This window comes from Ranitomeya imitator, chromosome 1 (genome assembly GCF_032444005.1).
Source record: "Ranitomeya imitator isolate aRanImi1 chromosome 1, aRanImi1.pri, whole genome shotgun sequence".
NCBI lineage: Eukaryota > Metazoa > Chordata > Amphibia > Anura > Dendrobatidae > Ranitomeya > Ranitomeya imitator.
In genome coordinates, this window is record NC_091282.1 from 1,165,596,303 (window position 1) to 1,165,740,481 (window position 144,179).

A 144,179-nucleotide genomic window follows, 5' to 3' on the forward strand; every position below is an offset into this window, starting at 1 on the left:
CCTCCCTCAGGTGTTTTGGTGAGCTCGTTGGCTGCCTTGCTATTTAGCTCCACCTGAGTCTGTCTTCCTTGCTCCTTGTCAATGTTCCAGTGTTGGATCTGAGCTACTGCATCTTTCCTTGGGCCTGCTGCTCTGCTAGATAAGTGCTTCTAGTTTGTTTTCTGTTTTTTCTGTCCAGCTTGCTATTAACTCTTGCTGGAAGCTCTGAGAAGCAAAGGGGTGCACCGCCGTGCTGTTAGTTCGGCACGGTGGGTCTTTTTGCCCCTTTGCGTGGTTTTCGTTTTAGGGTTTTTTGTAGACTGCATAGTTCTCTTTGCTATCCTCGCTCTGTCTAGAATATCGGGCCTCACTTTGCTGAATCTATTTCATTCCTACGTTTGTCTTTTCATCTTGCTAACAGTCATTATATGTGGGGGGCTGCCTATTCCTTTGGGGTATTTCTCTGAGGTAAGTCAGGCTTGTATTTCTATCTTCAGGCTAGTCAGCTCCTCAGGCAGTGCCGAGTTGCATAGGTAGTGATAGGCGCAATCCACTGCTGCTTATAGTTGTGTGAGGATAGATCAGGTACTGCAGTCTACAGAGATTCCACGTCTCAGAGCTCGTCCTATTGTTTTTGGTTATTGCCAGATCTCTGTATGTGCGCTGATTACTGCACGCTGTGTTGCCTGATTGCCGGCCATAACACCTAACATAATAAATTGGGCTGGCTGTAGGCAATTTAAAATTGGTTCCAGGGGAACCCGGGCAGCAGTAGACAGGTCAGTGGAGGCCTAGTGGAAGGAGGGACCGCAGACAGGCTTCGAAGCCCTAACATAATAAATTGGGCTGGCTGTAGGCAATTTAAAATTGGTTCCAGGGGAACCCGGGCAGCAGTAGACAGGTCAGTGGAGGCCTAGTGGAAGGAGGGACCGCAGACAGGCTTCGAAGCCCTAACATAATAAATTGAGCTGGCTGTAGGCAATTTAAAATTGGTTCCAGGGGAACCCGGGCAGCAGTAGACAGGTCAGTGGAGGCCTAGTGGAAGGAGGGACCGCAGACAGGCTTCGAAGCCCTAACATAATAAATTGGGCTGGCTGTAGGCAATTTAAAATTGGTTCCAGGGGAACCCGGGCAGCAGTAGACAGGTCAGTGGAGGCCTAGTGGAAGGAGTGACCGCAGACAGGCTTCGAAGGCCTAACATAAGAAAAATGTCAATACAATGGTATTGACAGTGCCAGGCATTGAAGGATGTCAGCGCATAGACTAAACATTGGTGGAGCTGTGAGAGAAAATTTTGCAAGTGGTAGAGCACTGTTTGAGCTGGGGGGGGGACTGTCTTGTGGCCGGCGGTACAGGCCCAGGGCCCCTCATATTACAACGGTGTGTCTGACGTTGGGTGCGCACCACCACCGCCAGACACTTTATTGTACTATGAGAGACCTAGTGGCAGTGCCGTCGACCAAAAGCGGGCACACCCACCTCTTCAGACAAACAGTACTCTCACGGGTGCTGGCGCCAAGTGGCGATACCACGGCCCCGTGTGGGGACTTTGGCCATTTAGGGAGGTGTTAACATGTCTAATGCTGGACAATCAGGTGCTGCAAATTACGAGATTGGAAAAGTCGTTCAGAATAGTCCACAGGCAAGACCTTTACATAGGAAAGCTAGGTGTCAGCCGGGCAAGGTGGGGCAAAAGATTTCGAAATCCAGTTGTGGTTCATTTTAATGAAGGTTAGATCATCTACATTTTGGGTAGCCAGACGAGTCCTTTTTTCTGTTAGTATTGAACCTGCAGCACTGAATACTCTTTCTGATAGGACACTAGCTGCCGGGTAAGCAAGCTCCTGCAATGCATATTCTGCCAATTCTGGCCAGGTGTCTAATTTGGATGCCCAGTAATCAAATGGGAATGACGGTTGAGAGAGAACGTCGATAAGGGATGAAAAATAGTTAGTAACCATACTGGACAAATGTTGTCTCCTGTCACTTTGAATTGATGCTGCAGTACCTGTCCTGTCTGCGGTCATAGCAAAATCACTCCACAACCTGGTCAGAAAACCCCTCTGGCCAACGACACTTCTGATTTCTGCCCCTCTAACACCTCTGGTCTGCTGGCCCTTCAGCTCGTGTTAGAACGATCACGGGCGCTGTGTGCAGGGAATGCCAGAAGCAAACGGTCAACAAGAGTTGATTGTTTGGTTGCTAATATTAGTTCCAAGTTCTCATGTGGCATTATATTTTGCAATTTGCCTTTATAGCGAGGATCAAGGAGGCAGGCCAACCAGTAATCGTCATCATTCATCATTTTTGTTATGCGTGTGTCCCTTTTGAGGATACGTAAGGCATAATCCGCCATGTGGGCCAAAGTTCCAGTTCTCAAATCTGTGGTTGTGCTTGGTTGAGGGGCAGTTTCAGGCAAATCCACGTCACTTGTGTCCCTCCAAAAACCAGAACCCGGCCTTGCCGCGCCAACAATTTCCACTGGCCCCGGAAAAGCTTCCTCATTAAAAATATAATCAACCCCATCATCCTCCTCGTCCTCCTCCTCCTCTTCGCCCGCTACCTCGTCCTGTACACTGCCCTGGCCAGACAATGGCTGACTGTCATCAAGGCTTTCCTCTTCCTCAGCTGCAGACGCCTGATCCTTTATGTGCATCAAACTTTGCATCAGCAGACGCATTAGGGGGATGCTCATGCTTATTATGGCGTTGTCTGCACTAACCAGCCGTGTGCATTCCTCAAAACACTGAAGGACTTGACACATGTCTTGAATCTTCGACCACTGCACACCTGACAACTCCATGTCTGCCATCCTACTGCCTGCCCGTGTATGTGTATCCTCCCACAAAAACATAACAGCCCGCCTCTGTTCACACAGTCTCTGAAGCATGTGCAGTGTTGAGTTCCACCTTGTTGCAACGTCTATGATTAGGCGATGCTGGGGAAGGTTCAAAGAACGCTGATAGGTCTGCATACGGCTGGAGTGTACGGGCGAACGGCGGATATGTGAGCAAAGTCCACGCACTTTGAGGAGCAGGTCGGATATCCCCGGATAACTTTTCAGGAAGCACTGCACCACCAGGTTTAAGGTGTGAGCCAGGCAAGGAATGTGTTTCAGTTGGGAAATGGAGATGGCAGCCATGAAATTCCTTCCGTTATCACTCACTACTTTGCCTGCCTCAAGATCTACAGTGCCCAGCCACGACTGCGTTTCTTTCTGCAAGAACTCGGACAGAACTTCAGCGGTGTGTCTGTTGTCGCCCAAACACTTCATAGCCAATACAGCCTGCTGACGTTTGCCAGTAGCTGCCCCATAATGGGAGACCTGGTGTGCAACAGTGGCAGCTGCGGATGGAGTGGTTGTGCGACTGCGGTCTGTGGACGAGGTCTCGCTTCTGCAGGAGGACGAGGAGGAGGAGGAGGGGGTGAGAATGGCTACAGCCAACTGTTTCCTAGACCGTGGGCTAGGCAGAACTGTCCCAAACTTGCTGTCCCCTGTGGACCCTGCATCCACCACATTTACCCAGTGTGCCGTGATGGACACGTAACGTCCCTGGCCATGCCTACTGGTCCATGCATCTGTTGTCAGGTGCATCTTTGTGCTCACAGATTGCCTGAGTGCATGGACGATGCGCTCTTTAACATGCTGGTGGAGGGCTGGGATGGCTTTTCTGGAAAAAAAGTGTCGACTGGGTAGCTCGTAGCTTGGTACAGCGTAGTCCATCAGGGCTTTGAAAGCTTCGCTTTCAACTAACCGGTAGGGCATCATCTCTAACGAGATTAGTCTAGCTATGTGGGCGTTCAAACCCTGTGTACGCGGATGCGAGGCTAAGAACTTCCTTTTTCTAACCATAGTCTCATGTAGGGTGAGCTGGACTGGAGAGCTGGAGATCGTGGAACTAGCGGGGGTGCCGGTGGACATGGCAGACTGAGAGACGGTGGGAGATGGTATTGTTGCCGCCGCTGCCCTAGATGCAGTGTTTCCTACTACGAAACTGGTGATTCCCTGACCCTGACTTCTTTGGCCTGGCAAAGAAACCTGCACAGATACTGCAGGTGGTGCAGAAAATGGTGGCCCTACACTGCCGGAAGGGATGTTGCGTTGATGACTAGCTTCATTGGCCGAGGGTGCTACAACCTTAAGGGACGTTTGGTAGTTAGTCCAAGCTTGCAAATGCATGGTGGTTAAATGTCTATGCATGCAACTTGTATTGAGACTTTTCAGATTCTGCCCTCTGCTTAAGGTAGTTGAACATTTTTGACAGATGACTTTGCGCTGATCAATTGGATGTTGTTTAAAAAAATGCCAGACTGTACTCTTTCTAGCATCGGATTTCAGGCATTGCAGACTGAGCTTTAACCGGATGGCCACGCTGTCCTCCAACAGGTTTTGGCTTTGCCACGCGTTTTGGGCAAGATACGGGCCCGGCAGATGGAACCTGTTGCGATGTTGATGCCTGCTGCGGCCCCTCCTCCTCCACTTCAGAACTGCTGCCGCCTGCACCCTGTTCCCCCAATGGCTGCCAATCAGGGCCAAGAACTGGGTCATCTATTACCTCTTCTTGTAGCTCGTGTGCAACTTCGTCTGTGTCACCTTGTCGGTCGGTGGTATAGCATTCGTGATGGGGCAACATAGTCTCATCAGGGTCTGATTCTTGATCAGCACCCTGCGAGGGCAATGTTGTGGTCTGAGTCAAAGGACCAGCATAGTAGTCTGGCTGTGGCTGTGCATCAGTGCACTCCATGTCAGATTCAACTTGTAATGGGCATGGACTGTTAACTGCTTCACTTTCTAAGCCAGGGACGGTATGTGTAAAGAGCTCCATGGAGTAACCCGTTGTGTCGCCTGTTGCATTCTTCTCTGTTGTTGTTTTTGCTGAAGAGGACAAGGAAGCGACTTGTCCCTGACCGTGAACATCCACTAACGACGCGCTGCTTTTACTTTCACCAGTTTCACGAGAGGAGGCAAAAGAGCTAGAGGCTGAGTCAGCAAGATAAGCCAAAACTTGCTCTTGCTGCTCCGGCTTTAAAAGCGGTTTTCCTACTCCCAGAAAAGGGAGCGTTCGAGGCCTTGTGTAGCCAGACGACGAACCTGGCTCCACAGCTCCAGACTTAGGTGCAATATTTTTTTTCCCACGACCACCTGATGCTCCACCACTACCACTACCCTCATTACCAGCTGACAATGAACGCCCCCGGCCACGACCTCTTCCACCAGACTTCCTCATTGTTTTAAAAACGTTACCAAACTAACGGTATTTGTTGCAGTCACACAACTTACACGGTGAGCTATAACTTCAGTATGATTTAACTACCCCTTTACAGGTGGGTGAGACCACAACGAAAATCAGGCACAATGTTACACACTCTGTTGTTGGTGGCAACAAATGAGAGAGATGCCACACACGCAGGACTGTCACTGAAGCGCAAATGTAAATATTAATCTCCCACTGATTTGTGTTGTTTTTTTTAAAAAGGAGAGTTTAGAAAAAAAAAAAAAAAATGATTTTTTAAGGAAGAATTTATAAACCAAATAAAATGAAATGATTTTTTCAGGGAGAATTTAGAAAACAAATAAAACAAAAAATAGGCTTTCTAGGGCCCACTGAGTGAGAGAGGACGCACACAGGAGTCAGGAGTGGCACACAAGCCCAGAGGCCAATATTTATCTCCCACTGATTGATTTAGTGATTTTTTCAGGTAGATTTTGGAACCCAAATCAAGCAAAAAAATTAATAGGCTTTCTATGGCCCACAATTGGAGAGAGAGAGATGGCACACCCAGGAGTCAAGACTGGCACACAAGCAGAAAGGGCAATATTAATCTCCCACTGATTTGATTTTTTTTTTTTTTTCAGGGAGACTTTAGAAAAAAAAAATACAAAAAAAATGATTTTTTTCAGGAATAATTTAGAAACCAAATAAAATAAAATGATTTTTTCAGGGAGAATTTAGAAAACAAATAAAACAAAAAATAGGCTTTCTAGGGCCCACTGAGTGAGAGAGGACGCACACAGGAGTCAGGAGTGGCACACAAGCCCAGAGGCCAATATTTATCTCCCACTGATTGATTTAGTGATTTTTTCAGGTAGATTTTGGAACCCAAATCAAGCAAAAAAATTAATAGGCTTTCTATGGCCCACAATTGGAGAGAGAGAGATGGCACACCCAGGAGTCAAGACTGGCACACAAGCAGAAAGGGCAATATTAATCTCCCACTGATTTGTTTTTTTTTTTTTTTTCAGGGAGACTTTAGAAAAAAAATACAAAAAAAATGATTTTTTTCAGGCATAATTTAGAAACCAAATAAAATAAAATGATTTTTTCAGGGAGAATTTAGAAAACAAATAAAACAAAAAATAGGCTTTCTAGGGCCCACTGAGTGAGAGAGGACGCACACAGGAGTCAGGAGTGGCACACAAGCCCAGAGGCCAATATTTATCTCCCACTGATTGATTTAGTGATTTTTTCAGGTAGATTTTGGAACCCAAATCAAGCAAAAAAATTAATAGGCTTTCTATGGCCCACAATTGGAGAGAGAGAGATGGCACACCCAGGAGTCAAGACTGGCACACAAGCAGAAAGGGCAATATTAATCTCCCACTGATTTGTTTTTTTTTTTTTTTTTTCAGGGAGACTTTAGAAAAAAAAAAAAATGATTTTTTTCAGGAATAATTTAGAAACCAAATAAAATAAAATGATTTTTTCAGGGAGAATTTAGAAAACAAATAAAACAAAAAATAGGCTTTCTAGGGCCCACTGAGTGAGAGAGGACGCACACAGGAGTCAGGAGTGGCACACAAGCCCAGAGGCCAATATTTATCTCCCACTGATTGATTTATTGATTTTTTCAGGTAGAATTTAGAACCCAAATCAACCAAAAAAATAAATAGGCTTTCTATGGCCCACTATTTGTGAGAGAGATGGCACGCTCAGGACTGGCACACAAGCCCAGAGGCCAATATTAATCTCCCACTTTTTTTTTTTTTTTTCCAGGGAAAATTTATAAACCCAATAAAAAAAATAATGAATAGGCTTTCTATGGCCCACTATCTGAGAGAGAGAGATGGCACGCTTAGGACTGGCACACAAGCCCAAAGGCCAATATTAATCTCCCACTGATTGATTTATTGATTTTTTCAGGTAGATTTTGGAACCCAAATCAAGCAAAATAATAAATAGGCTTTCTATGGCCCACTGAGAGATTGCACACACAGGAGTAAGGAGTGGCACACAAGCCCTGAGGCCAATATTTTTCTCCCACTGATTGATGTAGTGATTTTTTCAGGTAGATTTTAGAACCCAAATCAAGCAAAAAAATAAATAGGCTTTCTATGGCCCACTGAGTGAGAGATGACACAGACAGGGATGGCACTCTAGCAGAAATGCCAATCTTAATCTCCCACAAAAAAAAAATAAAAGGAACTGTCCTTCAATTACTATCTCCCTGCAGTAATCTCAGCCAGATATGGCAGGCAGCAATAAGGAGTGGACTGATGCACAAATTAAATAAAAAGTGTGGACAAACAAACAAGAAAGCTGTGCAGAAAGGAAGGAACAAGAGGATTTGTGCTTTGAAAAAAGCAGTTGGTTTGCACAGCGGCGTACACACAGCAATGCAGCTATCAGGGAGCCTTCTAGGGCAGCCCAATGAGCTACAGCGCTGAGGGGAAAAAAAAAAAAAATGTAGCTTCCACTGTCCCTGCACACCGAAGGTGGTGTTGGGCAGTGGAAATCGCTACAGCACAAGCGGTTTGGTGGTTAATGGACCCTGCCTAACGCTATCCCTGCTTCTGACGAAGCGGCAGCAACCTCTCCCTAGGCTCAGATCAGCAGCAGTAACATGGCGGTCAGCGGGAACGCCCCTTTATAGCCCCTGTGACGCCGCGGACAGCAAGCCAATCACTGCAATGCCCTTCTCTAAGATAGTGGGGACCAGGACCTATGTCATCACGCTGCCCACACTCTGCGTTTACCTTCACTGGCTGAGAAATGGCGCTTTTCGCATCATTGAAACGCGACTTTGGCGCGAAAGTTGCGTACCGCATGGCCGACCCCGCACAGGGGTCGGATCGGGTTTCATGAAACCCGACTTTGTCAAAAGTCGGCGACTTTTGAAAATGTTCGACCCGTTTCGCTCAACCCTAGTCATAAGTATTCAGACCCTTTGCTCAGTATTGAGTAGAAGCACCCTTTTCAGCTAGTACAGCCATGAGTCTTCTTGGGAATGATTAAACAAGTTTTTAACACCTGGATTTGGGGATCATCTGCCATTCTTAATTGCGGATCCTCTGCCATTCCTCCTTGCAGATCCACTCCAGTCCCATCAGGTTGGATGGTGAACATTGGTGGCAGCCATTTTCAGGTCTCTCCAGAGATGCTCAATTGGGTTTAGGTCAGGGCTCTGGCTGAGCCAGACAAGAATGGTCCCATAGTTGTTATGAAGCCCCTCCTTTATTATTTTAGCTGTGTGCTTAGGGTCATTGTCTTATTTGAAGGTGAACCTTCAGCAAAGTCTGAGGTCCAGAACACAATGGAAGAGGTTTTCATCCAGGATATCTCTGTACTTGGCCGAATTCATGTTTCCTTCAATGACAACCAGTCGTCCTGTTCCTGCAGCTGAAAATCACCCCCATAGCATGACGCTGCCACGACCATGTTTCACTGTTGGGATTGTATTGGGCAGGTGATGAGCAGTGCCTGGTTTTCTCCACACATAATGCTTAGAATTATCACCAAAAAGGTCCATCTTTGTCTCATCAGAACAGAGAATCTTCTTTCTCATAGTCTGGGAGTCCTTCATGTGTTTTTTAGCAAACTCTATGTGGGCTTTCATATGTCTTGCACTGAGGAGAGGCTTCTGTTGGGCCACTTTGCCAGAAAGTCCTGACTGGTGGGGGGATGCAGTGATAGATGACTTTGTGGAACTTTCTCCCATCTCCCTATTGCATCTCTGGAGCTCAGCCACAGTGATCTTGGGGTTCCTCTTTACCTCTCTCACAAAGTCTCTTTTCTCACGATTGCTCAGTTTGGCTGGACAGCCAGGTCTAGGAAGACTTCTGGTGGTCCCAAACATCTTTCATTTAAAGATTATGGAGGCCACAGTGCTCTTAGGAACCCTGAGTACTGCAGAAATTCTGTTGTAACCTTGGCCAGTTCCTTTAACCTCATGATTCTCATTTGGTCTGACATGCACTGTGAGCTGTGAGGTCTTATATAGATAGGTGAGTGCCTTTCCAAATCAAGTCCTATCAGTTTAACTAAACACAGCTGGCCTCCAATGAAGGAGTAGAACCATCTCAAGGAGGATCACAAGGAAATAGACAGCTTGTGACTTAAATATAAGTATAAGTGTCTGAGCAAAGGGTCTGAATCCTTATGACCATGTGATATTTTATAGTATAGATATATATATATATATATATATATATATATATATATATATACACACACACATACACATACATTCCTGCCCATTAGTACTAATATATGGCACTAATTACCACAAAGTTCGTTCTCTAAGGGGCCAAGGTTAAGGTTTGCCTTGGTCATAATCACTCTATAATTAGAGCTTTAATTACCTATACGTGATTAATGTATTTCGATTTACCACTCTCTTTGTCACTGCCGCGCTCATCACTCATGTTTACTAGTAAATCACAGGAATAAAAGGAATTTTAGATTCTGTACTGGGATTTCTCTGGACTTTTCAGAAGTACCTACTGTATATTGCCTGTCACCCCAGAATTGGATCTTTCTGTCATTGTTCACTTTCTGTCCCACGAGTCTTTTGATCTAGTGGCAGAGTGATTGAGTGCATTGTACTGAATACTGACAAATGGGCTTGTCTACAATAACCTTTAGATGTGCATTAAGACAAGCTGCTAAATATGAGGATTTGATTAATTTATATTTCCTTTGAGTACAAGTCTTCAAAATAAAACCATGCTTCATTTCAGAAGAATCTAAAGGTAATTGCTTAAAGATTGAAAATTTCAACCATATTATTGGGATAGATTTTTTTTATTGATGAAAGCTCCAAAACCAATAAAATAATAATAGTAAAATAAAGACATCAACCCAATGTCTACAGAATGGACATAATGGACTAATATAAGATTACCTTGTTTCAAAAATCTATTTTCATACACCCTTTTAAGGAATTCTAGGTTAATAGAGGATGATTCACTGTTTAGGATCATTATTTTAAACCAAATAAGGAGTATCTCTCCCTCTGGGAGACTAGATCCATCCTTCATGACACATATCATATTTAATTGAATAGACATTGCGTAATGAATAATTTTACCCTGTGGAGGTGCTGCAAAGAAATTGAACACTGGACATTAGGTTTCTCCAAAGTTTACAGCCGATTGCTTGATAGCTGGAGGTCCCAGCAAGGAAGACAATTACAAAAATTGTCATGCAAGTTTTCTAACATGGAGTTTGTGGAAGGCAATTGACCCCTTTAAGATCCTATTAGTAGGCAAACATTTTTTATATATACTTTGGTGACTTCTTATGGTCTGTATTACAATCACAACACCGTGACTCATGGAGATGTTCGGAGAGGCCAGGTTGGGAAGCTTGTCGTTACCTCCTCTCGGGGGATGCCAGCCAAAAGCCCCAAAGCAGGGTGCCACAGGTGGCCCTGGAAGCTGTGAAGTTGCAGCTGCTCCAATCCAGGCGAGTCAGGGGAAGGGTGAGACTCTGTAATTTGTACCATCTTGGGTATTTTGCAGAGACTGTTCTATGTTATTGTCTGTTGGTGGGTCAACAAAGTATTGCCATGCAGTTTTACCCTCATCCTCTGTTGCCTGAGTAGTGTTTTGCCCATGGGGAAAGAAATGCAGGCATTCAGTGGAATGAGCCCTGGTCCATGGAGACGTGACCACCCCTTGTTCCCCGTTTTTTCACACCTAGCTCTCAAGGGGTCCCAGTGGTTGGATTCCCAGTGATCAGGAAGTTATCCTCTATTCAATGAATGGGCATAACATTTAAAGTTGAAAATACTCTTTAGAGTATTCAGACAGGAAGTTAACTGTATCACCATTTTTATGATATTGCTGTGAAAACCCCATTGAGGTGTAATTTAAATGAGCAACATTAATAAATATAAGTAACAAATGTGTTCTAGAAGAATGTGTGAGGAGTTTCATCACTGATGTGCTAGCAATATCACAAATACTTGTTTGTACCTGTCTGTAATAATTACCAACATATGTGTTTTGCAAGTCTACAGTATATTGTTTCTCAGTATTTTTGAATATCGGCATTAGAAAGTGATATATTTTTCTAGATATTTTCCGCTGAGACTCATAAATAGGTTAATAAACTCAACTTGGACATAGACTTTAAATGAGTTCTGTAATAATAATAATATTATTTAGGTTTACACTTTGTTCAGACCTTGTAGCATCCCCCTCGAGCTAAGCAAAAGAATTAGATGCAGATATACTGTACGTTGAGTTAAGGAAATTGGTTTTTCCAATATGCTGATGTTATTAGATCGGTAATTTTAGAAAATAAAATCTTTTTAACTATAACATTACTTCAGGACAATGAAGCTCTTCATTTTAGTCCTTTGATGTTACATCATGGTTAATAAAGCACAACATGGGGAAGGTGTTTAAAGAGGTATTCTCAAGTTTAGAAGCTATCCCCTACCAATAACTTGCCAATTCCAGTGTAGTCTGATCACTGGAATTCTTATGAATCCCTAGAGGCTCTTGAGAGGTTGACCATGTGCACTACAGTTGCACATTTTGATTAGTGCTTCACATTAGTGGATAATATCACTTTTATGCCTATAGGACATGGAGTGTCTGAAGTGGTAGGTGGAGCGGTACTCATTCTGCCTAACATATTATGACTATAGTACCATGAAGCAAAGTTCCTCCAACATAATTCAAAAGTAGGAGACACTTAGCTACAGGGTAAGTGGAAAGAGCCGGGCGAAGCACCAGAATTGGTGCATCTAATAGATGTGCCTTTTCTGAGCGGCTGCAGGCTGCTATTTCTAGGCTGGGGGGCCAATATCCATGGCCCCTTACCAGCCTGAGAATACCAGCCTCCAGCTGTCTGCTTTAGCAAGGCTGGTTGTCAAAAATGGGTGGGGGGGGGGGACCCCACAAGTTTTCATTAATTATTTATTTAAATAATTGAAAAATATGGCTTGAGTACCCCTCTATTCTATTCTTGATAACCAGCCTTGTTGAAGCTGACAGCTGAGGGTTTCAGCCCCCAGCTGTGAGTTTTTCCTGGCTGGTTATCAAAAATACAGGGGACACCACGCAGTTTTTTTTTTTAAATCATTTATTTACAGCGCAGGAGCCAGCTAATGAATACACCCATAAGCCACTCCTGCTCTCGCTTATATTAGTGCCACAGCAGGTGTCGGATGATGGGAGCTGTAGTACCATCCGCTGACACCAGTGACCAGAGGTAAAGTTTGTACCTTTAATCACAGCTGAGCGCTCACACTGTCTTCTAACTGCCGGGGATAATTTCAAGTGAATGGGGTCCTGGTTCGGGTCCGAGTATTGTTCTGGTACCCAAACCCAAACTTTTTGTAACTGTTCAGCAGAACCCGCCGGACCCGAACATCCAGGTGTCCACCCATTTCTACTCAAGAGTGCTGAATAGAAATGCATGTCACAATTTCCAGATTTATATTTTTACACATTTTGAAAGAAATGTATAATTTGCTTTTGATTTCACAAATTCTTTCTACTTTGTGTTAGTATATAACATAAAATCCAAAGAAAAAAGACAGTTAAGTTTGTGATGTGGAAAACATCACAGATTATAAATACTTTTCAAGGCACTGGATATACACATACACACAGCTCTAGGATCAACAAGGAGCTAAGCATATAACAAAATATCATGGCAGACACAACCAATTGCTAATTATACCAACAAAAAGCAAGAAAAGAGTACCCAAAAGTCTTAGAAAACTGAATATGTTATTGAAGTAAATCTAGTAAAACAACAAACAGATAAAAGTAGAGTAACCCAATGGATGACCACATAAGCAATGCATAGTAAAACTTGTAAGTTATATAGTATGCTTCCCAAGTACCTATGGTGTATGTTGCTGTGAACAATACAAAATGAGACTTATAATTTTAACTTAAAAAACACATCCAGTGATGAGAAGAAAAGCTAGTTGGTGTGTGACCGTGGCTCCAGAATAGCTTCATCAAGGGACTTGTCATATCATTGAAACTTTTGAAACTCATCAAAGAGAATGAAGACTTTCTAGACAGAACAGAAGCATCTCTACTGGTCACAGAAGGTGCAAAAAGTGTCAGAGAACCTCCAAAAGCAGATGAGTGGAAGCATGTGACCAAAAGAAGCAAGAAGACCATGGAGAAATCACCAACCACACAACTGAAGAACCGATATCAAATCTTTGTAGAGGATGAAGATGGCACACCTAAGAATGAAGCAATACCAGCAAGCAAAAAAGAAAAGGGCACACAGCAACAAGTGACAGCAAAAAGTACAGCCAAGAAGCAACGAAGAGTGGTGGTGGTGGGAGACTCACTACTGAGAGGCACCGAAGCAGCCATCTGCAGACCGGACATAACTGCAAGAGAAGTATGCTGCCTTCCAGGTGCGATGATCAAAGATGTGACCGATAGGATACCAAAGCTCTTCAGCTCCAAGGACGTCCACCCATTTCTTCTGATACATGTTGGCACCAATGACACGGCAAGGAAGGACCTACCGACAATCTGCAAGGACTTTGAAGAGTTGGGGAAGAAAGTAAAGGAACTGGATGCACAGGTAGTTTTTTCTTCTATCCTTCCAGTAGACGGGCATGGCACCAGGAGATGGAACAGGATCCTTGATGCAAACAACTGGCTAAGACGATGGTGCAGACAACAAGGATTTGGATTCCTGGACCACGGTGTGAATTACTGGTATGATGGACTCCTCGCCAGAGACGGACTACACCTCAACAAACCTGGGAAACACACATTCGCCAGAAGACTCGCTACACTCATCAGGAGGGCGTTAAACTAGAAGAAGAGGGTACGGGAAGAAAAACATTAGACTCGAACAAAGACGACCCAGGAAAACATACTCAGAAGGGAGGTAAGAACATTTCTAAAACAATCCACAGTGAGGAGATTGGAACAAAACAAAATCCTCTAAACTGCATGCTCGCAAACGCCAGAAGCCTGACAAACAAGATGGAAGAACTAGAAGCAGAAATATCTACAGGTAACTTTGACATAGTGGGAATAACCGAGACATGGTTAGATGAAAGCTATGACTGGGCAGTTAACTTACAGGGTTACAGTCTGTTTAGAAAGGATCGTAAAAATCGGAGAGGAGGAGGGGTTTGTCTCTATGTAAAGTCTTGTCTAAAGTCCACTTTAAGGGAGGATATTAGCGAAGGGAATGAGGATGTCGAGTCCATATGGGTTGAAATTCATGGAGGGAAAAATGGTAACAAAATTCTCATTGGGGTCTGTTACAAACCCCCAAATATAACAGAAAGCATGGAAAGTCTACTTCTAAAGCAGATAGATGAAGCTGCAACCCATAATGAGGTCCTGGTTATGGGGGACTTTAACTACCCGGATATTAACTGGGAAACAGAAACCTGTGAAACCCATAAAGGCAACAGGTTTCTGCTAATAACCAAGAAAAATTATCTTTCACAATTGGTGCAGAATCCAACCAGAGGAGCAGCACTTTTAGACCTAATACTATCTAATAGACCTGACAGAATAACAAATCTGCAGGTGGTTGGGCATTTAGGAAATAGCGACCACAATATTGTGCAGTTTCACCTGTCTTTCACTAGGGGGACTTGTCAGGGAGTCACAAAAACATTGAACTTTAGGAAGGCAAAGTTTGAACAGCTTAGAGATGCCCTTAATCTGGTAGACTGGGACAATATCCTCAGAAATGAGAATACAGATAATAAATGGGAAATGTTTAAGAACATCCTAAATAGGCAGTGTAAGCGGTTTATACCTTGTGGGAATAAAAGGACTAGAAATAGGAAAAACCCAATGTGGCTAAACAAAGAAGTAAGACAGGCAATTAACAGTAAAAAGAAAGCATTTGCACTACTAAAGCAGGATGGCACCATTGAAGCTCTAAAAAACTATAGGGAGAAAAATACTTTATCTAAAAAACTAATTAAAGCTGCCAAAAAGGAAACAGAGAAGCACATTGCTAAGGAGAGTAAAACTAATCCCAAACTGTTCTTCAACTATATCAATAGTAAAAGAATAAAAACTGAAAATGTAGGCCCCTTAAAAAATAGTGAGGAAAGAATGGTTGTAGATGACGAGGAAAAAGCTAACATATTAAACATCTTCTTCTCCACGGTATTCACGGTGGAAAATGAAATGCTAGGTGAAATCCCAAGAAACAATGAAAACCCTATATTAAGGGTCACCAATCTAACCCAAGAAGAGGTGCAAAACCGGCTAAATAAGATTAAAATAGATAAATCTCCGGGTCCGGATGGCATACACCCACGAGTACTAAGAGAACTAAGTAATGTAATAGATAAACCATTATTTCTTATTTTTAGTGACTCTATAGCGACAGGGTCTGTTCCGCAGGACTGGCGCATAGCAAATGTGGTGCCAATATTCAAAAAGGGCTCTAAAAGTGAACCTGGAAATTATAGGCCAGTAAGTCTAACCTCTATTGTTGGTAAAATATTTGAAGGGTTTCTGAGGGATGTTATTCTGGATTATCTCAATGAGAATAACTGTTTAACTCCATATCAGCATGGGTTTATGAGAAATCGCTCCTGTCAAACCAATCTAATCAGTTTTTATGAAGAGGTAAGCTATAGACTGGACCACGGTGAGTCATTGGACGTGGTATATCTCGATTTTTCCAAAGCGTTTGATACCGTGCCGCACAAGAGGTTGGTACACAAAATGAGAATGCTTGGTCTGGGGGAAAATGTGTGTAAATGGGTTAGTAACTGGCTTAGTGATAGAAAGCAGAGGGTGGTTATAAATGGTATAGTCTCTAACTGGGTCGCTGTGACCAGTGGGGTACCGCAGGGGTCAGTATTGGGACCTGTTCTCTTCAACATATTCATTAATGATCTGGTAGAAGGTTTACACAGTAAAATATCGATATTTGGAGATGATACAAAACTATGTAAAGCAGTTAATACAAGAGAAGATAGTATTCTGCTACAGATGGATCTGGATAAGTTGGAAACTTGGGCTGAAAGGTGGCAGATGAGGTTTAACAATGATAAATGTAAGGTTATACACATGGGAAGAGGGAATCAATATCACCATTACACACTGAACGGGAAACCACTGGGTAAATCTGACAGGGAGAAGGACTTGGGGATCCTAGTTAATGATAAACTTACCTGGAGCAGCCAGTGCCAGGCAGCAGCTGCCAAGGCAAACAGGATCATGGGGTGCATTAAAAGAGGTCTGGATACACATGATGAGAGCATTATACTGCCTCTGTACAAATCCCTAGTTAGACCGCACATGGAGTACTGTGTCCAGTTTTGGGCACCGGTGCTCAGGAAGGATATAATGGAACTAGAGAGAGTACAAAGGAGGGCAACAAAATTAATAAAGGGGATGGGAGAACTACAATACCCAGATAGATTAGCGAAATTAGGATTATTTAGTCTAGAAAAAAGACGACTGAGGGGCGATCTAATAACCATGTATAAGTATATAAGGGGACAATACAAATATCTCGCTGAGGATCTGTTTATACCAAGGAAGGTGACGGGCACAAGGGGGCATTCTTTGCGTCTGGAGGAGAGAAGGTTTTTCCACCAACATAGAAGAGGATTCTTTACTGTTAGGGCAGTGAGAATCTGGAATTGCTTGCCTGAGGAGGTGGTGATGGCGAACTCAGTCGAGGGGTTCAAGAGAGGCCTGGATGTCTTCCTGGAGCAGAACAATATTGTATCATACAATTATTAGGTTCTGTAGAAGGACGTAGATCTGGATATTTATTATGATGGAATATAGGCTGAACTGGATGGACAAATGTCTTTTTTCGGCCTTACTAACTATGTTACTATGTTACTATATTGGGTTACTCTACATTTCATCTATTTTTTGTACTTGTTACCTAATTATTATATTTACTTCAGTGAATAAAGTATTCAGTTTTATGAGACTTAAGTGCACTATTTTCAGCACTGCACTATATAGACACACTCCTCAGTGTATAGTATATATATTTTGAGGCAGTAACAAGTACCGTATATACTCGAGTATAAGCCGAGATTTTCAGCCCAAAATTTTGGGCTGAAAGTGCCCCTCTCGGCTTACACTCGAGTCACGGTGGGTGGCAGGGTCGGCGGGTGAGGGGGAGAGGGCGCTGAGGCATACTCACCTAGTCCTGGCGGTCCTGACGCTCCCCCTGCCCGTCACACGGTCTTCGGTGCTGCAGCTCTTCCCCTGTTCAGCGGTCACATGGGACCGCTGATTAGAGAAATGAATATGCGGCTCCACCTCCCATAGGGGTGGAGCCGCATATTCATTTCTCTAATCAGCGGTGCCGGTGACCGCTGATAGAGGAAGAGGCTGCGGCACCGAAGACCATGGACAGGCAGAGGGAGCGGGACGCCGGGAGCAGGTAAGTATGTAATATTCACCTGTCCGCGTTCCACACGCCGGGTGCCGCTCTGTCTTCGCGTCCTCTTGCTCTGACTGTTCAGGTCAGAGGACGCGATGACGCATATAGTGTGCGCGGCGCCCTCTGCCTGATCAGTCAGTGCGGAGAGACGCCGGGATGAGACGCCGGGACCTGCAAGCAAGAGAGGTGAGTATAGCTTTTTTTTTTTATTGCAGCAGCAATGGCACAGCTTTATATGGCACAGCTATGGGGCAATAATGAACGGCGCAGAGCACTACATGGCAGCTATGGGGCAATAATGAACAGCGCAGAGCGCTATATGGCAGCTATGGGGCAATAATGAACGGTGCAGAGCAGTATATGGCAGCTATGGGGCAATAATGAACGGCGCAGAGCACTATATGGCACAGCTATGGGGCAATAATGAACGGAGCAGAGCACTATATGGCAGCTATGGGGCAATAATGAACGGCGCAGAGCACTATATGGCACAGCTATTGGGCAATAATGAACGGCGCAAGCACTATATGGCAGCTATGGGGCAATAATGAACGGCTCAGAGCGCTATATGGCACAGCTATGGGGCAATAATGAATGGTGCAGAGCACTATATGGCACAGTTATGGGGCAATAATGAACGGTGAATGGTGCAGAGCACTATATGGCACAGCTATAGGGCAATAATGAACGGTGCAGAGCACTATATGGCACAGCTATGGGGCCATAATGAACTGTGCAGAGCACTATATGGCACAGCTATGGGGCAAGAATGAACGGTGCAGAGCACTATATGGCACAGCTATGGGGCAATAATGAACGGTGCAGAGCACTATATGGCACAGCTATGGGGCCATAATGAACGGTGCAGAGCACTATATGGCACAGCTTTCTATGGTACATCTGTGGGGAAATAATGAACGGTGCAGAGCACTATATGGCACAGCTATGGGGCCATAATGAACAGTATGAAACATCGATTTTTATTTTTGAAATTCACCGGTAGCTGCTGCATTTTCCACCCGAGGCTTATACTCGTGTCAATAAGTTTTCTCAGTTTTTTGTGGCAAAATTAGGGGCGGTCGGCTTATACTCGGGTATATACGGGTATTAAATGCGAGGGTCGCTATGTATCTCACAACGTGTGCATAGAAGCTTATTAAGGCCGCTGGAGTGCATTGCAATCACAGATATAGCCGTGGTTGCAATGCAAAATAAAAGTAAGCGTGACCTGGTGGTGCAGTAGCCAATGGCAACTGGTCTCAGATACGGACTGTCTTGATTCCCGGCTGCGATCCTGAGGATACCATTTGTTTTCTGTTTATGAGTACTGTGATGCAGTGACCCCTGTGGCAGCTAGGGGGTGCTGTGTGTGCTCCTCGGGATATGCATGGAGGTGTATCTGTTTTTGTAATGGTGGTGAAACAGTGACTGGCAGAATTGTAAGTGGCCGATATGTGTCGCAGAGGGAGTCTGGGTGGTAAGTCTGATGTAATGTTGTTGTTGTTCTGGGACCTGTAGTCCCACAAGTGTTTGGTATAGTTGTGAAGGGAGACTTACTAGGCTGGTTATGAGAGATGGGTGTGTCAAACTAGCCACACACACACACTCCCACCTGTGGGAGTGGTTACAGCTTCATAATGTGACCAGGGTGTGGGTCACATGGTTGCTGAGAGTGGACCTGAATGGTCTATGCTTGAAGGTCCTGGAGAGCCTTTGTGTTGGGAGTGTCGTCTCCCTGAGGAGCACGTGGTGGGGTTTTGGACCTGGTGGCCTGGGGTGTTGGACAGATGTCCTGACTAGCACCCGGACAGGTCACATGCCTGTGTGTTGGACGTCCTGAGTAGCACACTGAGTAACCTGTGTTGGAATTCCTGGGAGTAGGCTTCCTGAAGAGCACAACCTGTGTTGGATCTCCTGGGAGTAGGAATCCTGAAGAGCACATGCCAGTGTGTTGGATGGTTCCATGTGGGATGGACGTCCTGAATAGCGCACAGTAAGACTATGGTCCTGGACAGTCTGTGTTGGAAACTTCTGTGAGTGGAGTCTTCCTGGAGCACCTGGGAGGCTGTTGACCTGGATGGTCTGTGATGTGGAAGCTACCGTCCTTCAGTGGCTCTGGACTGACTGATGTATGTCGGCCAGGCAAGTTAATGAACCCTGTAAGGCAGTTTCCCCAGGAGAGAGGACTGACGAGGAGTCAGCAGGTGGAGCAGGAGCACCCATAAGGTACCATTGACTGTTGGTACTTGTGATAGTCTATGAACTGTGTGGTCTCCCAAGGTAACTGAACGAAGTGAGGTTCAGCATCTTTAGGGACAGCGGCCCAATGTCATGTGTGCTATATGACTAGGGACATTGGTGAACTGTTCGGCATACGGATTGTCATGATGTGTACTTTTGCCCTGTCCTGTATTTGAATAATATGCCATTTGATGTATGTAACTGTTCTCTGGTTTCTATTAGCTGTAATTTATGTATTTTCTTGTGCTGGGAGTTCACCTGTAACAATATGTCTCTTTCCCCAACAATTGCATTCCTGGACTCTAATGTAATTATGTAAGTAACCTGTCTCCTTTCCACAAGAATTGTGTACCTGGACCTTAATTTAATTCTGGCTTGTGCCAACAGCTAGGGGAATTCCCCATTGTTTTCGTAAACAGAAGATAAAGGTACCGTCACACTTAAGGTACCGTCACACTTAGCGACGCTGCAGCGATACCGACAACGATCCGGATCGCTGCAGCGTCGCTGTTTGGTCGCTGGAGAGCTGTCACACAGACAGCTCTCCAGCGACCAACGATCCCGAGGTCCCCGGTAACCAGGGTAAACATCGGGTAACTAAGCGCAGGGCCGCGCTTAGTAACCCGATGTTTACCCTGGTTACCAGCGTAAAATAACAAACAGTACATACTTACATTCAGCTGTCTGTCCCTTGCCGTCTGGTTCCTGCACTGACTGCTGGCCATAAAGTGAAAGTGAAAGCACAGCACAGCGGTGAGTCACACAGCGGTGACTCACCGCTGTGGCTGTGCTCTGCTTTCACTTTACGGCCAGCAGTCAGTGCAGGAACCAGACGGCAAGGGACAGACAGCTGAATGTAAGTATGTACTGTTTGTTTTTTTACGCTGGTAACCAGGGTAAACAGCGGGTTACTAAGCGCGGCCCTGCGCTTAGTTACCCGATGTTTACCCTGGTTACCAGTGAAGACATCGCTGAATCGGTGTCACACACGCCGATTCAGCGATGTCTACGGGGAGTCCAGCGACGAAATAAAGTTCTGGACTTTCTTCCCCGACCAGCGATCTCCCAGCAGGGGCCTGATCGCTGCTGCCTGTCACACTGGACGATATCGCTAGCGAGGACGCTGCAACGTCACGGATCGCTAGCGATATCGTCTAGTGTGACAGTACCTTTAGTGACGATGCAGCGATACCGACAACGATCCGGATCGCTGCAGCGTCGCTGTTTGGTCGCTGGAGAGCTGTCACACAGACCGCTCTCCAGCGACCAACGATGCCGGTAACCAGAGTAAACATCGGGTAACTAAGCGCAGGGCCGCGCTTAGTAACCCAATGTTTACCCTGGTTACCATCCTAAAAGTAAAAAAAACAAACAGTACATACTTACCTACAGCCGTCTGTCCTCCAGCGCTGCGCTCTGCACTCCTCCTGTTCTGTCTGTGTGAGCACAGCGGCCGGAAAGCAGAGCGGTGACGTCACCGCTCTGCTTTCCGGCTGACCGACGCTCACAGTCAGTGCAGGAGGAGAGCAGAGCACAGCGCTGGAGGACAGACGGCTGTAGGTAAGTATGTAGTGTTTGTTTTTTTTACTTTTAGGATGGTAACCAGGGTAAACATCGGGTTACTAAGCGCGGCCCTGCGCTTAGTTACCCGATGTTTACCCTGCTTACCAGTGAAGACATCGCTGAATCGGTGTCACACACGCCGATTCAGCGATGTCTGCGGGAGATCCAGCGAAGAAATAAAGTTCTGGACTTTCTTCCCCGACCAGCGACAGCACAGCAGGGGCCTGATCGCTGCTGCCTGTCACACTGGACGATATCGCTAGCGAGGACGCTGCAACGTCACGGATCGCTAGCGATATCGTTTAGTGTGACGGTACCTTAACTCCAAATACACAAACTTCTAGACACACCAGAGCCTACCATTCTAGAAGCTTCAGATGAACCCTCCTCCCTTACACACACATGGGCTGACCCCAGGAGCACAGACAAGAGACCCATGTGTGATCTAGCCAGTTGTGTGTTGGATACTGGAAGAGAAGGAACCGAAGCTGTCTGAGGAAGCAATCGGTATCCGTGTGATTGTGGTGGATCTGTTGGACTTGTGGAAGGACTATTGTTTCGTTTATCGGGTGCGGGATTACTGGAAAGCACCCCCAGATCTGTTTCTTTACTTGGACTTATTGTAGACTTCTCGTGGACTTGAAGGACATTATGGATATTTGATGTTGTATGCTCCCTGCTTTAATAAATCTCGTTGGATCGTCCCTCGGCCTGTTGTCCCTTCTTGCTCTGCCGTACACCCCGTCACAACGGACACCCATGGTAACTGGACGGAGTGAGAGGTCCAGCATGTTTAGTGTCTGTGAGACAAAGATGAATATGAAGTGTCTAAGATAAAGCTGCAAGTTAATATCACCAGTTGGTGCGTATTGTGTTCTATGAAATGTAAATAATGACCTGTGAATGACCCGGTTTATGACGCCATAATAAACCACATAGACTGTGTTTAAACGAAAAAACCCTGCCCGTGTGCTTGAATCCCGTGCCAAGCGAGTGTCCCCCAACACATGCGTTAAGCACAATCTTATAGTACAGTACAGTACAGGACATTAAAGACACTTTGTCTGAAACTTTCCTGTGGTCACTGCCTGTCTGTCACACAACCCAAAGCCTGCAGGATGTCAGTAGTTAAGCCTGCAATGCTACAGCTCAAGCTTGCTGACAAGATGCAGGAAATACTCAAGTGGTTGGCCCTCACCCAGCAACCACAGCAGCAGCAACAGCAGCTGCAGTTCCAGTGGCAACAGCAAGAGCAGCAGCTGCAGTTTCATCGGGAGCAAGAGCAGCAGCAATGGCAGCAGGAGCAGCACCAATTGCAGCAGCACAATAATCATCAGCATCTGCTGTATCAGCACCAGAAACCTAATAAGCTGATTCTACAGCATATTGAGGCACTCAGAGAGGCGCCATCCCCAGTGACCCCTCGGAGGCCCAGTACACAGTCCGGTAAGCACTGAGGAAGATGAGTCCTGAGGACGATTTGGAGGCTTTCCTCATCGTGTTTGAGTACACAGCAACATAATACATATATAATGCATATGTGCGGGCTCAGCAGGTGTACCAGTGGTCCATTGTAAAGTCTTGTCCTGCCTGGTCTCAGGCATATGACATGCTGCAGCTGGTAAAAAATTGGCTTCAGCCTGAGACGTTAACCCCTTTCCAGATGGTAGAGAGGGTGGTGGTCGACCAACTGGTGAGGGCTCTGCCAACCACCATACAGCGTTGGGTGGGGCAAGGGGATCTGGGCACTCTGGACCAGGTGGTTGGACTGGTTGAGCGGTATACGGCTACTCAGGACTTTATATGGGACACTGCTCCACTTTGGCTGTCATGTCGGGCACCGCCAGCCTGGGAGCCTAGGAAAATTTCATGACCCTCCGTTGGGGTTAATCAGAACCGAGCCTGTACTGAGGGGGTACCCCAAAGTGAGGGTGACAAAAGTCCTGTTTCCCCTAAACTGATTCCAAGGGCCAGTTGTGCCACAGTAATTAGATGTTGACTGTACCAAGGGCCCGGACATGTGGCTGCCAATTTCCCGCACATGGCAGAACCTATCGACTGTGGGTTTATGCGCAGTCTCTATGTATGCCCAACCAGTCTGCACAGCAACTATAGACACTGTTGGCAGCGAGTATAGATACATATATATATGCACCAAACAGAGACTCTCTTGGACTCAGCGAGCTTAGTGACTCTGGTTCATGGGTCACTTGTTGCCGGGGACAATCCCAATGGACGGAAAGTGGTGGTGGTCTGTATACATGGGGACCTCCGAGAGTACCAGACCACAGAAGTTACTTTTTCCACATGAAGTGGAGAAATAAAACATGTGGTGGAAGTGTTGAAGACCCTTCCATATCGGACTGTTTTGGGAAAAGACAGGGATTCTGGTCCCTGTGGGAGACTAGGGTTAACCCTCCCATGGTAAATGTTATTCTGGGTGTGGAACCCGAAGATACCGATTCACAGACACCTGCCTAGGGGTCACCAACCTAGGGACAGAGTGTTTTCCCCCGCATGGCTATCCACCAGGATTTGTTATACAGTGTGGATAAAATCTGGGATGAAGTGGTGGAACAACTGGTAGTGCCCAAATCCTACCATTGTGCGGTGCTCGAAATGGCTCACATCCACATGCTGGGAGGGCACTTGGGGGCCAAAAAGATGCAGGAGTACATACTGAAGTGTATTGTTTGGCCTGTGATCTATGCTGAGGTCCAGAGGTAATGTGATATGTGTCCAGAGTGCCATCGAACCTCACCCACCTCAAACTACCAGAACCCATTGGTACCTCTGCCCATTATAGACCTCGTGGAGACCAAAACATCCAACACCGCGGAGACACCATCACGTGTTTCTCAACGCAGTGATCCAGAACACTGCCCCCAAATATGCAAATGCATGTAGAGGTGCTGTGGAGACACCATCACGTGTTTCTCAACGCAGGCAGTGAATAGCCAGGCCTTTCACCGGGAAGGAACAACCAAGGGAAGGGCAGCATCCAATAAAGGAAAACATCCAATAAAGGAAAACCACCTATGCCAAGCATGGTATCCATCCACAGACAGCTGTTTCGGGGGTTTTGCCCCTCATCAGTGTGGAGTAGGAAACTGGCTATCAGGAGCAGTGCCTAGTAGAAACCCCGAAACAGCTGTCTGTGGATGGATGCTGCCTCACCATTAAGTGGACCTTGGAGTACCTACACTATTATTTACTCGGTTGACCATTTTTTATTGGTGACTGATCATTCACCCTTGGCCTGGATGAGAAGTGCCAAGGAGAAGAATGCTCAGGTCACCAGATGGTTCCTGTCCTTGCAGAATTTCAATTTCACCATGGAACATTGCGCAGGGAAGGCGCAAGGGAATGCAGATGCCATGTTACGGGCACCTTTTTTAGTGACAAATGCTCAACCCCAAAAGTTTGAACAGAAGTAGGGTATGTGAGGCAGTGACAGGTATTATATGCGAGGGTTGCTATGTATCCTTTAGGATGCGCATAAATGTGTTTTAACACTATTGGAGTGCATTGCAATCACAGATATAGCTGTGGTTGCAATGCTAAATAAAAGTAAGTGTGGCCTTGGACAAGCTATTTTATCCAAGGCAGATTTAAGAAATACCCTGCAACAGAGGGTTGGGTGTGTCAGTTTTTGGTTTGCAAACTGCAGAGAAGGTAGCTCTGCAAGGCTGGGCCTGTGTGAAGTAGCATGGAGCCAACAAAGCCAAAAGACCTGGCAAACCTCAGTGTGAGACAGTGGTGAAGTCGCCCAAGGCATCCGATTTCTAATATGAACTGTCTTGATTCCCAACTGTGACCCGAAGAATGCCATTTGCTTTACACTTGTGAGTACGTTGGACATTAAAGACACTTTGGAACTTTTCTGTGGTCACTGCATGTCTGTCAAACTTAAATATTTCAGATCACCAAACAAATTTAAATATTAGCCAAAGAGAACTCATGTAAACACAAAATGCAGTTTTTAAATTAAGTTCTTTATTATTAAGGGAAAAAGAAATCCAAACCTACAGGGCCATGTGTGAAAAAGGGATTGACCCCTAAACCTAATAACTGGCAATGAGTCTTTTACAATGCTCTTGAGGAATTTTGCCCCTCTCATCTTTGGAGAATTGTTGTGATTCAGCCACTTTCGAGGGTTTCTGAGCATGTACAGCCTATTTAAGGTCATGATACTGCTTGTCAACCTGATTAACGTCAGGACTTTGACTAGGTCACTCCAAAGTCTTAATTTTGTTCTTCTTAAGCTCTTCAGAGGTGGACTTACTGGTGCATTTTGGATCATTGTCTTTCTGCATAACCAAAGTGCTCTTTAGTTTGAGGTCACGAACAGATGGCAAGACATTCTCCTTCAGGAATTCTTGGTAGACCGCATAATTCATGGTTCCATTTAACAAAGCAAGTCTTCCAGGTCCTGAAGCAGCAAAACAGTCCCAGACCATCACACTACCACTACCATATTTTTCTGTTGGTATAATGTGCCTTCTCTGAAATGCTGTGTTATTTCTGCAATAGGACATACACAACTTTTAAAAGTTCAACTTTTGTCTCGTCAGTAGTGTTGAGCATTCCGCTACTGCAAATATCGGCAACATACATACAACATACATACTACATACATACTACATGCAACATACATACTACATACATACTACCTACATACAACATACATACATACAACATACATACATGCTACATACATACAACATACATACAACATACATACAGCATACTACATACATACAACATAACATACATACTGCATACATACTGCATACATACTACATACATGCTACATACATACTACATTCATACTACATGCTGCTTACATACTACATACATACTACATGCAATTCATTCATACATTACATACAATACATACAGTACATATAGACATACAGTACATATAACATAGATTACATACTCACCATCACTTGTCACTTTGTTCCCCGAAGTTAGTGTCATCTGTAAAAAATATGAAAATAACAAACAAACAATATACTCTCTGATCCACAGATATCCACGAGTGTCCCACGACGATCTCCCATAGAGAACAACAGCATCAGCTGATGCGACCGCTCTCTAGGGGCTCCAGGAATACAATGACGGGAGGAAGGTATCTTTCTGCACTGTATTCCTCCGCTGCTGTAAAAAAAATAGTTCCTAGTCTCACTTTTGGCATTGCTGTGTGAGAAAGTTCCCACGCAGCTTTTGCCATAAAGTGAGACCAGTGAACTATAGTAACCTCTCAGTGATGCACTGCAGGAGCCATTGTCTCCTGTCAGTGTGTCACTGAAGGTCCTATAGAGCAGTGACATCACCCAATGTCACTGTTCTATAGAGGAGATCGTCGTGGGATACTCGTTATTAATTATATATATATATATATATATTTATATATACACATCACACATACATACACACATACCCACACTCGCCTCTGTTACATCAATACACAGTCAGCTCAGCTGTAAGCTATACTGTATATCCTCAGGACACAGATGCAAATCAAGTTTGAACATACACTTGTTCTCATTAAATAGCTCCCACAAATTTGGACAGGTTCAGTAGATCTTGAACGGTTGGGAGGTATGGGAATAGTTATCAGCCATATGAGCATTTGGCCATCATTGAAGGTCTACGGCCACATTTGGACTCTTGTCTAAACCTGACAGCTCACATGAGGCAAATTGAAGAAAACTGTTCATTGGCAGCACAATGAAAGCTATTTTTAGCAATTGAGCACTAATGCTCTTTGTCATCCTGTCTGATAGCCGAAAGATTAAAATAGTTACAATTTTCCATGCAATAACATTTAGATAGGGTCATCGATGGATTGCATAATTTACTTGTTTAAACAGCTCATTACAAAGGCCAACACTTAGGAGGCGAGTTGCAAATCACAATAAGGTCCCAGGCAGAAACGTTTCAAAGATGACACTAATTAAAATCAATTTAAATAAAAATTAAGATTAGTAATAGAAAGTACAAGCTGAAAAGGTTAGTGAACCCGACCTATCCTAATTTACACAGTTCCATTATGAAAGAAGGTGTAAAAATCAAGGATCTGAAATTGTCATTCCACATTTTTATGAGCTGTTAAGTATAAAAAATACTAAGAACGGCCATCATTCAGGTCAAGGTTTTACTGAAGACTACACTCTGAATTGTACCCACTCAGCAACTACATTTATAGGACAAGCTAAGACATAAAAACCACTACCTATGTGTAATAAAGACTTGCTTGACTAACGATACCTAATATATCAATGATTGTATTGGCATTTTGTGGAGGCCTTTCAACACTTGTAAAAGTTAATTATGACTACATTGTAAAGGTTAGCGTGTAGATACTTCTACCCTTTCTCCCGTGGGCTGAGAAAAATTTAAATATGTGATAGATCTGATTACTTGGTACAACAATTAGTAGATCCACTTCATAGTATATGAACTCAGGAGCCACAACGTTAATTAGTTCTACTCATGCAGAAACTGATATAACATTACCACAAGTACTGACTCTGGAAACTACCAGTAATTCTTACATATTTTATGGGTATAGCGAATTTATGTTATCTATAACACTTTTCGATTTTATCATCAGGTTAATATTTTTTTTATTCTTTCAATTTTTCAGATTAATTCAAAAAGATTACAAAAGATCCACATCCACAGAGCAAAATACTATATATAAACAAACACATGTTATCTGAACCAGACACTTAGACTTTAAAAAAAATCAACACCACCGCAGATAGTGGGAAAAGACCCTTATTTTTAAGAACAGCCCAAGAATTTCTAAGTAGTTTGTAACTCTGCTCTTTGTTTTTTTCTGCTGTATGTTTGGAGATTTTCCTGATGTATAGGTGCATATGGTGTGAACATAGCTTAAAGGGAATCTGTCAGTAGGATCATAAGCCATCTACATGTGCATGCAGGTCATGGAATGCTGACTAAAATGATACCTTGATAACTGCGATGCAATGTCTTATGACAGAGAAATATACATTTTTCTTAATATGTAAATAAGCTGTTAAGATCTATCGGTCGGACATAGATCTCCCAGGCAATCTGCCTCCAGAGATAATTTTAAATGAATGAGAGTGTTACCAGTGTGAGACATGTAAATAAAGAGAACAGCCTGTCAGTAATTACATGTCTCACACTGCTATTACCCCCTTTCATTTAAAATTTTTTATTATATTTTTCAGAAACTATGGGTATACATAAATTATTTCCTTATGAGGCAGGTAAAGGTATGCAAATTTTTTATCCAAAAGTTTTCTATTTGTTAATATTTATCTCACCATATGGTTTATGATTTTTAAGAGGGTTTTCTGATGTTGCGCACCTTTCTCAGTTATGGGCCTTGCTTCTATCGCCGCGGTCTGCTATAGACTCTGTTGTGCTCCATGTCGGGCTTTGCAGACAGCCCTCCATGATCCCATGAGACCATCCGGGCCTCTATAAGACTCACCAAGACACACACTTGTGTCTTGGTATTAAGACTCCAGTGTTAGACTCTGGCTTACTCCACACACATCAATCTGCTCAGCTGCTGTCTGCAGTCTCATGGATGTTTCCCGCCTGCCAGTGGTTTCCAGCATCCTGTTTGCTTGCTTTTTTCTCCTGGACGTCTTCCGCCTGCCTGCAGTTTGAAGCATTCCATCTGACGTAGTCTCGTCTCATAGATGTTTCCCACCTGCCAGCGGTTTCTAGCATCATGCTAGCTTTCCTATGGTCGTATCAACATCTCTTACCTGCCTACGATCTGCTGGACTTCTCCTGCCTGCCAGCAGTATCCAGCATCTTGCCTGCTTGTCTGTGGTCTCCTGGACACCTACCCCCTCCTGGATATCTCTCTCCTGTCTCTGGTCTCCTGGATATCTACTGCCTGCAATTTCCAGCATCAAGCCTGCCTGCAATTTCCTGGATGTCTACCGCCTGACAGTGGTTTCCAGCATCTCTCTATTTTTCACCACTCCACCTGTCTACCTGCAGTCTCCATCTCCTCAGCTGTCCCTGTTCCACGCGCCCCACCTAGCACTGCACCGACACCCAAGGCCTATGTGCCCACGCGGACCTTGGGCTTGGAGGATCCACCTCACCTGGTAAGTCTAACATTTGACATCTGAAAAATTGTTAAAAATCACTTATCTATAAACCTCTGAGACCTGTGATTGGCTGAAATGACATATCGGTAGTCTGGAAAGTCATAGTTGAGGGACAGATGGCCTGGAAGCTCTGCAGCGGTGGCACTGAAATATCAATGGATTTATTGGTTAGGTATTATGTCTGTTGTTATTTTAGACCTTAATTTCCATTTGGTATAATTTTTTAATACATTATCCATTTAATCCTTTCCCAATTTGTCACAAGCCTGGCGTATCAGGGTTCATCTAGAAATTTCATGACAGTCCATAAAAATAGGGCACTTTTTTGCCCTGTCCAGAACATTTTTTTATGGGGTCTGTAATTTTTTTTTTAAGCTGGCTAAGCTCATACAGAATATTATGAGCGCAATTACCATTATTTTACAGTGAATACAGCTGATGTCTTATAAGAATGTAGACATGGATCACTTATAATTATAATCATTTTTTATAGGTTCCATAATATGTCCAGGAAAAATATTGTTTCTGTGTTTTTTTTTTATAAGCTGTCCAAAAACAAAAGTAAAAAGTCAAGTTGACAACCCTGAGGTGTATGGAGCAAGCTCAGGTGCAAAAACTACACCAGACTACTCTGATGCCAGCTGTTTTACACAGCCTGCTGCCTGTGACAACAGCAATTAAAATTAAGGCTGGCCATACACATTAGATTGCCGTCTGCTGAACAATGTTTTGGACAATTGTTCGGCCAACAATCATCTCAGTTGACTCTCCCATACACAGTAGTGGTTGTCTGGGAAAGGGAAAATAATCTCTCTGAGAACAATGTGATCAGCAGTCCGAAATAGAACATGTGCCATGAACATCTCCCCCTGACCAACAGTCAGGCGTCACCCCCGAACACATCAGACCTTGAGCTGAACCAGTCAATATTGGCTCGCTCAGTCAACACTAGTCTAATGTGTATGGGGGTCTTAAATGGACTCTGTCAGCATTGAATGACTGTTCAAACTAAGTCTTGCCGCTCAGTGCTTTACGGCGCGGCAAATCATTTAAATACACGTTCCTACCAGCTTGTGTTCCCTTACTCTTCACCCTTTTCTTCTTCTTGGTTTGACAGCTCTGGCTTCAGAGAGCCAGAGCAGGATGGAGATAGATGGAGACCAAGCAGGTTGAAGGTGTATATAAATGATAGTCCTTGCCATGAAGCACAGAGCGCCTGTACTGGGTGTGAACAGTCATTCTGTGCTGACAGAGTCCCTTTAAGGCCGGGGTCACATTTGCGAGTATGATGTGAGCAACTTGTGCGAGTCTCTGGCATCAATACCCAACGCTGCCACCGCCACTCGGGACCGGAGTGTGCGGTTGCATGTAGTTCTATGCAGCCACACACTCCGGTCCCGAGTGCCGGCGGCAGTGCAGGGTATTGATGAGAGAGATTTACGCAAGTTTCTCGCTTCAAACTCGCAAGAGTGACCCCGGCCTAAGTCTGATTGCTGCTGTTGATTTCATATAACAAGCTGTGCAGTCCCAGGAGTGCACCATTCCAGGCACCCATAAGCCTCTTTGCGAAGCGAACCTTCTTAAACTGCCATGTTTAGGCTTTAGGAGGCAGTGCTTTAATTAAATAGTACAATATTCTGGTATTTGAGTATGTAGAAAAAGCAAAAAGAGAATTGCAAGTTTAAGTTCCACAAAAGAGCTAAAAAATTGTTTTTAAAAAATATAAAAAATACAAAATTCTAATCACCCTTTCTCTTCCCCCTATTAAAAATAAAGATAATAAAAAGTAAAACATATAGAGCATTGCCACATTTGAAAAAGGCCAATCAAAATATAACATTAGCATTAACATTAAGCATTAAGCATTAGCATTAAGCATTATAACATTATGCATTAGCATAAAGCAAAGCAAAAGAAGAAAAAAATGAAATGCCAAGATTTTCTTTTTTCGGTTGTCGATCGTCCCCTAAAACGTGCAAGGTAAAACAATCAAAACATTATACTACCATAAAAATGATTACAATAAACACATCAGCTTGCTACCTCAAAGTCTTTATCTATAGCTCCTTACACAAATACATAAGTAGGGGTCTCTGAAAATAGAGACACATATGTATTTATTTATTTTTTTAATTTTATTCACCATTAAAGAATCATGGAGAGTCATGTTGCCAGGTCACATTAAGCTGTAAAAACGAACTCCCCAAAAAATGGCAGCATTGCGTTTTTTTTAGCCATTTCAACACATTTGGATTATTTTCCTCATTTTCCTATACATTACATGGTAAATTGAGTGCAATATTCAAAATCACACCTCGTCCCTTTTAAAAGCAAGGTTTCATATGACGAAGTTGTCAGAAAAGATAAAAAAAGTTATAGCTTTTGGGAGAAGGAGAGGGGAAAAAAAACAAAACGCAAAAATAAAAATCGGCCAGGGCAGTAGGAAAGTAAAGAATTTCACAGTACAGAAGGGATTAGATCCAACAGGGCAGGTCGGCCTCTTTTTCTGGACTCCATAGGCCTCTTCCTTAGTATGTGCAGTCATGGTTATAATACGTTATTGTAGCAGAGTTATCCATCACCGGCGTCGCTTAGGTACAAATCTATATATAAATGTAAAATTGGAATAGCAAATATTTGTTAAAATTACATGAAAAATGTGTATTAAAGAGAATTTGTCAGCAGGATTTAACTCCCCTTCCCCAAACTATTTATTATGTGCACCTAGTTCTTTTACAGACAAATCCAGCAATACTTTTACATGGCCAATCCATTCTTCCATTACTGAGAAATCTACATTTGAATTGAAATGCAAATGAGACTGTAGATCTGAAGCCTCTGTCACTCCAGCTCTATTCCCTGCCCAGTGCCAGACTGACAGCTTCTATGTTGTATGATTCAATCAAAGGCATCAGATCTTCAATTAGTTCTTCAGCCTCATTTTCAATTTTCAGCCTCGATTTCTCAATAATGGTGGATTGGAAAGGCTGTATAAAGTTATTGCTGGACTTGTATGTAAAAGAGCTGTATGAACATATAAATAGTTTGAGGTTGACTAGTGTGAACTCCTGTTGACAGATTTCCTTAAACAGTTACTAGAGGGCAGATACAGGATAGTGTGCGCATGATGCTGCTTTAAATCTACTGCCGAGGAACAGTCATTCAGATTTTACAAGCTCATATTAGAAGTTACAATAATTCTGAGCTAATTACGTGTTATGTAAAAGCAGTGGAGCATGCTGAGAAATATTGTGGGATAAGCTCAGCTCCTCATTCTGCATTTGCAGTTTGATAGAACCGTAATTGTATACGTATTAAAGAGTCAGAGTCGTTAACAAAGAACGGCTGTGTAAGGTTCGGAAATACCTCACATCTCGCCTATTGATTTAGGCTAAAAAAAGTGTTGACTACATGGCTGACATGGTGTCTATTATTTGGTAGTAATGTGTTATAACAATGTGAACTGTAAGATAGACTTCTGGGAGAGCTCCATGTTCGGAGTTCAACACCAGACAGTGTCTGGTACGGACCCCAAATTTTACAGTTCGGGTTGCACTTCTCTTGTAGGGACATCATGACCTTTTCCACATTCACGCAGAACCCTCCTGGACCTCACCAGAGCTGGATGTCCCGGCTCAGCGGGAGATGCCCGGGGATGTCCGCATGATTGGCATGGATCAGAAGATGCAACAAGGGCCGGATGTGTGACAGTGAGGAGCGGAGGGGTGGAGAGGTGAGGGATAGGGTGAGTGTTAGGATTTTTCTTATTTTTTTACATATTATTTTGTTTTGGGGTCTGTAGAGACCGCAGAACATAAGGACATTAACCCCTTTACCCCCAAGGGTGGTTTGCACGTTATGGACCGGGCCAATTTTTACAATTCTGACCACTGTCACTTTATGAGGTTATAACTCTGGAACGCTTCAACGGATCCCGGTGATTCTGACAATGTTTTCTCATGACATATTGTACTTCATGATAGTGGTAAAATTTCTTTGATATTACCTGCGTTTATTTGTGAAAAAAACAGAAATTTGGCGAAAATTTTGAAAATTTCGCAATTTTCCAACTTTGAATTTTTATGTAATTAAATCACAGAGATATGTCACACAAAATACTTAATAAGTAACATTTCCCACATGTCTACTTTACATCAGCACAATTTTGGAACCAAAATTTTTTTCTGTTAGGGAGTTATAAGGGTTAAAAGTTGACCAGCAATTTCTCATTTTTACAACACCATTTTATTTTAGGGACCACATCTCATTTGAAGTCATTTTGAGGGGTCTATATGATAGAAAATACCCAAGTGTGACACCATTCTAAAAACTGCACCCCTCAAGGTTCTCAAAACCACATTCAAGAAGTTTATTAACCTTTCAGGTGCTTCACAGGAATTTTTGGAATGTTTAAATAAAAATTAACATTTAACTTTTTTTCACAAAAAATTTACTTCAGCTCCAATTTCTTTTATTTACCAAGGGTAACTGGAGAAAATGGACCCCAAAAGTTGTTGTACAATTTGTCCTGAGTACGCTGATACCCCATATGTGGGGGTTAACCACAGTTTGGGCGCATGGCAGAGCTCGGAAGGGAAGGAGCGCCATTTGACTTTTCAATGCAAAATTGACTGGAATTGAGATGGGACGCCATGTTGCGTTTGGAGAGCCACTGATGTGCCCAAACATTGAAACCCCCCACAAGTGACACCATTTTGGAAAGTAGACCCCCTAAGGAACTTATCTAGAGGTGTGGTGAGCAGTTTGACCCACCAAGTGCTTCACAGAAGTTTATAATGCAGAACCGTAAAAATAAAAAATCATTTTTTTTCACAAAAATTATTTTTCGCCCCTAATTTTTTATTTTCCCAATGGTAAGAGAAGAAATTGGACCACAAAAGTTGTGGCACAATTTGTCCTGAGTACTCTGATACCCCATATGTGGGGGTAAACCATTGTTTGGGCGCATGGGAGAGCTCGGAAGGGAAGGAGCGCCGTTTGACCTTTCAATGCAAAATTGACAGGAATTGAGATGGGACGCCATGTTGCGTTTGGAGAGCCACTGATGTGCCTAAACATTGAAACCCCCCACAAGTGACACCATTTTGAAAAGTAGACCCCCTAAGGAACTTATCTAGATGTGTGGTGAGCACTTTGATCCAATAAGAGCTTCACAGAAGTTTATAATGCAGAGCCGTAAAAATAGAACAAAAATTTTTTCCCACAAAAATAATTATTTAGCCCCCAGTTTTGTATTTTCCTGAGGGTAACAGGAGAAATTGGACCCCAAAGGTTGTTGTGTAATTTGTCCTGAGTGCGTTGATACCCTATATGTGGGGGAGAACCAGCGTTTGGGCGCATGGGAGGGCTCGGAAGGGAAGGAGCGCCATTTGGAATACAGACTTAGATGGAATGGTCTGCAGGCGTCACATTGTGTTTGCAGAGCCCCTATTGTACCTAAACAGTAGAAACCCCCCACGAGTGACCCCATATTGGAAACTAGACCCCCAAGGAACTTATCTAGATGTGTTTTGAGAACTTTGAGCCCCCAAGTGTTTCACTACAGTTTATAACGCAGAGCCGTGAAAATAAAAAATCTCTTTGTTTCCCACAAAAATTATTTTTTAGCCCCCAGTTTTGTATTTTCCCAAGGGTAACAGGAGAAATTGGACCCCAAAAGTTGTTGTCCAATTTGTCCTGAGTACGCTGATACCCCATATGTTGGGGTAAACTCCTGTTTGGGCACACGGGAGAGCTCGGAAGGAAATGAATTGAGATTGGTCGCCATGTCATGTTTGGAGAGCCCCTGATGTGCCTAAACAGTGGAAACCCCCCAATTATAACTGAAAACCTAATCCAAACACACCCCTAACCCTAATCCCAACGGTAACCCTAACCACACCTCTAACCCTGACACACCCCTAACCCTAATCCCAACCGCAAATGTAATCCAAACCCTAACCCTAACTTTAACCCCAACCCTAACTGTAGCCTTAACCCTAACCCTAGCCCCAACCCTAGCCCTAACCCTAGCCCTAACCCTAACCCTAGCCCTAACCCTAACCCTAGACCTAACCCTAGCCCTAACCCTAACCCTAGCCCTAACCCTAGCCCTAACCCTAGCCCTAGCCCTAACCCTAGCCATAACCCTAGCCCTAACCCTAGCCCTAACCCTAACCCTAGCCCTAACCCTAACCCTAGCCCTAACCCTAGCCCTAACCCTAGCCCTAACCCTAGCCCTAACCCTAACCCTAGCCCTAGCCCTAACCCTAGCCCTAACCCTAGCCCTAACCCTAGCCCTAGCCCTAACCCTAATGGCAAAATGGAAATAAATACATTTTTTTAATTTTTTTATTTTTCCCTAACTAAGGGGGTGATGAAGGGGGGTTTGATTTACTTTTATAGCGGGTTTTTTTTGCGGATTTTTATGATTGGCAGCCGTCACACACTGAAAGACGCTTTTTATTGCAAAAAATATTTTTTGCGTTACCACATTTTGAGAGCTATAATTTTTTTCATATTTTGGTCCACAGAGTCATGTGAGGTCTTGTTTTTTGCGGGACGAGTTGACGTTTTTATTGGTAACATATTCGGGCACGTGACATTTTTTGATCGCTTTTTATTCCGATTTTTGTGAGGCAGAATGACCAAAAACCAGCTATTCATGAATTTCTTTTGGGGGAGGCGTTTATACCGTTCCGCGTTTGGTAAAATTGATAAAGCAGTTTTATTCTTCGGGTCAGTACGAATACAGCGACACCCAATTTATATCATTTTTTTTATGTTTTGGCGCTTTTATATGATAAAAACTATTTTATAGAAAAAATAATTATTTTTGCATCGCTTTATTCTGAGGACTATAACTTTTTTATTTTTTTGCTGATGTTGCTGTATAGCAGCTCATTTTTTGCGGGACAAGATGACGCTTTCAGCGGTACCATGCTTATTTATATCCGTCTTTTTCATCGCGTGTTATTCCACTTTTTGTTTGGCGGTACGATAATAAAGCGTTGTTTTTTGCCTCGTTTTTTTTTTTTTCTTCTTACGGTGTTTACTGAAGGGGTTAACTAGTGGGACAGCTTTATAGGTCGGGTTGTTACGGACGCGACGATACTAAATATGTGTACTGTTATTGTTTTGTTTTTTTTATTTAGATAAAGAAATGTATTTATGGGAATAATATATATATTTTTTTCATTATTTAGGTTTTTTTTTTTTTTTTTACACACTTGGAAATGTTTTTTTTAAACGTTTTTACTTTGTCCCAAGGGGGGACAATACAGATTGGTGATCTGCCAGTTTGCACAGCACTCTGACAGATCACCGATCTGTCTGAGAGCAGTGCAGCGTTACCAAGTGCCTGCCCTGAGCAGGCACTTGGTAAGCCACCTCCTTCCCTGCAGGACCCGGATCCGCGGCCATTTTGGATCCGGGACTTGCTGTAGGAAGGAGGTGGGAGACCCCCGGAGCAACGCGATCACATCGCGTTGCTGCGGGGGTCTCAGGGAAGCCCGCTGGGAGCCCCCTCCCTGCGCGGTGCTTCCCTGCACCGCCGGCACATCGCGATCATCTTTGATCGCGGTGTGCCGGGGGTTAATGTGCCGGGGGCGGTCCGTGACCGCTCCTGGCACATAGTGCCGGATGTCAGCTGCGATAAGCAGCTGACACCCGGCCGCGATCGGCGGCGCTCCCCCCGTGAGCTCGGCCGATCGCGCTGGACGTAATATTCCGTCCTTGGGAATTAAGGCCCACCCCACATGGACGGAATATTACGTCCAATGGCAGAAAGGGGTTAAAGTCACCGAGAATTACTTCCCAACGGCTCAAATTTCCTGATAATTCAGCATGAAAAGGTGAATTCAAATTTTGCCTGTTCTGCTCCTCTCTACAACACACCATTATTTATTTGAAGGTCGCTGTGTATACCTCCCAATAAAACAGAAAAAGGGACAAAGAATGCAGTGCGCCTAGCGTGAAGCAGCAAATTTTGCCCGTGCCCCAAGCCTATGCCACACTCATTTACTATTTCTTTCTACTCAAATAGGAGGAGATGTCATAGGGAGGATAGTGGCAGTGAGGGACATTCAGTAGATGCCCGGGACTGCAGCTGGCTGTCAAAAATGGAGGGGACCCTAAGCTGTTTTACTTATTATTTATTTAAATAATTAAAAAAACACAGTGGGGACCCCTCTATTCTTGATACCCAACCTTGCAGAAGCTCACAGCTGAGTTTTGTCTGGTTGGTTAATAAAATAGGGTGGAACCCACATCGGGTTTTTCATTCACTTATTTCTGAATTATCTCAGCCTGCAGCTGTGGAATACCCCGATCATCCACACCTACTGTCACTGTTATTAGCAGCAGCAGGTGTCGTATGATGGGGGTAACAGGCCCAAAAGCCCCCACCTGCTGTAATTCGGACTTTAATATAAAGCTCATCATTCTCTGCTCACCGCAGAGCAGGGGAGTATGATGACAGCCGGCTTCAGCACCAGCCGCCGGGGAACAGCACTTACTGTAGCGCTTCTTCTCTGGTGCCGATGTGTGCCAATGTGGGTTCTCCATGTGCACGCGTGTGGGACGTTTTGCCGTCTATGCTGACGGCAAAAAACGGGCATGTCAGCATGTTTTTCTACTGACACATGGTCCGTGGAAACATGCTAACATGTGCATAGACCCATTTATTTGAATGGGTCTACGTGTGTACGTGTCTCCAGTACGTGTGAAAACTGTCACCACACGTACCAAAGACATGGACGTGTGAAAGGGGCCTGAAAGTTCAATAAAAGTGACCTTGATTTCAAATGCTTTTAAATTGTGCATTTTTAGTGCATTTTTCCTCTAATAACTCGTTCTATGTGGAGCCTGAAAAATATGAAAATCTTTTAAGTGCAGAATCAAAGCTTTTTTTTATTATAAAAAAAGATTAAAAACTTTGCTTCAAATCTGGACCACATATGCATCAAATAAGGGGAAAAAATGCAGCAAACACGCAATAATCAGAGAAGATTGTTATTGTGTCATATGGAGTGAGTGGATAACTTCAGAAAACACAGAGTTTAGAAAAAAACACAGCATTTACATTAAGTGTGAACACAGTCTCAGCGTTACATTTTTTTAATAGTTTTTATGGGTTTAATGGAGAAAAAAACAATCACACCATTTTTTAAGCCCTTTACCAATCATTACAAATAACCTGTTCATTGTGTCGTATGGATTGCACAATAAAAGGGACACCAAAAATGTCTGCTACGTGCTGATTTCCAGTGTTTATTTTTTTTTTTTAGTGTATTAAAAACAACACTTTTGCAATTATTTTTCATTATTCTTTAGTAATATTACAGGAAGAAAAAAAAATTGAGCGTGTGCAGTAATGATGGTTCTTTTAAAGTTGAATTTAAAACAATTTGATTATAATAAAAAATTATATATAATACATTTTTTTTTATATCAGTTGATACAATTTATACCACAATATATACAATTAATAGAGATGTAATTGCAGTGTGTCTTAGGGTGCCTGCAGAGGGGCATATCAATCGAACATGTGCCATCCGATTTTTAATTGGGTAATGCACGGAGAATCACACTGACCCCTGTTATTCAATAGGGCTGTTCAGAGAAGAAAAAATTCTCAGAGCATCCGTGAGAAAAAACAAAAAAAATGACAGCATGCACTACTTTTATCCAAGTCTTGAATAAGACTCACACATTCAAATCTGCTGGTGTGGGAATAAAAAAAAAAATCAGATCCCACCAATAAATTAAACGAACAAAAATGAATGAAAATATAAGAAAATCATATTAAATGCAGTAAAAAGTCATGACTAGAGTGAATGGGTAGGCTTGTGAGAAATGAAATCCCCAGGCTGACCATGGGAAGGGAAAGCTCCCCTTAATGGGCGTTTTTCTTTTGGTGTCATTTTCAAATATTTGGTCTATTTAAGCTTGTTTTTTGGCACTGTGTATGCTTTCTGTGGTTTCTACTGATGGAGAAGTTATCAACAGCTTTCTCTTAATGATCCAAGATTAACATCCTCCGTAATCCATATCTCCACACTTCTTTCTCAATGTTCACAGTTTTAAATGTGCTGGAATAACATATCGTTAAGCCAAGTCAAGTGTCAACAGGTGTACAGTATATATAGCTCTGAAAAAAATTAAAAGACCACTAGTGATGAGCGAATATACTCGTTGCTTGGGTTTTCCCAAGTACGCTCGGGTGATCTCCGAGTATTTATTAGTGTTCGGAGATTTAGTTTTCATCGCCTCAGCTGAATGATTTACAGCTACTAGCCAGGCTGAGTACATGTGGGGGTTGCCTGGTTGCTAGGGAATCCTCACATGTAATCAATCTAGTAGCTGTAAATCATTCAGCCGTGGCAATGAAAACCTAATCTTCAAACACTAATAAATACTCGGGGAAACCTGAGCAACGAGTATACTCGCTCATCACTAGAGACCACCACATCAAAACCCTGCCATGAGCAGTCCAATCTCCAGACCTGAACCCCATTGAAAACCTCTGTAATGTATTCAAGAGGAGGATGGATAGTCACAAGCCATCAAACAAAGAAGAACTGCTTACATTTTTGCGCCAGAAGCAGTGTGAAAGACTGGTGGAAAGCATGCCAAGACGCATGAAAGCTGTGATTAAATATCATGGTTATTCCACAAAATATTGATTTCTGAACTCTTTCTGAGATAAAACATTAATATTGTTGTTTCTAAATGATTATGAACTTGTTTTCTTTGCATTATTTGAGGTCTTTAAGCACTGTGTTTTGTTTTTTTTTAATTTGGACCATTTCTCTTTTTCAGAAAAAAAAAAAATTTAGTGCTTGGAACTTCAGAGACATGTTGTCAGAAGTTTATAGAATAAAAGAAAAATTTACATTACAGAGAAGAGCGACCAAGGTTATTAGAGGACTGGGGGGTCTGCAATACCAAGATAGGTTATTACACTTGGGGCTAGTTAGTTTGGAAAAACGAAGACTAAGGGGTGATGTTATTTTAATGTATAAATATATGAGGGGACAGTACAAAGACCTTTCTGATGATCTTTTTCATCATAGACCTGAGACAGGGACAAGGGGGCATCCTCTATGTCTGGAGGAAAGAAGGTTTAAGCATAATAACAGACGCGGGTTCTTTACTGTAAGAGCAGTGAGACTATGGAACTCTCTGCCGTATGATGATGTAATGAGAGATTCATTACTTAAATTTAAGAGGGGACTGGATACCTTTCTGGAAAAGTATAATGTTACAGGGTATATATACTAGATTCCTTGATCCAGGGAACTAGTCTGATTGCTGTATGTGGAGTCGGGAAGGAATTTTTTTCCCCAATGTGGAGCTTACTATTTGCCACATGGGTTTTTTTTGCCTTCCTCTGGATCAACATGTTAGGGCATGTTAGGTTAGGCTATGGGTTTAACTAGATGGGCTTAAAGTCTTCCTTCAACCTTAATAACTATGTTACTATTTTACTCAAAAACTATAATGAGAAGAATCAGACAAATTGAAAATTTTGCAGTGGTCTGTTAATTTTTGCCAGAGCTGTATGTATGTGCCTATGGCACAATATCAAAGTGTAAAAGTAAACAGTGGCACTACAGCAATTTATGGCACAATAAGAACACGGTAATATGGCTAAAGCAGGGTATTTGGATAATGATATTTACATGCTGTTGTCCTATAATCACTATTAAGCAACTACTGTTGTCAGTCTCTCGGTCTGACTCCTAATACCTTGACCTGAGGTAGGTTACTGTCACTAACAGGCCCATCACAGTTGTCACTCTCCAAGCAATGTGAAGCACCATACAGGCCCCAACAGGCGCTTGTTTCAACCCATAAGGTCGCAAGTCCCACATCGATGAGTCACTTGGCACAGCCCTCTGCACCATATGTGGGGTTGCAACTCACACGAATGTCCCTCTTCTGCATCCCAGTCGCCTTTCCTGGTTTTGGACTTTCTCACATGACTTTGATCTCCCCACCCTGCTCTGGCCTCTCAGGTCTGATCTCTCAGGTCTTCACTGGGGTCTCATCTTTCGTAATAGCAGCTATAAGCCAACTCCACTGCTAACACATCCGTCCTGCTACAAGTCCATGGGCCCAAATTCTACCCTTCTCTGCCTTCCTGGGCTTTTTAAGAATTATTAACTGTATCACAGCTGTCACTTGATCTGGTGTCTCCTCTAATCTTTTCCCTCAAGGGACATATACGTTGCTCTTCAGTTCCTACTAGTGTAATTCTCTCCGCTTTCTTATGACCTCCGGTCAGCAGATGGCGCTGTTCACTAACAGACACTGGATTTAGGCATTACTGTGTGTGTCTCATTACTCATTTATTCCCTTACAGAAGCACATTAATAAAATTCACCACTGCTCTTTAATACTATTACTCATCAGAAATCATGTTTTTCTGTATCAGTATCACTCACACTCTAATGCACTCATGCAGGTCACCAGGCAGATACTGTGTATCCACAAACCCTATTTAGTATAAAGCATGGGTAGATAAATGCAAGAAAGAAGCACATTGCTGTATGTGTATATAGCTATATGGTACATATACTGTACATATACATACACATACAGATACATACACATATACACACACAGAAAGAAAAAGAAAGGGACAGAGCAACAGAGGTAATATAGACATGACAATGAGGCCGGAGTCACACTCAGCGTAGGGAAATATGGTCCGTTTTTTACAGGCGTAATACGCAGAAATGATCCCAAAACAGTGATCCGTATGTCATCCGTTGGCAGGGTGTGGCTGCGTATTTTGCGCATGTTAACCTCCGTATGTAATCTGTATGACATCCGTAATGCGTTTTTTTCACGCAACCTTACAAAAAGGACATTTAACGGTTTTGAGGTCTGAAATTAATTTAAATCATCAGCATAAACCTATTTAAGGCCTCAACAACAGATAAACCCCTCCCATATGGCCATTTTGTTGCTGTGCATGTGTAGGTGTTTTGGTGGTACTTGTGCAACATGTGTGACCTCCTGCATTTCACACCAACTCTGCGGGTGTTATTTAATTGGGTCTTGGCCAGCCATACCCCATCATAGTTGATCTGCGAAGGAGGAGAAGAAGAATGTGGGTGCATCCACTTTTGCGGCAACGCCTCACTAAAGGGCATTTTCACAGGCTCTATTCAGCTCTGCGAACAAATCCAGACAAATTCTTCCAGTACTGTCGCATGACAATACTCACCTTTGATATCTTGTTGGAGACAGTACATCCAGGAATGATGTATCAGGACACCAGGATGCGGAAATGCATATCCGCAGAGGAGCGTCCTCTCCTTACCTTACGGTATGTATTCACCATTCTCACAAACTGTATGTTGATGATGTTTTTTGGCCTATTTTGATTTTCTAAGCATCAGATTTAAATGATATTATTCAATTTTAACAAAATCGGATACAAATATGTAGTTAATGTTAAATATTAGTAGCCAGTGTACCTTTTGTAAGGTACACTGATATCCCGCCTTTTTATATCCTCATATTACTCTGCTTTACTATGGTTTTTATCAAGCATTGTAACATTGCTAATATTTTATTTTTGTTGTGTTTTCAGATTCCTGTCAACTGGATTGTCTTATGCCGGAATACATCTGGAATTTCTGATAGGGAGGTCCACTATTTCCGGCATTGTGCGTGATACATGTGTTTAAATATGGGACAAACCACATGAACTTGTGATGCCGGAGCCCAAAAGGGAGGATTGGCTGAAAATAGCCCGTGGATTTACTGACTCTTGTGATTTTCCTCACTGTATTGGAGCACTGGATGGGAAACATATCAGGGTACGTAAGCCACCGAACTCGGGCTCCCAATTGTACAATTATAGGCAGTTTTTCTCTGTAGCTCTGTTAGTTGTAGTTGACAGTAACTACAGGTTTATAATTGTAGAAATTGGGGCCTATGGGCAAACTGGAGACTCTAGAGTCTTCAATTCGTCCATTATGGGTCAGCGGCTACGTGAAAACCTGTTGGACCTCCCACCACCACGACAACTCCCATTCTCCAATTCTGAAGCAGTCCCTTATGAACTTGAGGCCTTCCAATTAACCAGGCATGTCTTGAGGCTTTATCCCCGGCGCAACCTGGACCACCGGCGGTGGGTGTTTAATTTGAGACTTTCACAGGCGCCGACTGGTGTAGTGTGCGCCTTTGGCATTATGTGTGCAAAATGGCGTGTCCTCCAGTCTGCCATTCAGCTGACTGAGGCAAATGTTAATGAAGTCATAAAAGCTTGTGCTGTTTTACCCAACTTCACAAGAATTCATGAGTTTTCCTCAGCTGATAGTGGTGACGGCATGTTGGCCAATTTGGGTAGGCCCACACCACAAGTCCTTCCTCAGCGGCTTCCCCTTTCTGGCCTAAAATTTAGGGATATTTATACAAATTATTTTGTTTCTCCTCAGGGTGCTACTCCCTGGCAAGATAATGCTGTCTCTATGTTGTAATTTCTTTTTTTTTTTTAACCTATATATACATCCCTAAATATTATTTTTGTTTGTTTGTTTTGCTTTGTTTTTATTTAAATTTGATGTTTCAAAATGTTTGAATTGTGTATGGTGTAATAATAATTTGTCAAATACAAAGAAATTGGCTTGTTAATGTTTGTTTATAAATGATATCATAAGCCACATTTTATTTTGGGAACACCATATTTACATCATATGGCTTTTGTGGCCATTTAACCCCTTAGTGACAGAGCCAATTTGGTACTTAATGACCGAGCCAATTTTTGCAATTCTGACCACTGTCACTTTATGAGGTTATAACTCTGGAACTCTTCAACGGATCCCGCTGATTCTGAGATTGTTTTTTCGTGACATATTGTACTTCATGTTAGTGGTAACATTTCTTCGATATTACTTGCGATTATTTATGAAAAAAACGGAAATATGGCGAAAATTTTTAAAATTTTGCAATTTTCAAACTTTGTATTTTTATGCCCTTAAATCAGAGAGATATGTCACGAAAAATAGTTAATAAATAACATTTCCCACATGTCTACTTTACATCAGCACAATTTTGGAAACAAAATTTTTTTTTGTTAGGGAGTTATAAGGGTTAAAAGTTGACCAGCAATTTCTCATTTTTACAACACCATTTTTTTTTAGGGACCACATCACATTTGAAGTCATTTTGAGGGGTCTATATGATAGAAAATAATGAAGTGTGACACCATTCTAAAAACTACACCCCTCAAGGTTCTCAAAACCACATTCAAGAAGTTTATTAACCCTTTACGTGCTTCACAGGAACTGAAACAATGTGGAAGGAAAAAATGAACATTTAACTTTTTTTTGCAAACATCTTAATTCAGAACCATTTTTTTTATTTTCACAAGTGTAAAAACAGAAATGTAACCATAAATTTTGTTATGCAATTTCTCCTGAATACGCCAATACCCCATATGTGGGGGTAAACCACTGTTAGGGCGCACCGCAGAACTTAGAAGTGAAGGAGCGCCGTTTGACTTTTTCAATGCAGAATTGGCTGGAATTGAGATCGGACGCCATGTCACGTTTAGAGAGCCCCTGATGTGCCTAAACAGTGGAAACCCCCCACAAGTGACACCATTTTGGAAACTAGACCCCTTAAGGAACTTATCTAGATGTGTGGCGAGCACTTTGAACCCCCAAGTGCTTCACAGAAGTTTATAACGTAGAGCCGTGAAAATAAAAAAATCGCTTTTGTTTACACAAAAATGATCTTTTTGCCCACAAATTCTTATTTTCACAAGGGTAACAGGAGAAATTAGACCACAAAAGTTGTTGTGCGATTTCTCCTGAATACGTCGATACCCCATATGTGAGGGTAAACCACTGTTTGGGCGCACCGCAGAGCTTGGAAGTGAAGGAGCGCCGTTTTACTTTTTCAATGTAGAATTGGCTGGAATTGAGATTGGACGCCATGTCGCGTTTGGAGAGCCCCTGATGTGCCTAAACAGTGGAAACCCCCCACAAGTGACACCATTTTGGAAACTAGACCCCTTAAGGAACTTATCTAGATGTGTGGCGAGCACTTTGAACCCCCATGTGCTTCACAGAAGTTTATAACGTAGAGCCGTGAAAAAAAAAAAATCGCATTTTTTCTACAAAAATGATCTTTTTGCCCACAAATTTTTATTTTCACAAGGGTAACAGGAGAAATTAGACCACAAAAGTTGTTGTGCAATTTCTCCTGAGTACGCTGATACCCAATATGTGGGGGTAAACCACTGTTAGGGCGCACCGCAGAGCTTGGAAGAGAAGGAGTGCCGTTTTACTTTTTCAATGTAGAATTGGCTGGAATTGAGATCGGACGCCATGTCGCGTTTGGAGAGCCCCTGATGTGCCTAAACAGTAGAAATCCCCCACAAGTGACCCCATTTTGGAAACTAGACCCCCCATGGAACTTATCTAGATGTGTGGTGAGAACCTTGAATGCCCAAGTGCTTCACAGAAGTTTATAATGCAGAGCCGTGAAAATAAAAAATATTTTTTTTTTCCACAAAAAAGATATTGTAGCCCCCAAGTTTTTATTTTTACAAGGGTAACAAGAGAAATTGGACCCCAAAAGTTGTTGTCCAATTTGTCTTGAGTATGCTGGTACCGAATATGTGGGGGTAAACCACTGTTTGGGCGCACGGCAGAGCTCGGAAGGAAGGAGCGCCGTTTTGGAATGCAGACTTTGATAGAATGGTCTGCGGGTATTATGTTGCATTTGCAGAGCCCCTGATGTACCTAACCAGTAGAAACCCTCCACAAGTGACCCCATTTTGGAAACTAGACCCCCCAAGGAACTTATCTAGATGTGTGGTGAGAACTTTGAATGCCCAAGTGCTTCACAGAAGTTTAGAATGCAGAGTCGTGAAAATAAAAAATATTTTTTTTTTCACAAAAAAGATTTTGTAGCCCCCAAGTTTTTATTTTCACAAGGGTAACAGGAGAAATTGGACTGCAATAGTTGTTGTCCAATTTATCCCGAGTACGCTGATGTGCCATATGTGGGGGTAAACCACTGTTTGGGCGCACGGCAGAGCTCGGAAGGGAAGGAGCGCCTTTTTGGAATGCAGACTTTGATAGAATGGTCTGTGGGCATTATGTTGCGATTGCAGAGCCCCTGATATACCTAAACTGTAGTAACCCCCCACAAGTGACCCCATTTTGGAAACTAGACCCCCCAAGGAACTTATCTAGATGTGTGGTGAGAACTTTGAATGCCCAAGTGCTTCACAGAAGTTTAGAATGCAGAGTCGTGAAAATAAAAAATATTTTTTTTTTCACAAAAAAGATTTTGTAGCCCCCAAGTTTTTATTTTCACAAGGGTAACAAGAGAAATTGGACCCCAGAAGTTGTTGTCCAATTTATCCCGAGTACGCTGATGCCCCATATGTGGGGGTAACCCACTGTTTGGGCGCACGGCAGAGCTCAGAAGGGAGGGAGCACCATTTGACTTTTTGAGCGCAAAATTGGCTGTCGTGTTTGGAGACCCCCTGATGTACCTAAACAGTGGAAACCCCCCAATTCTAGCTCCAACCCCTAACCCTAATCCCAACCTGATCCATAATCCTAATCACTAACCCTAACCATAATCACAACCCTTACCCCAAAACAACCCTAATGTCAACCCTAACCATAACCCTAATCAAAACCCTAAATCCAACACACCCCTAATCCTAATCTCAACCCTAACCTCAAACCTAACCCTAATCCCAATACACCCCTAATCACAACCCTAACCTTAACCCTAATCCCAAACCTAACCCTAATCCCAAGCGTAACCCTAATGCCAACCCTAACCCTAATACCAACCCTAATCCAAACCCTAAACCTAATCCCAGCTCTAACCCTAACTTTAGCCCCAACCCTAGCCCTAACTTTAGCCCCAACCCTAACCCTAGCCCTAGGGCTACTTTCACACTTGCGTTGTTTGGCATTCCGTCGCAATCCGTCGTTTTGGACAAGAAACGGATCCTGCAAATGTGCCCGCAGGATGCGTTTTTTGCCCATAGTATTGCCGACGGATCGTGACGGATGGCCACACGTCGCGTCCGTCGTGCACTGGATCAGTTGTGTTTTGGCGGAGCGTCGGCACAAAAAACCGTTCAATGAAACGTTTTTTTGTACGTCGCATCCGCCATTTCTGACCGCGCATGCGTGGCCGTAACTCCGCCCCCTCCTCCCCAGGACATAGATTGGGCAGCGGATGCGTTGAAAAACTACAGCTGCTGCCCACGTTGTGCACAATTTTCACAACGTGCGTCGGTATGTCGGGCCGACGCATTGCGACGGCCCCGTACCGACGTAAGTGTGAAAGAAGCCTAACCCTAAATTTAGCCCCAACCCTACCCCTAACCTAACCCTACCCCTAACCCTAGCCGTAACCCTACCCCTAACCTAACCCTACCCCTAACCTAACCCTAGCCGTAACCCTACCCCTAACCTAACCCTAGCCGTAACCCTACCCCTAACCTAACCCTAGCCCTAACCCTACCCCTACCCTAACCCTACCCCTACCCCTAACCCTACCCCTAACCTAACCCTAACCCTAACCCTACCCTACCCCTACCCCTACCCCTAACCCTACCCCTAACCCTACCCCTAACCCTACCCCTAACCCTACCCTACCCCTACCCCTAACCCTAACCCTAATTTTAGCCCTAACCGCTGTTCTCCTGCCGGCCGGCAGATGGAGACAGATGGCGGGCGCACTGGGCATGCGTCCGCCATGTTCTTCTGCCGGCGGCCAGGAGGAGCAGCAAGAGGATCCAGGGACCTAGGTGAGTATGCTAGGGTCCCCGAATCCCCCTATTTCTCTGTCCTCTGATGTGCGATCACATCAGAGGACAGAGAATTACACTTTACTTTTTTTTTTTTTTTTGCGGTCGCCGGTAAACAGTTAATTACCGGCGATCGCAAAACAGGGGTCGCTAAAACCGACCCCCGATCATGCTCTTTGGGGTCTCGGCTACCCCAGGCAGCCGAGACCCCAAAGATTCTCCCGGTGCCGGCCGGCGGGCGCACTGCGCATGCGCCCGCCATTTTGAAGATGGCGGCGCCCACCGGGAGACACGAGGAGCATCGGGGGAGCTAGGTGAGTATTGGGGGGCCACCTGGGACCCCTTTTCTCTGTCCTCCGATGTGCGATCACATCGGAGGACAGAGAAATTAAAAAGAGATCGCTTTTTTTTTTTTTTTTTTTTTTTTTGCGATCGCCGGTAAACGGTTAATTACCGGCGATCGCAAATGCGGGGAGGGTTAAAAACCCCCCGAATCATGTTCTCTGGGGTCTCGGCTACCCTCGGCAGCCGAGACCACGGAGAAAATCGGCCTGTGGGGGGCGCTATACACTTTTTCCACAGCGCCGTTAATTAACGGCGCTGTGGTTTAAGTACCCTTAGGGGCCGCCGTTAAAAGGCGTATCGGCGGTCGCTAAGGGGTTAAACTTGGCCAAAGTGTAAAAAATTAAACAAATAACATTGCTATCACAGCAGATTAAATAATTTTTGAATATCACACAAAATTATCAGCGACAAATAATTTTTTAAAGATTCTGATTCGTTGGTGGAGGTGATGGAGGCAGTTCGGGTTGTTGCTCTTGTGGCCTTTGTTGGGCCAATTGTCCTTCATCCTGTTGGTTGCTTCTCTGTTGGGTCTTCTCCAAAATCTGCCCATGCTCATATTGCCCAGTTGACTACTGGCCATAAGGGTGGATACTATGGGCATAATGACGATAGTACACCTCACGTGAGTCATAACCCTTACCAATATGGCCATGTCGTCCAAACCCAAGTTGGGACCAGCCTCCAACACTGGGTCTAAACAAGAGGCCATATTGGTAAGGTTGCTGGAAGGGTGCCATTTGGTACGGTGTAGGCATTGGTGGGTTATGTTGGGGAAGGGGTTGAGGTGTAGGCATACGTGGAGGAGGTGCTTCAGATCCCTCTTGAGCATGCACTGGTTGATTTGTTTGCATACGCAGGACATTACATGTTGACAGCTGCCACCTCTCAATGTATTCAAACAAATCATAAGGGCTATTTGGGGGGGTGCATGCATCAAGAAGAATTTGAAAGCACCCTTTCACATGAAGTCTCACCTCATGGGGTATGGTACGGAGGTACCGGGCCAGGCTTCGCGAAAATGCCTCCTCACCATCATCCTGAGCAGCCCTAGCCAAATTAACACACCAGTGTCCACATTCCTTTGGGTTTCCATTAGCTCTCTCCTTCTGCGGCCATGGCGTGAGGTCACAGCAGGCTGTGGAGAGACATCCAGCGGAACAGTGGGGATGCTGCTGTGGCCAGGATCTTCAGGCATCCCTGAAGCTGGTGCATCTGTATGTGGGGCTGCATCATCTGGCCCAGGTGGATGTGGAACATGAGAAGCAGCTGAAGATTTATCTGGAGGGATAAACATGGTAGGAGACATAGATAGGCCAGCCACCTCTTCCCTTCCCCAACAGGATCGATCAATGGCTCCGATTCGGACCCTGTTGTCTCCCTCTCAGTGAGGTTGGATTGTGTTCTGTTAGGAAGATTGAAAAATTCAATTTTAGAAATCATCTATGAGCATTCCAAACATATGTATAATGTGGTGTGAGGTTTGTACTTGCGGTCTGAGATCCATACTGGGATCCAGAAAGGACAGTCGGTCAAAATAAATATGCTTCCTTTTTGCCGGAGCAGATGACCCACTTCTGGCCTGCTGCTGCCTTTCTCTCCGGTACTGGTCCCGAATGCTGCGCCAACGTCTCATAACATCTTCCACTGCAATGACAGAGAAGAAAATAATGTATAAGGCCATTGTGCACATTGGTAACAGAAGGTGTCAGTGAGTTCACAGATTTTAATATGCCCTCATAAGCTGCATTTCTTACTAAATATCTTCAATAATCAAATTTAACACACAAATAACACAATACCATAAAAGGGTAACACCATAGAATGTAAGTATACAAGGACACCTCCCCTCTATACCAAGGAGTCCTCTCCCCTCTATACCAATCTGTCATTGTAAATTTGCTGACTGTAAGCGACATCTATAAACGCTGTACATAACCCCTTTCTCATGTCCAGCACCATTAAATAAATGGTGCAATATACATACAAAATCAGAATAAGATAAATAATAATAGTGTAAAAATATTGTTCTTACTGCAGGTTACAGTATTAATTAATTGAGAAACATGAGTGTACTTACTCATTTGCCTCTGTCCCTCACGTGGCCGCTGCTCATAATCTGGGAAAATGATCCCACAGCAGCCTCTTTCCTTGCCCGGTTAGCATAGTTGGAATCACGTTGGTCCCAAATTTCGGGACTTTCTTGGACCAGGACCAGGAGCATATTAACATTGATTATGTTGGCCATGCTGCTTGCAACTCTGTGGAGGCGAGCGCCAGACTTCCGGGATGTCTGTCTGTCTTTTTCAGCTAATTAGCATGTCTAAGCTTCCTGATTGAGGGCTTGGCACATTTCCTGTCACCTGGAGATGTCTGGCGTATTTTTCGCAAGTTACACTGCTGGTCCATGTGTAATCCGTATTTTTCTCGCCCCCATAGACTTTCACTGGCAGATTTTTTTGCGCAATGCGCTGACAAACGCAGCATGCTGCGATTCTCTACGGCCATAAAATACGGCTGCGAAATATACGGCAGATAGAAGCTGCCCCATACAGAATCATTGGTCCGTGTGCAATGCGTAGTTTTTGCGCCACTCTTATGTCCGTAAAACTCTGTAGTGTGACGCCGGCCGGAGATGTGAGTGACAGGTAGATAGAGAGGCAGATAGATAGATAGTTTTCACTGTTCATTTCAATGTTTGTATTGTTTTAATTGGATGTTATGGATACAGTAATGATTTCTTATGTGCTTGTGCTCCGAGGTTGGACTCATTAGCACAATAATGAAATAATTAATCATGTTTCTATATCTGAACCAAAACCTCTTTTTCTAAATCACTCATGACCGTGTTGTAAATTGACGGAAAGTGCCTTAATACATTAGCGCCAACAGAGGCATTAGGAATCTACTTAATGAGAAGGCAGCTGTTTGTGATTCTAGATACGGGACATGGCCACTATTAATCAGAGGGAAGAAATCTTCGTTTAGCGCTTCTAGGAACGGACAAGCTTCTGAATGAGTTCCTCCGTAATTCCTTCTGCTGCCTATTTTGTGATTATAGTTTGTTTTCTGCTTTTATCTACAATTGGCTGAATTTTGAACAAAATATATATATTTTTTTAAATGAAAATTGACTTAAACAAAAGAAACAAATAAATAAACAACAAAAAATAAAACTGACAGGTAGACTAATCAAAAAAATAGGTCAGCTTTGGCTACAACAAATGAGGGACATTGGGACTCCGTTTTTAACCCCTTAATGGCTAAGCCAATTTTTACAATTCTGACCACTGTCAATTTATGTGGTTAAAACTCTGTACCGCTTTAATGGATCCCACCGATTCTGAGAATGTTTTTTCGTGACATATTGTATTCCATGTTAGTGGTAAAATTTATTTGATATAACTTTTGTTTATTTATGAAAAAAAACAGAATTATGGCGAAAATTTTTAAAATTTGGCAATTTTCAAACTTTGAATTTTATCCTCTTAAATCAGAGAGACGTGGCGCACAATATACTTAATAGATAACATTTCCCACATGTCTACTTTATATCAGCACAATTTTGGAAGCAAAACTTTTTTTAGGGACCCAATCACATTTGAAGTGAGTTTGGGGGGTCAATATAACAGAAAATACCCAAAAGAAACATAGTAACAGTTAGCAAAGCCGAAAAAGACATTTGTCCATCCAGTTCAGCCTATATTCCATCATAATAAATCCCCAGATCTACGTCCTTCTACAGAACCTAATAACTGTAAGATACAATATTGTTACACTCCAGGAAGACATCAGGTCTCTCTTGAACCCCTCGACTGAGTTCGCCATCACCACCTCCTCAGGCAAGGAATTCCAGATTCTCACCACCCTAACAGTAAAGAATCCTCTTCTATGTTGGTGGAAAAACCTTCTCTCCTCCAGACACAGAGAATGCCCCCTTGTGACCATCACCTACCTTGGTATAAACAGATCTTCAGATAGATATTTGTATTGTCCCCTTATATACTTATACATGGTTACTAGATCGCTCCTCAGTCATCGTTTTTCTAGACTAAATAATCCTAATTTTGCTAATCTCTCTGGGTATTGTAATTCCCCCATCCCCTTTATTAATTTTGTTGTACTCGCTCTAGTTCAATTATATCCTTCCTGTGCACCAGTGCACAAAACTGTACACAGTACGCCATGTGCGGTCTAACCGACATTTTGTACAGAGGCAGTATAATGCTCTCATCATGTGTATCCAGACCTCTTTTAATGCACCCCATGATCCTGTTTGCCTTTGCAGCAGCTGCCTGGCACTGGCTGCTCCAGGTAAGTTTATCATTAACTAGGATTCCCAAGTCCTTCTCCATGTCAGATTTACCCAGTGGGAGATGGCAGTTAGTGTTTTTAAGATTCTATAGAGGGATGAGCTGGAGGCCGACACAGATAATCTTATGGACATTCTCCTGAAAAGACAGTTACAGATTCATTAGAACTTTATGAAAACCAACTATCGCCACCTATCTCACTAATACAGAAAATCAGTAAAAAAGAAGCCCTCCTCATCCCATTAAAGTTTTTATCCTCTTAGTATATTGCAATCATCATACTATATAGCACCATGTACTTACAATTGCTCATTTTGCCTTTCTACCCAGCTAATTCTTTTCATTTCTCTGCTCTATGTACAAACAGGAAGTTTCTCTTCCCTGCAAGAGTTATCGCATTTTTCTACTTCTGACCCAGCTGCCCCCAGCTGATGTAGAATTGTAGTTCTAATGATGACTCATGCAGAGAAAATTGACTTCCTGTTTCTACTCGAGCTTAGCAGGAGTCAGATAGTCAGTTTTTACTTACGGATGTCACAGACCTAAAGGAAAAGAGAAGGATTAACTGGGTAGAAAGGTGAAATGAGCAATTGTAAGTACACAGTGCTATATAACATGATGACTACAATATATTAAGAGGATACAAATTTTGATTGGAGGAGTGGTGCTTTAACTGAAAACAGATTATACCCATGAGTTGAGAATCTTGAGAATGTATGATCAGTCCACTAGGAGAAAAAGCAGATTTCCTTGATAGAAAGTAGTTACATAGCTTACATAGCTATTAAGGTTGAAAGAAGACTATAAGTTCATCTAGTTCAACCCATAGCCTAACCTAACATGCCCTAACATGTTGATCCAGAGGAAGGCAAAAAAAAACATGTGGCAAAGAGTAAGCTCCACATTGGGGAAAAAAATTCCTTCCCCACTCCACAAGTATTGCAAAGTTTCTTATTTTTACATGTACTATTGAATTGTAAAAAAATTAAAACCCCAGTGGTTACTTGTAAGGTAAGCTGTCATACTGTACATGTCGTCCGATCTGTGGGCAGCATGGTGTAGAGCAGAATGATACAGTTGTGGCCAAAAGTATTGACACCCCTGCAATTCCGTCAGATAATACTCAGTTTCTTCCTGAAAATGATTGCAATCACAATTTCTTTGGTATTATTATCTTCATTTAATTTGTCTTAAATGAAAAAACACAAAAAGAATTGTCCTAAAGCCAAATTGGATATAATTCCACACCAAACATAAAGAGGGGGTGGACAAAAGTATTGGCACTGTTCGAAAAATCATGTGATGCTTCTCTAATTTGTGTAATTAACAGCACATGTAACTTACCTGTGGCACCTAATCCTATATAGGATTATTGGAAAAGATTCAGTGTAACTTATGTTTTATGCATTGAAATCTCTGGTGTCTGTATGTATAGGATTCCAGTAGGTGGTCTTAGTCAGTGATTGACAGGTCTGCATGCACAGTTATACAGTGAACTATGTTAATCACTAATGGGACCGCCCACTGGACTCCTATACATACAAACACCAGGGATTTCAGTGAATAAAATGCAAGTTTTGCTAAAACTTTTCCCATAAAATTGTCCATCAATCTGATTAGCTCCTCCTGCTTTATAACATCCCGCCTGCAGATCAGATACCATTCCCAACATGACAGGTTCACTTTAAGGAACCTCAGTTACAAAATGACACATTGACTTCTATAGGAGCATGTTCACATGCTGTTCACAAAGGCCGACGTGGTGCTGCGTTTTTTTTACCATACTTTTTTTTTTAAATAAAGATCACTACTTGGAAAGTAAAAATAAACACATAAAAAACACAAAAACATGTAATTTAAAAGGTTGAATGAAACAATCAATCATTTTCTGAAGACACAATACTATTCACTGTATGATTAATGTGCAAGACTTCTACCCGCAATGCCCCGTCCGTCCGGCTCACATTGGCCCTAGATGCCACAGCCTCTTACACAGAAAGCCCCTGTAATTATATTAGCCTACAGTCATTTATACAGTTATTACGTTTTGCCTCATTTGAGCTTTTGTTTTAGATTCTTCTTCGAGAATGTAAAGTAGATAGATTAGAATATCCACTTTATAAATCAAAGTGTCCTAGCTGCGAGCCACTATGCATTCATATCTGGGAAAAAATGGGAAGAGAAGGAGGCAGTTTTACATTTACATAATCATCCTATTTTATTTTCGCTTTGGGCAGCTACTGGTCCAATGTTATAAAGCTACGGACTTCGCGGCCATTTTGACGCTCTTACCAGTCACGGTGATTCAAGAGCGGATTGAATATTTTTAGCGTTATAAACATTCTTCTGAAAACTGAAATATGTCGTTGGTGAGTATATTATGGAGGCCGAATAAGGCTCTAAAGACTATCAGTTTATTATCAGCAGTTTTCTTTGAGAATTCATCTTCTTTCCTCCAATTACTTGCTGTCAACTTCATATATTCATAAGTTTAAGATTGGAAAGGCCTTTAGCAAAATCCTTGCCAGAACGATGGCTACAAGTGAACATGATAACCCTTTAGGCAAATAGGGTCAGAATAAGAATATTTTGCTTTAGATTAAATCTCCCTAGCCGATATTTCAGAAGTTTCCCTGAGCCTTTTAGAATACCACGCTCTTTCTTCTGCTCAGAGTTGACTGCAAGTAAATTACTAGAAGGCTGAGCCTTTCCGGGTCACTCTCTGTCATTCGCTTCTTGACGAGACTTTCTCTTTATTATTGTATCTGCACGATTTCAGCTTATAGAAGTATTTTTATGATTTTTACATGACTTTGTGCTGTATGATAAAAATAGAATATTGCTATTAACTCCTTCCCAACATGCACCCTTTATATACTGTTCTGCGGGAGCTGTGTTCCCGCAAAGAGAAGTATGAGAAGAATATATATGGTGCCGCAATTGCCCGGTCTCACACGGGTACTACATCGTATCTATGTGAGAATTGACACCTTGCAGCAATGGCCACGATCAGTGCTACCCGTCTTATGCTGCTGTCAGTAGTGACAGTGACATCGAGGAGCATCGCATAGGGAGTGAGCTTGCTGTCTGTTCTCATCAACACAACACGATGCAATCAGTAATCCCATGCCGCAAGATGGCCGTGGGGCCTTTCAGGAAAGGAGACTTATGAGCACGTGCTATGATCAGAAACTGACACACTTCAGATCAGCGATTTTGTGAGTGTAAGGATGATGTCCCATCCTGAGACAATGTAAAAAAGTTTAAAAAAAGTATTAAAAATTGTAAAACATATTTTAAAAAAATCCCCAAATAAAGAACAAAAAAAATGGAAAAATATTAATCCAATAAATACATTTTACATATTTTATATTGCAACGGACAACTGTTCAACTAGTTAACCCCGTAAAAAAATAAAAAATGAGGCAAAAAACTATGCTTTATCATCATACCGCTGAACAAAAAGTGCAATAAAATGTGATCAAAAGACAAATGTAAATAAAAATGGTACCAATGAAAATATCATCTTGTCCCGTAAAAAACAAGCCACCACACAGCTCCATCTGCAGAAAAATAAAAAAAAGTTATAACTCAGAATAAAATAATGCAAAATTAACTATTTTTCTATTAAATAGTTTTTATTGTATAAACGCGCCAAAACATAAAAACATAAATGTGGAATTTCTTTAAATGTACTGACCGAAAAACAAAGCTGCATTTTCAATTTTACAACATGCAGGGCATTCCTGAATTGGTGGTTTTTATTCATTCTGCCTCTCAAAATTCAGAATAGAAAGCGATCAAAAAAGATCATGTTCCAGAAAATGGTCCCAATAAAAATGTCAGCTCGTCAGCTGCCAATAATAAAAGCCCGAAATAATTCTGATTTTGCTGTAATTGCACTGACCTGAAGAATAAAGTCATCTAATCACTTATACCACGCGAGGAATGGCGTAAAAAATAAATAAAACAAATTCGTCACCTGCTGTTGATTTGTTGATTCGGCCTCCCAACGATCGCAGTATGGCTCAGCTCACATTTATCCTGCTCTCTGCACTGAGCGCTTTCATCGGCGTTTCCGTGTAATTCACTGAAATATGTGATTCAGATCGAACCCCTGGCCGTTGATTCCCTATAATGAGGCAGGTGGAAGCACTGTGGACGCCATAGGACCTGGATCCGGCAGTGTCCGTCTTTTTAGGCATGCATAAAAGCTTGCCATCCACTCAAGCACATGCTCTTTCTGGGCCTCATCAACAAGGCGTACCACTGTGCGTCTGCCAAAGAAAGGTAGTGGAGTAGCCAGTCCAGTAACAGAAGTTGTCAGACGTCTTTGCATAGGACGTGATGTTTTTGGTTCACTAGCTTTCACTAACCTTACTACCTACCCCTCGTTCACATTGAACACCAAGCCTAATTTCCGTTCCACCACGACCTCGATTTTTTCCAGGCATGTTGCTCAGATAGTGTGGTAGGAGCACTGTATTAGGGCTCATACTCACCTGCGAGAAATTCGGATGAGTCTCGCATTTTAATATCCAGCACTGCACCCGGCACTCAGGAGCGGAGCATGCGGCCGCACGCTCCAATCTGAGTGCTGAGTGCAGTGCCGGGTATTAACATCTGCTGGATGACTTTAGGAACACAGAATTTTTTTGTGGATCAGGCCTCTATAATACACGCAATGCTGTAAACTATTTTAAAATCATGACCCTTACTGTATGTTGTTTAACAACAAAAAAAATGTTTTGGTTATGTGCGTGAGATCTGTAGACAACTTAGTTTCAACCCAACAAAATAACAAAGTGTGATACGGCAGGCTGTCTAACTTTTTGCAACAGAAAAATTATAATTTTTTTTTAATGTGCGTTAGGTCTGAAGACAGTTTCATGTCACCACAGCACTAAATGACAAGGTGGGATGCAGCAGGCTGTTTCACATTTAGCTAGTGAAAAAATATTATTTAGAATGCTATACTCGTGCATGGAGCACAATAGAAGCAGTGCACAACACACTTGTAGGACATGTGCCCTGCTGGCTTTGTCTGTGGATCTCAGAAATAGCAAAAAAAAAAATGCTGGAAGATAAATTTAACAGCCACACTGGACACTAGCTAGCTACACTAACTGACTGATATACTACCGTCTGGCTAACGAGCTAAAATATTTCTGCTAACAGTGCCAGTGTCAGGAGCAGCCTCTCTGCGCTGTTACAGTGTCAAAATGGCGCTAAAACAAGATGTCTGCTCTTTATATGGAGAGGGACATGTGATTTCAGCAGCCAATGACACAAGCTGTGGTGTCAGGGCATTGTGGGTGTTTTCTGCGTCCTCATTAGTTAGCCGCAATGTGGACACATAAAGTCAGGGAAGAAAAAGTTTACAAGAACGCCGCTCCTCTGAGCTCTGCAAACCCCACCATCTCATCAAACACATGCAAACGCTCATGATACACCACCATCATCATTGCAAAAGTGCTGAAAATATTTTCCCGCACTTTTTTACCGAATGACAACGATTTTTACAGATTTTATAAAATTTTGCTCATGTTTCCGATCATGAACCCAAATGTGCCATATTTGTGCAGAATTTTTGTTTGGCGATCGATTTCTTAACAAATTCGCTCATCATCACTACTCACGACCGAAAGAAATTCAGTGAATTCTGCGCTACCAAATCCAAATGCCCTCCTCCCTTCTGAGCCCTAGTGGGCATAAACCACATTTAGCATCCAAATGTTTGGCATTTCTGTAGAGATGAGAGCAAACGTAATTTACAGATGCGCATCTCCAGAAGCACAAGCTGGGCATCACTACAATGTATGGGCATTACAATAGCAGATTATCAATTTTTGCTCAGCAACATCCACTGCTGCTTGTTTCAGGAACACGCTGGAGTCCAAATCATCAGTTCACATGTAGATAAATTCTCAAAGGGGTATAATTTCCAAAATTGAGTCACTTGAGGGGGATTTTGCTTTTCTAGCACTTAGGGGCTCTATATATGCAGTCAAGAAACTATTTTAGGAAAATCTGCGCTCCAGGTGGCAAATAGCGCTCTGTCCCTCCCGAGTCCCTCCGTATGGCGAAATAGTACTGTGGACAGCCATATGAAGGGTATTTCTACATTTAGCAGAAATTGTGGGACAAATTCTGGTGCCATTTTTACTCATTTCCCAGTATGAAAATGTAAAATCTGGGGCTAACACAGAATCTTGGTGGTAAAAATGCAATTATTTTTTTCTTCACTGCCCAATGGTATAAAATTCTGTAACACACCTGTGGTGTTAATATAATCACTGCACCTCTAGATGAATTCATTGAGAGGTGTAGTTTCTAAAATGGGGTCACTTATGGGACGTTCTGCTGGTCTGGCACCTCAGGGGCTCTGCCAATGTGACGTCACTGTCAAACCAGTCCAGCACAATCTGAACTCTAATATGACGCTTCTTCCTCTCTGAGCCTTGCACTGTTCCTCAAAAGTCGTTTTCGACCACATATTGGATATCGGCGTATTCTGGAAAAATTGCCCAACAACGTGTACGGTGCAATTTCTCCTGCTACCCTTATGAAAATGCAAAATTTAGGGCTAAACACATTTTTTGTGAGAAAAATGAGATTCTTCTATTTTTACGACTCAATGTTATAAACTTCCATGAAGCACCTGAAGTTTCAAAGTGCTCGCCACACATCTAGCTGAGTTTCCTAAGTGGTCTAATTTCCAAAATGGTGTCACTTGTGGGGGGGTTTCCACCATTTAGGCACATCAGGGGCTCTCCAAATGCGACATGGCCTCCGCTAATTATTCCAACAAATTTTACATTTAAAAAATCAAATGACGCTCCTTCCCTTCCAAGCCCTGCAGTGCTCCCAAACAAAGCTTTTTCCCCACATATGGTGTATCAGTGTTCTCAAGAGAAATTGCACAACAAATTTTATGGTCCATTTTCTCCAGTTTCCCTTGAGAAAGTAAAAAAATTTGGATATAAAGGAAAATTTTATTAAAAAAAGCGAAATGTTTAATTTTTCCTTCCACATTCCATTAATTGCCGTGAAGCACTTGAAGGGTTAATAAACTTTTTGATTGCGGCTTTGAGCACCTTACGAGGTGCAATATTTAGAATGGTGTCACTTTTAGTTTTTTTTCTGTCATATAGACGCCTCCGAGTCACTTTAAATGTGAGGTGGTCCTTAAAGGGACACTGTCACCTGAATTTGGAGGGAACAATCTTCAGCCATAGAGGCGGGGTTTTGGGGTTTTTAATTCACCCTTTCCTTACCCGCTGGCTGCAATATTGGATTGAAGTTCATTCTCTGTCCTCCGTAGTACACGCCTGCGCAAGGCAAGATTGCACAGCGCAGGCGTGTACTATGGAGGACAGAGAATGAACTTCAATCCAATATTGCAGCCAGCATGCAGCCAGCGGGTAAGGAAAGGGTGAATCAAAAACCCCAAAACCCCGCCTCTATGGCTGAAGATTGTTCCCTCCAAATTCAGGTGACAGTGTCCCTTTAAAAACAGGTTTTGCAAATTCTGTTGTATAAATGAGAAATTGATGATCAACTTTTAACATCCTATAAAAAAAAATAATGTCTCAAAAATTCCGTTGATGTAAAGTAGACATGTGGGAAATGTTACGATTTTGCATGACATATCTCTCAGATTTAAGGGCATAAAAATTAGAATTTTGAAAATGTTGGCCAAATTTCCGATTTTTTTTCGCAAATAATCCTAAATCTTGTCAAAGAAATGTTACCACAATCATGAAGTACAATATGCCGTGAAAAAATATTCTCAGAATCATTGGGATCCACTGAAGTGTTTCAGAGTTACCTCATAAACTGACAAATTGGCCTGGTCGGGAAGGTGAAAACAGGCTTTGGAGTGAAGGGGTTAGTATCTATTCATCTAGTCCCCTTAATTTCTGGGTACTATAGTAGCTGCTATTCTGGAAGTTGCACCTTTTACAATGAATTTTTTAATCATACATATAAAATATTTTTATTTATTGGACCCCACTACATTAGAACATGAAAATTATGTGTTGACTTTGGTCTCCACCATTACTCATACGTTATCTTATGTGCATGGCCATTTTTTCTCTTCAGTTTCCCAATTATTTCCATAATTCACAGTTATTCTTAAGTACAACTCATCTGAGAGGAGATGGTTCCCCCTATTGACAACCCCTTATTAAAGCGTCAAAAGAAGTGGAAAAAAAAACAAAACACAACATTGATTATTACTTTCTGAATGCAAATCTGAGCATGGAGGAGCAGAGTTGGTCCAAGAAGTGACTATCGATTTCTTTTTTTTTTTTTCTTCATTTCCTCAGTCCCAGATATCTTCAAGTACTCAACAATCCTTTCATTTGCGAGGCTCCATAGTAACTGCTATGACTGCAATCATGGCTGTTACACCAGTTGACAATAAAACTGATTTACTAAAAAGGAAAAAAAAGTGTAATTCCTTAAGATCAAACATTTTAGGGATATTAAACAAGTTCTAGCCCTTAAAATGGAATCTGCCAGCAAGTTTTTGTTATGTCATCTGAGAGTACCAAGACAGAGTATAGACCCTGATTCCAGCAATGTGTCACTTACTAGGCTGTGTTTTGCTTATTACAATACAATCTTTGCTTTATCAGCTGGAGATAATCACGGCAGGACAAGCTGCTTCGTGCCTCCTAGTCAACTCACCCACAGCACTGATTCGCAGCTCCGTCATACATTGTACACAGACAGCTGACAATCAGTGGTGTAGGTGGGGTTACACAGGGCTCAATGTTTCAAGCTGTGCAACAAAGAAAACTGTGATTCTCTGACAACTGCTACACCCAGTAAACTAAGTGATAAATCGCTGGAATTAGGGTGTCTGCCTCTACATCATGCTGCGGTCAGATTATTTATATATAAAAAAAACAGACAGATTCCCTCTAACAAGCTTTATGGTGTGACTAATAATATTACCATGAGATAGAGCCTTCCCAAAACCCTGTCTGATGACAAATGCACACTTAGCAGAATGCAGCAGGCCTCCACTGCTAAAGGCTAGGAGCGCACAGGTGCAAACTACTTGATAAAAACAGCCACCCCAACTGTTGTGAATTCTGTTGTCGGGCTCCCTCCTGTGGTCATGAATGGTACTTCGGCTGGTTCTGTCCACGGACTTCCTCTGGTGGGTGTTTCTGAGTTTCCTTCCACAGGTGACGAGGTTAATTCGTTAGCTGGCTGCTCTATTTAACTCCACTTAGATCTTTGCTCCATGCCACCTGTCAATGTTCCAGTATTGGTCTAGTTCACTCCTGGATCGTTCTTGTGACCTGTCTTCCCAGCAGAAGCTAAGTTCCTGCTTGTATTTTCTTTGGTTTGCTATTTTTCTGTCCAGCTTGCTATTTTTATTGTTGTCTTGCTTGCTGGAAGCTCTGGGACGCAGAGGGAGCGCCTCTGCACCGTGAGTCGGTGCGGAGGGTCTTTTTGCCCCCTCTGCGTGGTCTTTTTGTAGGTTTTTGTGCTGATCGCAAAGCTACCTTTCCTATCCTCAGTCTGTTCAGTAAGTCGGGCCTCACTTTGCTAAATCTATTTCATCTCTGTGTTTGTATTTTCATCTTTGCTCAAAGTCATTATATGTGGGGGGCTGCCTTTTCCTTTGGGGAATTTCTCTGAGGCAAGGTAGGCTTTATTTTTCTATCTTCAGGGCTAGCTAGTTTCTTAGGCTGTGCCGAGTTGCATAGGGAGCGTTAGGAGCAATACACGGCTATTTCTAGTGTGCGTGATAGGATTAGGGATTGCGGTCAGCAGAGTTCCCATGTCCCAGAGCTCGTCCTTTATTATCAGTAACTAACAGGTCATTCCGTGTGCTCTTAACCACCAGGTCCATTATTGTCCTGACCACCAGGTCATAACAGTACAGGTGGCCCAAAGTACTAATGCATCTAAATAGAGGGATAAGAGAAGTTTTGAGACCATTTTTTTTCTTTGCACTGTGTTTTGTCTCTATTTTCCCCTTTACCTCTGGGTGGTTCAGGACACAGGTGTAAACATGGACATTCAAGGTCTGTCCTCTTGGATGGATAATCTCACTACAAGGGTACAAAACATTCAGGATTTTGTGGTTTAGAATCCGATGTCAGAGCCTAGGATTCCTATTCCTGATTTGTTTTTTGGTGATAGATCTAAGTTCTTGAATTTCAAAAATAATTGTAAATTGTTTCTTGCCTTGAAACCTCGCTCCTCAGGTGACCCTGTTCAACAAGTAAAGATCATTATTTCTTTGTTACGTGGTGACCCTCAAGACTGGGCATTTTCCCTTGCACCAGGAGATCCGGCATTGCGTGATGTTGATGCGTTTTTCCTGGCGCTTGGATTGCTTTATGACAAACCTAATTCAGTGGATCAGGCAGAGAAAATCTTGCTGGCTCTGTGTCAGGGTCAGGATGAAGCGGAGATATATTGTCAGAAGTTTAGAAAGTGGTCTGTGCTCACTCAGTGGAATGAATGTGCCCTGGCAGCAATCTTCAGAAAGGGTCTCTCTGAAGCCCTTAAGGATGTCATGGTGGGATTTCCCATGCCTGCTGGTCTGAATGAGTCTATGTCTTTGGCCATTCAGATCGATCGATGCTTGCATGAGCGTAAAGCTGTGCACCATTTGGCGGTACTATCTGAGCATGGGCCTGAGCCTATGCAATGTAATAGGACTTTGACCAGAGCTGAACGGCAAGAACACAGACGTCGGAATGGGCTATGTTTTTACTGTGGTGATTCCACTCATGCTATCTCCGATTGTCCTAAGCGCACTAAGCGGTTCACTAGGTCTGCCACCATTGGTACGGTACAGTCTAAATTTCTATTGTCCGTTACTCTGATTTGCTCTTTGTCATCCTATTCTGTTATGGCATTTGTGGATTCAGGCGCTGCCTTGAATTTGATGGACTTGGAGTATGCTAGGCGCTGTGGTTTTTTCTTGGAGCCCTTGCAGTATCCTATTCCATTGAGAGGAATTGATGCTACGCCTTTGGCCAAGAATAAGCCTCAGTACTGGACCCAATTGACCATGTGCATGGCTCCTGCACATCAGGAGGATATTCGCTTTCTGGTGTTGCATAATCTGCATGATGTGGTCGTTTTGGGGTTGCCATGGCTACAGGTTCATAATCCAGTATTGGACTGGAAATCTATGCCTGTGTCCAGCTGGGGTTGCCAGGGGGTACATGGTGATGTTCCATTTTTGTCTATTTAGTCTTCCACTCCTTCTGTAGTTCCAGAGTTTTTGTCGGATTATCGGGATGTATTTGATGAGCCCAAAGCCAGTGCCCTACCTCCTCATAGGGATTGCGATTGTGCAATTAATTTGATTCCTGGTAGTAAGTTTCCTAAGGGAAAGGCCATATTCGCCCGTCGTCATCACTAGGGTTGAGCGAAACGGGTCGAACATTTTCAAAAGTCGCCGACTTTTGGCTAAGTCGGGGTTTCATGAAACCCGATCCGACCCCTGTGCGGGGTCGGCCATGCGGTACGCGACTTTCGCGCCAAAGTCGCGTTTCAATGACCATTTCTCAGCCAATGAAGGTAAACGCAGAGTGTGGGCAGCGTGATGACATAGGTCCTGGTCCCCACCATCTTAGAGAAGGGCATTGCAGTGATTGGCTTGCTGTCTGCGACGTCACAGGGGCTATAAAGAGGCGTTCCCGCCGACCGCCATCTTACTGCTGCTGATCTGAGCTTAGGGAGAGGTTGCTGCCGCTTTGTCAGAAGCAGGGATAGCGTTAGGCAGGGTCCATTAACCACAAAACCGCTTGTGCTGCAGCGATTTGCACTGTCCAACACCACCCTCGGTGTGCAGGGACAGTGGAAGTTTTTTTTTTTTTTTTTCCCCTCAGCGCTGTAGCTCATTGGGCTGCCCTAGAAGGCTCCCTGATAGCTGCATTGCTGTGTGTACGCCGCTGTGCAAACCAACTGCTTTTTTCAAAGCACAAATCCTCTTGTTCCTTCCTTTCTGCACAGCTATCTTTTTTGTTTGTCCACACTTTTTATTTCATTTGTGCATCAGTCCACTCCTTATTGCTGCCTGCCATACCTGGCTGAGATTACTGCAGGCAGGGAGATAGTAGCTGCCTGCCATACCTGGCTGAGATTACTGCAGGCAGGGAGATAGTAATTGTAGGACATTCCCTGTTTTTTTTTTTTTTTGGTGGGAGATTAAGATTGGCAATTTGGCATTTCTGCTAGAGTGCCATCCCTGTGTGTGCCATCTCTCTCACATAGTGGGCCATAGAAAGCCTTTTCATTTTTCTGTATTTTTTTTTGTGGGGTGTATAAATTCTCCCTGATAAAAATACAGTGGGAGATTAATATTGGCCTTTGGGCTTGTGTGCCAGTCCTGAGTGTGCCATCTCTCTCACAAATAGTGGGCCATAGAAAGCCTATTTTTTTTTTTTTTTTGGGTTTTATAAATTCTCCCTGAAAAAAAGGGAGATTAATATTGGCCTCTGGGCTTGTGTGCCAGTCCTGAGCGTGCCATCTGTGCCAGCCCTGAGCGTGCCATCTCTCTCACAAATAGTGGGCCATAGAAAGCCTATTTAATTTTTTTTTTGGTTTTATAAATTCTCCCTGAAAAAAAGGGAGATTAATATTGGCCTCTGGGCTTGTGTGCCAGTTGTGAGCGTGCCATCTGTGCCAGTCCTGAGTGTGCCATCTCTCTCACAAATAGTGGGCCATAGAAAGCCTATTTAATTTTTTTTTTTGTTTTATAAATTTTCCCTGAAAAAAGGGAGATTAATATTGGCCTCTGGGCTTGTGTGCCAGTTGTGAGCGTGCCATCTGTGCCAGCCCTGAGCGTGCCATCTCTCTCACAAATAGTGGGCCATAGAAAGCCTATTTAATTTTTTTTTTTGGTTTTATAAATTCTCCCTGAAAAAAAGGGAGATTAATATTGGCCTCTGGGGTTGTGTGCCAGTTGTGAGCGTGCCATCTGTGCCAGTCCTGAGCGTGCCATCTCTCTCACAAATAGTGGGCCATAGAAAGCCTATTTAATTTTTTTTTTGGTTTTATAAATTTTCCCTGAAAAAAGGGAGATTAATATTGGCCTCTGGGCTTGTGTGCCAGTTGTGAGCGTGCCATCTGTGCCAGTCCTGAGCGTGCCATCTCTCTCACAAATAGTGGGCCATAGAAAGCCTATTTAATTTTTTTTTTGGTTTTATAAATTTTCCCTGAAAAAAGGGAGATTAATATTGGCCTCTGGGCTTGTGTGCCAGTTGTGAGCGTGCCATCTGTGCCAGTCCTGAGCGTGCCATCTCTCTCACAAATAGTGGGCCATAGAAAGCCTATTTAAATATTTTTTTGGTTTTATAAATTCTCCCAGAAAAAAAGGGAGATTAATATTGGCCTCTGGGCTTCTGTGCCAGTCCTGAGCGTGCCATCTGTGCCAGTCCTGAGCGTCCCATCTCTCTCACAAATAGTGGGCCATAGAAAGCCTATTTTTTTTTTTTTTTGGGTTTTAGAAATTCTCCCTGAAAAAAAAAGGGAGATTAATATTGCCCTTTGGGCTTGTGTGCCAGTACTAAGCGTGCCATCTCTCTCTCTCTCTCAGTCAGTGGGCCATAGAACGCCTATTTTTGGTTTTATTTGTTTTCTAAATTCTCCCTGAAAAAATCATTTTATTTTATTTGGTTTCTAAATTCTTCCTGATAAAATCATATTTTTTTTATTATTTTTTTTTCTAAAGTCTCCCTGAAAAAAAAAAAAAAAAAAAAAAAACAGTGGGAGATTAATATTGGCCTTTCTGCTTGTGTGCCAGTCTTGACTCCTGGGTGCGTCATCTCTCAGTCAGTGGGCCATAGAACGCCTATTTTTGGTTTTATTTGTTTTATAAATTCTCCCTGAAAAAATCATTTTATTTTATTTGGTTTCTAAATTCTTCCTGATAAAATCATATTTTTTTTATTATTTTTTCTTCTAAAGTCTCCCTGAAAAAAAAAAAAAAAAAACAACCAAAAAAAACAGTGGGAGATTAATATTGGCCTTTCTGCTTGTGTGCCAGTCTTGACTCCTGGGTGTGCCATCTCTCTCTCTCTCTCTCTCTCTCTCCAATTGTGGTCCATAGAAAGCCTATATTTTTTTTCCTTGATTTGGGTTCCAAAATCTACCAGAGAAAATAACTACATCAATCATTGGTAGAAAAATATTGGCCTCTGGGCTTGTGTGCCACTCCTGACTCCTGTGTGCGTCATCTCTCAGTCAGTGGGCCATAGAACGCCTATTTTTGTTTTTATTTGTTTTATAAATTCTCCCTGAAAAAATCATTTTATTTTATTTGGTTTCTAAATTCTTCCTGATAAAATCATATTTTTTTTATTATTTTTTTTTCTAAAGTCTCCCTGAAAAAAAAACAAAAAAAACAACCAAAAAAAACAGTGGGAGATTAATATTGGCCTTTCTGCTTGTGTGCCAGTCTTGACTCCTGGGTGTGCCATCTCTCTCTCTCTCTCTCTCTCTCCAATTGTGGTCCATAGAAAGCCTATATTTTTTTTCCTTGATTTGGGTTCCAAAATCTACCAGAGAAAATAACTCCATCAATCATTGGTAGAAAAATATTGGCCTCTGGGCTTGTGTGCCACTCCTGACTCCTGTGTGCGTCATCTCTCAGTCAGTGGGCCATAGAACGCCTATTTTTGTTTTTATTTGTTTTATAAATTCTCCCTGAAAAAATCATTTTATTTTATTTGGTTTCTAAATTCTTCATGATAAAATCATATTTTTTTATTATTTTTTTTTCTAAAGTCTCCCTGAAAAAAAAAAAAAACAAACAAACAAAAAAAACAGTGGGAGATTAATATTGGCCTTTCTGCTTGTGTGCCAGTCTTGACTCCTGGGTGTGCCATCTCTCTCTCTCTCTCTCTCTCTCTCTCTCCAATTGTGGTCCATAGAAAGCCTATATTTTTTTTCCTTGATTTGGGTTCCAAAATCTACCAGAGAAAATAACTACATCAATCATTGGTAGAAAAATATTGGCCTCTGGGCTTGTGTGCCACTCCTGACTCCTGTGTGCGTCATCTCTCAGTCAGTGGGCCATAGAACGCCTATTTTTGTTTTTATTTGTTTTATAAATTCTCCCTGAAAAAATCATTTTATTTTATTTGGTTTCTAAATTCTTCCTGATAAAATCATATTTTTTTTATTATTTTTTTTTCTAAAGTCTCCCTGAAAAAAAAACAAAAAAAACAACCAAAAAAAACAGTGGGAGATTAATATTGGCCTTTCTGCTTGTGTGCCAGTCTTGACTCCTGGGTGTGCCATCTCTCTCTCTCTCTCTCTCTCTCCAATTGTGGTCCATAGAAAGCCTATATTTTTTTTCCTTGATTTGGGTTCCAAAATCTACCAGAGAAAATAACTCCATCAATCATTGGTAGAAAAATATTGGCCTCTGGGCTTGTGTGCCACTCCTGACTCCTGTGTGCGTCATCTCTCAGTCAGTGGGCCATAGAACGCCTATTTTTGTTTTTATTTGTTTTATAAATTCTCCCTGAAAAAATCATTTTATTTTATTTGGTTTCTAAATTCTTCATGATAAAATCATATTTTTTTATTATTTTTTTTTCTAAAGTCTCCCTGAAAAAAAAAAAAAACAAACAAACAAAAAAAACAGTGGGAGATTAATATTGGCCTTTCTGCTTGTGTGCCAGTCTTGACTCCTGGGTGTGCCATCTCTCTCTCTCTCTCTCTCTCTCTCTCTCCAATTGTGGTCCATAGAAAGCCTATATTTTTTTTCCTTGATTTGGGTTCCAAAATCTACCAGAGAAAATAACTACATCAATCATTGGTAGAAAAATATTGGCCTCTGGGCTTGTGTGCCACTCCTGACTCCTGTGTGCGTCATCTCTCAGTCAGTGGGCCATAGAACGCCTATTTTTGTTTTTATTTGTTTTATAAATTCTCCCTGAAAAAATCATTTTATTTTATTTGGTTTCTAAATTCTTCCTGATAAAATCATATTTTTTTTATTATTTTTTTTTCTAAAGTCTCCCTGAAAAAAAAAAAAAAAAAACAAACAAAAAAAACAGTGGGAGATTAATATTGGCCTTTCTGCTTGTGTGCCAGTCTTGACTCCTGGGTGTGCCATCTCTCTCTCTCTCTCTCTCTCTCCAATTGTGGTCCATAGAAAGCCTATATTTTTTTTCCTTGATTTGGGTTCCAAAATCTACCAGAGAAAATAACTACATCAATCATTGGTAGAAAAATATTGGCCTCTGGGCTTGTGTGCCACTCCTGACTCCTGTGTGCGTCATCTCTCAGTCAGTGGGCCATAGAACGCCTATTTTTGTTTTTATTTGTTTTATAAATTCTCCCTGAAAAAATAATTTTATTTTATTTTATTTGGTTTCTAAATTCTTCCTGATAAAATCATATTTTTTTTATTATTTTTTTTTCTAAAGTCTCCCTGAAAAAAAAAAAAAAAAAAAAAAAAAAAACAAACCCCCCAAAAAAATGGGAGATTAATATTGGCCTTTCTGCTTGTGTGCCAGTCTTGACTCCTGGGTGTGCCATCTCTCTCTCTCTCTCTCTCTCTCTCTCTCTCTCCAATTGTGGTCCATAGAAAGCCTATATTTTTTTTCCTTGATTTGGGTTCCAAAATCTACCAGAGAAAATAACTCCATCAATCATTGGTAGAAAAATATTGGCCTCTGGGCTTGTGTGCCACTCCTGATTCCTGTGTGCGTCATCTCTCACTCAGTGGCCCATAGAAAGCATATAGTTTGTTACATTTGTTTTCTAAATTCTCCCTGCAAAAATCTATTTTTTTTTTTTTGGGGGGTTTCTAAAGTGTTCCTGAAAAAAAAAAAAATAAAAAAAAAATAATAGTGTGACATTAATATTAACATTTGTGCTTCAGTGACAGTCCTGCGTGTGGGGCATCTCTCTAATTTGCAGCCACCAAAAAAAGAGTGTGTAACATTGGGCCTGATTTTCGCTGTGGTCTCACCAACCTGTAAAGGGGTAGCTAAATCATACTGAAGTTATAGCTCACCGTGTAAGTTGTGTGACTGCAACAAATAACGTTAGTTTGGTTACGTTTTTAAAACAATGAGGAAGTCTAGTGGAAGAGGTCGTGGCCGGGGGCGTTCATTGTCAGCTGGTAATGAGGGTAGTGGTAGTGGTGGAGCATCAGGTGGTCGTGGGGAAAAAAATATTGCACCTAAGTCTGGAGCTGTGGAGCCAGGTTCGTCGTCCGGCTACACAAGGCCTCGAACGCTCCCTTTTCTGGGATTAGGAAAACCGCTTTTAAAGCCGGAGCAGCAAGAGCAAGTTTTGGCTTATCTTGCTGACTCAGCCTCTAGCTCTTTTGCCTCCTCTCGTGAAACTGGTAAAAGTAAAAGCAGCGCGTCGTTAGTGGATGTTCACGGTCAGGGACAAGTCACTTCCTTGTCCTCTTCAGCAAAAACAACAACAGAGAAGAATGCAGCAGGCGACACAACGGGTTACTCCATGGAGCTCTTTACACATACCGTCCCTGGCTTAGAAAGTGAAGCAGTTAACAGTCCATGCCCATTACAAGTTGAATCTGACATGGAGTGCACTGACGCACAGCCACAGCCAGACTACTATGCTGGTCCTTTGACTCAGACCACAACATTGCCCTCGCAGGGTGCTGATCAAGAATCAGACCCTGATGAGACTATGTTGCCCCATCACGAACGCTATACCACCGAACGACACGGTGACACAGACGAAGTTGCGCAGGAGGTACAAGAAGAGTTATTAGATGACCCAGTTCTTGACCCCGATTGGCAGCCATTGGGGGAACAGGGTGCAGGCGGCAGCAGTTCTGAAGCAGAGGAGGAGGAGGGGCCGCAGCAGGCATCAACATCGCCACAGGTTCCATCTGCCGGGCCCGTATCTTGCCCAAAACGCGTGGCAAAGCCAAAACCTGGTGGAGGACAGCGTGGCCATCCGGTTAAAGCTCAGTCTGCAATGCCTGAAAAGGTATCCGATGCTAGAAAGAGTGCAGTCTGGCATTTTTTTAAACAACATCCAATTGATCAGCGCAAAGTCATCTGTCAAAAATGTTCTACTTCCTTAAGCAGAGGTCAGAATCTGAAAAGTCTCAATACTAGTTGCATGCATAGACATTTAACCACCATGCATTTGAAAGCTTGGACTAACTACCAAACGTCCCTTAAGGTTGTTGCACCCTCGGCCAATGAAGCTAGTCATCAACGCAACATCCCTTCCGGTAGTGTAGGACCACCATTTAGCGCACCACCTGCTGTATCTGTGCAGGTATCTTTGCCAGGCCAAAGCAGTCAGGGTCAGGGAATCACCAGTTTCGTAGTAGGAAACACTGCATCTAGGGCACCGGCGGCAACAATACCATCTCCCACCGTCTCTCAGTCTGCCATGTCCACCGGCACCCCCGCTAGTTCCACGATCTCCAGCTCTCCAGTCCAGCTCACCCTACATGAGACTATGGTTAGAAAAAGGAAATATTTAGCCTCGCATCCGCGTACACAGGGTTTGAACGCCCACATAGCTAGACTAATCTCGTTAGAGATGATGCCCTACCGGTTAGTTGAAAGCGAAGCTTTCAAAGACCTGATGGACTACGCTGTACCACGCTACGAGCTACCCAGTCGACACTTTTTTTCCAGAAAAGCCATCCCAGCCCTCCACCAGCATGTTAAAGAGCGCATCGTCCATGCACTCAGGCAATCTGTGAGCACAAAGGTGCACCTGACAACAGATGCATGGACCAGTAGGCATGGCCAGGGACGTTACGTGTCCTTCACGGCACACTGGGTAAATGTGGTGGATTCAGGGTCCACAGGGGACAGCAAGTTTGGGACAGTTCTGCCTAGCCCACGGTCTAGTAAACAGTTGTCTGTAGCCGTTCGCACCCCCTCCTCCTCCTCCTCCTCCTCGTCCTCCTGCAGAAGCAAGAGCTCGTCCACAGACCGCAGTCGCACAAACACTCCATCCGCACCTGCCACTGTTGCACACCAGGTCTCCCATTATGGGGCAGCTACTGGCAAACGTCAGCAGGCTGTATTGGCTATGAAGTGTTTGGGCGACAATAGACACACCGCGGAAGTTCTGTCCGAGTTCTTGCAGCAAGAAACGCAGTCGTGGCTGGGCACTGTAGATCTTGAGGCAGGCAAGGTAGTGAGTGATAACGGAAGGAATTTCATGGCTGCCATCTCCCTTTCCCAACTGAAACACATTCCTTGCCTGGCTCACACCTTAAACCTGGTGGTGCAGTGCTTCCTGAAAAGTTATCCGGGGTTATCCGACCTGCTCCTCAAAGTGCGTGGACTTTGCGCACATATCCGCCGTTCGCCTGTACACTCCAGCCGTATGCAGACCTATCAGCGTTCTTTGAACCTTCCCCAGCATCGCCTAATCATAGACGTTGCAACAAGGTGGAACTCAACACTGCACATGCTTCAGAGACTGTGCGAACAGAGGCGGGCTGTTATGTTTTTGTGGGAGGATACACATACACGGGCAGGCAGTAGGATGGCAGACATGGAGTTGTCAGGTGTGCAGTGGTCGAAGATTCAAGACATGTGTCAAGTCCTTCAGTGTTTTGAGGAATGCACACGGCTGGTTAGTGCAGACAACGCCATAATAAGCATGAGCATCCCCCTAATGCGTCTGCTGATGCAAAGTTTGACGCACATAAAGGATCAGGCGTCTGCACCAGAGGAAGAGGAAAGCCTTGATGACAGTCAGCGATTGTCTGGTCAGGGCAGTGTACATGACGAGGTACCGGGCGAAGAGGAGGTGGAGGATGAGGAGGATGATGGGGATGAGTATATTTTTAATGAGGAAGCTTTCCCGGGGGCACGGGAAATTGGTGGCGTGGCAAGGCCGGGTTCTGGTTTTTTGAGGGACACAAGTGACGTAGATTTGCCTGCAACTGCCCCTCAACCAAGCACAACCGCAGATTTGACAACGGGAACTTTGGCCCACATGGCGGATTATGCCTTGCGTATCCTCAAAAGGGACACACGCATTACAAAAATGATGAACGATGACGATTACTGGTTGGCCTGCCTCCTTGATCCTCGCTATAAAGGCAAATTGCAAAATATTATGCCACATGAGAACTTGGAACTAATATTAGCAACAAAACAATCAACTCTTGTTGACCGTTTGCTTCTGGCATTCCCTGCACACAGCGCCCGTGATCGTTCTCACACGAGCTCCAGGGGCCAGCAGACCAGAGGTGTTAGAGGGGCAGAAATCAGAAGTGGCGTTGGCCAGAGGGGTTTTCTGACCAGGTTGTGGAGTGATTTTTCTATGACCGCAGACAGGACAGGTACTGCAGCATCAATTCAAAGTGACAGGAGACAACATTTGTCCAGTATGGTTACAAACTATTTTTCATCCCTTATCGACGTTCTCCCTCAACCGTCATTCCCATTTGATTACTGGGCATCCAAATTAGACACCTGGCCAGAATTGGCAGAATATGCATTGCAGGAGCTTGCTTGCCCGGCAGCTAGTGTCCTATCAGAAAGAGTATTCAGTGCTGCAGGTTCAATACTAACAGAAAAAAGGACTCGTCTGGCTACCCAAAATGTAGATGATCTAACCTTCATTAAAATGAACCACAACTGGATTTCAAAATCTTTTGCCCCACCCTGCCCGGCTGACACCTAGCTTTCCTATGAAAAGGTCTTGCCTGTGGACTATTCTGAATGACTTTTCCAATCTCGTAATTTTCTTCACCTGATTGTCCAGCATACGACATGTTTCCACCTCACGAAATGGCCAAACTCCCCACACGGGGCCGTGCTATCGCCACTTTGCGCTTGGACCCTTGAGAGTGCTGTTTGTCTGAAGAGGTGGGTGTGGCCGCTTTTGGTCGACGGCACTGCCACTGGGTCCCTCATAGTACAATAAAGTGTCTCTGGCGGTGGTGGTGCGCACCCAACGTCAGACACACCGTTGTAATATGAGGGGCCCTGTGCCTGTACCGCCGGCCACAAGACAGTTCCCCCCCCCAGCTCAAACAGTGCTCTACCACTAGCAAAATTATCTCTCACAGCTTCACCAATGTGTAGTCTAGGCGCTGACATCCTTCAATGCCTGGCACTGACAATACCATTGTTTTGACATTTTTGTTATGTTAGGCCTTGGAAGCCTGTCTGCGGTCACTCCTTCCACTAGACTTCCACAGACCAGACCACTGCTGCCCGTGTACCCCTGGAACCAATTTAAAAGTGCCTACAGCCAGCCCAAGTTTGTAATGTTAGGCCTTGGAAGCCTTTCTGCGGTCACTCCTTCCACTAGACTTCCACTGACCAGACCACTGCTGCCCGTGTACCCCTGGAACCAATTTAAAAGTGCCTACAGCCAGCCCAAGTTTGTTATGTTAGGCCTTCGAAGCCTGTCTGCGGTCACTCCTTCCACTAGACTTCCACAGACCAGACCACTGCTGCCCGTGTACCCCTGGAACCAATTTAAAAGTGCCTACAGCCAGCCCAAGTTTGTTATGTTAGGCCTTGGAAGCCTGTCTGCGGTCACTCCTTCCACTAGACTTCCACTGACCAGACCACTGCTGCCCGTGTACCCCTGGAACCAATTTAAAAGTGCCTACAGCCAGCCCAAGTTTGTTATGTTAGGCCTTGGAAGCCTGTCTGCTGTCACTCCTTCCACTAGACTTCCACTGACCATACACTGCTGCCCATGTACCCCTGGAACAAATTTAAAAGTGCCTACAGCCAGCCCAAGTTTGTTATGTTAGGCCTTCGAAGCCTGTCTGCGTCCCGTTCTTTCAACTACAACTACACTGACCAGGCCACTGATGGCCGTGTTCCCCTGGAACCAATTTTAACTTGCCTACAGCCAGCCCTATGTTATTATGTTAGGCCTTCGAAGCCTGTCTGCGTCCCGTTCTTTCAACTACAACTACACTGACCAGGCCACTGATGGCCGTGTTCCCCTGGAACCAATTTTAACTTGCCTACAGCCAGCCCAATGTTAGGCCTTTGATGCCTGTCTGCCGTCACTCCTTCCACTAGGCCTCCACTGACCTGTCTATTGCTGCCCGTGTACCCCTTGAACCAACATCATTAAATATAAAAAAAAATAATTTGATTATAAAAAATAAGATCGTGTTGAGATCTCAAATGCAGACATTTTAACAATCAAAACAAACACACAACAAATATCTGGAACTGTACTACAAAGGTCCAACAGCTACAATTTCTTTCTCCTGCAAGAAGTTAACTGAAAGTTTTTTGGAGTTGTTAACACAGATATGGCATCCACCGAGTGTTGTCCTGTCGCGTCTCCTTTAAATTATTTCCAATAAGATGTTAAACTATTAATTTAATAAAATCAATAATTAAAAAAATAATTGAGTAAGTCAAAAGCACATTGCAAATAAACATTAATTACAAATCAAGAAGCATGGCGCGTCCGAGGGTGAGTAGATACCGAATAAGAATATAATCACCCTCGGACGCGCAATGCTTATTTACAACAGCCTTCCTTCCTAAGAATCAGCCCTTTCGTGGTGTAGAGAGAGGTTGTGTTACACTCCAAGGTGTTCCCCGGGTTGCCTTTCATGAGCTTCGATCTTCCGGCTCTCGTTTAGTAGTTGGTGGAAACTACGCTGCATTAGGCCTACAAATTTGGTATGGGGTGTAGAGACAGGTTGTGTTACACTCCAAGGTTTTCACCAGGTTGCCTTTCCTGAGCTTCGATCTTCATGCTCTCGTTTAGTAGTTGTAGAAAAGTACGCTGCATTAGGCCTACAAAATGGGTATGGGGTGGAGAGAGATGGTGTGTTACACTCCAAGGTGTTCCCCAGGTTGCCTTTCCTGAGCTTCGATCTTCATGCTCTCGTTTAGTAGGTGTCGGAAAGTAGGCTGCATTAGGCCTAAAAAATGGGGAATGGGGTGGAGAGAGATGGTGTGTTACACTCCAAGGTGTTCCCCAGGTTTCCTTGCCATTGCTTCGGTCTTCCGACTCTCGTTTAGTAGTTGTAGAAAAGTACACTGCATTAGGCCTAAAAAATGGGTATGGGGTGGAGAGAGATGGTGTGTTACACTCCAAGGTGTTCCCCAGGTTGCCTTTCCTGAGCTTCGATCTTCATGCTCTCGTTTAGTAGGTGTCGGAAAGTAGGCTGCATTAGGCCTACAAATTGGGTATGGGGTGGAGAGAGATGGTGTGTTACACTCCAAGGTGTTCCCCAGGTTGCCTTTCCTGAGCTTCGATCTTCATGCTCTCGTTTAGTAGGTGTCGGAAAGTAGGCTGCATTAGGCCTACAAATTGGGTATGGGGTGGAGAGAGATGGTGTGTTACACTCCAAGGTGTTCCCCAGGTTTCCTTGCCATTGCTTCGGTCTTCCAACTCTCGTTTAGTAGTTGTAGAAAAGTACACAGCATTAGGCCTACAAAATGGGTATGGGGTGGAGAGAGATGGTGTGTTACACTCCAAGGTGTTCCCCAGGTTGCCTTTCCTGAGCTTCGATCTTCATGCTCTCGTTTAGTAGGTGTCGGAAAGTAGGCTGCATTAGGCCTAAAAAATGGGGAATGGGGTGGAGAGAGATGGTGTGTTACACTCCAAGGTGTTCCCCAGGTTTCCTTGCCATTGCTTCGGTCTTCCGACTCTCGTTTAGTAGTTGTAGAAAAGTACACTGCATTAGGCCTAAAAAATGGGTATGGGGTGGAGAGAGATGGTGTGTTACACTCCAAGGTGTTCCCCAGGTTGCCTTTCCTGAACTTCGATCTTCATGCTCTCGTTTAGTAGGTGTCGGAAAGTAGGCTGCATTAGGCCTACAAATTGGGTATGGGGTGGAGAGAGATGGTGTGTTACACTCCAAGGTGTTCCCCAGGTTTCCTTGCCATTGCTTCGGTCTTCCGACTCTCGTTTAGTAGTTGTAGAAAAGTACACAGCATTAGGCCTACAAAATGGGTATGGGGTGGAGAGAGATGGTGTGTTACACTCCAAGGTGTTCCCCAGGTTGCCTTTCCTGAGCTTCTATCTTCAGGCTCTCATTAAATTGTGGTTAAATGGAACAACTGCATTTGGCGTACTAGTTGGTTTGGGGCCTACTATCGGTGTCTGCCACTCCTTGCTGTTCTCCTGGTTTCCTGTCCTGAAATTCCATTTTCAGCCTCTCGTTAAGTAGTTGTTAATGTTAGACTGCATTTGGCCTACTAGTTGGGTTGGGGCCTACTATCGGTGTCTGCCACTCCTTGCTGTTCTCCTCCACTGAACAAAGCTGTGCCGCCTGTTTACTACGGTTGCCAATTTTGAACTGCATTTCGACTACTTACTGATTTGGCCCTACTCTCTGTGTCAGCCTCTCATTCCAGTTGTCCTCCACTGCAATGCCCCCTGGTTATTCCTGTGTTACCAATTTTGAACTGCATTTAGCCCACTTTCTTCTTTGGGCCTATATCTGTGTTTCCACTTCATCGTGCCCATTGCCCAGCCAGTGATAGATGAGTCTGCTGGTACATTGACCCATAACGCAACATTCCCCGTGCACGCTACACAACAACATTGTGACCCTGCTGAAAGTCAGGTTGCTCTTCCCGCATACCATACCACCTTACACGGGGACAAAGAGGAAGGTGCAGATGAAAGTGCAGGTTCCTTCATCAGGTGGGGGGAGGAATACTAGTTGGCGACGTCACTGGCACAGGGCCTCTCATAGTACGCAAAAGTGTTGCTGCCGGTGGGAGGCGCCCCCGCCGTGCAAACACACCGCTGTACTTTGAGGGGCCCTGTGCCAGTGCCAATGCCAACGAGTGGGCCCCCCCTGCTTGCTCAGGTTCACAGCACTTGCAAAGTTGAAATACTTACCTCTCCCTGCTCCACTGCCGTGACGTGGTCCAGATTTCCTGGGCCCACTAATTACTTGAACCAGCCCTACCCCCCACAACTTTAGCCAAATGACCCCCAATTTCAAATGCCTTCCAATTATTATAAGGTAAATTACGCTTGACAACAAGCTTCATTAAGAAGAATGGATGGTTTTGACATTAAAATGGGTACTCTAGGTGTTTTCCTGGCCCCCACTCACTGCCGACTATGCTGCCCCATTGACTTGCATTGGGTTTCGTGTTTCGGTCGATCCCGACTTTACGTCATAATCGGCCGATTTCACTCGACCCGACTTTGGACATAGTCGGGTTTCGCAAAACCCGGCTCGACTCTAAAAAGGTCAAGGTCGCTCAACTCTAGTCATCACCGTTAGGAGCAGGGTTCTTTTTTGTGGCAAAGAAGGATGGTTCTTTGAGACCTTGTATTGATTACCGCCTTCTTAATAAAATTACAGTCAAATTTCAGTATCCTTTGCCGTTGCTGTCTGATTTGTTTGCTCGTATTAAAGGGGCTAGTTGGTTCACCAAGATAGATCTTCGAGGGGCGTATAATCTTGTGCGTATTAAACAAGGCGATGAATGGAAAACAGCATTTAATACGCCCGAGGGCCATTTTGAGTACCTGGTTATGCCATTCGGGCTTTCTAATGCTCCATCAGTATTTCAGTGCTTTATGCATGACATCTTCTGAGAGTACCTGGATAAATTCCTGATTGTGTATTTGGATGATATTTTGGTCTTTTCGGATGATTGGGAGTCTCATGTGAAGCAGGTCAGAATGGTGTTCCAGGTCCTTTGTGCGAATTCCTTGTTTGTGAAGGGGTCAAAGTGTCTCTTTGGAGTTCAGAAGGTTTCATTTTTGAGGTTCATGTTTTCCCCTTCTACTATCGAGATGGACCCTGTTAAAGTCCAGGCCATTTACGATTGGACTCAGCCGACATCTGTGAAGAGCCTGCAAAAGTTCCTGGGCTTTGCTAATTTTTATCGGCGCTTCATCGGTAATTTTTCTAGTGTTGCTAAACCGTTGACTGATTTGACCAAGAAGGGTGCTGATGTGGTCAATTGGTCTTCTGCAGCTGTAGAGGCTTTTCAGGAGTTGAAGTGTCGTTTTTCTTCTGCCCCTGTGTTGTGCCAGCCAGATGTTTCGCTCCCGTTTCAGGTTGAGGTTGATGCTTCTGAGATTGGAGCAGGGGCTGTTTTGTCGCAAAGAAGTTCTGATGGCTCGGTGATGAAGCCATGTGCTTTCTTTTATAGAAAGTTTTCGCCTGCTGAGCGTAATTATGATGTTGGTAATCGAGAGTTGTTGGCCATGAAGTGGGCATTCGAGGAGTGGCGTCATTGGCTTGAAGGAGCCAAGCATCGCGTGGTGGTCTTGACAGATCACAAGAATTTGACTTATCTTGAGTCTGCCAAACGGTTGAATCCGAGACAGGCTCGATGGTCGTTATTTTTCTCCCGTTTTGATTTTGTGGTTTCGTACCTTCCGGGCTCTAAGAATGTGAAGGCTGATGCCCTGTCAAGGAGTTTTGTGCCTGACTCTCCGGGTGTTCCTGAGCCGGTGGGTATTCTCAAAGAGGGGGTAATTTTGTCTGCCATCTCCCCTGATTTGCGGCGGGTGCTGCAAAAATTTCAGGCTGATAGACCTGACCGTTGCCCAGCGGAGAAACTGTTTGTCCCTGATAGATGGACTAGTAGAGTTATCTCTGAGATTCATTGTTCAGTGTTGGCTGGGCATCCTGGAATCTTTGGTACCAGAGATTTGGTGGCTAGATCCTTTTGGTGGCCGTCTTTGTCACGGGATGTGCGTTCTTTTGTGCAGTCCTGTGGGACTTGTGCTCGGGCTAAGCCCTGCTGTTCTCGTGCCAGTGGGTTGCTTTTGCCCTTGCCGGTCCCGAAGAGGCCCTGGACGCATATTTCTATGGATTTTATTTCGGATCTCCCCGTCTCTCAAAAGATGTCGGTCATTTGGGTGGTTTGTGATCGCTTTTCTAAGATGGTCCATTTGGTCCCATTGTCTAAATTGCCTTCCTCCTCTGATTTGGTGCCATTATTTTTCCAGCATGTGGTTCGTTTACATGGTGTCCCGGAGAACATCGTTTCTGACAGAGGTTCCCAGTTTGTTTCGAGGTTTTGGCGATCCTTTTGTGCTAGGATGGGCATTGATTTGTCTTTTTCCTCGGCTTTCCATCCTCAGACAAATGGCCAAACCGAACGAACTAATCAAACTTTGGAAACATATCTGAGATGCTTTGTTTCTGCTGATCAGGATGATTGGATGTCCTTTTTGCCGTTGGCTGAGTTCGCCCTTAATAATCGGGCCAGCTCGGCTACTTTGGTTTCGCCGTTTTTCTGCAATTCTGGTTTCCATCCTCGTTTCTCTTCAGGGCAGGTTGCGTCTTCGGACTGTCCTGGTGTAGATACTGTGGTGGATAGGTTGCAGCAGATTTGGACTCATGTGGTGGACAATTTGACATTGGCCCAGGAGAAGGCTCAACGTTTCGCTAACCGCCGCCGCTGTGTGGGTCCCCGACTTCGTGTTGGGGATTTGGTTTGGTTGTCGTCTCGTTATATTCCTATGAAGGTTTCCTCTCCTAAGTTTAAGCCTCGTTTCATTGGTCCGTATAAGATTTCTGAGGTTATCAATCCTGTGTCATTTCGTTTGGCCCTTCTTGCTTCTTTTGCCATCCATAATGTGTTCCATAGGTCGTTATTGCGGAGATACTGGTTCCATCCGTTGATCCTCCTGCCCCGGTGTTGGTTGAGGGGGAGTTGGAGTATGTGGTGGAGAAGATTTTGGATTCTCGTATTTCGAGACGGAAACTCCAGTACCTGGTCAAGTGGAAGGGTTATGGTCAGGAAGATAATTCCTGGGTTTTTGCCTCTGATGTTCATGCTGCCGATCTGGTTCATGCCTTTCATTTGGCTCCTCCTGGTCGGCCTGGGGGCTCTGGTGAGGGTTCGGTGACCCCTCCTCAAGGGGGGGTACTGTTGTGAATTCTGTTGTCGGGCTCCCTCCTGTGGTCATGAATGGTAGTTCGGCTGGTTCTGTCCATGGACTTCCTCTGGTGGGTGTTTCTGAGTTTCCTTCCACAGGTGACGAGGTTAATTCGTTAGCTGGCTGCTCTATTTAACTCCACTTAGATCTTTGCTCCATGCCACCTGTCAATGTTCCAGTATTGGTCTAGTTCACTCCTGGATCGTTCTTGTGACCTGTCTTCCCAGCAGAAGCTAAGTTCCTGCTTGTATTTTCTTTGGTTTGCTATTTTTCTGTCCAGCTTGCTATTTTTATTGTTGTCTTGCTTGCTGGAAGCTCTGGGACGCAGAGGGAGCGCCTCCGCACCGTGAGTCGGTGCGGAGGGTCTTTTTGCCCCCTCTGCGTGGTCTTTTTGTAGGTTTTTGTGCTGACCGCAAAGCTGCCTTTCCTATCCTCAGTCTGTTCAGTAAGTCGGGCCTTACTTTGCTAAATCTATTTCATCTCTGTGTTTGTATTTTCATCTTTGCTCACAGTCATTATATGTGGGGGGCTGCCTTTTCCTTTGGGGAATTTCTCTGAGGCAAGGTAGGCTTTATTTTTCTATCTTCAGGGCTAGCTAGTTTCTTAGGCTGTGTCGAGTTGCATAGGGAGCGTTAGGAGCAATCCACGGCTATTTCTAGTGTGCGTGATAGGATTAGGGATTGCGGTCAGCAGAGTTCCCACGTCCCAGAGCTCGTACTTTATTATCAGTAACTATCAGGTCATTCCGTGTGCTCTTAACCACCAGGTCCATTATTGTCCTGACCACCAGGTCATAACACCCAACCAAACATTGCAGGGATTGGCTGCCTAGCAGAAAAAATGCACATTGATATAACTCACATAGGACGCCAGTCACACTGATAGGTGTGGTGCACAGTGTCCGGTATGCAACCTATTAATGACGCCCCTTGTATTAACAGGCGGGCTGCCAAGCACTAAAAAAATGCAGCACACAGTGACAGACGCCCCAGAAAAACCTAGCCAACATAAAGAGGCCTGGCCACATCCTGCAGAAAAGGATATGATATAGTGCAAAAAAATGCATGCATATGATAAACACATACACTATATGAGGTATTGGTTTAATATTTTGGCCAAAATAAAGTAAGCCCGTGTTAGGGCTAGCGGAATGCACCGAGCAAATATAGATGTCTTTATTGTTATTGGTGTGTTCGCAGCCCGGGGTCCACCGTGCAGGAGAACCTGCTGCTAGCAAACGGCGGCACTATATGGCGGTACAATGAGAATACACACACGGGTTTACTTCACCCTGTGTGAAGGAAGCGAACCCTGTTGCGTCACAGGGCCGCGGTACCGCACCAAGAGCGCAAGCAAGGAGTCCCAGAACTCAATCCCATGACACAGGAATAGAGTTCATAAAAACCTCATGCGCTCAACACCGCTACTGGGGTGTCAGAGTGACAGAAATAAATGAATTAAAGATGCACGTGAGTGCGTGCAGTGCCGCACTGGCGGACGCCACTAACCACCCAAGCTTGGATCAGGAAAGCGCTGAGAAAGTGCACGGCGCCGCACTGGCGGTCACAGCAACTAGACGCTGTAATGTGTGTTTCGTGCTGATGGCTTAGTTGGGCGCTAGATAGCTACCATCATTCGTGAACAGTCAACAACACTAGGAATGGGAATGATTTAGGAGCTTTCATCAATCGACATACATCCATCTACACACACACATTATATCAAGTCAATACTAGCGCATGGCCGTGCGGTCATGTGCAGCTTATATAGTTGCAGCACATTCAGGACCTTCCAATAAAGTACCAATGGGAAGCTGCTACCGAAGTTTTGCACTTTCAGGACCTTCCTGGAGGACCAATGGGATGTGCTGCAGTACCTGAGCATGTGACCCTCGATCTCCAACAGGAGATCTTGCCCTGGGCATGCTCAGAAAGAGAAAATCAGGACTTAGTCCCAAAAGCATCCGCTCACCGCTGCCCAACACTGACTTCAATGGCAGAAGCAGGAAAAGCAGCAGCAACTCTTTGTATAGAGTGAGACTGAGCAAGACGCCGGGAACCAATGTCTCCGCTGAGCAGACTCCACTGCGGCAGGAGAAGAATGGGAGACCGCAGCGGAGATGGCTCGAGATTCCCCCTGTGCAGAGGCGGGAACTTGACCCCTAACAGCCCGCAACCCAACGTCAAGGGTCCCCATAATATTGCAGGTCCTACCACTAATATAAAAAAACAGCTAACATAGAAAAAATGCATATGTGTTTTTTCTATGTTAGCTGACTAATGATATTAGCCAACTCCAAAGTCCTTCTGTAGACCGCTGTTTTAGGGCATTTACTCCTTGTGACAAAGTCACTGGTAAAGTGCAGGAGGGGAGATATGTTTCACTGCACTTAATAGCATCAGTGATGTAAAACCCAGAGATTTTCCTCCAGCATAATAAGTGCTGTGAGAGGTTAAAAGATAATTTGTTTAGTGGGTTAGGTTGTTGTGGACAACCCTAGAGCGAATGGGAGGTTGTCCACCTTATCTCCATCCCAGGGAGCGGTCTGGGGCTTAAATAGCTGGCCTCCAAAGGTAATCATGGTTTGGCATGTGAGGAGAGAGGAACTCCAGGAAAGTGTTGATCCCGCAGCTAATTTTGCCCAGCGCAGATCTATCTGACACAGAGCAATCACTTACTGATCCTGTTGTTGATTCAGTGTCTTCTGTTAATGTCATGTCAACAGAGCAGTGGTTTATCGTCTGTTCTGCTTTACCAATTGTCATGCTGATTGACAGCCGGCTCCCTGCTGCATGGCTGCGGGGAGCCAGATCTCAATCAGCATGATATCTGCAGTCATGCACCATCGATAGAGCAGCCCTGAAGAAGAAGAGATGCTCTTTCAACATGGAGCAGCGGAATCTCTGGCAGAAGCAGTCAGCGACTTCTCTCAGCCGGGCAGGTAGTCGCTAGCTGGTTTCCAACTACCTGCCTGTCAGTTTTTTGTCTCATAGTAAAAAAAAATTATTCAGTCCTGGATTATCCCTTTAAGACGAGTCATTGTGTTGCTAAAAGTCAATCATAGACCATCACCGGTTGCTATTATCTCTTCAACTCTGCGAAATGCAATATCACAAAGAAAACTTGAATTCTCAACACGATGTCTGATCAGATTGTGGCTCATCATCAACAGTCTGCTGCTTGCTGCCGTGTCTGCTGGGTATACTAGTGTTCTTTGCTGCAGATATAAGAATCTCCCTCCAGTGAAACACATCAGTCTTTTGTGGAAATAATTTTCAGGAGCTCATTTTGGTGTTTAAATGAGTGTTTGTGCATGTAGCAGTTCATGGGAAAAGCTTTCGGCCTTTTTTAAAGCACAATTTAAAATAATCCAGTAATCAATGTAATCATTGATAGAGTGTTTGCACTTACAGCAGTAATGAAACAGTATATAGCCATGGGGTGAGATCTATAAAAGTTGCTGCTGATTAATGCAGTGCCAGGCAGGCAGCAAGCTGAGGATTAGCCGTTTTAACTTTCCCATTCGTATAAACAGGCACTAAAAATTGCTTTACTCTAGAGGAATATTTTGAAAAAAAGGCCATTTTTTTCCTACAATAACACATGTAACTTTTCCAGATACTTTGATTGTGTTACACCAGATGGTCCCATAGTTTGTATCTCATGGAGGTAGAACTGGCAATAGGAGCTGTGCGTGAACGCGACGACAGCTGCTCTAAATCATCTGTAATGCATTATTGGTAGCAGAGATCAGTACTGGTGAAGGAAGTTATATGTGATCATCTTTTCCTATGCTGATTGCTCATAACAACTGTTGCATTGTCATGAATAAATAAGTCATTAAAGGGAACCTGTCACCAGAAAAAAAATGCTATTAACCTGCATATATGGGGTTAATCTGCAGGTTAATAGCGTTATTTACCTTCCCGGTGCCTGCACTTAGCAAAATACTGCAGGGAGAAAATTAACTTTATCCCCTCCCCTGGCACTGTTTTGGGGGAGCCGCCACTGCTAGTTCAGTCACCTGTGGTTGTGGCTGTAACCGCGCTCCTGGCCATGATTTATAGAAAACTCAATGCAGAGTCAGTGTCAGTCAGGGCCGGCGGTGCAATTACAGCTGCCACTCTATATACTCAGAGCGGTGGCTGAATAGACGTCGCTCCCGTGACTGAAACCAGAATCCTTCCCCACATTTTCTCCCTGCAGCAGTCAGCTACATGCAGGTGCCAGGCAAATCAATAACACTATTAATCTGTAAGGAGGTGAACACAAGAAGAGTCCGGGGGCGGTTACCTTCTCTGCTCCGTGCCTGGGACCATTGAGCTGTGCTACAGGTTCCCCGGTTGGCAGACTTTGAGACTGGGACAGGAAGGAAGCCGGGCAGAGAGTGGGAAAGGCGCGCGCACAAGTGGCAGAGCATCGTGTGCAGCTGTCAGGGCAGGAGAGAGGGCTCCCGGTCAGAGAACAAATGCAGGGATATTGCCCAGAAAGACTGCATCTTGTGAGTACATGAAAGCAGACTCTGCTGTGACTGGAGAGGGGCACCTTGACACCCGTGCAGAGACAGTGGCCCGTGCAGAGACTGTGATCTCTGGTACCCCTGGTATCAGTGCAGAGCCCCTGATTCCTGTTAAGAAACTTAATAATAGACTGAGCATTGTTTTCCCGGGATAGGCTGTGCTGCAAAAGCTAAAGACTCAGAGCCTGTGCATTTCACATTAACTCCCGAAACAGCCCACAGACAACAGAGGGACGACAAGTGCCGCTGTTTCTCGGCGCCAACGTTGGAGAAGACGACCCTTCAAGCAAGTCCTCATCAGACTGATAAGTGTTCTTTTTCTCAAGAAATCCCGCTTAATTGTGTTACACTGTTTGACTCCCATATTTTGCACCGTTATCTTTTCAGCTCAGATTCTACTCATTTCTCCCTGTGAGGAGAATATTGTCCCTATTAATAAATTCCCCCCAACAGATGGTCTGTCTGTTCTGTGGTGACATACTCAACCCTGCACTCTATTGCAAACCTACAGGTTAACCACATATCTGCAGGTTAATAGCATTTTTTTCTGCTAACAGGTTTCTTTTAAAGTCAAATACTGCAAGTTTTTAAATCCAAATTCTATATTTTTAAACCACTAAGCCATAATATAATAGAACAATGGTTAAAAATACCGAAGAATATGTGGTACTTATTTGACATGAGAGAATCGATTCTATGCAAATCGAATTTTTGTCAAATTTTCAACAATTCACTGATATTGAACAATTTGCTTTCTGCGAATTTCCTGAAACGTTCGCTGCCATTTTACACATTGAAGAAGAGGACATCAGCTAGAGAAGGATCCCATGACCTCCTGAAGGCTTCCACATAATGCCTTGCCATTATCACATTACAAAATATAGCAAAGCCAATAGAGAGGTAGTATCTTAGCCTGTATAAAAGCTGAAGCAGGGAATGCAGCAGCCATTAAGTGGTGAATCTGGATAGTGAGCTGATGTCACAGCTCACAGCTTTGCTAGAGAGAATGGAAGATAAAGCCATAGAATACTGTAGAAATCGTGTGTGACAGCACAGAAGTGAAAAATATTAAGGTGTAAGGAAGAGAGAATAGAGTCATACACGGTTTTCAGAGCAATTGGAGGCTTTTGCAGTATTTTCAATTAATGAAAATTGATTTATGCCAAAATTAAGTTTTTTTTGTGGAAAATCTATCTAATCTGGAAAATTCAATGTTCAAAATATTCTCTCATCACTAGTACTTACACACTAGCTACCGGGGATCTGATGTTAGCCCTCCAGGATGTAAAATATTCTAATTAATGTCCATTAATTGTTTATCAATTGCTCATGAATTAATATTATTCATCCACCTCCAAAAATACACCTTATCCCTCACATGGTCACATAAAGAAGTTATAAAGCCTTAAAATGGAGTTGCCATACTATTAGCCTATCATATTACACCAGATCTTCTATGTTTGGCTCTTTGCCCGAAGTAGTCTGAAATGACATGTAGTGATGTCATCTGATATAACTACAACAGCCACAGTGTGTCACAATTTACCTTTGTGGTCAAGTTACAGGATATCATCATTGTCCTGGTGATACAAAAATACTTGAAAAAGTTTTAGAATTGCTAAGTAATATAAATATGTGCAAAAAGGCTAAACAGCAAATTAGAATTCAGGGAAAAATGATTCTTCTGGAACAAGAAGTGGAAGAGGTGACCCGTAATTTGATAGATGGATAGATACAGTCAATTTTTTAAACTATTCCAAGATGAAGAGATTGTAAAATAAATAATAGTTATGGTACTCTCTTTTATTTTAGAAAAAAGTGTTGGCGAGGCCAAAAAGAGCAGGTTGATACCGGACGAAAACTACAGTGGGTAGTTGTTTTGCGGAATATCTAGAGTCTTGGAACAGCTGTTTTACCTGCACAATTGTGGGGTTGGATCAATGGTTAATAAGAGTCAATCTCAGAGTTTGGGCCATGAAACAGTTTTTTTGTCACAATATGAACACCATGACTGCAACTGATGTTTTGGCTCCTCTGTTTAGCCTTAGCCTCAGCACTACAATGATGACACCTGCCTCTTGTACATTCTTTGATACTCAATGTGATTCATTTGGAAATATTTCTTGCTGGTTTAGATGTCAAAACTGTCAGATTATACAACACACAAACAAATGAAAAAACACCAGAAAAGCAACCACTTCCATCTTCTATGATAATGTATGTGTATAAAAAGAAACCCAGCACCAGAGACCTTCACTTGAAAGGCAATCTAGGACAAAACCGCCGCACAGCCTTTCCTTGACCAACAGCGATACACACGGTATACGTGTCACTTCTTATGGATCCGACTAGCCGGGCGAGGTGCGCGCTGGAAACAAGTCGCGCCACTAGTACTTATGTGAGAAAAAGCGGCAACACTCACCGGTCCTGTGTGGTCCAATTTTTTATTATTAAAACACATACATGGTATCTTCACGGCATCGGGAAACAGACGGAAGAGGAGGTGAGCAGGATGTGACGACGCCGTTTCGCGCCGACGATAGCGCTTCCACCAGAGACCTTCACTTGAACTGCAACTTGAGCTCTGACAACATGTCAAAAATTCACCCTGCGACCAAAGCCTGGATTATCAGGATGCTGAAGACTAGGTCCACTGCAGAGGTGGCTGGCACCTTTAATGTGTCTCAGCGTCAAGTGCAAAGAATTAAAAAAAGATTTGAAGAGACTGGAGATGTTTGACAAGCCCAGGTCAGGCAGACCCCGCAAGACAACTGCTCAGGAGGAACGTTTGTTGGTTAGAAAATCCAAAGCAAGCCCCTCTTCCATGGCAGCAGAGCTCTAACAAGCCTGGTCACCTCAAGTCCTTGTGTTAACTAGAACAGTTTGTAGGATTCTGTCTCGAAATGGCCTCCATGGTCAAATCAGTGCCCAGAAGCCAGCACTAAACAAAAGGCAAATAAAAAACGTGTGGCAAGTCCCACAGTCTGCTAAACAGATGGACGCTGGAAAAGTGGCAGAAGGTGGATATCTCTGATGAATCTTCAGTAGAATTACACAACAGCCACCGCAAATACTGCAGGAGACCTACTGGAGCCCGTATGGATCCAAAATACACCCAGAAAACAGTTAAATTTGGTGGTGGAAAGATCATGGTCTGGGGTTACATTCAGTATGGGGGTGTGCAAAACATTTGCAAGGTGGAAGGCAATATCAATAGCCTAAAATATCATGAAGTATTAGCTACCTCTTATATTCCAAATCATAACAGGGGTCAAATTCTGCAGCAGGATGGTGCTCCATCTCATACATCATCTCTACAACAAAGTTCCTCCAGGCAAAAAAGATCAAGGTGCTCAAGAACTGGCCAGCCCAGTCACCAGACATGAACATCATTGAGCATGTTTGGGGTAGGATGAAAGAGGAAGCTTGGAAGACAAAACCAAAGAATCTAGATGAACTCTGGGAGGCATGTAAGACTGCATTATTTGCTATTCCTGATGATTTCATTAATAAATTGTATGAATCATTGTTGAACCGCATGGATGCAGTCCTTCAAGCTCATGGAAGTCACACAAAATATTAAATATGACTCTAATAGCACCACAACTTCATTCACCAATGTTATGCAACATATATTTGTATTTTAAGTTAATTATTTGTTTGAATATCACATTACTTTCTGTGGGCGACAAAATTTTTGTCTTGCCAAAACCTGACCATTCTGTGTCCATTAACTGATCAATATTTCTGCATTGATGCCAATTTATTTTCTTAACCTAAATCACATTTTGGAGGGTTTCAGCTTTCAAAAGAATAATATATACAACCAATGTATGAATTTAACGTCAGGTTATAAGCTTTTATTTAAATAACATGGATAAGCGACATAACTTCTGTCAGGGAGTGTAAAGTATTATATATGGGAATCTAACTATGAGTAAGCAACTTTGTGTACATAGCTCCGAGACCATGTCATATAAAAATATTCAACCTCAAAGTCAACACATCAAATATATTTAAGCTAGACAACCTTTCTCGACTACTGATCCAATTTCTTTTAGACTATGGCTGAATATTTCTAATACCTACTATAGAATCAGAAAACTGCATCACAAAACTTATTGGGCAATATCTGTAACTTTAGAAAATATGCTAATATTAGTGACATATCCTTACAAGGATTCTCCATGAATTTATTTTTTTAAAAAAGGCAAAAAAATAAATATTATGCTCACAGGCACCTGTCCTACTAACATTCTAGGGTAACAAAATGGTGGCTATTTTATTATACAAAAATGATTTATTTATTTAGTCGTCTATGTAGCTTCATTAGTTCTACATCGCTTTACAGACATTATCATCACTGTTCCCATTGGGGCTGACAATCTAAATTCCCTACCAGTATATCTATGGATTGTGAGAGAAAATAAGAGAACAAAGAGAAAACCCACTTAGAACATACAAACTTAATGTTGTCCTTGGTGGGATTTGATCCCAGTGCTGTAAAGATACAGTGCTGCAGACCACTGAGCCATACAATAGTGATTTTGTCCATAGTGGCCAATAGAACACATTGACTTTTAATGGAGTTCATCAGATGCTGCTGAGATGATGTCACTGTGTTGAACAAAATAGTGATGCATGCTGAGTAGTGAGGAGCAAGCGTTCTTGGATATGGTGTTATCTGAGCATTCTTGTGTCCTAATAGAGTAACTTCAGCATGGTCAAATACTATGTTCAATTCACCGCAGCTCCAAGTCTCTCGACAGTCTCAACACACGTAGGGTTTGTTAGTCAATTGTCAAACAGCCATGAAACATTCAAGCACATTATTCGAGCACAGTATTCGAGCATGCCAAAGTTATTCTCTTAGAGTGTTCCCCAACTCCAGTACTCAAGACTCACCAACAAGTTAGGTTTTCAGGTTTTCCTTAGTATTGCTCGGGTGATAATTGCAGAACCTGCACAGTCAACAAGTCCATCACCTGGGCAATTCTAAGGAAATCCTGAAAACATGATCTGTTGGTGGCTCTTGAGGACCGGAGTTGGGGAACACTGCTCTATTAGGACAAGTGTGAACTCGGATAACACCATATCAGAGCATGCTCGCCCATCACTAATGCTGAGCTGTTTTTCCATCAAATATAGTGGAATTTGTGATGGAGGCAGCCAACTTAGCCTCCAAAGCTGGTGGGAATTATTCCAAAATTGCACTTGTCAGTAGGGTGCCTTAGTTGGCTTGGAACTTCAGTTATGCCTCATCCTTCAATATTGCGTACCCGGCTCCTTATTGACTTTGCTGAATGAAAAAGCAGATTCAGGGAGAATTACACTTTAAGAAAAAATTAGAATAGTATAGACATCTCCGCTAATGTCAAAGATGAAATCTCTGCGGTCAAGGCCCGCCACCGAGTGTGAATCAGGAATGTTGGCAGTGGCCCAGGGCAGTTCTGTGTTTTCGTCCTATGCATCTTCTTCTCCAGATCCCAAACTTTCAGTAGTATTTTAGTGACATAGAACTTTCCATCCCTTGTATTAATGTTTGCGCACCGTATCTAATTAGCTTCCTGATTAATCTAATTACACGTCAGTTGAACAGCTCCGGTTCATACAGGTTTGGCAAACAACCATTGAATTTGTAATTAAAATGAAAGCAGCATACACGAAGAGACATAAATTACCAGTAATATAATTCATTAACAACCCTGTGTAAAAATGTGCAGTGCAAGCAAACCAAAAGGTAAGGCGGATTTTAGTATGAGGATATTTCTATTGGTTTCCTACAAAACATTAGTAAGTAGACACAGAACCAGTGCCGCACGACAATAGTCATAAACATAGTAAGTGGAGCAGATCAGTCACCCGATTTAGTATACAAACTGCATATACATTATTAGTATAGTGATTGGACCTGATGAAGCAGGTGGATTTACATTGAATATGCATGTCAGAATGGCTGTACAATCCTGATGTTGAATAAGCATTTTCCGATTTCAGACAGAACCAGACTCAAACACAGCTCATTTTAATTGGCAGAAAACCTTTTAACCCCTGGTTAACAGAGTGTGGGGGCTTCCTCTTTATCCCAACTGGTGCCCTCAGTTCATGATTGTGTGATCCTGATGTTTGCCATGGCAATTCACAACCAAATAGCGGCCTTAGAGTCTGCCGGCTGTAGTAATCTGTTCAGAAGTTAGCGGCATTTAGGTGGTAAAAATACACATTTCCATTTCTGTCATGCCACTTTGCATTAATTCCTGAAAAGCACCTGAAGGGTTAATAAACTACCTGACAGCAGTTTTCAATATGACAGGGGGTGTTGTTTTTAAGATGGTATAACTTTTGGGGTTTCCCAATATATGGGACCCCTAAGTCACTTCAAACATGGATAAGTCCCTAAAAAAATAAATGTTGTAAATTTCCTTGAAAAAATGAAAAATTACCGCTACATTTTTAAACCTCCTAAAATGCTAACAAAATAAAATAACATTTTACAAATGGTGCTGATGTAAAGCCGACATGTGGGAAATGGTATTTATTAATGGTTTGCTGTGGTATGACTATCTAGATTAAAGGGATAATCATTCAAAGTTTGAAAATTGCAAACTTTTTTTACATTTTCTCAAATTTCTGATATTTTTTATGAATAAACACAAAACATATCAACCTAAATTTATAATTATCATAAAGTATAATGTGTCACGAAAAAGCAGTCTCAAAGTCACTGGAATTTTTTGAAGCGTTGCAGAGTTATTACCACATAAAGTGACACTGGTCAGATTTAAAAAATTTGGCTCCGTCACTAAGGGGCTAAACTGTATATTTCAGCCTTTTGAAGGTAAGCACACTAACTACATCAGGTTTAAAGGGAATCTGTCAGTAACATATGCCATGGGCAAGTAGAGTTACTACATGCTAGTGTAGTGTAAAAACTTTCCAAGTATAATTTGTTTTCTTGCTGCAGTACACCGTTGCTCTGAAATTCAGCTTGAATTCATATGCAAATCAGCTCTGCAAGTGCACCGGCGCTTGAATCAGTGCACTTGCAGTCCTTGGATCCTTTAGTCTTCACCTTTCTGATTGATAATGGAGATCAAAGGTGATATTCTGATCAAAGCCTTTATTATCAGCAATGAGGCAGGGGCGGCATCGGGGGGAGGCCAAGAGGAGCTATAGACTGTAAGTTCACTGACACACCAACCAGTGGACTTGGAAAGATAATTTTCAGAAGAATACATGATAAATTTCAAAGCAATGGAGCATCCGATAGTAAAGCTGGAGTCACACATAAGAATATCGTTAACGATATCGTTGCAACGTCACGCTATTGGTGACGTAGCAACGATCCCGCTAACGATCTCATTATGTGTGACAGCGACCAACGATCAGGCCCCTGCTGGGAGATCGTTGGTCGTTGGGGAATGATCAGGACCTTTTTTTGGTCGCTGATCACCCGCTGTCATTGCTGGATCGGCGTGTGTGACGCCGATCCAGCGATGTGTTCACTTGTAACCAGGGTAAATATCGGGTTACTAGGCGCAGGGCCGCACTTAGTAACCCGATATTTACCCTTGTTACCATTGTAAAAGTTAAAAAAAAAACAGTACATACTCACATTCTGATGTCTGTCACGTCCCCCGGCGTCCACAGGGTTAAAACTGCTTTCGGCAGGAGCGCTGCTAATGTGTCAGCGCCGGCCGTTAAGCAGAGCACAGCGGTGACGTCACCGCTGTTACTGCCGGCGCTGACACAGTAGGTGCAACTCGGCAGCAGCGTGTGCATTAGCAGCGCTGTTGCCGAAAGCAGTTTTAACCCTGTGGATGCCGGCGGGGGACGTGACAGACATCAGAATGTGAGTATGTAGTGTTTTTTTTTTTTTTACTTTCACAATGGTAACCAGGGTAAATATCGGGTTACTAAGCGCGGCCCTGCACTTAGTAACCCGATGTTTACCCTGGTTACCCGGGTGCTGCAGGGGGACTTCGGCATCGTTGAAGACAGTTTCAACGATGCCGAAGTCGTTCCCCTGATCGTTGGTCGCCGGAGAGAGCTGTCTGTGTGACAGCTCCCCAGTGACCACACAACGACTTACCAACGATCACGGCCAGGTCGTATCGCTGGTCGTGATCGTTGGTAAGTTGTTTAGTGTAACGGTACCCTTAGGGAACAGGTATCTCTGGAAATGATTGGCACTTCTCCAGCCTGCAATAATCTACTGACAGATTTGCTTTAATGTCCTTGATACTGATAAATAAGTTATGTTTATCTCAAAAGAAAACTCAATTTTTGCACTTTACACGGTATAGTACCATTGTGAATACTTTGCATTATTCAAGTTGCTTTCACACCAGTGTTGCCAACTTAACTTTTTATTTTTATTTGGACAGCTTATGAAAAAATCACGGACAGATAATATTTGTTTTCCGGACACATTGGAAAACCATAATAAATCATTATGATTATAAGTGACCCATGTCTCCAGACCATAATTCTGATATAAAGACATCAGCTGCAGTCACTGTAAAATGATTGTAATTACAGTTAAAATAATGAGTATAACTTTCTTCAGTCACCAAAAAATCATGGATGCTTTATTTTTATTTATTTTTTTTTAACGGACAAAGCAAAAAATTGACCTATTTTTATAAAGTGACCTGGAATTTCTGGAGGATTGCCAACCTAAACAAAACAAAACACACTACCATCGGACGTTAGCTTTCAGTAGGCACATGTGTGTGGCATTTTAAGCATTTTTGTTGCATTTTTATATCCATGATAATTTTTCTAATTGTATTTTCATGTGTTTATTGGCTTTAGACTTCACTCTAGAAAACTAGTGTCTGAAAACACTGTATGCCAGAACTGTAGAGAAAACATGGTTTAATTACCAAGTGGAGAACCAGCCAGTGTGACAAATGGATAAGGCCATGGCAACTCAAAGTCACCATCTGAGGCTAAAGTGCTATGTGCCCTCCAGGGGAGGGGTGTGTATCGACACCACAAGAGTGTCTTCCTCAGGAGTAAATGTGTCAAATTTACCACTGAGTTGCCACTTGGTAATTATATTATGATCCAGTACTAGGGCCATTTCTCCACACTTAGGCTCTATTTGTATGGGTTTTTTTTTAAACCTCCAAATTTGGGGTGCGTATTATGGTACGGTGCGTCTTATAGTCTGAAAAATACGGTATATGTTTTTTGCCTGCATCTGAGTTGTTCACTTTAATGCATAATGTTTTGGTTATGACAAATGCATTTATTGTCTTTATCATCTCTTTATTGTGCTATGTGAGTCTCTTTTGGAGTGACCATCTTTGGTTTTGAGCGTTTGTGCCTATTGGAATTTTTTAAATGTTTTTATTGTATGGCTTATGTTTGTTCTTTTTTTGGTATCCCATTTCATAATAATAATTGTTGTTCAGGTGATCCTCGTTTTTGTGCATATTCTTTCTGCTTTTTGGTTTTTCATGTATATTTAGTATGCATGCGGGTGATCCCTGTTTAATATAATTTTCTTTATCTTCATCTTCTTCCTCATCCATCTCAGGGGCACATGCTCTGACACTGAACCTCTGGCCTATAATCTAGTACATCAGGGTGGCAATTGTCCATTTGATAGCTGAGCATTCTTTTTCCTCATTGGAAAAGTTTTCAGAGGAGGAGAGTTTCCTACTTAGATTCAGGATGGGATGTTCCTGTCTGTTTACTTCCTGGGACAACATGACTCTGGACCATAAATTCCTTACTAAAGTCAGGTGTGAAGGCAACACAGCTCATCACCCTGAACACACCATCCCCACTGTCAAACATGGTGGTGGCAGCATCATGGTTTGGGCCTGCTTTTCTTCAGCAGGGACAGGAAAGATGGTTAAAATTGATGGGAAGACGAATGGAGCCAAACAGAGAACCATTCATGAAGAAAACCTGTTGGAGTCTGCAAAAGACCCGAGACTGGGACGGAGATTTGTCTTCCAACAAGACAATGATCCCAAACATAAAGCAGAATCTACAGTGGAATGGTTCACAAATAAACGTATCCAGGTGTTAGAACGGCCAAGTCAGAGTCCAGACCTCAATCCAATGTAGAATCTGTGGAAAGAGCTGAAAACTGCTGTTCACAAACGATCTCCATCAAACCTCACTGAGCTCGAGCTGTTTGCCAAGGAAGAATGGGCAAGAATTTCAGTCTCTCGATGTACAAAACTGATAGAGACATTCCCCAAGCGACTTGCAGCTGTAATTTCAGCAAAAGGTGGCGCAACAAAGTATTAAGTTAAAGGGGCCGAATAATATTGCACGCCCCACTTTTCAGCTTTTGAATTTCCTAAAAAATTTAAAATAACCAATACATTTCATTCAAATTCACAATTGTTTTCGACTTGTTGTTGATTCTTCACCAAAAATTTACATTTGGTATCTTTATGTTTGAAGTATGATATGTGGGAAAAGGTTGAAAAGTTCCAGGGGGCCGAGTACTTTCGAAAGGCACTGTATATCCCCCATCCTGATATATATGTTCCCCATCTTGGGACCCTTTCTGGTATATAAGTTACTCATCCTGCTTACAAAAATCATTCTTCTCACTTTCCTCCTCTCCCTCAGCATGCATTGTCCTCTTCCATGCACATGCGGGAGGAGGGCCCGCTTACCCCAGTGCCTACATCAGCAGGTTGTACATTCAGGTATTGGACATATACGTTGCCATAGCAGACACGCCGATATCAGCTACCGGCTTCTGATTGGCTGACGGTGTGTATTGCACCACAAGGAGCCAAAGAGTTCCTGCTCTGTAATACACTTCAACTGAATGTGCGTCCTTTGATGCACATCCATCTGAAATAAGAGCTGGGCCCCCCTCCAGCATGGGCCTTGTCACGGTCACAATTTGTATATCAATTCTGCAACATCTTATTGAATAGGCTCTTTTTTCACGTGAGACTTTCACCGGGATAAGACTTTGTGCATCCCCCTGGACCATGTGACAAGCCTTTGTCTAGTCCCGGCATTACACACAAAGCTTAAAGGATTTGTCCAGTCTTATGTAAAACAAGTTTAATTATTCTGAACTGTGAAGTTATCTAGTGCCTCTTTCAATTCTTCAATGTCTTAAATTGCTGCTGCTGCTGTCAGTGAATCGAAACTTTCTTTCTGACCTTGTCTTACAAACACAGCCGAGAGTTCATTAAACTGCTTTGCGGCAGATATGGCGACTACCAGCTCTAGGACAAGAAGGATTTGTGCTATGTGTATGGCTTAAAGACATTTTTACAAATTAACACCATTAAGGAAACCCCAAAAATTGTGCCTACTCTTGAGAAGCCCTATCTTTCTAGAATTTTGCATCCTGGAGAAGATTTCGATTTGACCTATGTGCACAAGTCATGCATCTTTAGGCAGACTGACATTCCTACCTTAAAGGGAATCTGTCACCAGGTTTTCACCACCTAATCTGAAAGCAGCGTAATGTAGAGGCAGAGATCCTGATTCTAGTGATGTATCGCTTACTGGGATTCTTAGTGTAGTTTTGATAAAATCACAGTTTTATCAGCAGATTATCACTACAGGACTAGTACATCTGCTGCCGGGTAGTCCAGCATATTAATGAGCTCTGTATAACTCCGCCTCCACCTCTGATTGGCAGCTTTCTGTATGCGCTGTGCATAGGTAGGGAGCTGCCAATCAATGGTAGGGCGGGGTTATACAGAGGTTTGCATTCAGAGAACTGGTGTATCTACAGCATAGAAAACCGAGATCTTATCAAAATGACAGCAAGCAGCCCAGTAAGTGACGCATACTGCTGCTCTCAGATAAGGTAGCAAAAACTTGGTGACAGATTCCCTTAACGTCTACATTCCCACGATGAGCTTATGGTGACATTTTGATGTTGCAGATTTTCTGCAGTATTTCTTCACCTATTAATTAAATTGAGTTTCTTGCATTTTTTTCATTGCGTTTTTCAGTACATTGTTTACATACGTTTTTATCATGTTTTGGGGCTGCGTTTTCTTTGTCTGTTATTGGTAATGTCATCCTTTAAATAAAGCTGCTTTGTCTTTCATGCTTCCTGGTGTTTGATTTTGACCAAAACTCGTGTGCAGATTACATGCGTTTTTAGATCGCTTCTGCCCTGGAAACACTCTAAAAAAGGCACTTTTCTTTTTTTCCTATGGATTTTCTGCATCTAATACAAGTCTATAGGGAAAATCTACATGTAAAACTCAGCGCATCCACAAGAGAAATTGCCATTTTTCAGATTTTAAACATGCACTGCAGGTCACAATATGTTGAGTAAAAAAAACACAGAGGACATGAGATTTCTGTAAACCCCATCTACTTTGCTGGAGCTGTAAAAAAGTAGGGATAATACGGAGTGTCAAAAACACATCAAAAACCTATTGTGTTTTTGGTTCAAAAACCTTAAGGAAGTTGCATCATTATTTTGGGGGGCACTATACTTTATCAGTATGCAAAAAGAAACAGCAACGAGAAACGGAGAGTTTAGATATCCTTGTAATGGTATGGATTGACCTCAAAAGAGTGTATCTGAATATTAAGAACTTGCTATGTCAAAAGTTACAAAATTATTTTTATTAATCCATAAATACACATAGACAAGACAATACTAGTGTGAACAAATCTATACACCAAAATTGTTCTATAGTAAAAGATAGGTGGGTAGCAGTGCCACCATGGAGCAACGGGGGCATACAGTAGAGATGAACAAGAGGAAGAACTCTAGACACACGGATCAAAATTTATATCACAGTGCATGTTGCTGAATGCAAAAATGTATACATGTACTAGGGTTATCCACACAGAATTCCTAAAATGGGAAGAGAGGGGATATCATGATATTTGGCAAATTCCATTCCTTATAATTGTAACCTGGCCAGTGTATTAACATAAGTATATTGCCAAACACACAGTTCTATATTTATAAAGTGCCACATGTGCATGTAATGGGATAATATAAGGGCCTTCTACCCATGATTAGTATGCCAATCCATTGCGCCAAAGCCCCGATGCGCGTTTCACTGTTGAACATAGCCTAACACTGACCGCTGTTAATGGTGTCTCTATCTAAAGAACCCTGAGATGAGATATAAGAGAACTCAATTAGGGTTGAGCAAAGAGATTTCAGCTTCCCTTGTCTGGCGTCTAACCGAGTCATTCATGGCAACTGAACCAGGGCAGTCTTCACTACTGCAGCCAAAGGATGCCAGTCGCACAAGTAAAGATTACACTAGCCCATCTGGCCACAGCGGACCGGATTAGATGAAGCACCAGTGCAGCTGGGAACTTTTTGCTCAACTTTAAACCCAATATATGGATAGGAAATAGCGGTGTATCTAAATACCTGTGGGCTCTATAGGGAAGGTCAGAAATAGTATTCGGACCTGACAATTAGCAATCTAGTATATTCCAAAGATAGCTTCACAGGGTGCAAATGGGTGTTGACCACGGCACTGAAGCTGTTAATTTGTGATGATCAGTGTTAGCACCAATCTCAGAAATGTACAATGGATGTGTCAGGTATGGAGCAGGCTCAATGCATGAGCCTGCCCTCTACAAATTCTCCTGACTTCCACTGTACATACATGGTGGATGTTGTCAGAAGTTAGTACATGCAAATGGCACCGGTCTCCCCTCAATTCGTGGGCCCTATTAATACCATGTGGCTTGATACATTGATGATAATCAAGCAATAAGCTAAGAAGCCCCACTTACATAATTACTAATTATTTACCCCTGCTCTCCTGCCTGTCAATGTAAGATGTGAAGTGCAGGAATATAAGTTTCAGCACCTATTGTGCAGACATAATGCTTTTAAAGTGGAACCTCCTATTCAAAATAAGTGGATTGAATCATTTTCTGGAAATATTAGATTGGTATGTGCACAATTTCATTTATCTGTGGCATCCCTGCTACTGTTCCTATGCAGTGCGTTCATCGCTGGTGAAGTTCTTAAGGGATTTAATGGGAGTTTATTGCGACTCTGTCTTCATGTGCTATCATTTAGATGCTTATAACATACCCAATAGACTGACCAGCCAAGGCTGGGTTCACACATAGCTATATGTTCGCATTCTTTGGATGACCTAACAGGATTTAAGTGACAGCAGAAATAATCATGTTAATGCAATAGAGATGGATCCGGAGAACGGTGATATCGGAAAAGCACTTCTTTGCTCATATTCCTGCATTAACTTCAAATAACCTATGTCAGTGGCTCTCAATTATCTTAATATGTGTGTTTGGATTCTGTCCAGTGTCGTTCTGTATCCTGCACTGATTGCTCTCTAACTGGCGAATGTTAATTGCTTTCAAATCTCTTTGGAGTTAACACAGTTTAAAAAGTAAAATAAATTATAAAAAGAAATAGCTCTTCATCTGGAGCGGCACCGAACTCTGCTAGCTGGCCATGTCGAAATACAAGCCCTGTGTGAGAACTGAATGTGGGGGGTGCAGAGTGCACTGAAAATATTTCTGGGGCTAGAGCTGGGGTTCTCAGTTCTACCCATGACATCGTGGCAAATACTGGACCCCTCATTCACAGAGTTCGGGCTCAGGAATTGTTCTGGTACCTGAACCGAACCATTTTTTAACTGTTCATCAACCCGAATATCCATGATTATAAGGGAAAAACTGACCGATTGTCAGTGTTTTGGATCAAAGTTTCATCAGTTTTTCTCATACGCAAATATAACTCATGGAGGTTCCTCAAGCTTCTCCTATCAAACAGCCAGTGGAAAACAGACAGCACACGGATTACACTTAGATGAAATCCAAGTGATGTCCATTTTTTTTATGGACCGTGCAATGGCAAGTTTGATCCAAGGTACTCGGGTCAAAAATAGATTTGTCTCTGTATTCGGTGAAGGCCTCTCAGTCCACAAAAGCATGGATAGGTGGTCAGAAGCTTAGACTATGAGGCCACGTTTACACTTCAGTATTTGGTCAGTATATTTACCTCAGTTATTTGTAAGTCATAATCAGGAAAGGAACAATCAAAGGAAAAGTATAATAGAACCCAGATAGATTAGCGAAATTAGGAATATTTAGTCTAGAAAAAAGACGACTGAGGGGCGATCTAATAACCATGGATAAGTATATAAGGGGACAATACAAATATCTCGCTGAGGATCTGGTAATACCAAGGAAGGTGACGGGCACAAGGGGGCATTCTTTGCGTCTGGAGGAGAGAAGGTTTTTCCACCAACATAGAAGAGGATTCTTTACTGTTAGGGCAGTGAGAATCTGGAATTGCTTGCCTGAGGAGGTGGTGATGGCGAACTCAGTCGAGGGGTTCAAGAGAGGCCTGGATGTCTTCCTGGAGCAGAACAATATTGTATCATACAATTATTAGGTTCTGTAGAAGGACGTAGATCTGGGGATTTATTATGATGGAATATAGGCTGAACTGGATGGACAAATGTCTTTTTTCGGCCTTACTAACTATGTTACTATGTTACTATGTTAGAACCACGTCACCACCTCTGTATTTATCACCCACTCCTGGTTTTGGCATACAAATACTGATGTAAAATACTGACCAAATACTGATCGTGTGAACGTGGCCTAAGAGGTAAAAGTTCAATCCATGAAAGACATGGCTCGAGATTGTACGTAAAAAAATGATATCTGAATGAGCGCTAAGATAAAAGTGTACAGACACAGCATTTTTTGGGTGGTCAGGGGGGATGTTGCATTTATGGGGTAATTGAAATATATATCTTTTTATGCAGCATGCTTTGTCTATTATTTTTGCTCTGAAATGTTCCAAATTATAAACCAGGAAAAAAAATTGTCTTTAAAATCGTAAAAACAAAAATTATTAAAAATGCATGCTCCTGACTGGAAATGCATCCACATTAGGTATTTTAAAGTGTTATAAACATTATCGCTGGAGGCTGGAAACCAGGATATAATTACTGGAAATCCCTACTGCAGGGATTACTTGACTTTTTTATACCATTTGGGGGCAGAAAATTCTTTAACTTTGTGTTTGATTAACAGTAAATTCAGTGGCCTAATAATGTGTATATATGGCTACCTGTAGGATACAGGGCAGCTGTCCAAACTCAGAGAATTGGTTACACTAATTCTTTTTTGGGGGCGATGGTAGTGTTTATATAGTTGAAAATGTTCCTGAATTTGCTGCAACTCTCCCATATTTTTGGAAATGATCCTGGCAAACTCGGTAAGGGATGTCCTGGGAACAATAATGGTAAGGCTAGCATAAACCCAGTCTCTGATCAGGGATGGTGAGATGATGAAGAGTACAAGTATAACATTTTAATATAGCATTTTGTGTATAATTGTATTTTTCTAAAGAGTACAGCTTTACCTATCTATCTATTATCTATCTATCTAGAGAAAAAAAAAGCCAAACAACACTCCTAATGTGAACACGTGCAAGCTGCAAGCTGTATCATATAGATAAAAAAGAACACAGCAGCACATGTACATGAATCTAGGCCATGTGAAAACACAGACAAATATTCAATATGAATTATACTTCTAAAAAAAATTTTTTCAAAAAATGTTTTTTCATAAAACTTACAGTTATAGATTAAATGAAGATTCTTAGGGCATAAATTGACTAATTCATGTGTGCCCATCAACCACGGCAAGGTGATCTCCCTCTGATGGGTCCTACTCTACCATACATGCCACTCTTGGGCCACCAGCCTACAACTCTGGACAAAACATGTCACTCTGGGCTAAACCTACAATTTATGGGCAGGTAGAGATGATTACCAACACCTGCAAGGTCAATGGGAGGAGTGCAAGATCAGTCTGGATGCAGCCACATCCATATATTAAATAGATAAAAAAAGCCAACCAGCACTCCTAATGTGAACACGTGCAAGCTGCAAGCTGTATCATATAGATAAAAAAGAACACAGCAGCACATGTGCATGAATCTAGGCCATGTGAAAACACAGACAAATATTCAATATGAATTATACTTCTCAAAAATATTTTTTCACAAAAAAAATTTCAAAATTTTTTTTTTTCATAAAACTTACATCTTATAGATGCAATGAAGATTCTTAGCACATAAATTGGCCAATTCAATTGAATTGGCCAATTTATGCGCTAAAAATCTTCATATTGAATATTTGTCTGTGTTTTCACATGGCCTAGATTCATGTACATGTGCTGCTGTGTTCTTTTTTATCTATATGATACAGCTTGCAGCTTGCACGTGATCACATTAGGAGTGCTGGTTGGCTTTTTTTCTCTATTTAATATATGGATGTGGCTGCATCCAGACTGATCTTGCACTCCTCCCATTGACCTTGCAGGTGTCGGTAATCAACTCTACCTGCCCATAAATTGTAGGTTTAGCCCAGAGTGACATGTTTTGTCCAGAGTTGTAGGCTGGTGGCCCAAGAGTGGCATGTATGGTAGAGTAGGACCCATCAGAGGGAGATCACCTTGCCATGGTTGATGGGCACACATGAATTGGCCAATTTATGCGCTAAGAATCTTCATTTCATCTATAACTGTAAGTTTTATGAAAAAAAAATTTTTGAAAAATTTTTTGTGAAAAAATATTTTTGAGAAGTATAATTCATATTGAATATTTGTCTATGTTTTCACATGGCCTAGATTCATGTACATGTGCTGCTGTGTTCTTTTCTATCTATCTATCTATCTATCTAATCTATCTACAGTGGGGAAAAAGTATTAAGTAAGGGTACCGTCACACAGTGCAATTTTCATCGCTACGACGGTACGATCCGTGACGCTCCAGCGTCGTAACAATATCGCTCCAGCGTCGTAGACTGCTGTCACACTTTGCAATCTACGACGCTGGAGCGATAATTTCATGACGTATGTGCGATGTAGAAGCCGTTGGTTACTATGCACACATCGTATACGATATATGTTACACCATGCAATCATGCCGCCACAGCGGGACACTAGACGTCGAAAGAAAGTTTCAAACGATCTGCTACGACGTACGATTCTCAGTGGGGTCCCTGATCGCAGGAGCGTGTCAGACACTGCGATATCGTAACTATATCGCTCGAACGTCACGAATCGTGCCGTCGTAGCGATCAAAATTGCACTGTGTGACGGTACCCTTAGCCACCAATTGTGCAACTTCTCCCATTTAAAAAGTTGAGAGAGGCCTGTAATTGACATCATAGGTAGACCACAACTATGAACATCAAAATGAGAAAACAAATCCAGAAAATCACCTTGTCTGATTTGGCAAGATTTATTTTGCAAATTATGGTGTAAAATAAGTATTTGGTCATTAACAAAAGTTCATTTTGTTATATATCCTTTGTTGGCAATGACATAGGTCAAACGTTTTCTGTAATTCTTTACAAGATTGCCACACACTGTTGGTGGCATGTGGGCCCATTCCTCCATGTAGATCTCCTCTAGAGCAGTGATGTTTTGGGCCAGTCACTGGGCAACACGGACTTTCAACTCCCCGCAAAGATTTTCTATGGAGTTAAGATCTGGAGACTGGCTAGGCAACTCCAGGACCTTCATATGCTTGTTACGAAGCCACTCCATCATTACCCTGGTGGTGTGCTTGAGATCATTATCATGCTGAAAGACCCATCCACGTTTCATCTTCAATTCCCTTGTTGATGGAAGGAGGTTTGCACTCAAAATCACATGATACATGGCCCCATTCATTCTTTCATGTACACAGATCAGTCATCCTGGTCCCTTTGCAGAGGAACAGCCCCAAAGCATGATTTTGCCACCCCCATGCTTCACAGTAGGTATGGTGTTCATTGGATGCAACTCATCATTCTATCTCCTCCAAACAAGATGAGTTTTGTTTCTACCAAACAATTCTACTTTGGTTTTATCAGACCATATCACATTCTCCCAATACTCTTCTGGATAATCCAAATGCTCTCTAGCAAACTTCAGACTGGCCCGGACATGTACTGGTTTAAGCAGAGGGACACATCTGGCACTGCAGGATCTGAGTCCCTGGCGGCATAGTGTGTTACTGATGGTAACCTTTGTTACGGTGGTCCCAGCTCTATGCAGGTCAATGAATAGGTCCCCCGTGTGGTTCTGGGATTTTTGCTCACCTTTCTTGTGATCCGTTTTACCCCATGAGGTGAGATCTTGTGTGGAGCCTCAGATAGAGGGAGATTATCAGTGGTCTTGTATGTCTTCCATTTTTTTATTGCTCCCATTTCATTACACCAAGCTGCTTTCCTGCTTCAGATTCAGTCTTCCCAGCCTGGTGCAGGGCTACAATTTTGTTTCTGGTGTCCTTCGACAGCTCTTTGGTCTTCACCATAGTGGAGTTTAAAGTGTGACTGTTTGAGGTTGTGGACAGTTGTCTTTTATACTGATAACAAGTTCAAACAGTTGCCATTACTACTGATAATGAGTGGAAGACAGAGGAGCCTCTTAAAGAAGAAGTTACAGGTCTGTGTGAGTCAGAAATCTTACATGTTTTTAAGTGACCAAATACTTATTTTCCAACATAATTAGCTAAATAAATCTTGCCAAATCAGACAAGGTGATTTTCTGGATTTGTTTTCTCAGTTTGACTCTCATAATTGTGGTCTATGTCATGATCCAGTCCTGAGTTTATTTTCAGCTGCCTTGTCTTTGGACTGGTCATGCGGGAGTTAATCCCCTCTGCCTCGCTTTGAAGCTGGCTTAGCTATTTCAGTCCTCTGCAGCCTGTGGGCCAGTGTCAGCTATAGTTCATGCTCCCCGGCTTGAATCCCTGACCTGTATACGTGTATTAGGGATCCTTGTGCCTCTGACTGCCTGTACCCGTGTATGACTTGATCTTATCTCTGGATTTCGCCCCTTGTTTCTCATATCTGATACCACGCTCCCCGACTGGCTTCAACTCTGGCTGGTACCCCGATTTTGTCTTACGTCTAACATTTTGGTTACCACGTTCCCGGTAGGCTCTGATTTCATGCTTGTCCCTGACTATTCTTCTGACTGCCCCTGTGTACAGCGCTGACTTCTCTGTATATGAGCTTGGCTTGTCTGACTTCTCTTTTGTTACCTGTGGCACCTGTGCTGCTGTTCAAGGGTTGCTACGCTGTTTGTACAACCTCTCTTCCCTCACCAGCACCCCCTGGTGGAGGTTGCACTATACTGCACTGCAGCAGCACATTACAGTCTAACTATGATGTCAATTACAGGCCTCTCTCTTCTTTTTAAGTGGGAGAACTTGCACAATTGGTGGCTGACTAAATACTTTTCCCCCCCACTGTATCTATCTATCTATCTATCTATCTATCTATCTATCTATCTATCTATCTATCTATCTATCTATCTATCTATCTATCTATCTTCCTACCTATCTACCTATCTATCTATCTATCTATCTATCTATCTACCTACCTATCTACCAATCTATCTATCTATTATCTATCTATTATTTACCTACATATCTGTCTATATCAATATCTTCCTGTTCTTACTTGAATCCAGTCAGCAGCATTGTGCACCTCCATTTGATTACCCCGCACTCCTCCAGTGTCTGTCATCTTGATCACATATAAACTCATTTATTTTTTGACTGCAAATTAAAATAATAAAAAAGAATCCATTTTCTTAACGCAACCAATTATTACAATACATTTGCGTCTGTTGTGTATCTGAATAGCTTGATCAGACTGATGGCTTCTCAGTGACAGTGTGGTTCCTAATGAATAGTCCATAACAAAGCATTTGAGGCCATGCCTGTCACATTTATGCTCCTAAATGGTTATTCATTTTGTCTTTGCTTCAATGCTAATACATTGCCTTCCTTCAATATAGGAATGGGAGAGCATGTCACATGGTGGAGTAGACATGTCTATACATGAGTAACATGTCTGGGTAATCCTATATGTTAGGCCTGTCTCACACGTTAAGATAATTCCAGTACCGGAAAAATCGATACCGGAGTTATCTGTGTCCGTGTGTCCGTGTGCTCACGTGGCACATCAGTGTGGCACATGTGTGGCAGCCGTGTGCTGTCCGTGTGCCGACTGGGTATCACACGGACCATGCAGGAGACAGCGCTAGAGTTAAGCGCTGTCCCCAGCGTGTGGTGCTGAATCCAGAATTCATTCCTTCTTCCCAGCAGCGTTCGCTGGAGAGAAAAAAATGAAAATTCAGGGGTTTTTTTGTGTGTGTTGAAAATAAAGTTCCCGGTCAGCTCCCACCTCCCTCCCCCTGTGCGCCCGCCCGCTGGCATTAAAATACTTACCCAGCTCCCTTGACGCTTCCTCTCAGCGTCGCAGCTTGTCCTGTATGAGCGGTCACATGGTGCCGCACATTACAGTGATGAATATGTGGCTCCACCCCTATGGGTGATGAGAGAGGCCTGTAATTGACATCATAGGTGGACCACAAATATGAGAGTCAAAATGAGAAACAAATCCAGAAAATCTGTTAATAAAACAAAGAAGAAATGGGCAGCACTCACCGATCCTTAAAATAGTTTATCCTTTATTCACGGTATAAAATCTTCATGGTTCGGGGGTATGAAGACAGGAGTGTGCAGGTACTTACGATGGCCATTTCACGCTGGTATAGCGCTTCTATGGGCCACTGACCCACTGATGGCTGTCTTCAGTACCTGCACACTCCTGTCTTCACACCCCTGAGCCATGAAGATTTTATACCGTGACTAAAGGATAAACTATTTTAAGGATTGGAGAGTGCTGCCCATTTCTTCTTTGTTTTATGGACAGTATTTCAATGTTTTTTCAGAGGAGCACCCGAGATCTGGAGGCTAAGCTTCAAAAAGCACACTGTGTTCAAGGCACTTTGATCCAGTGAAGTCGGCGGTGCTGTTTACAATTTATCTAATCCAGAAAATTACCTTGTCTGATTTGGCTAGATTTATTTTGCAAATTATGGAGGAAAATAAGTATTTGTCACCTAAAACATGCAAGATTTCTGGCTCTCACAGACCTGTAACTTCTCCTTTAAGAGGCTCCTCTGTCCTCCACTTATTACCTATAGTAATGTCACCTGTTTGAACTTGTTATTAGTATAAAAGACACTTGTCCACAACTTTAAACAGTCACACTTCAAACTTCACTATGGTAAAGACAAAGAGCTGTCGAAGGACACCAGAAACAAAATTGTAGCCCTACACCTGGCTTGAAAGACAGAACCTGCAACAGGCATGCAGCTTGGTGTGATGAAATCAACTGTGAGAGCAATAATAAGAAAATAGAAGACATAAAAGACCACTGATAATCTCCCTCGATCTGGGGTTCCACGCAAGATCTCACCCCATGGGATCAAAATGATCACATGAACAGTGAGCAAAAATCCCAGAACCACACGGGGGACCTAGTGAATGACATGCATAGAGCTGGGACCACCATAACAAAGGCTGCCATCAGTAGCACACTACGCTGCCAGGGGCTCAGATCCTGCAGTGACAGACGTGTCCCCTTTCTTAATCCAGTACATGTCCTGGCCAGTCTGACGATTGCTAGAGAGCATTTGGATTATCCAGAAGAGTATTGGGAGAATTTCACATGGTCTGACAAAACCAAAGTAGAACTGTTTGGTAGAAACAAAACTTGTCGTGTTTGGAGGAGACAGAATGCTAGGTTGCATCCAAAGAACACCATACCTACTGTGTAGCATGGGGGTGGCAACATCATTCTTTGCTGCTGTTTCTCTGCAAAGGGACCAGGATGACTGATCTGTGTACATGAAAGAATGAATGGGGTCATGTTTTGTGTGATTTTGAGTGCAAACCTTCTTCTATCAGCAAGTGCATTAAAGAAGAAACGTGGATGAGTCTGTCAGCATGGACAACGTAGGAGTGGCTTTATAAGAAGCATATGAAGGTTCTGAAATGGCCTAGCCAGTCTCCAGATCTCAACCCCATAGAAAACCTTTGGAGTGAGTTGAAAGTCCATGTTGCACAGCAACAGGCCCAAAGCATCACTGCTCTAGAGGACATCTGCATAGAGGAATGTGGCATCATACCAACAGTGTGTGCCAACCTTGTGAAGACTTACAGAAAATGTTTGACCTCTGTTATTGCCAACATAATTTGCTAAATAAATTTTGCCAAATCAGACAAGGAGATTTTCTGGATTTGTTTTCTCATTTTGACTCTCATAGTTGTGGTCCACCTATGATGTCAATTACAGGCCTCTCTCATCTTTTTAAGTGGCAGAACTTGCACAATTGGTGGCTGACTAAATATTTTTTTCCCCATTGTACATGAAAAGTATTTCGATCTTTGTGGGTTTTTTTCATTTACAAAGTCCCATTTACTATTTTATCTATACTAGGCCCCTGAACTGAAATACCAGGCAGAATGGAATCTACGAAACAAAATAATTTTCAAACATTTATCATCAGAGTTCTCTTTTTTTCAACCTTGGGTTTTTTGCCTTATAGAAGTCAAAATGTGCTTGATAAGAAGGTTAAAACAACCAAAAGTCACACATCTTGTCACAGAAATAACTGTTGGCATCAAATACCCATGTATCATGCTTAGTTTGCCCTGGACCTATATTGGTGATATTGGTAGTTACTCATCAGATGAAGGATTCCAAAATTAAAGTGTAATTGCATGTCAACAAAACTTTTGATTCGTAATAGAGATCTCCACTGATGGTTAAAATGAAGGACCATAAGTGCTTAGCGGAGCTTGGATTTCCTCTTAAGGAGACTCCTCTATAGAGCTTGACTTCAGTTTTGGAATTAAATATTAACAGACAAAAAATGTCTGTGTATTCATCTTTCTTGTAACTCACCTTATTGTGATGTGATAAGTCCCTAGTAGTGTTGAGCGATACCGTCCGATACTTGAAAGTATCTGTATCGGATAGTATCGGCCGATACCCGAAAAGTATCAGATATCGCCGATACCGATACCCGATACCAATACAAGTCAATGGGACACCAAGTATCGGAAGGTATCCTGATGGTTCCCAGGGTCTGAAGGAGAGGAAACTCTCCTTCAGGCCCTGGGATCCATATTAATGTGTAAAATAAAGAATTAAAATAAAAAATATTGATATAATTACCTCTCCGGAGGCCCCTGGACATCACCGCTGGTAACCGGCAGCCTTCTTTGTTTAAAATGAGCGCGTTTAGGACCTGAGAATGACATCGCGGCTTCTGATTGGTCGCGTGGCGGTTACATGAGCGGCACGTGACCAATCAGAAGCCGTGACGTCATGGGAGTCCCTAAACGCGCTCATTTTAAACAAAGAAGGCTGCCGGTTACCAGCGGTGATGTCCAGGGGCCCCCGGAGAGGTAAGTATATCAATATTTTTTATTTTAATTCTTTATTTTACACATTACTATGGATCCGATACCGATACCCGATACCACAAAAGTATCGGAACTCGGTATCGGAATTCCGATACCGCAAGTATTGGCCGATACCCGATACTTGCGGTATCGGAATGCTCAATACTAGTCACAAGTACTTTGCTCACTTGGTTAAATCACAAACATCTAATACATCGTTCCACAACCTTCCTTACTATGAGAGACACATTCAGATTTGATAGATGGTCGTGAGTCACATTCAGCGCCCCTTTTTCCAAAGTAGTGACACCGAGAACTTGGTCTGAAGTCAGCGAAAGTTTCCCTACAAAAAGTAATATTCTACCATTTCCCTTATAAATAGGATACTTATATCCAGGAGTGTCCACTTTACCTCCACTCAGTATTCTTACATCAAGCACACTCAGCACATTATCACATCCCCCTCTAACCGGCAGTATCGTTCAATCTCCAGCTTATCATTTTTATCTGCCCACACCCAATATATGAGAAGCCAGATCTGCGGTACTAAGAAAAGTCACCAACTGGACACCTGCTCTTCATAGTTGTTTGGGTTCAGAATCTAAGTTCCCGATTACTATGTCTTTGAAGTTTCTAAGATCCATCGGGGGATCATAGGCAGAGCCCAGTCTAGTCCAGCTAGATTTTCTATAACCCATTGTGTTAGAATTCTAGACTCCCTTTGCTATAGATGTACAAGAGTTGACTGTAATGAGCATCAAACCATGATGCTCAACCACAGGGCTAAACCATGTTTAGTGCTCCGGTAGAACATCCCACTCTTGTGCCCAATACAATCAACACTTTTGCATCCATGGAATTCTATATTCATAGTTTGTTTTTTGGTCAACTTGGATTTATTCTATGGGAGCAATGAGAAGATGAGAAGGATTGACTCTGTGACATATCTGCAATGATGTTGTACTCATAATGCAAATCCATCAGGTGAGAAGACACCCATTTTATTAATTGTGCATATCACCCACAATGATGCCCTAGTGAGTGCCCTTTTCCTCTTCTATTTCATTTTTACAGGGCAAGTGGGAAGAGTCGGGCAAAGCACCAGAATTGGCACAGCTAATAGATGCGCCTTTTCTGGGCAGCTGCGTGTTGCTATTTTTAGGCTGGGGGGGCCTATATCAATGGCCCCTTATCAGCCTGAGAATACCTGCACGCAGCTGGCAGCTTTAGCAAGGCTGGTTGTCAAAAGTGGGGGGGACCCCACACCATTTTTTTTACGTATTTATTTAAATAATTAAAAAAAAAACAGCTTGGGGACTCCTCTATTCTTGATAACCAGCCTTGCTGAAGCTGACAATTGAAGGTTGCAGCCCCCAGATGTGAGTTTTGCCTGTCTGGCTAAAGAAAATATGGGTGAACTTACGCAGGGTTTTTCATTCATTTATTTAGGTATAGCGCAGGCGGCAGGTGAGGAAAACCCCCATCATCAGCTCCTGCTGGCATTGTTATTTGCACCAGCAGGTGTAGGTTGTTGGGAGTAATAATCCCAAAAGCCCCCACCTGCTGTCATTGTTCTGACTTGAATATAGCTCTCATCATTCTCCTCTGCTCACGCCCATCATCGATAGAGCAGGGGAGAATGAGGAGAGGTGTCTTCAGCACCCGGCGCCGGGGAACAGCGCTTACTGTAGCGCCTATTGTAGTGCTTCTTCCCTGCCGGCCGTGTGTGCTGTTCTGATGAGGCACACGGGCAGCACACAGTTGCCACACAAATATTACACACGGACACACAGACACGGATATCTTCGGTAAAGTTACCGGAAGTAAACGGACGTGTGAAAACAGCCTAAGATGTATTCATGTACTCTGCAACTTAGTTAAAGACTTAAATAAGCATAATTTATATATAATAAACATAAACGGGCATGGGGTATTGATAAAATTCATGCTGGCATTCGAGGTGGTGATATGGGGCGCCTGCTTGCTCAGAGGGAATGCCGGTGGATTATGACACTTGATACGATGGCACCGGCAGGTCTTAAAGGGACACTGTCACCTGAATTTGGAGGGAACAATCTTCAGTTATGGAGGCGGGGTTTTGGGGTCTTTGATTCACCCTTTCCTTACCCGCTGGCTGCCTGCTGGCTGCAATATTGGATTGAAGTTCATTCTCTGTCCTCCATAGTACACGCCTGCGCAAAGCAAGATTGCCTTGTGCAGGCATGTACTACAGTGGACAGAGAATGAACTTCAATCCAATATTGCAGCCAGCATGCAGCCAGCGGGTAAGGAAAGGGTGAATCAAAAACCCCAAAACCCCGCCTCCATGGCTGAAGATTGTTCCCTCCAAATTCCGGTAACAGTGTCCCTTTAATGAAGAGTTGAGCTTTAGTTCATATTTATGAATTGATATCCCGGTTTTGCACATCTTTATATGTTTTTTAGTGTGTTTTTGTGTGTCATTTTGTATTAATGTGTTTCTTTATTTTTTCTCTATTTTTTCTTTATTTACGGTAGTTTTATTGTAATTATTGGCATTTATGCATGAATGAATTATCATGTAATTGAGATCTACTGGACCGTTTTGGAGCTTCTTGTCAGTAATAAATCGACGCATGTGGAACATCTACAGGATAATACTGTGATAATTTTAGTATTTCTTTAATGAGTTTATTATTACCCACTGTTAATTATTATTTTATTTATTCATATATTACACATAATTGTGTATAATTATTATACATTGTATATTATATATATGTTACTTTATAATACACATGATGATATTTTTGTAGTCTGTTTTATTATTATACACACTGTATGTTATAATTATGTCATTAATTATTGCACATTGCACTTTACCCTGATTAGCTGTTCCTTTATCACGACTATTAGTATGCTGTATTTTCTAAGATTCTTGCGTGATTACTAGATAATAATCAATTATTGCACATTGAACTTTACGCTGATTAGCTGTTCCTTGTTATCACGACTACTAGTGTTCTGTATTTTCTAGTATACCTGCGTGATTAGATCCTGTTACAGCCTCCCTTTCCGTTATGGCACCACCTTCGGGTTCATGTGTGCATGTCTGGGGCCTGTGCGTTCCGGGGCATTGCCAATGGCGCCGGGTGCTGACGTGTGCGGGTCAGTGACGCCCATGTGACGTGATCCTGGCCTGCATGTCTGACGCACCTTGCCGGAAGTAATGCAATCACCGGCGCACGGATCCTCACACATGCGCCATCAAGATGGACACGGAATGGTGAGGATATTTAAGGGTGGTCAGGCACACAGCACATTACCGCACTTTGATAAAGAGGTGAAATGCGTGTTGGTGGCGGCGTGGACACGTGTCCTGACTCAGTAAAACTATGGGTAAGCACATATGCGAGCATACAACCCGGTACTAATTATGGTACAGCGTGCAATTTACTACAATTAGGCTGGTTTCACACTTGCGTTTCAAAACGCATGCGTTTTTAAAAAAAAAACGCATGGTGAAAAAACGCATGTAAACGCGTGCAAACGCTGCATTTTTTTGACGTATGCGTTTTTGCATGTGGTGAAAAAAACGCGGCGTTTTGACGCGTTTACATGCGTTTTTTCATGCGTTTGCGTTTTTTAAACGCATGCAGATAAATGTGTGACAGCTACCAATCATCAAAATAAAGTAAAAAACCCACTATAAACAGAAAGAGCTAGGGTTAGGGGTTGGGATCCTAACCCTACCCCTAACCCTAACCCTAACCTTACCCCTAACTCTAACCCTAACCCTAAAGGGATCCTGTTATGACCTGGTGGTTAAGAGGCCACACTGAAATGACCTGGTGACTAAAACGCAACATGGAACGAGCTCTGAGAAGGTGGTATCTCTACTGACTGCAGTCCCTAATCCTAACAACACAACTAGAAATAGCCGTGGGATGTTCCTGACACTCCCTAGACACCTCGTCACAGCCTAAGATATACCTATCCCTAAAGAAGGAAATAGAAAGCTATCTTGCCTCAGAGAAACCCCCAAAAGGAAAGATAGCCTCCACAAATATTGACTGTGAAAGGAGAGGGAAATGACGAACACAGAAATGAAATTAGAATTCAGCAAAGGGGAGGCCAATACTAAACTAGATAGACAGAGAGCAAAGGATACTGTGCAGTCAGTATAAAAAACTACAAAATACACACAGAGTTTACAAAAATTAACTCCACACCGACTCACGGTGTGGAGGGGCAAATCTCCTTTCCCAGAGCTTCCAGCTAGCCTAAATAAGACATAGTGACAAGCTGGACAAAGAGACAAAATGCAAAGCAATAGAGTCCAAACAAATGGACAAACAAACTATCAAAACTTATCTTTTGCAGACAAGGACTGGCCATATGAGAAATCCAACGGAAGATTCAAATCCAACCAAGAACATTGACAGCAGGCATGGAATAAAGCCCAGAGCAGGTTTAAATAACAAACCCAGGCAAGGCGATTAGTGAAGGCAGCTGCTACAGCTACCTAACGGAGCAGCAGTTCCACTCGAAACCACCAGAGGGAGCCCAAGGGCAGAACTCGCAAACATACCATTAGCAACCACAGGAGGGAGCTCCAGAACGGAACTCACAACAGTACCCCCCCTTGAGGAGGGGTCACCAAACCCTCACCAGAGCTCCCAGGCCGATCAGGACGAGCCAAATGGAAAGCATGAACCAAATCGGGAGCATGAAAATCGGAGGCAACAACCCAAGAATTATCCTCCTGGCCATAACCCTTCCACTTGACCAGATACTGAAGCTTCCGCCTCGAAAAACGAGAATCCAAACTCTTCTCTACCACATATTCCGATTCCCCCTCAACCAACACCGGAGCAGGAGGATTAACATAGGGAATCATAGGTACCACATATCTCCGCAACAAGGATCTATGGAACACATTATGAATGGAAAAGGAAGCTGGAAGGGGCAAACGAAAAGACACTGGATTGATAATTTCAGAAATCTTATAAGGCCCAATAAAGCGAGGCTTGAACTTAGGGGAAGAAACCTTCATAGGAACATGACGAGAAGACAACCAGACCAAATCCCCAACACGAAGCCGGGGACCAACACACCGATGACGGTTAGCAAAATGCTGAACCTTCTCCTGAGACAACGTCAAATTGTCCACCACATCAGTCCAAATTTGCTGCAACCTGTCCACCACGGAATCCACACCAGGACAGTCAGAAGGCTCAAGCTGCCCTGAAGAAAAACGAGAATGAAAACCAAAGTTACAAAAAAAAGGCAAAACCAAGGTAGCCGAACTAGCCCGATTATTAAGGGCAAACTCGGCCAACGGCAAAAAGGTCACCCAATCATCATGATCAGCAGACACGAAGCATCTCAAATAGGTTTCCAAGGTCTGATTGGTTCGCTCCGTTTGGCCATTTGTCTGAGGATGGAATGCAGAAGAAAAAGACAAATCAATGCCCATTCTAGCACAAAAGGACCGCCAAAACCTAGAAACGAACTGGGAACCTCTGTCAGACACAATATTCTCCGGAATACCATGCAAACAAACCACATGCTCAAAAAATAATGGAACCAAATCAGAAGAGGAAGGCAACTTAGGCAACGGCACCAAATGGACCATCTTAGAAAACCGGTCACAAACCTCCCAGATGACAGACATCTTCTGAGAAACAGGAAGATCAGAAATAAAATCCATGGAAATATGCGTCCATGGCCTCTCAGGAATATGCAAAGGCAAAAGCAACCCGCTGGCACGGGAACAGCAAGGCTTAGCCCGAGCACAGGTCCCACAGGACTGCACAAACGAACGCACATCCCACGACAAGGAAGGCCACCAAAAGGACCTAGCCACCAAATCTCTGGTACCGAAAATCCCAGGGTGACCAGCCAACACCGAACCATGAACCTCAGAAATTACCCTACTAGTCCATCTATCAGGAACAAACAATTTCCCCACAGGACAGCGGTCAGGTTTATCAGCCTGAAACTCCTGAAGTACCCGTCGTAAATCAGGGGAGATGGCAGAAAGAATCACCCCCTCCTTGAGGATCCCAGCCGGCTTAAGAACTCCCGGAGAATCAGGCCAAAAACTCCTAGAAAGGGCATCAGCCTTCACATTCTTAGATCCAGGAATATACGAGACCACAAACTAATCCCAAACTGTTCTTCAACTATATCAATAGTAAAAGAATAAAAACTGAAAATGTAGGCCCCTTAAAAAATAGTGAGGAAAGAATGGTTGTAGATGACGAGGAAAAAGCTAACATATTAAACACCTTCTTCTCCACGGTATTCACGGTGGAAAATGAAATGCTAGGTGAAATCCCGAGAAACAATGAAAACCCTATATTAAGGGTCACCAATCTAACCCAAGAAGAGGTGCGAAACCGGCTAAATAAGATTAAAATAGATAAATCTCCGGGTCCGGATGGCATACACCCACGAGTACTAAGAACTAAGTAATGTAATAGATAAACCATTATTTCTTATTTTTAGGGACTCTATAGCGACAGGGTCTGTTCCGCAGGACTGGCGCATAGCAAATGTGGTGCCAATATTCAAAAAGGGCTCTAAAAGTGAACCTGGAAATTATAGGCCAGTAAGTCTAACCTTTATTGTTGGTAAAATATTTGAAGGGTTTCTGAAGGATGTTATTCTGGATTATCTCAATGAAAATAACTGTTTAACTCCATATCAGCATGGGTTTATGAGAAATCACTCCTGTCAAACCAATCTAATCAGTTTTTATGAAGAGGTAAGCTATAGGCTGGACCACGGTGAGTCATTGGACGTGGTATATCTCGATTTTTCCAAAGCGTTTGATACCGTGCCGCACAAGAGGTTGGTACACAAAATGAGAATGCTGGGTCTGGGGGAAAATGTGTGTAAATGGGTTAGTAACTGGCTTAGTGATAGAAAGCAGAGGGTGGTTATAAATGGTATAGTCTCTAACTGGGTCGCTGTGACCAGTGGGGTACCGCAGGGGTCGGTATTGGGACCTGTTCTCTTCAACATATTCATTAATGATCTGGTAGAAGGTTTACACAGTAAAATATCGATATTTGCAGATGATACAAAACTATGTAAAGCAGTTAATACAAGAGAAGATAGTATTCTGCTACAGATTGATCTGGATAAGTTGGAAACTTGGGCTGAAAGGTGGCAGATGAGGTTTAACAATGATAAATGTAAGGTTATACACATGGGAAGAAGGAATCAATATCACCATTACACACTGAATGGGAAACCACTGGGTAAATCTGACAGGGAGAAGGACTTGGGGATCCTAGTTAATGATAAACTTACCTGGAGCAGCCAGTGCCAGGCAGCAGCTGCCAAGGCAAACAGGATCATGGGGTGCATTAAAAGAGGTCTGGATACACATGATGAGAGCATTATACTGCCTCTGTACAAATCTCTAGTTAGACCGCACATGGAGTACTGTGTCCAGTTTTGGGCACCGGTGCTCAGGAAGGATATAATGGAACTAGAGAGAGTACAAAGGAGGGCAACAAAATTAATAAAGGGGATGGGAGAACTACAATACCCAGATAGATTAGCGAAATTAGGATTATTTAGTCTAGAAAAAAGACGACTGAGGGGTGATCTAATAACCATGTATAAGTATATAAGGGGACAATACAAATATCTCGCTGAGGATCTGTTTATACCAAGGAAGGTGACGGGCACAAGGGGGCATTCTTTGCGTCTGGAGGTGAGAAGGTTTTTCCACCAACATAGAAGAGGATTCTTTACTGTTAGGGCAGTGAGAATCTGGAATTGCTTGCCTGAGGAGGTGGTGATGGCGAACTCAGTCGAGGGGTTCAAGAGAGGCCTGGATGTCTTCCTGGAGCAGAACAATATTGTATCATACAATTATTAGGTTCTGTAGAAGGACGTAGATCTGGGGATTTATTATGATGGAATATAGGCTGAACTGGATGGACAAATGTCTTTTTTCGGCCTTACTAACTATGTTACTATGTTACTATGTTACAAAATCAAAACGTGAGAAAAACAAAGACCACCGAGCCTGTCTAGGATTCAACCGCTTAGCAGACTCGAGGTAAATCAGATTCTTGTGATCAGTCAAGACCACCACGCGATGCTTGGCTCCCTCAAGCCAATGTTGCCACTCCTCAAATGCCCACTTCATAGCCACAACTCCCGATTGCCGACATCATAATTACGCTCAGAAGATGAACATTTTCTGGAGAAAAAGGCACATGGTTTCATCAAAGAGCCATCAGAATTTCTCTGAGACAAAACGGCTTCTGCCCCAATCTCAGAATCATCAACCTCAACCTGAAAAGGGAGAGAAACATCTGGCTGACGCAACACAGGGGCAGAAGTAAAACGACGTTTAAGCTCCTGAAAGGCCTCAACAGCCGCAGAGGACCAATTCACCACATCAGCGCCCTTCCTCGTCAAATCGGTCAGAGGCTTCACCAAACTAGAAAAATTAGCAATAAAGCGACGATAAAAATTGGCAAAGCCCAAAAATTTCTGAAGGCTCTTTACAGATGTAGGTTGAGTCCAATCATGAATGGCCTGGACTTTAACAGGGTCCATTTCAATAGCCGTGGGAGAAAAAATGAAACCCAAAAAAGAAACCTTCTGAACTCCAAAGAGGCACTTAGACCCCTTCACAAACAATGCATTAGTACCAAGGACCTGAAACACCATCCTAACCTGCTTCACATGAGACTCCCAATCATCGGAGAAAACCAAAATATCATCCAAATACACAATCATAAATTTATCCAGATAATTCCGGAAGATATCATGCATAAAGGACTGAAATACCGATGGAGCATTAGAGAGCCCGAACAGCATAACAAGATATTCAAAATGGCCTTCAGGCGTATTAAATGCTGTTTTCCATTCATCACCTTGTTTAATACGCACAAGATTATACGCCCCTCGGAGGTCGATTTTAGTAAACCAACTAGCACCCTTAATCCGAGCAAACAAATCAGAAAGCAAAGGTAACGGATACTGGAATTTGACAGTGATCTTATTGAGAAGGCGATAATCTATACAGGGTCTCAAGGAGCCATCCTTCTTGGCAACAAAAAAAAAATCTCGCTCCCAACGGTGACGAAGACGGGCGAATATGCCCTTTCTCCACGGACTCCTTTACATAACTCCGCAGAGCGGCATGCTCTGGCACAGACAGATTGAAAAGTCGGCCCTTAGGGAACTTACAGCCAGGAATCAAATTAATGGCACAATCGCAGTCCCTATGAGGAGGCAGGGAACTGGACTTGGGCTCATCAAATACATCCTTGAAATCCGACAAAAACTCAGGAACTTCAGAAGAAGGGGACGAGGAAATGGACATCAAAGGAATATCACTATGTATCCCCTGACAACCCCAACCAGTCACAGACATAGATCTCCAATCCAGCACTGGATTATGTTCCTGTAACCATGGAAAACTCAGCACAACAACATCATGCAAATTATGCAACACCAAAAAACGAATATTTTCCTGATGTGCTGGAGCCATGCACATGGTTAACTGTGTCCAGTACTGAGGTTTATTCTTGGCCAATGGCATAGCATCAATCCCCCTTAAGGGAATAGGACTCTGCAAAGGTTTCAAGGAAAAACCACAGCGCCTGGCAAACTCTAAGTCCATTAAGTTCAGGGCAGCGCCAGAATCCACAAATGCCATAACAGAAAAGGACGACAATGAGCAAATCAGGGTAACAGACAAGAGAAATTTAGGCTGCACAGTACTAATGGTAACAGACCTAGGGACCCTCCTAGTACGCTTAGGGCAATCAGAAATAGCATGAGCTGAATCACCACAGTAAAAACACAGGCCATTCTGACGTCTGAATTTCTGCCTTTCTGCTCTAGTCAAAATACTATCACATTGCATAGGCTCAGGACTTCGCTCAGAGGACACTGCCATACACTGAATGGCTAGAGACATAGACTCGCTCAAACCGGCAGGCGTAGGAAAGCCCACCATTACATCTTTAAGGGTTTCAGAAAGACCTTTTCTGAAAATAGCAGCCAGCGCCTCTTCATTCCATTTAGTGAGCACAGACCATTTTCTAAATTTCTGGCAATATAACTCTGCCGCTTCCTGACCCTGACACAGGGCCAACAGTGTTTTCTCAGCATGCTCTACAGAGTTAGGTTCGTCATACAACAATACGAGCGCCTGAAAAAATGCATCTACATTCAATAATGCCGGATTCCCTGTTTCAAGAGCAAATGCCCAGTCTTGAGGATCACCACGCAGTAAGGATACGATAATTTTCACTTGCTGAATGGGATCACCAGAAGAACGGGGTTTCAAAGAAAAAACAATTTCCAGCTATTTTTAAAGTTCAAAAACTTGGATCTGTCCCCAAAAAACAAATCAGGAGTAGGAATTCTTGGCTCTAGAGCCGGAGTCTGAACAATATAATCTTGGATACTCTGGACTCTTGCAGCAAGTTGATCCACACGAGAAAACAAACACTGAACCTCCATACCAGAGCATATATCCAGCACCACCCAGATGTCAAGAGGAAAAAAAAGGCAGAACAGAGCACAGAAAAGAAATGGTTCAGAACTCTTTTTTTTTCCTTTTTTTGAGACGCATTCAATTCATTCTGGGCCTGCTGTACTGTTATGACCTGGTGGTTAAGAGGCCACACTGAAATGACCTGGTGGCTAAAACGCAACATGGAACGAGCTCTGAGAAGGTGGTATCTCTACTGACCGCAGTCCCTAATCCTAACAACACAACTAGAAATAGCCGTGGGATGTTCCTGACACTCCCTAGACACCTCGTCACAGCCTAAGATATACCTATCCCTAAAGAAGGAAATAGAAAGCTATCTTGCCTCAGAGAAACCCCCAAAAGGAAAGATAGCCCCCACAAATATTGACTGTGAAAGGAGAGGGAAATGACGAACACAGAAATGAAATTAGAATTCAGCAAAGGGGAGGCCAATACTAAACTAGATAGACAGAGAGCAAAGGATACTGTGCGGTCAGTATAAAAAACTACAAAATACACGCAGAGTTTACAAAAATGAACTCCACACCGACTCACGGTGTGGAGGGGCAAATCTGCTTTCCCAGAGCTTCCAGCTAGCCTAAATAAGACATAGTGACAAGCTGGACAAAGAAACAAAATGCAAAGCAATAGAGTCCAAACAAATGGACAAACAAACTAGCAAAACTTATCTTTTGCAGACAAGGACTGGCCATATGAGAAATCCAAGGGAAGAATCAAATCCAACCAAGAACATTGACAGCAGGCATGGACTAAAGCCCAGAGCAGGTTTAAATAACAAACCCAGGCAAGGCGATTAGTGAAGGCAGCTGCTACAGCTACCTAACGGAGCAGCAATTCCACTCGAAACCACCAGAGGGAGCCCAAGGGCAGAACTCGCAAACATACTATTAGCAACCACAGGAGGGAGCTCCAGAACGGAACTCACAACAGGATCCTAACCCTAACCCTACCCCTAACCCTACCCCTAACCCTAACCCTACCCCTAACCCTACCCTTAAAGGGATTAGGGTTAGGTTTAGGGGTAGGGTTAGGGTTAGGGTTAGGGGTAGCGTTAGGGTTAGGGGTAGGGGTAGGGTTAAGGGTAGGGTTAGTGTTAGGGTTAGGGGTAGGATCCTTTTATCAATTTTATGGTGTGGGGTGGTTTATCAGTGTGTTTTTTTTAAAAAACGCATGCGTTTCTAACGCATGCAAACGCATGTGGTTAAAAACGCATGCGTTTACATAGACAGCAATGCAAAAAAAAGCAGCTAAAAATACTACATGTTGCATTTCTGCAACACAACGCATGCAGATAAAACGCATGCGTTGCAAAAATGCGTCAAAACGCATACAAAAAAACGCATGTGTTTTTAATGTTAAATATAGGGGAAAAAACGCATGCTTTTTTTGCGTTTTTACCGCAAAAACGCAAAAAAAAAAACGCAAATGTGAAACCACCCTTATTGTGATACTTGTATCCTTACTATAAATCATTGTTTGGACTCTATGGGGTTGCTTCCGCGGCACTTTAGCACCTTTCACCCGAGACAAATAAGATCAATTGTTGTCAGGACATACTGTCCACATCTTTTTACCTGATCCTAGTCTTGACATTGGTATTGTCGATACCCAGGTAATATGCACCCTCCCATTGGTCTCTGACCCTCTCCCCCAACCCAAAATAACGACATGACTCCCAAATTGGATATAATTGGCCACAGCGGCCTTTGTTATAAACAAACAAAACATATAACAGTATAATAAGTTGGGAGGGGTCCTTGAAGCTAAAAATCTGGTGTTAACCATAGTATGAACTAATGGACAGAAAACCAACCATAGTTTACTCTCAGCCGTTACCCCAGTGGCTGGAGAGCACCAAAAATACCCCGGAGTGTTACCATTGTCCACTTCCAACTTAGGAATCTGGCCCACCATTGCCAAGATTCCCCCAAACGACCAGACCCCAAACCAAATCTTATACCAACTGAAGAATCCATATCCCGACAGATCCCCCAGGCCAATTTAGCACCAACTCCAAGGACCCCGCCCACCGCCACAACGAGAATACTTGACCCCCTCAAGTACACGAGACCCCACCACCCTTAAACGCTATGGCTCTTTAATTTCCATTCTGCAGCCCCAGGGCCCACAAATCCATGCCCACGGCATTCAAATGAACACCATCACCCAAAAGAAATTCGTCACCCCCACGTTCCAACTCCAAAACCAGACACTGCCCGATTCACCTTGATGAGGGCCTTATTAATCTTGGCCACCGACCTAGCATGCCTCCAAGACGTCCGCGGAACAATCTCTGACCACACTATGGGCATCTCCCGAAAAGAAACCCATAATCTAAGTAAGTCATGCTTGATGTCTCGAATCAACTCGCGACAAGGGCGGACTCCCAAGTCGTTTCCACCAACGTGCAACACCAAGATATCAGGCGGCCTGTCCAAGCGAACTTGATTATGCACCTCCTGCATGACTCTGTTCCAGCTCAAGCCCCGAAAACCCAACCACCTGATAACGGCCACGTCCCTGGAAAAACCGAGCTGTCTTCCATCCTGTCGGACGTCTGCCCGCTTTGTGCCCCAATAAACGTAGGAGTGGCCGACAATACAAACCAACAGCAAGGTTGCACCTGGAAATTATAAACGACTAAAAAAAAAAAAAGAGCAGACAAGACAAACGAGTCAACCGATCAGCCAACACCTCTCAAGGCCTAACATAACTCTGATATCGGCCAGACTCCCACCGACCTATCCTCTGTACTACTGCAAGAGCCAAACCACCCAGCGCTGCCTCCGTGGCAGCCGCAATCCAAAAAGAATGAGGCAAACCTGGAAGCATCTACTCTGATGGCCACTAATGTCTGCCGAAAAACCGCCACGAATTGGTATCTGGAAAGAAAAGACCCATCCTCGTGACACAACAAAGGCCCATCTCTATGTGGTTGAAAGCCATCAAAAACCTGCCAACAATGGATAGGACACATAACCGAACCTGGAACGGTGCCCAATACCACCTTTTTACCCCATCCCATCTGATCCGTCTTAGAACTCCGAATCTAAAATTGCAAAGACCTCCCGATAACGGAGATGTCCCAACCCAAAGCCCCCCTTGTCGAACAGTAGTAGGAGACACCAGCTCCCCAACTCTCAAAGATCCGAAAAATGCAATGGAAAAAGCTAGACGAAATAAGGCAGCCTCAAAACTGGAATCACAGATATCATCCAGCCGTGCCCCCAACTGCTCCAACATCTCAAAAGACACCGGACGCCTACGATCACCTTGGTTACGTGCTCTTCTCAACCCCTTTGCCGCTTGCTTGCTTCACCAAAAATGACTTTGTCAAATCCTGAAGACCCCGAAGCCGAAAGCCAAATGCCAAAGCTGCTACTATCCTGTTGACCTTTGCCGCCGACCATCCTTGATCCGCCCCATGTCTCAACCATAACAACAAGGCCCCGACTTGATCCTGGCCTGTATTAGCAACCCCGCACGACGCCAACCACATCTCCCAATCACTCCATACCAATCGATAAGCCAACCACGTACTAGGAACCAAGGATGCCTGAATCAAAGGTTCCGCAGCCCGGACACCACGCTCCAAAGCTCCGCCGGGCATTCCAGCCCCGTCTCCTCGGCATCCAGAGCCAGCGACCAAAAGCGCTCCCACTGGAAATGAGACAAAGAGTCGGCAATGCAATTTTGAACACTGGGCACATGAGATGCCGTTACATAAGCATTCATGGACAAACAAGACAGAACCAGCTGACGAAGAACCCTGATCACAGGGGGCGAGGATATCGTCAAACTGTTAATAGCACATACAACTGCCTTTTATTTCGGAAATCATTACTCCATAGATGCACTGCCACCAAAATTGGGAAAATCTCCAACAAGGTAATGTTCCTTACCAACCCGTTTTCAAACCATTCTTCCGGCCATCTAGCGGCACACCAACGGCCCCCGAAAAAGGCCCCAAAAGCAATACTGCCCGATGCATCAGTAAAGAGATCCATGTCAGCGTTACCCACCACTTCTTCCATTAACAATGAACGCCCATTTTAACAAGACAAAAAACGGTCCCAGACCTCCAAATCGGCCTTGTGTTCAGCCGACAAATGAACAAAATGATGAGGGGTGCTAACCCCAGCCGTAGCACTAGCCAACTTGCGTGAAAATAATCCTACATGCAAAATTCAGTGTCCCAAGGAGCGACTGCACTTCGCGCAACGGCAATTTCTTCAAGCGTCTGGCTCGGGCCACCTCATTCCTCAAACCAAGCACCTTGTCGACAGGCAACCTAAACTCCCATTTCACTGAATCGATAACAATGCCTAAGAAGGACAGACTGGTACACGGACCCTCAGTTTTTCCCGGCGCCAGCGGGACCCTGAGCCGCTCAGCTATCCAAACAACCATCCTCAACAGGACCTCGCAACAATGAAACTGATTGGGGCCTATGCACAAGAAATCATCCAGGTAATGAATCACTGAATCCAAACTGGATACATCCCATACTGCCCATTCAAGAAAGGAACTAAAGGCCTCAAAATAAGCGCACGACAACGAACAGCCCATCAGCAAACATCTGTCAACATAAAACTCACTGTCCCAATAACAGCCTCACAACCGCACACTATCGGGGTGAACCGGCAATAAATGGAAGGCAGACTAAATATCGGTCTTAGCCAACATTGCCCCCTTGCCACAACCACACACCCACCTAGCTGCCTCATCAAATGATGTATAAACCACGGAACAAAGCTCAGGAATGGATCGATCCCATCATTCACAGACCTCCCTTTTGGGTAAGATAAATGCTGAATGAGCCTAAACTTTTTAGGCTCCTTCTTGGGAACCACACCCAAAGGTGACACAACCAAATCGTCCAAAGGAGGAATGAGAAAAGGTTCAGACATCCTACCTAAAGCCACCTCTTTATTTAATTTTTCAGACACAACCGATGCATGCAACTTGGCCGATCTAAGGTTTTTTAAACTCGGTGGTACAACAAAAGCAGGGGCGGGTATGCAAAAACCAATGCTAAAAGCCGCCCGCAGCAGCTCCGCCCTCTCCCTATCAAGGAACCCATTTTGATAGGGGATCATTGCGTCCAGCCTCACCGGCGTCACCCCCTTTGGAATTACTCTCTGGCTTCCCTTTTTTCTTAAAACATCTGGATGCTCCATGGGAAGAACCGTTGCAGTGCGAGCACAAGTGCTTCAACTTGCAGGTTGTTCCAAACTTAAACTGGCCCTCATTGAACTGCCAGCATATGCCGTGTTTTTGACCACCGGATTGACCTGACTTACTCCCGGTATCTGAGGAGCTACCTTGCGAAGCGGCTTGGCCGGAAGCTCCGGCCCCACTTTGAAAGGAATGACCAAACTTCGTTGGTGCCATAACACGCAACCACAACCCAATATCATTCTAAACCCACTGGATTGCAGGACGAACCGCCTTCCATTGTCTAAACTGTTTGTTGTACCGCAAGCATGCTTGGCCTCCATAGGCCCTATGCGCCTCACCTATAGAATCCATATAGCAAAACAAAGTGGAGCAATTCTCGGGGGGCATTCTCACCAATAACACTCGCCAAGATAACAAATGCCTGAAGCCAATTCACAAAAGTCTGAGGAATAAGGCACCATCTCCGTTTTTCCTCGTCCTCCTTCTTACTATCCTCCTTCTTGCTCTTATCTAGACTAAATTTCTCCAACGGCAAAAGCGAAAATATCTCCACGTACTCATCTTTACAAATCTTTTCCCACACCTCCTTCTTCAAATGCGCCCCTAATGGCCCCTCAAAACAGACATATACCTCACCAAGCACCTTATCATCCAAGCGAATGCCCCCTTCCTTCTCCTTCTCCATCTGTACAGATACAGAGACTGGCTCGGCCGACCTGTCCCGCACCGTAGAACTGCCACCCGACAACTCAAGCCCCACATCCGAAGAGCCCACCCAGGCTGACAAAGGGGACGGCCCTGACCTACAACTACCCAATCGCGACAACAGCTCTCACACACCCGACAACAGCTCCCCCACCCCTTCACAACTCACATCAGCATGCACACCGACTCCATCACCCCGCTCCACAGACCCCCCAGCCCGATCCAAAGTAACTGAAGTAGGCGACGACAAACGAAACACAGAATGATTCTCACCAGGCTGCAGGGGAGCTGTGATCCCCCCAGCCGCAGATGCTGTAGCCATCCAGCCGTCTCTTGATCCCGATTCCAACCTTAGGCCCTCCTGGATGCGAATTTTGCCTCTCGAAGCAGCTCCCGCTGTCCCACCTCCTGCAGAAGGGACTGCGATGAATCCGTCAGCCACAGGTGCAGCCTGGTGGAAAGGAGCCCCAGACCTAGGCCTACCATTCGATCCGCTGCCATCCATTCCCGCTGAACGAAAAGGTGCCGACCTGGTCGCAGGTATAAGAAGGGAACTGGTTTCCCTAGCTGGGTCTAGCAGCCCCGCCGGATCTGGGATGCTGCCTGCCGCTGCCTCTGGAATACTCGCCCGCCATCTCATGCTAGTGGAAGTGGCAGGCTGCCTGGCCATCATCGTGGTGGCCCGCCGCGACATCGCTCCGACCATTAGTGGATCTGGCGCACGCAGGCCCCGCCCCCGGAGCGATGGGGAGAAGGCCTGACTGCCGCCGCAGGTCTCAGCGCAGCTGGCGGATTCCTCCCACACTTCATCCTGCTAGTGTGTTTGCGAGCAGGCACTCCGTCCGGAGGGTCCCTGGAGGGGCTCCTATGCCGCCGCTGAGACGCCTGGGGCAAATCGGGGGATAGGCGCTCCGGAGGCCTTACTCGCCTGGACCGCCGCTCGTCGGAACCGGCCGCCGTGGGATCCCCGCTGCTACCGCCCAGGATGCTGGCAACCTGCACCTCCAACCAGCTGGGGGGCTGGGTAACCGCAGCCACCCGCAGCTGTGACAGCACATTGTCTATTGAAGTAATTCCGGGTAAGTGCAGGTGTCCTGCTCTAATGCCTCCTGAGCGGGAAGTGACAGGCTCCACCCCCCACCACCACTATAGCTCCCTTTCTTCCAGTAATTCCCTCCCCCTTGCTGAATTAACCCCCGCTTCACCTATTCCTGGCTCCAAACCCCCTGTTATGACGGCTTCCTCGTATGCCGCCCATGGGAGGGGGTGGGGCGGCTCGCTCCAGCCTGCTCTATGTACTTTTATCTATTCATTTATATATTATGTGTAACATTCTAATAAATTTACAATTGTTGATTATATTGGACTATATCCCCATTTTTTCTTATGTTCTTTAGTTAAAGACTTAAATGAATGAAATGTCATATAACAGTCAGTAAGGGCAATACAGTGGTTTCCTTTTACTTAAGATTTCAACACCTTTTCTAATCCCACAATAAACAAAGCCTTGGTATTTAACCTTCACTTTGACAATCCAGTACATAACATCAATGAATAGGTTGCACACTTGTGTAGTGGATCTTCATTTTCAATCTGTTGTTGACAGGTTGTGGTGCAGTCATGCAGAGTTCGCATTATCCAAGAAGAAACTGCAATGCAATATATCATACCTTGGTGCAGCACATATGTCTTGTCTTGGGGTATTAATCCTCAGAAAACTGTGTACTTTGTAGCTGTGTGAACAATGATGACCTGACCCTCTTGGACAATCTGCCCAAAATAAACCCTAATAATCTTTACAAAGATTACACTTGCACTGCTCCCTTTCCCCGGTGACAATCACAAGTTAAATGGTAACTGTACTTTCAAATAGTTTTATATAAATCAATAGTACAGACAAAAGAAAGACATTTTGTAATACATCTTAAACCACAAAAGAAGAACAAGGATAATAATATGACTCTATCCACAAATTTCAGTACTATCCTATATTACATGAAGACTCTACTACTATAATAATTAAAATTGTCTTTGTATTATTTATTGTGCTAGAGTCTCATTGTTGGATAGGATTGTATTGCGATGCATCTTCTTATCAGAAAAGTCTACATCTTTCTCCACTTATAAGCCATTTTTTTTTTTACCTCTTGAACTCGCTATCAAGTCTGAAAGAATAGCTCAACTCGCTCTGTCTTGAGACAAGATGGACTGCCAGCATAGTGAGATGTTGGGTTAAACCTCTAATTATATGCCATCATTGTTATAGGATTAAATTGCAATATACCTTATCAGAAAAGTCTTCATCTTCCTTCACTTATGGTACTGTAATGGTAGTTCCTTTGCACCACTCCACGTGACCTGTGTTTCCTTGGGGCAACTTCCCCCTGAGTTACCAGCCTCTTGAACTCATCATCCACTCTAAAAGAATAGCTCAACTCTGTCTTGCTTTAGAAAACAATGACTTTCAGCATAATGAGATGTTAGTTAATATCTCCTATTATATGCTGTGGAAGGGTGAGGAGGAGTGAAATTCAGAGATAGACATAGAAACATTGAGTTGAGCTTTCTAACAAGTCTTTTATTGCACCTCAGGGCTGGATCCACATCTACACTGAACACTGCTGCTTGTATAGTGTCCTCCATGCTGCTGCTGATTCTGTCTGGGTGCTAACCAAGGAATAAGGAGCAGAAATACTTGACTGTTTACTGTGCTGTGTATGGCAGATATCACAGCTGCTCATCTGTCTCACCAGCTCAGAGTCAATTGCAAATTAAGAGTTAGAGTCCACAGAGGGAAACCTGCTGAAAATGCAGGATCCAAGATATGTGATGGCCAGGGGTGAACGTATTCAACATGGACACACACATAATAGATTATTCTGAAATTTACCTGAAAGCACAGTTACTCTTTTTTTTTCTCTTCGGTCAGATTCATAAAAAAATCACTTAAGTTTTAATTTTTCCTATAATATTTATGTTCCCAATGTGTTACTTTAATTCTGATAGAATTATTTCTTTTTGAGTGTTATTATATAACTTAATTTTTCTTTTCACCTTGACAACAGGTAGTCAGACAACTTACTGGCTGGGGTCAGTTGGGTGCACTCACTAAGGCAAACCTATCAGCTTTTTGCCTTATAATGTACAATGACTTCATGGTAACTAAGTCTTTTTGCAACATAGCATAACTGTAAGTTTACAACCATCCCCTACTAATATAGCAGGGACCGGAGATAACTTCCATCTTAAGGTACCGTCACAAATAACAATTTCGTTAACGATATCGTTGCTTTTTGTGACGTAGCAACGATATCGTTAACAAAATCATTATGCGTGGCAGCGACCAACGATCAGGCCCCTGCTGGGTGACTGATCAGGACCTTTATTTGGTCGCTGATCACCCGCTGTCATCGCTGGATCGGCGTGTGTGACGCCGATCCAGCGATGTGTTCACTGGTAACCAGGGTAAACATCGGGTTACTAAGCGCGGCCCTGCGCTTAGTAACCCGATGTTTACCCTGGTTACCCGGGGACTTCAGCATCATTGGTCGCTGGAGAGCTGTCTGTATGAAAGCTCTCCAGCGACCACACAACGACTTACCAACGATCACGGCCAGGTCGTATCGCTGGTCGTGATCGTTGGTAAATCATTAAGGGTAACGATACCTTTAGTCATTTACACCATTAGTTGCTGTGGTTGAAATGGCAGCAGAGGCCTAACAAAGGCATTAGTACCTGCTGCGTATGTCAATAAGGCCCTGCTGTTGTAGGACTGACAGACAATAACAGAAATAAACATTGCAGTGTGTTATATCGTTGATCTCAGGATTGAATATTCAAGTATATTTTTACCGTCTAAAAATAGTAAAACATAAAAACAACTTTATAAACTTGGTATTGCAGTAAATGTTACAACCCACAGAATAAAATTATCATTTTTATGGCAGATGCTCAAAACCAAAAAACATACCCCAACAAATCGCCTAGCTACATATACAGTTACATAGTTTGAAAAAAGACTTAACGTCTATCAAGTCAATTAATAGTGTACTTCTTGTTTTTCCCTTGCACAAAATGATTAAAAGTTATATAGAAAAGTGAAATAATGCCTTATAAGTACGTCAAAATAGATGATTAAAAATGCAACTAGCCATGCAATAAACAAGCCCTCATGTGGGTACCTCAATTCACAAATCAAAAATCTTGAGACTCCCAGAAGATGGGGATGAAAAAAATTATACAAAAAATGTTGCAACTTTAAAGTTGGGGCTACTGATATTGATAACCTATCCATTATACAGGTCATTGATTTAACATCAGTGGGAACATGACATCAAGAAATCAGATTGATGGAGCAACGACAGCAGCTTATCAGTTGGGATGACAGTGTCGGTCCTTGACCAATCTGATATTGACCGCAGGATACATTGCCAATGACATTAGCCTGGACAAGCCACTTAAGGCCAAAGCAGGCCACGTCTTTAAAAGGGTTGTCCCATGAAAATAAGTTGACACCTATCCACAGTATAGGCGATAACTTGCTGACTGGAAGACGTCGACCTGTGGGACTTCCACTGATAGACAGAAAGGGGAACTTTAACTTTGACAGGAGGCATTTTTATCCCTGTGACAAAATGGAGCAGCAGATTTGACCTCAGATCATTGCTCTATTCATTCCTTATGGGGCTTCTAGAAAAAGTGGAGCTCAGCATTTGGTAGCTTCATATGGAATTAAAAGTATTTTAATGAAATAAAAACACAGGTTGTTTTAATATTTTATTGTACACTCAATCCACTCGCTGAAGACCCTCGCTCTGTAACAAATAAAAAATAATAAACCAACAATATCCATACCTTCCGTAGATCTGTAACGTCCCACGTTGTAAATCCATCTGAAGGGGTTAAAATATTTTACAGCCACAAGCTCTGCTAATGCAGCTGTGCTTGTGGCTGTAAACCCCAGCGAATGAAGGTAATGTAGGTCAATGACCTATAGTTACCTTCATTCGCGGTGATGCGCCCCCTGCTGGATGTCCTCATATGACCTCGAGCCTGGGAACTTTTCCCACGCTCCAGGGACATCCAGCAGGGGGCGCATCACCGCGAATGAAGGTAACTACAGGTCAAAGCAGCCAGGTCAGAATACAGGAGAATAGCTTCTGTTCACTGTGTGTGAATGAGGCCCAGAGCACTGCGGTTCTCTGGAACCTCTCTGTCTGTCTGGTAGCCCGGTGACAAGTCAATTGTATTTAGGAGGACTATGGCACCACTTTTATCTGCAGGCTAAATAGTGATCTCTTTTTGTTCTTCAGACTGTGAAATGCCATTGTCTCCTGCACACTAATATTAGATGTTTCCTTTCTCTGTTTATGCAATATTGTGAACTGCATAGAATGACTAAATGAATCAATATAATGATCCAGAGTGGTATTGCGGCCAAGAGTAGGTGTCCACTTAGTTTTTTTTTCCTTGTCTCCTGTTCTGACTTGTGTCTGGCTTCTTAGAAGCCTCAAGTTTTCTTTACCATCAAAGAAGAACTCTTTCATCTCAGTTCTGCTTAGATGTTTTGTAGGACAAAATGTGAGACCTCTGGGAAGCTCGCGGAGTCCCAGATCAGAGGGTTTGGAGATGCCAAATTAATAACACAGCTGACTGTACCTGTATTTTCTGTCTACTTTGCTCCATGCGGTTGTGCTTGGGGGGGACTTTTTTGTTGCTTAAATACAATCCTGTCGAAGTCTATGGAGTTTATTTTGCTTGTTGTCTTTAAGATATTATTGCAGTGTTATATTAAAATGCGTCATTTTCAGTTGTACAGTATGTTTCCATTATGTGCACTCATTAAAGTATTTATTTCCATTTGTTCCTTTTTCTTGGTATAGAAAACATGAATAAGGTGATTCCGCATTCTCGCCTAAGATCTGTAGCATAGGCGTTGTGAATAATGAGTATTATTGGTGTTCCAAGTAAGATTATTTCAGCTCAGTCCTTTGGGTATTAAATGTTCCTTCTTGCATCTGGTTGAAAAGAAGATGTCACCATCTAGTTGTGCCAGTTTCTTCAGAGGATTTTTATTCAGAGAAACACCATTAACCGTATTCACATAGTGGCTATTTTCCTAGATTGGCCAGCATCTGGCTGCGATCAATTTCCTTTTAATATATTTTTAGCTGCTCTTTTCTATATCCTTGTTTTTATCTGTACTTTATTACTAGCAATGAATTGATTTCAATAAAACTATAACTTAACGGTACAATCTGTGTTCTTGTAATACATTACAGAACTTCTGTTTAGACCTTTGACCTGCTAACAAGTTCTTTATAATTAAAACACAAATCACAATGTTCTCCGATCCTTTACTCGAGAATATCTTCACTGCTCTTATTAATTTCAGGCCAGAGTGTTCCTTGTATTATCTAACCTAAATTTAATGTGATGAAGCCGGCTTATACTGCTGTGAATATTTAATCAGCCCGACGAACCTAAAACATCAAACTTGCTTATACTATTGAAGGCTACCAGTCAGAGGGCAGATGAGGTACCCTAATAATGAGAGGTTATGGAGAATATTAGTATATTAGTGCCCTTTACTTTCACCTTATTGCTCAAATATATATATTTTTTTAATTTGGCTAAATGTAAGGGTCACACAGGCGGAGGTGTTTGTCATGACCCTAAGCACCAGTGAGGTGGGTTCCTTTGGCTGACTGTGCAGCGGTATTCCCTTTAGAAGTTTCCTACTCAATCCACATAACCTCAGATGACACAGGAACCTCAGATGTAATGCAATAGCAAGGAAGGAATCATTCCATTTTGTTATAATAAGGTGAACATTACAGACAGAGGCGGTGAAATATACAGGTGCTAATCACAAAATTAGAATATCATCAAAAAGATAATTTATTTCAGTTCTTCAATACAAACTCACATATTATATTGAGTCATTAAAAACAGAGTGATCTATTTCAAGTGTTTATTTCCATTAACGTTGATGATAATGGCTTACAGCCAATGAAAACCCAATAGTCGTTATCTCAGTAAATTAGAATAATTAACAAAAAACACCTGCAAAGGCTTCCTAAGCATTTGAAAAGTTCCTTTAGTCAGTTTACTAGGCTCCACAGTCATGGGGAAGACTTCTGGCTTGACAGATGTCCAGATGGCAGTCATTGACACACTCCACAAGGAGGGTAAACCACAAAAGGTCATTGCTAAAGAAGCTGGCTGTTCACAGAGTGCTGTATCCAAGCATATTAATGGAAAGCTGAGTGGAGGGGAAAAGTGTGGTAGAAAAAGGTGCACAAGAAACCGGGATAACCGCAGCCTTGAAAGGATGGTTTAGAAAAGGCCATTCAAAAATTTGGGGGAGATTCGCAAGGAGTGGACTGCTGCTGCAGTCATTGCTTCAAGAGCCACCACACACAGATGTATCCAGGACATGGACTACAAGTGTCGCATTTCTTGTGTCAAGCCACTCATGACCAACAGACAACACCAGAAGCGTCTTACCTGGGCCAAGGAGTAAAAGAACTGAACAGTTGTTCAGTGGTCCAATGTGTTGTTTTCAGATGAAAGTAAATTTTGCATTTTATTTGGAAATCAAGGTCTCAGAGTCTGGAGGAAGAGTGGAGAGGAACCCAATCCAAGCTGCTTGAGGTCTAGTGTGAAGTCTCCACAATCAGTGATGGTTTGCAGAGCCATCTCATCTGCTGGTGTAGGTCCACTGTGTTTTATCAAGACCAAAGTCAGCGCAGCCATCTACCAGAAAATTTTAGAGCACTTCATGCTTCCCTCTGCCGACAAGCTTTTTGGAGATGGAGATTTAATTCTCCAGCAGGACTTGGCACCAGTCCACACTGCCAAAAGTACCAATACCTGGTTTAAAAACAACAGTATCGCTGTGCTTGATTGGCCAGCAAACTGGCCTGACCTTAACCCCATAGAGAATCTATGGAGTATTGTCAAGAGGAAGGTGAGACACCAGACCCAACAATGCAGACGAGCTGAAGGCTGCTATCAAAGCAACTTCAGCTTCCACAATAGGCCAGCAGAGCCACAGGCTGATCGCATCCATGCCACGCTGCATTGATGCAGTAATTGATGGAAAAGGAGCCCAGAGCAAGTATTGAGTGCATTTACTGAACATACATTTCAGTAGGCCAACATTTCAGAGTTTAAAACCAATTTTCAAGCTGGTGTTATAAAGTATTCTAATTTACTGAGATAATGACTTTTGGGTTTTCATTGGCTGTAAGCCATAATCATCAACATTAACAGAAATAAACACTTGAAATAGATCCCTGTTTGTAATGACTTTATGTAATACTAGATGGCAGCCCGATTCTAAAGAATCTGGAGTCTAGAATCCATATATACTTTATTTATTCAAATGTAAGAATAATACAATTAATAAATAATAGTAAGAAAGAACAAAAATAATAGGCAGTATATGGAGAAAACACCAAACAAAAGTTCAAAATTGGTGTGAAAATGTCACTGAACCACTTCACAACTAAATATATATAGTTTTGGTAAATGGTATTATCATTTTTTTGACGAAATTCGGCAGGAGCTTGAAGAGCAACGTCACTGGGCCCGCCTCCACGCAGTAGAAACTTGCTGTGAGGTAAAAATTCAAAAATCACACCAAAATGGCGGGCGGAGTGTGTCACAGTACGGCACGTTTCTGATTGGTCGCTCGCAGCAGGCGGCAACCAATCAGACACTGGACACTGTTGACGTCACTTAGCTCCGGACATTAGCTCCGGACATTAGCTCCGGACATTAGCTCCGGACATTATCTCCGGACATTAGCTCCGGACATTATCTCCGGACATTAGCTCCGGACATTAGCTCCGGACATTAGCTCCGGACAAAGCCACGGAAGTTGGCACAAATTGCAGGAAGTAGTATTCTAGGCAATTATATATTAGATGAGTTTCACTTTTTGTTTTGAAGAACGGAAATAAATTAACTTTTTGATGATATTCTAATTTTGTGAGAAGCACCTGTATATGATTACTAAGTAGTTGTTGCACAAGCAGGAGGAGTAGGACATAATTTCCTGAATAAAATGGGTTTGGATGGTAAGGCAGGGACATTAAGACAACTTCCAAAAAAGAACATTTGGGCTGCATTTACGTTAGGTTGCTGTCATCAGTAGGGCTTACAAAGTCAGAGGAAATCCAGCCCTTGTTCAATTTTAGAAGAGTCAGCCTGTCTACATTTTCCATTGACGTGCATTTGCACCTATCCGTTATGATTGCACCAGGCAAACTAAAAACCCGCTCAGACAACACACTTGCAGCAGGGCATGACAGCACCTCCAAGGCCTACAAAGAGATGTCGGGCCAAGTGTGCAGCTTGAACAACCAATAGTTAAATGGCACTGAAGAATCATCAAGGATGGTCACTTAAGTACTCCTTCACCATCTTGGACATCTTCTCCCTCCTCGTCCCCCCTGAGTTGCACCTGGTGTGCGTGTCTCTCCCCTGTAATTCTTAGGGGTGAAAAGAGCCTCTGGCATGCATACACTGAAAATGTCATGTCTGCCTCCGACATGAGAGAATGAAATTTCTCCTTGTACCATGGGTCAAGAAAGGTGCACAGCCAGTATTTCATGGATGACAAATGTCTTTCACACGAGGGTCTTGGGATTTTGAAAGGCATCTGGACATGAACTGTGCCATGTGTGACAGACTACAAAAAGTCAAATTTTCAATTTTTTTATCACCTTTATGACACACGCTAACAGCAAGCTCAGGAAAATGACTGGCACTGGTAAATTGTGACGTTTGCGTATCTCTGCAGTCTTTGTACCAGTTGCACAACTGCTACATAAAGTTGGATCGCCCCCAGACACAGGGCCACGCGTTCTCGGTACCGGGCCTCTCTGGTTCGGTTCTGAGGCTGTCACGGTGGCTAGACCCGGTCCGTGACCCTGCTAAGGGGTGTCCAATAAAGGGGGTGCAGTATGTCAGAGGTTCGTGACGCCACCTGTGGTGTTCGGTCAGGGTGACCGACGCTGCTGTGGGGTCCGCTGGGGTGATGGAATAGCAGCTGGATGGTATACCTTCCCACAGGTGAAGTATGTCCCCAGGGCTTCCCAGTAAGGTGGATGGTGATGGTGTGAGGTGCAGGCAATAACGAGGACACAAGGTTGCAGTCTCTTTACCTCTTTACTGAAGACTTCAGGATCCTCAATCCAGAGCACGTTTAACAGGGCTATCTGAGACCGGCCAGTCCGATGGGCACTTCCAGAGTTTCCTTTGCAGATGGAAATCGTTGCCTACCACTAGCACCTGTGTGTTGTAGTCCTACCCTGCTGAGCATTCGGAATAGTCCTCACAACTGCTGTTCTCGTTCGTTCGTTCTCTACAGCTCTCTCTCTCTCTTTCGTTCCAGATGTTGCTAGTTTCTCGTCCCCCAGTATGTTTTGGCTAGGATGCACCCGTATGACGGGAAGGCTTGGAGGTTTTCCAGGACCCTAGAGACGCCCCTCTCCCACTGTTGCCCCCTATGTCTTCTTAGGAAATTTAAGGTAGACAGCCAACCTATAATTAACTGTCCTGATTGGTATATTATAGTATAGTAGATGAAACCCTGCCTATCTCTTCCTAATCCCACAGTCTGTTCCTAATCCTAAACTATACAACACAATGCAAATTAGCAGAGATCTGCAGCATGTAATTGCAATGATAACACCCCAGTGCCTGTCTTTCCCTCATATTAAATCTCTCCCTACACTATCTCCACTAAGAACTAATCTTCATTCTCAGTAGCTCTAAAAAGAGCTTTTTGTAATCACAAACTCTCCTTATATGCTACTTTCACTCTCCCTACACTCAAACTACACTGTTCCCAGCTGGAATGAGCGCAATAGGATGCCGGCAGTGATTAAATATCTCCTATGATGCTGTAAGGCCAGCCAATCACAGTAATGCCACACCAAAGAGAGCACCAGCATTATGGTGATTGACAAGCTAGCCCAACATGTTCATGGCTGCAAATAAAGAGCCAAACATGCTGGGCGGGTCACTCGAATATACTGAGGCGAATAGCATTTACTCGCCGAGTAACGAATAGCCTGAATACCATACTATTCGCTCATCATTAGTTAACATGTATGTACAAATACAAGAATGATGTTGCTTCTAAAAATAAGCTATTGAGTTAAAGTTTCGGTTATGGGTTAAGATAAACTTAGGTTTATCTATCATTATGGTATTTTTTAAATGTCATTTTTTTCTCACAGCTGTTTTCTGAAAGTCAGGAATAACTCTGACCTTTCAGTGGTTAGAAACAGTGTATAAAAATAATAGTTCTGGAATTACAGCTTGGAAACCAAATGGACACATTTAAAGCAGTGCAGAGCTTGCTCTCTAGAGTGTCATGTCTTGTTTAATCACATTGAAGCACTCCGAGGAACATGCTGGATTAGAGCACCTAAGGCCTCTTTCACACTTTAGTCTTTTGGCATCAGTCTAAAACCGCCATTTTTCTCAAATAGCGGATCCACCATTTTTTGGGGGCGGATCCGCTATTTTCCCATAGACATACATTAGTGACGAATTGTGGCGGATGGTCGTCCGTTCCATCAGCCATGTGACAGATCCGTTGAGATTTGGCGGACGTCATCTAGACATTGACGGACATTATAACGCTTTTTGTCTACGCCGAAATGGCGGTTCGCGACGGATCCGTCACGTCCGCCATTCTATAGAATGGCCGCCTATGGGCGACGGATCCGTCGTGACCGTCATTTCGGCAGATCCGTCGCCCCAATCCGCTTTTCCAATTGCGCATGCTCCAAAAAGTAGATACTTTTCCCTGACAACCCCCAAGTAATGGATCCGTAAAAAAACGGATCCATTAAAACCGTTTTCTCAACAATTGTGACTGATCCGTCAATCCGTCACTATGTCGGAGGAGACTGACGCCAAACAACTGAAGTGTGAAAGAAGCCTAAGTAGTAAGGCACAAACACCGAGTATTTATGTGTAATGTGGATGCTTTTTTATTCATGGAAAATGTAGCATTAGTGGAAAGGTGTAAAAAAACAAACTAATTGCAAATCTATAATACAGAAATTTGGGTTCCTTAGTGCTTTATGGCATTATAATGCATTCAAACTAAGTGACGTCCCTGTTTCACTAAAATGATTCACATACGTATTATACTTATAGCTAAAGGCGATCCATGACTCGATGAACATAGCTTCGTTTCTACTATTTACTAGTATCACTATTCCTGGTTATCTGGAAAAATCAAAAGGATAATGTCTCCTGATGATGTAGGGCAGTGTTGGATTGTATGACAATACATCTGGTGTTGTGGGGTAGTGGAGGACTTAATGTCAACAGTTCTGGTGATCTGGAACAGTAAAGACGTTAATTTTGCTAACTTGATTATGTAAGGTAGTAATGTACTAAACTACAGTATCCCTGGTGGTCTAGGACATGGAATGGGTTAATGTCCATTTGCTGCAGTTGAGAGGAATGAAAGTGATAATAGTAACATCACTATTGGTTGAGGGCAGTAAAGGGCTTAATGCCAGTATTCCTGGTGGTCTAGGACATGGAATGGGTTAATGTCAGTTTCCTGCCGTTTAGAGTAATGAAGGCGTTAATATTAATATCCCTCTTTGCTTAGCGCAGTAAAGGGCTAAATGTCAGTATTCCTGGTGGTGTAGGGCAATGAATGTCTCCTGATTAGTGGGTCTTGCTTGACATCATTGTTTTGGTGCAAGGCAAGCGTAGCACTGAGCTCGACCTACTAATCAGAAATAGCAATGGCAAAACAGTCAGGTGGAAGGAGGTTCACCGGGCTAGGACCCGGGTCACTAAAGAGTCCCGACGTTGCTGCCGGATCAGGGTCTGACTCTTGCAAATAACATTGGTCAACTCTAGTGACTATCCCTGGGTTTAAAGGCAATAAAAGTGATAATAGTATTCCAAAGACATATTGATAGGGAATTTAGATTGTGAACACCATCGGGGACAGTGATGATAATGTGTGCAAACTGTAAAGCGCTGCGAAATATGTTAGCACTATATTAAAAAAATAAAGAGAAAAATAAAGATTAATATCACTATATCTAGTGGTCATTGATAGTGAGGCGGTTAGTTCCCATAGCCGTGGTGGAGTAGGACAAGCATCTGGCAAATCTAAGAGTTTCCTGTGACCAAGAGCAATCCAATGGTTAAATTGAAAATCCCTGATAAAGGGTAGTGAAAGGGTTAAAGCTCAATCCTTGGAGTCCCCAATCTAAGCTCTTTCTCTCTGTAGACATAAATAGTACAATTATGACTGCCTGCGGTCTTCCCTAGAGGGGCCTGCAAGCTATATGCATACCGTTCATACACTTAATTCAATATTAAACATTATGTGGTATGCTACTAAGATCTCGATTGTGAGAGTCTGTGGTACTTAAAGGGATTGTCTGGCGAAAACAAGAAGTCACTTATACAAGCCTGCAGATTAGGGGTCGGTCAAAATGCTGGGCCATGCACTGAACAGCAGAACAGAGAATTTTTATCCTTGATGACGCCATCACCTCCAGGATGCTACCAGAAAAAGAAGAGCGCAGCACTCAGCAACCACATAGGGAACGAATGGAGCAGCAGTCAAGCATGAATATTGCTGCTTCATTCTAAAGGAAGAGTCAGATGGCCGCATAAATTGTAAGGGGGACCACAACGCAAGGCTCGGGCTGGCCTGCGGCTCTCCCGACCCGAGTGTGACAGTTTCATAGAAATACATGAAGCTGTCAAGTTCAGGACGGGAGATCTGCTGGTCAGTCCGAGCATTGCGTTGCGATCCCCGTCCAAATTCTACAGCCATCTGACTCTTAATGAAGGTGTGAAAAGTGCCCTGTTCTGCTGATTGGTGTGTGTTCCAGCAATCGGATCCCCACCGATCTATACGTTATCACCCATCCTAATTGGTAAGTATTTTACTTTAACTGTACAAGATATTTCAAGCTTTAGCTCAGAGAAATGGAGTTCCAGTTGCTATAAACATTTATGAAGATATCAGACGGTGCAGGTTTTTACACTAACTGATTAGAAGATACATTTGAGATTAGCATGTCATTATGTGACACATCGCACCATCTGTCCAAGGTAGATCTGAAATCTATGACATCTTGCACAGAACAATGGAGCAATGGAGGGCGTCTGGTGAACACGTCCATGTCCTCTCCGGACAACACAGATGGCTGGCTTGTGCTGTAGCATGTTGTGATATGATAGCACGGAATTGCACAGCTTACATCTGTAAATATATGGGTTCAGTAATCATGCATTAAATCAGCAGAGATGGGATAATTTATCTGAAGTCAGAGAAAATTCCGCCAGCATTAGCAAGTTTGCCTCCATGGATAATGTGCAAAGCCTAATGTACAGTGTTAGCATTTCTGAGAGTTAAAATTAGAATCTTTGTATCTACAGGCACAATACAGACAGGAGAACAAAGCAGTGGACAAATAACTGGTGCTATGGTCAAATCAGAATCATATCTCAGCATTTTCATAGTCAAATGTCAGGGAAAGCAAGGTCTTGGGTAGCAGCCTTCGCTGTATTTATCTCTGTAGTCAGTCTTTTATTGATAGGAAGGCGGGAGTCATTGTGTTGGTATGAACTTAATGGTCTGAAAATGAAAAGCACACAGGGGTTGTCTGGTGTAGGAAACAAATTTTCGAATATAATATTAAGAAATTTTGACTTAAAGAATCTCTTCAGCGATGTTTTATTACTTATTGGGAATTTTCGCTTTTTGTTCTACAATATTTTTATTTTTCATTTTTCAATAGAATCATTTGTATCCATATTCTGAAATTAATGAGTGTCCCACTCCATGAGTCACTGTGCAAAACCTGATATACCGTATATACTCGAGTATAAGCCGAGAATTTCAGCCCATTTTTTTAGACTGAAATTGCCCCTCTCGGCTTATACCTGAGTCATACCCAGGGATCGGCAGGGGAGGGGGAGCGGTAGCTGTGTAATCATACTCACCTGCTCCTGGCACGGTCCATGCAGGTCGCTGGTTCTCTGGGTGCCGGCAGCATCTTTCTGTAGTGAGCAGTCACATGGTACCGCTCATTACAGTAATGAATATGGACTCCCATACGGGTGGAGCCGCATATTCATTACTGTAATGAGCGGTACCATGTGATCGCTCAATACAGAAAGAAGCGCGGAGAACCAGGGACTGCACCACGCCAGGAGCAGGTGAGTATAACGCAGTGCACGATATTCACCTGTTCCCCCTTTCACGGATGGCCACCACTGCGTCTTCCCCATCCTCTGCAGTGACGCTCAGGTCAGAGGGCGCGGTGACGTGATTAGTGTGCACGCCTCCCTCTGCCTGAATATCAGTGCAGAGGATGGGGAATACACAGCAGCGGCCGTCGGTGGAACGCGGAGCAGGTGAATATAGCAAGTGCCGGGGTCTGAGAGGTGAGTATGTCATATTTTTTTAATCACAGCAACAGCACATGGGGCAAATGTTTGTATGGAGCATCTTATGGGGCCATGTGCAGCGTTATATGGGGCAAATATCTGTATGGGGCCATGTGCAGCATTATATGGTGGCAAATACCTCTATTGGGCCATGTGCAGCATTATACGGGGCAAATATCTCCATGGAGCATCTTATGGGGCCATAATCAGCATTTGTGGAGCATTATATGGGGCAAATGTCTGTATGGAGCATCTTATGGGGCCATAATCAACATTTGTGGAGCATTATATGGGGCAAATGCCTGTATGGAGCATCTTATGGGGCCATAATCAACATTTGTGCAGCATTATATGGGGCATATTTTAATATGGAGCATCTTACGGGGCCCATAATGAACTGTATGGAGCATTATATGGAGCTCCTGATTCAATATGGATATTCAAAAACACTTAACCTACCGATGTCTCAATTAATTTTACTTTTATTGGTATCTATTTTTATTTTTTAAAATTACCAGTAGCTGCTGCATTTTCCACCCTAGGCTTATACTCGAGTCATTAAATTTTCTCAGTTTTTTGTGGCAAAAATTAGGGGTCTCGGCTTATACTCGGGTCGGCTTATACTCGAGTATATATGGTAAGTTTAATCTAATATGGGAGACCTCCTGTTGTGAAAGATGTCAGGAGTACAGCTGGTCTACCCCAGTCCTTGCCTGCTACTTAAAGGGAATTTGTCAGCAGATTTTTGCTACCTCATTTGAGTGCAGCATAATGTAGGCAATGGGATACTGAATCCAACGATGTATCACTTAGTTTACTGGGTGCAGCCGTTCTGATGCAATCAGAGCATTTAGATTTAGAATGAAGCAGAGCTGAGAAAGCTAACCCCGCCCACATCACAGCTAACTCCGCCCACACCAGGCTCTCAAAGTCCATACACAGTGAGGTGCTTAGTTGCTGACTAGTCCAGCAATGTTAAACTCTTATTGATAAATCCTTCACAGTTAGCAAACAACAGCTCGCATTTTGACAAGTGACACATCCCTGAATTCTGTGTTTCAGCCTCTATATCCTGCTGTCTTCAGTTTACATAACAAAAACCTGCTAACAGATTCCCTCTAAACCCAACCCACATAATGTAGTAAGCTGGCATGACAATGGTTCCCCTATTCAGATATTATCTCAGTAGGAAACAGGCTACATGGCCTACGAATGAGATGAGGCAAACAATTTATTAATTCAAAAAAAATAATTACTTTAAATTATTTGGAGATTGTGTCCACATAGTATGATAAGTGCCTTACAGGTTTTATTCAGGGCAGAACATGTCAGTTTCAACAATATGAGATCAGTGGGGTCCAAGAATTGAAACCCCCATCAATCAGCTGAAAACAGCTATGGCAGCTTCCAGATGAAAACACATTAAACAGAGATGCTCAGAACATCTTCACCCAATGTGTAGGTCACTGCGAGGTTCAGCAGCACAGCTCTTATTAAAAAAATATAGGCGGAACCTAAAGAACTGGAAATGCAAAATGTTACATAAATCATATTAAAAAAAGCAAAACCCCAAACCGTAGTAGATAGAATGTACCATTCAAGATGCTGAAAGAAAAAGTATCCAAAGTGCAAGTCAAGAAAATAAATTATAAATATATGTGTGTGAGTACGGGACCTAAGATGTGTAATGGGCTGGTTCTAAGCTGGAGTCAAAGAAATAAAACAAATGTATCACAGTTACAAAAGTTTAACAATATTAACATGTTGAATTATAGGTAGTGCCTGCTTGTCCGTATCTGATGCCAGGTACCATACTTGAATCCATAAATCCAAAGATAGACGCAATATGGAAAAAATCTTACTTTGGACATCCATACAGTTTGTCCTGCCCTTGGTCAGTCTAAAGTGGCAGCAAAAATCATCATCCCCAAGGAGGTCCTATTATGTCCATGTACAGACCGCTCTTTGCTTTCATAAAGTGTATAGCTGCGTAATGTTACTTAGGTTAGTAAAAGAAGTTTAAACCTTTAAAGCGAAACTGTCACCAGGTTTTTGCTCCTTCATCTGAGAGCAGCATAACGTAGAGTCTGAGACTGCAATATGTCACTTATTGGGCTGCTTGCTATGATTTTGATAACATCAAAATGTAATCTGCTGCAAACTGAACAATTCTCTGAATGCTGAGCTATGTATAACCCAACCCCCACCACTGATTGGTAGTGTCGTGACTATGCACAGTGTACATGGCATCCAATCGGTGGTTGGGGCAGAGTTATACAGAGCTCGTGAATATGAAGGACTACCAGGCAGCAGGTTTTCAAGTCCTTCAGTGGTAATCTGCTGCTGAAACAACTGTGATTTTATCAAAACTACACTAAGCAGCCCAGTAAGTGACGCATCGCTGGAATCAGGGTATCTGTCTCTACACCATGCTGCTCTCTGACTAGATGGCAAAATCCTAGTGACAGATTCCTTTTAAAGGGAACCTGTCACCCCCAAAATCGAAGATGGGTTAATCCCACCGGCATCAGTGGCCTATCTACAGCATTCTGGAATGCTGTAGATAACCCCCGATGTATCCTGAAAGATGTGAAAAGGAGGTTAGATTATACTCACCTGGGCGGGCCGTCCGATCCGAAGGGCGTCGCGGTCCAGTCCTGGGCCTCCCTTCTTCTTACGATGATGTCCTATTCTTGTCTTCATGCTGCGGCTCTGG